Source organism: Bos mutus, chromosome 1 (assembly GCF_027580195.1).
Source record: "Bos mutus isolate GX-2022 chromosome 1, NWIPB_WYAK_1.1, whole genome shotgun sequence".
NCBI lineage: Eukaryota > Metazoa > Chordata > Mammalia > Artiodactyla > Bovidae > Bos > Bos mutus.
Genome location: NC_091617.1, coordinates 30,172,315 through 30,316,493, shown reverse-complemented (window position 1 = coordinate 30,316,493; position 144,179 = coordinate 30,172,315).

The following is a 144,179-nucleotide window of genomic DNA, read 5'->3' as shown; positions in this document are numbered from 1 at the left end:
AGATATCAGAACAAGGTTAAGGCAAGAGTGAGGCAATGTAGCACCTAAGGTACAAAACTTAATAAGATAATCACTCTCAGGTTCACACAAGTGCAACTTTCTTGTGATTAATATTTACATGTTACTTTTTAGATCCTTTTATTTACATGCCATATGCTTGAGTTTTGTGTATTCACTATTACTGTCTCTCCTTTTTAATTGGAGTATTTAGTATGTAGTTATTGATGATTGGATTTAATTTACAATTGTTCTTTTATTGTCCTTTCCTTCCTTCTTTTGACTAATAGAATATTTTAAAATATCTGATATATAGTCATACATTGTTAAAAATCAGACAGGTATTTTCTGGATACTTACCAAGGGAAATATCAATAAAATATGATCTCTACAATTGTGAAGTTTTCAACAATATCATCAGTGTAATTCATAGAGTGGTATGCCACAAGAGGAGGCATGTTTGCATGGAAGGAGTGAAAGGTAAGAAAAAGAAAACATCACCAAGAACAACAAAAAACATTACAGAGGGATGTCTGAAGGTGATCATAGATGGCTTCAGCCTGCAGTGGGGTGGAGTGGGGCTTGGTATACCAGCTAGAGATTGGGCTGGGTTGAGGTGATGAAAGCACCAGATCCTAGCTACTAGACCAGTGGTCAGTGACAAGGGCCCTGGACCTTCAGCTTTGCATAAAATAATTTCCATAAAGATGGAAAGTAATGAAACAAATTAAGTACTTATTAAAAGGAAAAAAGAGTACAATACCTGTGGATAACCACACGGGCAGACTTAGAGAGAGAGTCGCACCCTTGTAGCAGTTTGAATTACTTTCATGGAGTATTTCTTATAGATTTCCTCTGGCCAGTCATTCTGAATTGCCTGGTATACAGTCCATATTTGGTATATGGTAGCTCAGACAGTAAAGAGTCTGCCTACAATGCAGGAGACCTCGGTTTGATCCCTGGGTCAGGAAGATCCCCTGGAGAAGGAAATGGCAACCCACTCCAGTATTCATGCCTGGAAAATCCTATGGACCAAGGAGCTTGTGGGCTACAGCCCACGGGGTCACAAAGAGTCGGACATGACTGAGCGACTTCACTTCACTTCACTTCACTTCAGGTTAGAAAGGGCTTCCCTGGTAACTCAGCTGGTAAAGAATCTGCCTGCAATGTGGGAGAGCTGAGTTTGATTCCTGGGTTGGGAAGATCCCCTGGAGGAGGGCATGACAATCCACTCCAGTATTCTTGCCTGGAGAATCCCCATGGACAGAGGAACCTGGCAGACTATAGTCCATGGAGTTGAAAAGAGTCAGCCATGACTGAATGACTAAACACAGCACAGGTTAAAAAGCAGAGACATCACTTTGTTGACAAAGGTCTGGATAGTCAAAGCTATGTTTTTTTTCCAGTACTACTGTATGGATCTGAGAGTTGGACCATAAAGAAGGCTGAGCACGGAAAAATTGATGCTTTTGAGCTGTGGTGTAGAAGACTTTTGAAAGTCCCCTCGAATGCAGGGAGATCAAACCTGTCATTCCTAAAGGAAATCAACCCTGAATAGAGATTGGAAGGATTGATGCTGAAGCTGAAGTTCCAAGACTTTGACCACCTGATTCAAAGAGCCAGCTCATTGGAAAAGACCCTGATGCTGGGAAAGATCAAAGTCAGGAGAAGGGGATGATGGAAGACGAGATGTTAAATGGCATCACTGACTCATTGGACATGAATTTGAGCAAGCTTCGGGAGATGGTGAAGGACAGGGAAGCCTGGTGTGCTGTAGTCCATGGGGTTGCGGAGAGTTAGACATGACTGAGCGACTGAACATTAACAAATATTCCTCCCATGTGTGCATGCGCATCTCTTAGCCAAGATGGATTAATCAAAAAAGCTTCTGGGTAGACCATTCCTTGACATAACTCCCCTTTGGCCACCAAGGAGCCTTTCTGCACATGTATGGTGGGGTAGTTCTCCTGACTTTATAATGAGAAATATGTGCTCTGAAAAGAGTCCATCTTCCTCACCTTAATTACCCTGCTATTGTTATCTTGGAGTTTTGGTCAATAGAGAATGAATCTCCAGTTGCTTTACCCTGGAGGGGAACCCATCTGCTTCCTGCCTCAAGGGGAATCTTGAAGGTTGAATGAAAATAGCTAGAAAAATGTTCCCTAACAACCAACATGAATAAGCATTGTTCATTTTTTGTCCTTTATGCTTTCAGAGGATGTTTATTCTGAATTAGATTGAATGGCTTTATATTTTCTAATCTCAAGCACACAACCCCTGCACCTTTTAATTTATAATTTGGTCAATTTCTTATACTTTCTAATTATTAAATTCAAAACCATCATTCTTTTTCTTTTTATTATTTTTGGAATTGTGTGCCCATTTGGACTTATTTTTTACAGAAGTTTTATTGACAGCAAAATTGAGCAGAAGATACAGGGCTTTTCCAAGTGCCCTATGCCTCCACATATGCGTAACTTCCTGAATGATCAACAGCCTCCACCAGAGTGGTAAATTTCTTACAATTCATGAACCTATATCAGCATATCATAATCATTCCAGGTTCATAGTTTACATCAGTATTCATTAACTGTGTTGTACATTCTATAGGTTTGGACAGATTTATACTATGTATCCACCATTATAATACCATATGGAGTAATTTCCTTACTCTCATTTAGAAATCTATATTTGGCAATTATCAATGCTTTGTTCTCAGTTTATACCCTTTGTACTCACCATTCTTTCTCCCTAAAATATTATTTTACTAGATCTAGATATTAAAGTCTCAGTTCAAATGTGAATATAAGCTGTGAATTTAAATATTCTTTAAGCCAGCCATTCCTTATTCAAATTACCTTCCATGCATATGCTACTATTCAATATCCTTGTCTTTGGTTTGCTTCTTTACTATCTCTGTAAGCCCCCCTCCAAGTGCATGCACACACACACACACACACACACACACACATACACACACACACACACACACACGAGCTCCATAATAGCAAGTACATTGCATGAATTGTTCATTATATCTACTCAGACCTTAGATCCCTGAGGCTCCCCAAGATCTGAAAGAATGCTCTTATTCAATTATATATATTGAGTTCAAAAACTTGGCTTAAATTTTCTGAACTTTATCCATTGGGAATCAGTATAAAAATTATAATTTGGCTTGCATTTGCTGAGTTCCAAACCAAATTTTCAATAATTTTTATGTAAATACAATTATTATATTAATATTTTCTGAGTGTTTATGCTATACATGACACTGTCCCTGAGTTCTAGCAAGCATATATAGTATATCCTAGTCTTACATCTAGGAGAAGGCAATGGCACCCCATTCCAGTAATTTTGCCTAGAAAATCCCATGGATGGAGAGGAGCCTGGTAGGCTGCAGTCCATGGGGTCGCTAGAGTTGGACACGACTGAGCGACTTCACTTTCGCTTTTCACTTTCATGCATTGGAGAAGGAAATGGCAACCCACTCCAGTGTTCTTGCCTGGAGAATCCCAGGGACGGGAATCCTGGTGGGCTGCCGTCTATGGGTCGCACAGAGTCGGACACGACTGAAGTGACTTAGCAGCAGCAGCAGCAGTCTTACATCTACATAACTGCTTTTGAAAAGGTTTGCATTATAATGACATTTTAAAAACAAAGCAGAATTATTTGAGTATATTTGTATATAAGAAAATACTTATCAGGAACAGAATAACATACTACTTCACAGTTCCACACAACTGGTGTTTCCTGTCATTGTAATATATTTACATGAATTTTAGCTTCATAAAGATTACGATGATGCAGAAAGATTGTCACAGAACATTTTGGAGGGACTTACCCTCATCATTACTGGGAAGATACTGCATAGGTTAAAATACAAGGAACCTATGTGCTCCTTGATAGAATTTCTTAAAAATGTATTTTTGGAAAGTTAAGAAATATTAAAGACAAATTTAATTAAGTTATGTAGGTTTGTGAGCTACCATTAAAAAAAAACACACATACACACACAATTTTTCTCACTGGGCAGGTATTTTTGTATTTCTCATAACTTAAATACAAGATCACTTCTAAAGCCCCAGACATTTTCATTGAAAGATTAAAGAGATGTTTCTAATGACACATTAATTAGAAAAGTATTCACCTAGCTTGAACTTGAAAGTAAAATATATTTCTTCAGAGAATACAAATTTTTAAAATATATAGTTTTCTCATTCATGACTATGAAGCACCAAAATCAATATAGACCTGTTTAATAAAACATTTTATGTTTGCCAAAATCAACTTGAAAAAAGAATGAGAAATTCAAAAATATCTCCATGTTTCAATTTAAAAATTTGAGTACATCCTTTTAAAGTTTTATCTAAGATATAAATCTTATTTCACAATCATAGTTCTAACTTACTGCCCAGATAGTAAATGCTGCTTATATTTGTAATAACTAAAAACTATAAGTAACCAATCTTATCACCTATTGAATGGGTGAACCAATTATTTTAAATGTCCATATACTGAAATAGTACTCAGCAAGGAAAAGAAACAGACAAATGATATAGGCAACAATATAATGAAAATCAGCTCCTTAGTACCCATGACAGAAGCCGTATACAATAGGATCCATACTAGATGACTGCATTTAAATTGATCTCTAGGAAATGAAATTATTATCTGTAGCAATACAAAGCAGATCAGACAAGCCTGTCCCTGAGATTTGAGAGTAGGAATTGATTGGAATTGGGCATGAGAAAACTTTTGCAGGTAATATACAGAATCTTTTCTTGAGAGTGTAATTATATGGATATATGCATTTTTCAGAACTAACTCAACTCTAAAATTAAAATTGTACATTTTATTGTATATAAATCAAAAAGTTGATTTAAAAAGCATAATATACTATACACACAATGAAATAGCTAAAGTAAGATGTAATTAAAATACCAAACAAATGAGATTCCTAGAGATTGATGATGAGAGTATAAGCTATAGTACAGTCACTGCAGAACTATCAGGCTGTGTCTAAAGAAGCTGACTGACTAGGACTTAAAATTTATATTCCTAAAAAAGATTGTTAATATATTCACCAAAGGACAAGAAAAAGGATGCTTGTTACACCAATAATTTGCCAAAATCTAGATATGTAGATCAAATCTACATGAACTTTGAATACATAAATGCATTGTGATATAGTCAATGGAATTTAATATCATATTACAGTTAGAATAAATGAACTACAACACAACACAACAGAATATAAGAATATCACAAACATTAGGGACTGATAAAAGTCAGAAACAAGGCAGTAAATAGCATATAAAGCTCAGAAGTAGTTTAAATTATTGTTAAGCACAGTAGTGAGCTAGTAGGGAGCTAGTAACTAAAGTCAATCACAAGAGCAGTTTGTGGTTATTGAGTGGAATTAAATAGCACATTCCTTTTGTGATTATTCAGAATTATATATTTACTAACTATACACTTTGAGTATGTTACACTTAATACTTCAATAAAAGTTTACATAAAACTGTTAACAGCGCTTCAAATATTCAAAGCAAAGTAAGCCACTTTACACCACCATGTTTTAGAAAGATAATCTAATATTCCTGCTAAATCCACATTTTAGTGGATTTTATTTTCCAAAGTATTTGTAGAAAAAAGTGAGTAAATGTCACTCCAGAAAATTATTTCATTTTTTATTATTTGTGGACATGCTAAGTTAAACTTATATTTGTTTATTTACTGCAGAATTTTAAAGGGTTTAAATTTAATATCCATAGGCTTCCAATGTGGTGCAGTGGTAAAAAATCTGCCTTCCAATGCAGGAGACACAAGAGAAATGGGTTCTATCCCTGAGTCGGGAAGATGCCCTGGAGTAGGAAATGACAGCCTGCTCCAGTATTCTTGCCTGGAAAATTCTTTGGACAGAGGATCCTGGTGGGCTACAGTTCATGGGGTTGTAGAAAGTTGGACATGACTGAGTAAGCACAGCACACGTTTAGATATTAACTCAGTTCAGTTCAGTTCAATCGCTCAGTCGTGTCCGACTCTTTGCGACCCCATGAATCGCAGCACACCAGGAAATGCATTTATTCATGAGAAATATTATTTTCTAAAGAAAGCTTCAATTAGTGTAAATATACACTATAGATGGCTGTTCTAATGTCTTTTTCTGTATCTGATATTAAATTATTTAAATAGATATAACTATGAATTTGATTTAAAATTTAGTCTATCACATCATTCTCCAATTGCTATGACAAATTGTGTTTTATTATTATTATTGATAGTGCTGCTGCTGCTGCTAAGTTGCTTCAGTCATGTCTGACTCTGTGCGACCCCATAGACAGCAGCCCACTAGGCTCCTCTGTTCCTGGGATTCTCCAGGCAAGAATACTGGAGTGGGTTGCCGATTCCTTCTCCAATGCATGAAAGTGAAAAGTGAAAGTGAAGTCACTCAGTAATGAGAGCTAAATAGCCTTTTATGTACATTGTTTGCATTAATTGTCAGAAAACGCTATGTTAAAGAAATCACATATCATTAAAATTTAAAATAAGGCTTAATCCTTGCATAGGCAAGTAAGGAAAACAAGCATTTTTTAAATTGTTTGCTATTGAAAATATTTGATATTTTAAATAAAAAGTTGTACCATGATCAATTTCTTGGAATTTTACTCTTGTGCTAAATACTAACTGTATCTGAAGGAGTATTTTTGAAGTATAGCTGATTTATAATGTTGTGTTAGGCCCTGCCATGCAGCAAAGTGAATTAGTTATACATACACATGTATCTCTTCTCTTTCAGATTATTTTAACATATGCATACAGAGTGTTGAGTAGAGTGCCTTAAGCTGTACTTCTGCGGCTGCTAAGTCACTTCAGTCGTGTCCAACTCTGTACAGCAGGTCTTTATTAGTTATCTGTTTTATATATAGTATGTTTACATGTCAATCCCAATCTCCCAATTTATCACTACCTCCCCTTTCCCCCTGGGTAACCATAAGTTTTTGGTTTTGTTTTTCCCTACATCTGTGACTACTTCTGTTTTGTAAAGAAATTCATTTGTTCAATTTTTATAGCTGTCACATTTAAGTGATATCATATGATATTTGTCATTCTCTGTCTGACTTACTTCACTTAGTATGAGACAATTTTTATGTCCATTCATGTTGTTGCAAATGGCATTATTTCCTTCTTTTTTTTTAATGGGTGAGTAATAAATGAATTTCACTGTACATTTTCCCAGTAGCTTGTTTCTTTTTTTTTTTTAATTTAAATGTACTTATTTTAATTAGAGGCTAATTACTTTACAATATTGTATTGGTTTTGCCATACATCAATATGAATCTGCCACGAGTGTACACTTGTTCCCAATCCTGAACCCCCCTACCACCTCCCTCACCATACCATCCCTCTGGGTCATCCCAGTGCAACAACCCCAAGCCTCCTGTATCCTGCATCAAACCTGGACTGGCAATTCATTTCTTATATGATATTATACATGTTTCAATGCCATTCTCCCAAATCATTCCCCCCCGCCCCCGCCTCCCTCTCCCACTGAGTCCAAAAGACTGTTCTATACATCTGTGTCTCTTTGCTGTCTCACATACACAGTTACCATTACCACTTTTCTAAATTCCATATATATGCATTAGTATACTGTATTTGTGTTTTTCTTTCTGGCTTACTTCACTCTGTACAATAGGCCCCAGTTTCATCCACCTCATTAGAACTGATTCAAATGTATTCTTTTTAATGGCTGAGTAATACTCCATTGTGTATATGTACCGCAACTTTCTTATTCATTCATCTGCTGATGGACATCTAGGTTGTTTCCATGTCCTGACTATTATAAACAGTGCTGCGATGAACATTGGGGTACACATGTTTATTTCAATTCTGGTTTCCTCGGTGTGTATGCCCAGCAGTGGGATTGTTGGGTTGTATGGCAGTTCTATTTCCAGTTTTTTAAGGAATCTCCACACTGTTCTCCATAGTGGCTGTACTAGTTTGCATTCCCACCGACAGTGTAAGAGGGTTCCCTTTTCTCCACACCCTCTCCAGCATTTATTGCTTGTAGACTTTTGGATTGTAGCCATTCTGATTGGCGTGAAATGGTACCCCATTGTGGTTTTGATTTGCATTTCTCTGATAATGAGTGATGTTGAGCATCTTTACATGTTTTGTTAGCCATCTGTATGTCTTCTTTGGAGAAATGTCTATTTAGTTCTTTGCCCCCTTTTTTGATTGGGTCGTTTATTTTTCTGGAATTGAGCTGCAGGAGTTGTTTGTATATTTTTGAGATTAGCTGTTTGTCAGTTGCTTCACAAGTGGGCTTTATCCCAGGGATGCAAGGATTCTTCAATATCCACAAATCAATCAATGTAATACACCACATTAACAAATTGAAAAATAAAAGCCATATGATTATCTCAATAGATGCACAGAAAGCCTTTGACAAAAGTCAACATCCATGTATGATAAAAACTCTCCAGAAAGCAGGAATAGAAGGACCATACCTCAACATAATAAAAGCTATATATGAAAAACCCACAGCAAACATTATCCTCAATGGTGAAAAAGTGAAAGCATTTCCCCTAAAGTCAGGAACAAGACAAGGGTGCCCACTTTCACCACTACTATTCAACATAGTTTTGGAAGTTTTGGCCACAGCAATCAGAGCAGAAAAAGAAATAAAAGGAATCCAAATTGGAAAAGAAGAAGTAAAACTCTCACTGTTTGCAGATGACATGATCCTCTATATAGAAAACCCTAAAGACTCCACCAGAAAATTACTAGAACTAATCAATGAATATAGTAAGGCTGCAGGATATAAAATCAACACACAGAAATCCCTTGCATTCCTATACACTAATAATGAGAAAATAGAAAATGAAATTAAGGAAACAATTCCACTCACCATTGCAACAAAAAGAATAAAATACTTAGGAATATATCTACCTAAAGAAACTAAAGACCTATATATAGAATACTATAAATAACTGGTGAAAGAAATCAAAGAGGACACTAACAGATGGAGAAATATACAATGTTCATGGATTGGAAGAATCAATATAGTGAAAATAAGTATACTACCCAAAGCAATCTATAGATTCAACGCAACCCCTATCAAGCTACCAACGGTATTTTTCACAGAGCTAGAACAAATAATTTCACAATTTGTATGGAAATACAAAAAACCTCGAATAGCCAAAGCAATTTTGAGAAAGAAGAATGGAACTGGAGGAATCAACCTACCTGACTTCAGGCTCTACTACAAAGCCACAGTCATCAAGACAGTATGGTACTGGCACAAAGACAGAAATATTGATCAATGGAACAAAATAGAAAGCCCAGAGATAAACCCACACACATATGGAAACCTTATCTTTGACAAAGGAGGCAAGAATATACAATGGAGAAAAGACAATCTCTTTAACAAATGGTGCTGGGAAAACTGGTTAACCACTTGTAAAAGAATGAAACTATAACACTTTCTAACACCATACACAAAAATAAACTCAAAATGGATTAAAGGTCTAAACATAAGAACAAAAACTATAAAACTCTTAGAGGAAAACATAGGCAGAACACTCTCTGACATAAATCACAGCAGGATCCTCTATGACCTACCTCCCAGAATATTGGGAATAAAAGCAAAAATAAACAAATGGGATCTAATTAAAATTAAAAGCTTCTGCACAACACAAGAAGCTATAAACAAGGTGAAAAGACAGCCTTCAGAATGGGAGAAAATAATAGCAAATGAAGCAATTGACAAATATCTCATTTCTACTATCACACAGAAAATGATGTTTCTGGCAAAGGGAGGCAGTACATTCCTGTTGGTTATAATACTGAAAACTCTAAATTTTTCTCTTTAAAAAAAATTATTGAAGGATAAATGCTTTACAGAATTTTGTTGTTTTCTGTCAAACCTCAACATGAATCAGCCATAGGTATATATATATATATATATATATATATATATATATATATATATATATATGCTGCAGCTAAGTCACTTCATTAAGTGTCCGACTCTGTGCGACCCCATAGATGGCAGCCCACCAGGCTCTGCCGTCCCTGGGATTCTCCAGGCAAGAACACTGGAGTGGGTTGCCATTTCTTTCTCCAATGCATGAAAGTGAAAAGTGAAAGTGAAGTCGCTCAGTCGTGTCCGACTCTTAGCGACCCCATGGGCTGCATACAGCCCACCAGGCTCCTCCATCCATGGGACTTTCCAGGCAAGAGTACTGGAGTGGGGTGCCATTGCCTTCTCCATTTATTATATATATATATAAAATCTCCCTTTTGAATCTCTCTCCCATCTCCCTCCCCATCCCACCTCTCTAGGTTGATACAGAGCACCTATTTGAGTTTCCTGAGACATACAGCAAATTCTCGTTGGCTATCTATTTTACATATGGTGATGTAAGTTTCCATGTTACTTTTTCTGTACATCTCACCCACTCTTCCCCTCTCCCAATATCCACAAATCTATTCTCTATGTCTGGTTCTCCATTGCTGCAGTGTAATTAAATTAGTCAGTACCGTTTTTCTAGATTCCATATAGATGCATTAGAATATGATATTTAGCTTTAGCTTTCTGACATACTTCATTCTGTAAAATAGGTTCTAGGTTCATCCATCTCATTAGAATTGACTCAAAGGCATTCCATTTTATGGCTGAGTAATAGTCCATTGTGTATATGTACCATATTTCTTTATCCAGTCATCTGTCGATGGATATCTATGTTGCTTCCATGTTCTACCTAGCGTAAGTGGTGTTGCAATGAACAATGGGATACACGTGTCCTTTTCAATTTTGGTTTCCTCAGGGTATATGCCTGGGAGTGGTATTGCTGGGTCATATGGTGATTTTATTCCTAGTTTTTTAAGGAATCTCCATACTGTCTTCCATAGTGGTTGTATCGATTTACATTCCCACCAACAGTGCAAGAGCATTCCCTTTTCTCCACAGCCTCTCCAGCATTTATAGTTTGTAGACTTTTTGATGATGGCCATTCTGACTGGTGTGAGGTGATACCTCATTGTAGTTTTTATTTGAATTTCTCTAGTAATGAGCAGTGTTGAACATCTTTTCATATGTTAGTTAGCCATCTGTATATCTTCTTTGGAGAAATGTCTGCTTAGGTCTTTTCCCCACTTTTTGATTGGGTTGTTTGTTTTTCTGGCATTGAGTTGTATGAACTGCTTGTATGTTTTGGAAATTAATCCTTTGTCAGCTGTTTCATTTGCTATTATTTTTTCCCATTCTGAGGGTTTTCTTTTCACCTTGCTTATCATTCCCTTTGCTGTCCAAAGGTATTAAGTTTAATCAGGTCCCACTTGTTTACTTTTGTTTTTATTTCCATTACTATAGGAGGTAGGTCATAGAGGCTCTTGCTTTGATTTATGTCATCGAGTGTTCTGCCTATATTTTCCTCTAAGAGTTTTATAGTCTCTGGTCTTCCATTTAGGTCTTTAATCCATTTTGAGTTCATCTTTGTGTGTGGTGTTAGGTAGTGTTCTAATTTCATTCTTTTACATGTAGTTGTCCAGTTTTCCCAACACCATTTATTGAAGAGGCTGTCTTTGCCCTGCTGTATATTCTTGCCTCCTTTGTCAAATATATGGTACCCATAGGTGCATAGGTTTATTTCTGGGCTTTATATCTGTTCCATTGGTCTGTGTTTCTGTTTTTGTGCCAGTACCATACTATCTTGATAACTGTAGCTTTGTAATATAATCTGAAGTTGGGAAGGTTGATTCCTCCATCTCCATTCTTCTTTTCTCAAGATTGCTTTGGCTGTTCGAGGTCTTTTGTGTTTCCATATGAATTGTGAAATTTTTTGTTCTAGTTCTGTGAAAAATGCCATTGGTAATTTTATAGGGATTGCATTGAATCTGTAGATTGATTTGATAGTATAGTCATTTTCACAGTATTGATTCTTCCTACCCTGGAACATGGAATATCTCTCCGTATGTTTATGTCATCTTTGATTTCTTTCATTAGTGTCTTATAATTTTCTGTGTACAGTTCTTTTGTCTCCTTAGGTAAGTTTATTTAATTCTTTTTGTTGCAATGGTGAATGGGATTGATTCCTTAATTTCTCTTTCTGATTTTTCATTGTTAGTATATAGAAATGCAAGTGATTTCTGTGTATTGATTTTGTATCCTGCAACTTTGATAAATTCACTGATTAGCTCTAATAATTTTCTGATACGATTTTTAGGGTTTTCTATGTACCGTATCATGTCATCTGCAAACAGTAAGAGCTTTACTTCTTCTTTTCTGATTTGGATTCCTTTTATTTCTTTTTCTTCTCTGATTGCTGTAGCTAGGACTTCCTGAATGATGTTGAACAATAGTAGAGAAAGTGGACACCCTTGTATTATTCCTGATCTTAAGGGCAATGCTTTCATTTTTTCACCATTGAGGATAATGTTTGCTGTAGGCTTATCATATATGGCCTTTATTATGTTGAGGTAGTTTCCTTCTATGACCATTTTTTTTTGAAGAGTTTTAATCATAAATGGGTGCTTAATTTTGTCAAAGGTTTTTTTTGCATCTATTGAGATTATCATATGGCTTTTATCTTTCACTTTGTTAATATGGTGTATCACATTGATTCATTTGCATATATTGAAGAATCCTTGCATCCCTGAATAAACCCAACTTGATTATGATGTATGAGCTTTTTGATGTGTTGCTGAATTCTGTTTGCCAAAATTTTGTTGAGGATTTTTGCATCTATGTTCATCGGTGATATTGGCCTGTAGTTTTCTTTTTGTTGTTGTTGTCTTTGGTTTTGTTATTGGGGTGATGATGGCCTCATAGAATGAGTTTGGAAGTGTTCCTTCCTCTGTAATTTTTGAAAGAGTTCTAGAAGGGTAAGCATTAGCTCTTCTCTAAATGTTTGATAGAATTTTCCCGTAAAGCCATCTGGTCTTGGGCTTTTGTTTTTTGGGAGATTTTTGATCACAACTTCAATTTCAGTGCTTGTGATTGGGTTGTTCATAATTTCTATTTCTTCTGTGTTCAGTCTTGGAAGATTGAACTTTTCTAAGAATCTGTCCATTTCTTCCAGGTTATCCATTTTGTTTCTATATAGTTGTTCATAATAGTCTCTTATAATCCTTTGTATTTCTGCATTGTCTATTCTAACCTCTCCTTTCTCATTTCTAATTTTGTTGATTTGATTATTCTCTCTTTTGTTCTTGATGAGTCTGGCTAAAGGTTTCTTAATTCTGTTTATCTTCTCAAAGAACCAGCTTTTAGTTTTATTAATCTTTACTATTGTTTCATTGCTTTTGCATTTATTTCTGCTAGGATCTTTATGATTTCTTTCCTTCTACTAATTTTGGGTTTCTTTGTTCTTCTCTTTTCAGTTGTTTCAGGTGTAAAGTTAGGCTGTCTATTCGTTGTTTTTCTTCTTTCCTGACATAGGATTGTATTGCTATAAACTTCCCTCTTAGAACTGCTTTTGCTACATTCCATAGGTTTTGAGTTGTCATGTTTTCATTGTCATTTTTTCTAGAAATTTTTTTATTTCCCTTTTGATTTCTTCAGTAACCTGTTGGTTATTTAGAAACATATTGTTTAATCTCCATGTGTATGTGTTTCTTAAAGTTTTTTTTTCTTGTATATGATATCTAGTCTCATAGTGTTGTGGTTGGAGAAGATGCTTGATATGATTTCAATTTTCTTAAATTTACTGAGGTTTGATTTGTGACCCAAGATGTGGTCTATCCTGGAAAATGTTCCACGTGCACTTGAGAAGAAGGTGTATTCTTCTGCATTTGGAAGGAATGTCTTGAAGATATCAATGAGATCCATCTTATCTAATGTATCATTTAAGACTTGTGTTTCCTTACTAATTTTCTGTTTTGATGATCTGTCTATTGGTGTGAGTGGGGTCTCCTACTATTACTGTGTTACTGTAAATTTCTCCTTTTATGTCTGTGAGTGTTAGTCTTATGTACTGAGGTGCTTCTATGTTGGATGCATAGATATTTATAATTGTTTTATCTTTTTCTTGGATTGATCCCTTGATCATTATGTAATGTCCTTCTTTATCTTTTGTAATCTTCTTTATTTAAGGTCTATTTTGTCTGATATGATGATTGCTACTCCAGCTTTCTATTGCTTCCCATTTATATGGAATATATGTTCCATCCTCTCATTTTTAGTCTATATGTGTCTTTATATCTGAAGTGGATTTCTTGTAGACAACATATGTATGGGTCTTGTTTTTGTGTCCATTCAGTCAGTCTGTGTATTTGGTTGGAGCCTTTAATTTACATTTAAAGTATTTATTGATATATATGTTCCTATTGCCATTTCTTAAGTGTTTGGTGTTGATTTTGTAGATTTTTTTCTTCTCTTGTATTTCTTATCTATATACATCCCTTTAACAGTTTTTGTAAAGCTGGTTGGTGGTACTGAATTCTCTTAACTTTTGCTTGTCTGAAAAGCTTTTAATTTCTCCATTAATTTTGAATAAGATCCTTCCCAGGTACAATAATCTTGGTTGTAGGTTCTTCCCTTTCAGTACTTTAAATATATCCTGCCATTCCCTTCTGGCCTGAAGAGTTTCTGCTGAAAGATCAGCTGTTTAGCATATGGGGTTTCCCTTGAATGTTAAAGTTGCTTTCCCATGCTGTTTTTAACATTCTTTCTTTGTGTTTAGTCTTTGTTAGTTTGATTAGTATGTGTCCTGGCATGTTTCTCCTTGGGTTTATCCTATATGGGACTTAGTGCCTCTTGACCTTGATTGACTATTTCCTTTTCCATGTTGGGAAAATTTTCAACTATACTCTCTTCAAAATTTTTCTCATACCCTTTTTTCCTCTTCTTCTTCTGGGACCCCTATAATTCAAAGTTGGTGCATTTGGTATTGTCCCAGAGGTCTCTGAGACTATTATCAGTTCCTTTCATTCTTTTTACTTTATTCTGCTCTTTAGAAGTTCTTTCCACCATTGTATCTTCCAGCTCACTGATTCGTTCTTCTACTTCAGATATTCTGTTATTGATTCCTTCCAGATAGCTCAGTCAGTAAAGAATCTGCCTGAAATGCATGAGACCTGGGTTTAATTCCTGGGTCAGGAAGATCCCCTGGAGAAGGAAATGGCAATCCATTCCAGTATTCTTGTCTGGAAAATCCCATGGACAGAGGAGCCTGGTGGACTACAATTCATGGGGTTGCAAGTGTCAGACACGACTCAGTGACTAAACCACCACCAGAATATTTTTAATTTCAGTAACTGTGTGGTTTGTTTCTGCATATTTATTCTTTAATTCTAGGTCATTGTTAATTGATTCTTGAATTTTCTCTATTTTATTCAAGGTTTTGATCATCTTTACTATCATTATTCTGAATTCTTTTTCAGGTAGCTTGCCTATTTCCTCTCTTTTACTTAGACTTGTGTGTTTTTTATTTATTCCTTCATTTGTGTAGTATTTGTCTGCCTTTTGTTTTTTTTTTTTAAACTTATTGTGTTTGAGGTCTCCTTTTCCCAGTCTTCAAGATTAAATTCTTTCTTCGTTTTGGTTTCTGCCCTCTTAAGTTTGGTCCAGTGGTTTGTGTATATGGTGAGATTTGTACTGAGTTTTTTGTTTGTTTGTTTGTTTGTTTTTCCTCTAAAGGGCAAGGCTGAGTCAGGTGGTAATCCTGTCAGCTGATGATTGGGTTTTATATTTTTGTTTTGTGTGTTGTTCTCACTTACCCTAACTCCTTGAGGTTAGTTCTCTGGTAGTCTAGGGTCTTAGAGTCAGTGTTCCCTCTCCAAAGGCTCAGGGCTTGATCTCAGAGCCTTCAAAGTACTTTGGTCACTTACATTCCTGAGATGTCCTCTAAGTTAGTATAGAGCAACTTTTATCCTAGAGTCCAAAGGACAAGACACTAAGCTGACTTCTTGGGGAGCTTCAGCTCCAGGAAAGCACTGGGTACTTACCACCTTGGGAGGTGAATATGCGGGAGGATCCTCTCTTAGTCTTTCTAACCCCTCCTACCCAACCTGTCGGCTAAAGCCTTGAGTTTTCCTTGCCAGTCTCCTGACCTCTTAAATGGATATAATACAGAGAAGGGATATGAGACCCTGGAGGACAAAACGCCCTGTATATAAGTGAAAACAAAAGGGGCTAAAATTTTCTCTTAAGAAGAATAAGGAGTGAAGAAAATGGACACTGCCCTTAGAGTTCTTAAAAATCGTTCAAAGAACAAAAATGTTAGTCGTCTATATTAATATTTGAAGGCAGAGACATTATCTTGCCAACAAAGGTCCATCTAGTCAAGGCTATGGTTTTTCCAGTAGTCTGTATGGATGTTAGAGTTGGAATATAAAGAAAGCTAAGCACCAAAGAACTGATGCTTTTGAACTATAGTGTAGCCTGGCAGGCTACAGTCCATGGATTTGCAAAAGGTTGGACATGACTGAGCTACTAAGCACAAAGATTAACACTAAAATACTCTATAATAACATCAAAATAATTAAATGTAGCATGAATAAATTTAACAAAAGATATGTACGTGTATGCTGAAAAATACAAAACATTACTAAACAAAAGTAAAGATCTAAATAAGTGGAAAGATCTTTTATTCATGGAGTAGGAAACAATATTACTTAAATGGAAATATTCCTCTTATTAAAAAAAAAGCAGTTTATATGTTATATTTGAAAGTGTGAAAAAAATAAGAGTAAATATTTCTTGGCTTTTCTAACTATCAGAGAAATATAATTTATCCAGTGATCATATTAAGTAGGAATAGTATCCCACAGCTTTCTCTTTACAAACTCAATTCAAACACTTATTTTTTTTTTTTTTTTAAGTGCTGAGAGTACTATTTTCCTTTTTATTTTGTAGCTTGGTAAACAAAATCACAAACTTACCTTAGAGCTTCAGCTACAATATATATTTTTGAAAGAGCCAAATCATTTAATACATGTGGAATGTTTCTCCACCCTGCTGGTACTTTTTATTTTTAATGTAAAATTTATGGAAATGCAGCTTCTATGAAAAATAGTATGCAAGTTTCTCAAAATATTAAAAATAGGACTACCATACAATCCAGCATAAATCTTCATCAATATTGTTTCACACACTTGTCCTCCTGAGTTCCTTTTCATCCCATTTATTTCCATTTTCCAAGTGCTTTCTTAATTCATTCTTTTATTTGTTCATTTGTGCTTCTTTGTTACTGCTATCTGCTGAGTCTTTGACTGTTTCAGAGACTTGATAGATATTTGATATTCAAAAGACAGTTATGTGCATTAGTGGAACCAGTAAGAAATATGTGGTAAAGGAAAAAGGAAAGTACCAGAGATAAGCAGCAGAAAAGTCATTGGTTTTGAACTTACATACATGTCAGATTAAACTCTTTTTTCAATCTTTCTGTTCCACATTTGCAAAACAGAAAATTATTTATATCATGCTTGGATTTATGAAAATCAAATGAAATGATATACACACATAACTGACAAATGTGTATACTATTCTTAGTAAATCTGGTAATGAGCAGCATGATAAGAATTATAATAACAGTGAGATACAATGTGATATACCCATAATTCTAGTACTTACCTATGACATCTTAGTATTTTCATTTCTATTACTTTCTCTCTCTTTTTTTTTCCCCTTGGTAAAGAGCATTCTGCAAGTAAATATATTCTTCACTTAAAGTTTTAAGTATAAACTCAAGATATTTTTTTAATACTCAAGATATGTACTATAAAATCTTGTTGAAAATGTAGATTTCTAATCTTGAATATAAAAGAGGAAATATTTTTACAAAATGTTTTATTCTGACAGGAAAAGCACAAGAATGCCTGTTTTGTGCAATATGTAGTTTTAACTATCACCTGCAAAAGCTTTCCTAATGCACAAACTTGCATTACTATTTTTTTAGTATTTTGAATATATTTCAAATATTATTCATCTGTAACTTTTTAGCAAATATGCTGTTCATGTCTTTTTCTCCAAAGTTTTTTTTTTCTAATTTATTTGTATCTTTCTATTATATTAAGAATATCATAAAATAGGCCTTATATTTAAATTTGATTTAAAAATTTTTTAGTTTATTGGATGTTTTTCAATTATATTTTCAATATTTAGAAGCTTGTTATATGCAGTAGCATCCATTCATAACTGTTATTATACGTTCTTATATATCCCATGGTATTTGAATGCCCAAAGCTTATACCAGTTCAAAAAACATTTAGGTTTTCTAAAATTTAACTTTACAATTTACCTTGAATGTGTCCTATGAAAAAAGGAACCTGGTTTGTTTACTTTTTCTTTAAAAATATTTTTGTCAATGTTGACACATTGTATGTCAAATGTCATTCCTTTTATTACAGTTTTCTATAATGATTTTAAATTTTATTTTCTATTACAGTTAAATGTCTAATTATAGAATTTATTTTAATTACTGTAATGAGGTGATGACCTATTTTTGTTACCTTTATAATTATTTTTCCACATCACCTTTGCTTTTCACCCTTTTATTACAATCATATGTGGAAAATGATACAGATTTTAATGCACTTTTTCATTTTCAGTATTCATAAATTGTAACTAATGATTAAAATAACTATGCAGTGTGGGATAATAGCAGTTTTGCCTACTTTAACTGTGAAGCTAATTAGACTCCCTATAATTTATATGGCCAGTATCCTAATCAGAAAAGCTCAAAATGTAGAAGACACTTTTGACTCATCCTTTTTGCTCGTTATCTACATTTCATAGAGTTTTAAAAATTTTAAGTTCTTCATAAGCAATATTTTTCAAACTGATCAGTAAATTCTATCCATCCTCTTTGTCACCTCTGATTTAGATTTCCTTATTATGTCTTACCAGAAGAGGGATAATATAACTTCTTACTGTTTTCCTGATGTCTTTTCTCTCCTATTCCCAGATTTCTGATTCTATGCTTTCATCATAGAAATGTATGTACAGTACTGCATTGCTTGCTGGCTTCATTTGAAGCTTTAAAAGTTGAACCATACACACCTCAATCCCCATTACCAGATGGCTACATACTATTGATCAAGTTTTAACTTCCATTGTGCCCTAGGTCAAACTGATATTTTCTCTTTGATCCTCATTGTTTTAAAACTTTTATACTTTTCCATTCTCCTTTTCTATTAAATCCTTTTCCAAATACTTGTTGTCTTTTTAATCCCAGTATATCATCTCCTAAAATTTTTCCTAACTCAACTATAACAATTTCTTTTAGGTTTCTCCATGGCACATATTTTTAAAACATTTATTGTAGCACTATTACTTCAGCTTGTGTATGGACACTTGATATTTTCTTTTCACTTATTCTCAATTATAAGTAATTTAGGTATAATGCTAAACATTAGTTTTTTATACTAAAACTTCTTTACAATTTCAATTATAATATGTTCAGTAAAAGATGACTATCTAATGTATTGTTGTTATTATTGTTCAGTCACCCAGTCATGTCAGACTCTTTGTGACCCCATGGACGGTATCACGCCAGGCCTTCCAGGCCCTCACCATCTCCCAAAGTTTGCCCACATTCATGTCCATTGTATCAGTGATCTAAAGTATATGCATTCCAAAACCATATTATTCTTCAAGTTTAATTTGAATCCTTATTTTTCCTAAACAAACAAAATTTTGAAAATTCCATTTTACTTCTCAGTGTTCTAATTTTTAACAAAAAATCAAATAAATAAAATAGTATTTCTAATGATGAATTCCTAATAATAATGCAGCAAACATGTTTGCACAAATAAAAAGTAAACAATATGTTAAAATAGTAATAGGTTCTAATAAATATTTAATAAAATATATAGCCTATCTGAGGATTATTTGGACTCATAGTATAAAAGTTATGTGCAGATTGTCAGTATAAAGAGCAAAATATTTGATTGTTTAACAAAGCTATGTCAATAAGGAAAATGAAGAAAGTAAGTAAAGAAGAACAATAGACTTTTAAAGATATGTCAGCTGAGGGGAGAGATAAATCATCAGAGCATAGAGGATTTTTAGGGTAGTGAAAATACTCCATATGACATTATAATGATAGATATATGTCTTTATACATTTGTCAAAGTCCATAGAGTGTACAACACCAAGAGTGAACTCTAAGGTAAACTATGGACTTTGAGTGACTATGTCATGTCCAAGTAAGTTCATTCTTGCTAAAAAAAAAAAAAAAAAAAAAAAAAACCTCTACTAATTTTTGTGAGTAATGCTGACTGCTGAGGAGATCATGCATGTGCAGAGGCAAGGAGTACATGGGAACTTTCTGTCCCTCCCTCTCAATTTTGTTGCAAAGCTAAAATGGCTCTAAAAATTTTATTTAATGAAAAAAAAAAAGTGTGTTGAAATAAAGCGTTACAAAAGTTAAATAGCTCCCAAGCTCTCGCTCTCTTTTTTTTTCTTTTAAATTAAAGGACAATTGCTTTACAGAATTTTGTTGTTTTCTGTCAAACCTCAACATGAATCAGCCATAGGTATACATATTCTCCTCCCTCTAGAACTTCTCTCCCATCTTCCTTCCCATCCCACCCCTCCAGGTTGATACAGAGCCCCTATTTGAGTTTCCTGAGACATACAGTAAATTGCCCTTGGCTATTTATTTTACATATGGTAATGTAAGTTTCCACATTACTCTTTCCATACATCTCACCCTTTCCTCTCTCCTCCCCATGTCCATGAGTCTATTCTCTATGTCTGTTTCTCCATGCGGCCTTGTGAAAAAATTCTTCAGTATCATTTTTCTAGATTCCATACATATGTGTTAGTATGCAATATTTATCTTTCTCTTTCTGACTTACTTCACTCTGTATAATAGGCTCTAGGTTCATCTACCTCATTAGAACTGACTCAAAGGCATTCCTTTTTATGGCTGAGTAATATTCCATTATTCCACAATTTTGTTATCCATTCATCTGTCAATGGACATCTGGGTTGCTTCCATGTTCTAACTATTGTAAATAGTGCTGTGGTGAACAATAGTATATATGTGTCTTTTTCAATTTGGTTTCCTCAGAGTTTATGCCTAGGACTGGGATTGCTGGGTCATATGGTGGTTTTTCAAGCTGGAATCAAGATTGCCGGGAGAAATATCAATAACCTCAGATATGCAGATGACACCACCCTTATGGCAGAAAGTGAAGAGGAACTCAAAAGCCTCTTGATGAAAGTGAAAGTGGAGAGTGAAAAAGTTGGCTTAAAGCTCAACATTCAGAAAACGAAGATCATGGCATCTGGTCCCATCACTTCCTGGGAATTAGATGGGGAAACAGTGTCAGACTTTATTTTTGGGGACTCCAAAATCACTGCAGATGGTGACTGCAGCCATGAAATTAAAAGACGCTTACTCCTTGGAAGGAAAGTTATGACCAACCTGGATAGCATATTCAAAAGCAGAGACATTACCTTGCCAACAAAGGTTCATCTAGTCAAGGCTATGATTTTTCCTGTGGTCATGTATGGATGTGAGAGTTGGACTGTGGAGAAGGCTGAGTGCCGAAGAATTGATGCTTTTGAACTGTGGTGTTGAGAAGACTCTTGAGAGTCCCTTGGACTGCAAGGAGATCCAACCAGTCCATTCTGAGGGAGATCAGCCCTGGGATTTCTTTGGAAGGAATGATGCTAAAGCTGAAAGTCCAGTACTTTGGCCACCTCATGCAAAGAGTTGACTCATTGGAAAAGACTCTGATGCTGGGAGGGATTGGGGGCAGGAAGAGAAGGGGACACCAAAGGATGAGATGGCTGGATGGCATCACTGACTCGATGGATGGGAGTCTGAGTGAACTCCGGGAGTTGGTGATGGACAGGGAGGCCTGGCATGCTAATGTTCATGGGATCGCAAAGAATTGGACACGACTGAGCAACTGAACTGAACTGAACTGATGGTGGTTTTATTCCTAGTTTTTTAGGGAATCTCCATACCATCTTCCATAGTGGCTGTATCAATTTACATTCCCACCAACAGTGAAAGAGTGTTCCCTTTTCCCTACACCCTCTCCAGCATTTATTGTTTATGGACTTTTTGATGATAGCCATTCTGACCGATCGAGGTGATATCTCATTTTGGTTTTGATTTGCATTTCTCTAATAATGAGCAATATTGAGAATCTTTTCATGTGTTTGTTAGCCATCTGTATGTTGTCTTTGGAGAAATGTCCCACACTCTCTCTTAATAAAATATTGTTAATTACAATGAGTCAGAGGGAAACATTTGTTTATAAATACATAAACATTTATACATTGTGTTGAAATTTTATTAATAAAACTCATTTTTTTATAATTTAGATGTGGTCAAATTTATTTTTGAAAATCTCTACTATGAATAGTCTTATTCCAACAAGTTGAAATAAATAAGCAAAAAAATCTTGATATTATTTCAATGTAGTTACAAGGTCATGGTCAAATATATATATTGTTACCTTTCTAGATCTATACATTTATAGTGTTTTCTTTTTCATTTTTGTTAGAAATGTTACAAGCATCATATATTATCAATACTATCAGTGTCCAGTTTTCATCTTTCAAACAGTTCAAATATATTTTACTATGCAATATATCAAGGAAAACTGACATATACACATGATTATTTATTTGTGTTTAATAGTGTTGTGTTTATTAAAAAAAATGTGGTTCGGTTAAATGTCATATTTTTTTCAACCTTGAATCTCTAAAACAATTTTACTGCAATAATAGTGAAAAGGAAATATGTTTTCAAAAGCTCAGAGTAAAAGATTTATATCAATACAATGATTTTCAATAATTCAATACTCACACAAACAGAGTCTTTGTCTGCAACCTAGTGGGAAGGTGTTATAATCCAAATATGTCCCTAGAATGTTTGCAATGGAAATTAGAGTCATATGGATACTGAGTACAGAGTCTTAAGGAAGAAATTATGAAAACCAAGACATATAAAGGTGAGTAACTGAAGAAGAACTGAATAAAATGGCCCCTTCAATCCTCATCTAGTCTTTTACCCTTAAATCCACACCATATATCTAATGACTACTTCTAAAACTGCTGCTGCTGCTAAGTCGCTTCAGTTGTGTCCAACTCTGTGCGACCCCATGGACTGCAGCCTACCAGGCTTCTCTGTCCATGGGATTCTCCAGGCAAGAACACTGGAGTGGGTTGCCATTTCCTTCTCCAATGCATGAAAGTAAAAAGTGAAAGTGAAGTGGCTCAGTCGTGCCCGACTCTTAGTGACCCCATGGACTGCAGCCCACCAGGCTCCTCCATCCATAGGATTTTCCAGGCAAGAGTACTGGAGTGGGGTGCCATTGCCTTCTCCCACTTCTAAAACTAGTTTATCAATATTCCTCAAAAAGGTCAACATTTCTATTGTTTGCTGGTATCCTAGGGTTCAAAGTCCCTTATTTAGGCTTTTATCTGTCAACACAACCTAAAGTAAAAGTAAAAAAGTCTGCTCAATGTTGCCCAAGTAGTGGGCAATATTGTTTGTGGCACAGGTAGTGGTGGTGGTTTAGTCACTAAGTCATGTCTGACTCTTTGCAACCTCATGTATTGTGGCCCACTGGGCTCCTCTGTCCATCAGATTTCCCAAGCAAGAATACTGGAGTGGATTGCCATTTCCTCCTCCAGGGGATTTTCCCACTCATGGTTCAAACCCCGGTCTCCTCCATTGTAAGCAGATTCTTTACTACTAAGCCACCAGGGAAATCCTGTTTTGGCACAGATACCTCTGCAGTTCAGTGAAGAATTGTTGCTCTTGAAATATATGAGTACTGAATTATTTAGACACATACAAGTTAAAAGCAAAAAGAAAACAACAACAACCAAAGAAACATGACTCGCATTAAACCACACAGGCAAATAAGTAGTTTGAGATAAACTGATGGATTTAACTTTCCAGGTGGCATTGGTGGTAAAGAGCTTACCTGCCAAAGCGGGAGATGCAAGAGACATGGGTTCAATCCATGGGTTGGGAAGATCCCCTAGAAAAAGAAATGGCAACCCACTCAAATATTATCTCCTGGAAAATCCCATGAACAGAGGAGCCTTAAGGGCTACAGTCCCGCAGGGCTACAGTGGGTTGCCATTTCCTTCTCCAGGGGTTCTTCCTGACCCAGGGATTGAACCCACATCACCTGTGTCTCCTCCATTGGCAGGCAGATTCTTTACTAATGAGCCACCTGGGAAGTCCACCTCCATTTCTGTTGGCCTTTCTTAATTTTTCTAAAATACTTTGTAGCTTTAAGATAGCAGTTTAGCACTTGTTTTTGTTTGTTTCATTTAAATCAATGATACCTTTCTAATAGTTAGCTCTTAATATAAACAGAGACAAATGTTTTTGTATATTGCTCAGTGACTTTGGTAAACTGACATTAATTTTGAAAGTTTGTAGATTTTTTGAATTATTTTATTACAAAATCATTTCATTTGTAATGAAAGGTTAAATATTCATTCTTCCTTATCATTTTTTCTGCATGTTTTTCTTCTTGCTTTAAAGACATTCAGTATAATTTAAATAGAAGCAATAATAATCAACTCTTGTCTTGTTCATGAACTTAGGGAGATAATGTGCAGTATTTCACAACTAAGTATGTTGCCATAAACTGCTCTTCTGCTTATTCTCTTTATTAAATTAAGGATGTGTCACTCCATTCTTACATGTTTATAATTTCTTATATAAACAAGTGTTTACTTTTCTGCCTATTGAAATGTATATTTTCTTTCATTTATCTATTGATTGGATTAATTGCTTTGATTCATTTTTTTTATTCTACATGTCTGGATTTAATTTAATTTTTAATTATTTTGTTTGGGATGTTTATGACTAGTTTATTGGAGATGCTACCCTATAATTTCACTTTTTGTAATGTCCTTTTTCAAATTTGATTTGTGAAGCCTGAATTTTGCCTGGCCTCATAAAATGAGATGGAAAATACTGTCTTTTTATTTATTATCTAGAAGAAATTATACAAAGTTGACAATATTTAGTCCTCAAATATTAGGAAAAATTTACCCTTCTGGGCTTAGAAAATTGCCTTTCAGAAGGGTTTTAGATATAGATAAATTTTTTGAAAGGTATGTAACAATTTAATTTTTCTGTTTATGTGCTAAACAGTTTTTCTGTTTCTGTACTTTGGTAAGTTGAAATTTTAAGGAATAGTTCTTTTCATGTAAAATGTGGAATTTATTGGATGGAGTTGCTTATCAGATATTCCTACCATCTTTTACCATTAGACTCTTATAATAGACCTTTTTTTTATTCCTTATATTTATAGTCTATATTTTCCTTTTTTTTTTAATTGAGCAAATTTCTGAGAGGTTATTATTTTATTACTTTTTTTTAAGAATAGACTTTTTGATTTCTGAGACTTTTTCTTATATGCTTACTTTGCTTCATCTTACTTTCTTCGATTTTAATGCAATTTGATTTTTTACATTGCTTTTCTACCTATTATTTTTAATACTATTATCAAAGCTCTAAATGTATTTTTAAATTCTCCTTTAGCTACATTGCACTAGTTCAAACTATTTTCTCATTTCCATTGCAAATCCTTCTTTATCCATATATCATTCAATTTCACAAAAAATAAATAAATACCAAATAATTACTGGACAGTGTTTGCATTTTGTGCACTTGCTCACACACACACACACACACACACACTTAAATATAAAGCTGATGTTTAGGAGTTTGTGGTTGTAGAACAGTCAAAATCATATCCTGGATTAGTTCCACAAAGTAAATATAAAATATATATATATATATATATATATATATATGTTTGCACTTATACTTGCATTATAGGAAATAAATTATATGTATATTGAGTAGATGATATAATAGATATCAAAAACACTTTTCCATAGCAGTCATTATGAATTTTTCTCAATATTTAATTCACACTAAAAGAAATATTGTGCTTTTTCCTTCATTTAAAAAGTTGTAGAAACAAATATTAGAAACAGTTTTAACATCTTTAATTTTTAAAATGTGTGTAATAAGGGATTCAAAATGTTGTTTTACCACTGAGAGGAAATGTAGATCATTTCTGATAAACTGAGACAACTATAAGTTGATTTCTCCTACCTTTGTTTTTGGAATATTTAGAGACTAGAACTGATTGACAGGTGTGCAAGTGCACTGAGAAATACTGTGATCATTGTGGAGTTAGTTTTTGCAACCCAGGAAGTATGACTATGCAAATACTAGCAGATGGCTATGTAAATGTAAATGTAGTTATTCTACTAAAGCTTGACATAGTGACACATTTAATTAATTTAAAATATATTAATTTTTCCAGAAAATTTATATTTAAAAACATTTTAGAGTCTTTTCATCCATTTAAGAATTCTTCTTACCTGTTATTTGTGCTGATGGGCATTCTCAGATCTTGGCAAAATATTTTATAGTTGAAAAATTTCAGTCTCTGAGAGGATTACATGGCAGATGGCAATGGAAAGGAACTACTCAACTATCTGAGCATGTTTATGTAGCCATCTGCTGAGTATTCCTTCCCCTGGGCCTCACAGTTTACTTGGAGTCTAGGAATTATGCCTATAGATTCAAAATATTTTAGGATTCAAATACTAATAGATATATTTATATACATATTAAATAGGAAACTATTTTTGCTGGTGTGTAGATGATTCCTAATTTAAATGGTTGCATGAGACATTTTATTGAATATTCTAAATAGTTGCATATCCTGTGTTTTGTTTAATCTTTCAATTGAAAAACTTGAACTAGAATCTACCAGTATTAAATCTCAGTCCAGTGAATTTTCCTGCAACATATAAGATTGCATTTGGAAAGTTAAGGTTTTATAAATAAATATGCTATTAGATGCATATTTTATAGGAAGTATATTTAATTAATAAAATTATAAAATAATTTACAAGGAGAAATTAAACCAATAGCTTGAGAAATAACTCAAATGCTGTTTCAGAATTTCTTTTTGTTTACTGTATTTTTGTTTTTTCTGTATCCCCCTCACTTACTGAGTTTTTGTGTAAAATACAAATTGAATTGTCAATCACTCACATGACAAATATTATTTATATTAGAAAACATTTATTCAAATATACATATTCTAGGAAATAGAATATCCATAATTGTGTATTGAGCTTAATACTAAAATAATACACTAAAATACTGTAACCCTTTAAAAAAGTATACAAGCATTTATCTGTGGTAATTAAGTTAGAGTTCTCTGTCATTGCTATAGTGATTGAGAGTTTTGAAGATATAACTTTATCTTCTATATGACTGAAAATTTTCTGATATTGGTGAAATAATATAAAATTATTTCAGACTATAAAATTTACTTTAGCAGTTTTATGTCTCAAAGTATCCTATAACTAAAGTAAATCAGGTTTGTGACATATATTTTGAGATAGACATTTTCACCGGTAATAAATGTGAAAAAGAAAACATTCACTGAAGAAAAGACTATGTTTTCTGAAAAGTTCAGAATGGTAACCTATACAAATCACCAGGATTTTGATCAATTGAGATGCCCTGGGAATCAGTCCAGCCTTATTTCTAGGGTACCTGGTGAGTTATTTAAAGTGTCTGGGATGAAGTATGGCCTCTAGTGGCTCAGATGGTAAAGAATCTGCCAATACAGGAGACCAGGGTTCGATCCCTGGGTCAGGAAGATGCCCTGGAGAAGGGAATGGCAACCCACTCCAGTATTCTTTCCTGGAAAATCCCATGGACAGAGGAGCCGGGTGGACTACAGTCCATGGAGTCACTTTTCTGAATAAAATGAACACTTAAGATTAATAGTTTATAAGAAAGTTAATTTGTAGAATGTGAAAGTAGTCTGCTCCTCTGTAGACTAGTTTGAGTAATCCCATTTAAAAAAACTTTTTCTTGGATACTTTGTATTAGCGATTATTGATGTACTCAATGTCTAAGGTTATTTTCTGATAGAGAATCATTTTACTGAAGTTCTTGGAATGCTTTCTTGGGTTCAATTTCCAGGACATCTCTGAAGATCCAAATCCTCTAGTCTAACCATTTGTGCCAAATAATTAATACTCTTCTGATCTTTGGTAAAGAATTAGTTACAATTACTAGCTTGAGGAATCCAGAAGGAATTTACCTTAATATTAAGCTGTCTGATCTCATAATGTAGTGTCAATTGGGGAGGTAAGACTGTTATGCACCATAAGAAAATAAAAAATGGTAAATATGTTAACAAGTAACAAATGTAAATAGTTTTTTTATTCCTGTTCTACTTGAAATTCATTAATAAATGTTCTTGCAAACAGAGTAAATTGTCTTATAGTTCATTAAATTGTAATATAAGAAAGACATGAAGGTATCATTCTTTTTTTATATATAAATTTATTTATTTTAATTGGAGGCTAATTACTTTACAATATTGTATTGGTTTTGCCATACATTGACATGAATCTGCCATGGCTGTACATGTGTTCACCATCTTGAACCCCCCTCGTACCACCCTCCCCATCCCATCCCTCTGGGTCATCCCAGTGCACCAGCCCCAAGCATCCTGTTTCACATATGATAATATACATGTTTCAATGCCATTCTCCCAAATCATCCCACCCTCGCCCTCTCGCACAGAGTCCAAAAGACTGTTCTATACATCTGTGTCTCTTTTGCTGTCTCGTATATAGGGTTATCATTAGATCTTTCTAAATTCCATATATATGCATTGCTGCTGCTGCTGCTAAGTCGCTTCAGTCATGTCTGACTCTGTGCGACCCCATAGACAGCGGCCCACCAGGCTCTCCCGTTCCTGGGATTCTCCAGGCAAGAACACTGGAGTGGGTTGCCATTTCCTTCTCCAATGCATGAAAGTGAAAAGCGAAAGTGAAGTCGTTCAGTTGTGTCCGACTCCTAGCCACCCCATGGACTGCAGCCTACCAGGCTCCTCCATCCATGGGATTCTCCAGGCAAGAGTACTGGCGTGGGGTGCCATTGCCTTCTCCGATATATATGCGTTAGTATACTGTATTGGTGTTTTTCTTTCTGGCTTACTTCACTCTGTATAATAGGCTCCAGTTTCATCCATCTCATTAGAACTGATTCAAATGTATTCTTTTTAATGGCTGAGTAATACTCCATTGTGTATATGTACCACAGCATTCTTATCCATTCCTCTGATGAAGGACAGACAGTCTATTGCTTCCATGTCCTGGCTATTGTAAACAGTGCTGTGATGAACATTGCGGTACACGTGTCTCTTTCCCTTCTGGTTTCCTGGGTGTGTATGCCCAGCAGTGGGATTGCTGGGTCACATGGCAGTTCTGTTTCCAGTGTTTTAAGGCATCTCCACACTGTTCTCCATAGTGGCTATACTAGTTTGCATTCCCACCAACAGTGTAAGAGGGTTCCCTTTTCTCCACACCCTCTCCAGCATTTATTGCTTGTAGACTTTTGGATCGCAGCCATTCTGATTGGCGTGAAATGGTACCTCATTGTGGTTTTGATTTGCAATAATGTATTTTTGAGTTGAACTGTTTGAGATGGTACATAATACAAGGTTTCTTCATTAATCATTCTCCATAGGAATTCAAAAATGTCATAGTCGCTTAAGCAATTAAATCAAGGAAGAAAACAACAACCAGGTTTACCAGTTGGGTCATAATTATAACTAATCTTAGGCAAGCGGATCTTCAAGACTCTAGGTACTCTAAGTAAAGCACACTGTTCCAGTGGCATCCATGAGCTGAAAAAGTTCTTACATCCCTATTCATTCCATTTATTTTTATCAAATACTGAAATTCCAAGGGACCCTATGAGGGTTTCCTCCTTTTTTGATAATTTTTTGGCTAATCTGAATATATAGTGGTTCCTGGATATCAAAAAAACGGTTTTAATTGAAAGATGACACTCTAAATAGGCAATGATTTGGGAAGGCAACTAAGGCAAAAGAGTTAAATCATGGGGTACCCTCAGACATCAGAGGCTAGCTCTTTAGTTTCTAGAACTCCATTTGAGGAAGCAAAAGAGACCCATGAAGTGAACTAGAAATCAGTTAATTTCCTAAAATCTTAACTCAATGTTAAAAAAGAAAAATTATTATAGTTTGTTGTAGAATTCTTAGGTAAACAATGACTGACAGTTTGCTATTTAACCTGAAATACAAAATGTTCTGTAGTCAGTCATTTTTACACTTATGCTTTCAACCAAAAGTGTATATTGAAGAAGGAAAGACATGTTCATGTATTTTAAATTATGGTTCTCTGAATAAATTTCTCGCATATTCATGAATTTCATGTATTGTCTTTCTGTGTTATTCTTCTAAAATTTATACAAGATTATGTGCCACTTCAGTGATGATTTAAAAAGCATAACTCTTTATAATTCTATATGTGAATTTCACTACTATAGATTGCCCATTTATGGAAATCTCTTTTCAGAGATAATTAAACTTAACTTTGAAATTTGACATTTTCATTTCCAAGAGAATATAACCTTTATCCTTTATGCTAAGGCAGGTTGAAGGTGATATATATGACAGCCTTATTCCTTATCTTAGATGAAATAGAAAGCTACAGGTTCAATTTCAAGGTGACTATGCATTAAGAGATGTTGCATTCTGTTGGTGAAAAGAGAGATTAGAAATTATTGAATAAAATATGTGTCCACGTAGTCTTGTTTATTGAAATTTCACTTGTGCTAACCAAGAGTTTTATTAAATGCAAATTGAAAGCAATTTTAGTTATAGATGAACTAAAATTTATATTTTTAAAGCACTTTAATAACAGGATAAACCAACCAGGTTTGAGGAGATTCCCTTTAGGAAAAGTAAAGACAGAATTAAATTATAAAAGTATATATAGATATTAATATGTAAAATGAAATGATATGGTAGATTACAAATGGTAAGTTTACAAATTCCACAAACTCACAAAACCCATAAAATTAAGATATAGAGATTATTTAATAGTTTCCTATATCTCTAAAATACTTTTTAAGTTTTGACTAAATATTATTAGATATTATATTATCTATAGAGAAAAGAAACATGTCATTTATATTTTCCTCTAGCATGGTATATCAAAATTCTTTCATTAATAGTAATTTAGAAAAGTATTTTTTACCCTCCCAATACATTGTTAATAATTTAGTGCAAATTGTTAAGGCTTATGCAGATTTGGAAAAATTCCATAAAGTTTCTTTCATACATAGACTGCAATATTTGGAAAAAAAGTTCTATTTTCTGTTTTCTGACTCCTTCTGTTTCAGATCTCACCTACCTTTGACAACCTACATTCCTTGTTTTCTGGGTAGTAATATCTTCCTATTTTATGTTTTACTGAAAGATAAGGATTAATTTGTCTAAAATTCAATCTTAGGCTAGACTCTATGGAAAGGAACAAGACATTTAAGCAACAAGGAAACCACCACATGAATGTTGATACCTCCACAGTACAGTTTATCTCTAATTTTGCCAGGAGATAAGGAGATGTGGCAGATTCTACCACTGCCTTATCAGAATATCTGCAGAGCACCAACCCCTGCTTACAACACAGGACTGGTGCTACTTCCAACCATATTCTGAGTAGACAGGATGGGGGAAAACCAAGTTTCTATCAAGCCATTTGCTCTTGCATTCTTACACATGTTCTCAATAGCAAGAAAGGCCAATGCTTCCCAGTCATGCCACTTAAGAAGCATAAATCTCAATGTTTGAGATCACTCTCCCAGAGTCCTGTTTTGATTTGCCAGGGTGTAATGGTCAAGAGTGGATTAACAGTTTCTGATCCTGAGTCCATAAATTTTCTCCAATGAATGCTACTCCATATGGCCAAGTATGTGTGCTACTTGGCCATCTGTTTTAATTGGATCTGGTGGCTCAGACGGTAAAGACTCTGCCTGTAATGTGGAAGACCAGAGTTCTCCAGAAGAAAGATCTGCTGGAGAAAGAAATGGCAACCCTCTCAAGTATTCTTGCCTTGAGAATTCCATGGACAGAGAGGTCTGGCAGGTTACAGTTCAAGGGTCACCAAGAGTCAGACATGACTGGGCAACTAACACTGTCACTGTCACTACCTATTATTTCTGCATCGTTTTTGATGGACTTGGAAAGGGCAAAGGACATTCAAAGTTAGTAGTAAATAACAGTTTTACATAAATAAGTGCTCTTTTAAAATAAAGAACACACCATTTTTATACAAAATATAATATGAAATAATTGTCATACTGACATATGAATGAATTGCTTCAACCTGAGAATCCATTTATTCATCCCAAATATTATTATTTCCAGGGTACCATCAGATCAGATCAGATCAGATCAGTCGCTCAGTCATGTCCGACTCTTTACAACCCCATGAATCGCAGCACCCTAGACCTCCCTGTCCATCACCAACTCCCAGAGTGCACTCAGACTCACGTCCATCGAGTCAGTGATGCCATCCAGCCATCTCATCCTATGTCGTCCCCTTCTCCTCCTGACCCCAATCCCTCCCAGCATCAGAGTCTTTTCCAATGAGTCAACTCTTCGCATGAGGTGGCCAAAGTACTGGACTTTCAGCTTCAGCATCATTCCTTCCAAAGAAATCCCAGGGCTGATCTCCTTCAGAATGGACTGGTTGGATCTCCTTGCAGTCCAAGGGACTCTCAAGAGTCTTCTCCAACACCACAGTTCAAAAGCATCCAGGGTACCATAATACACAGTAATTATCAACAAATTTCCTGCTTTCTTGAATGTTGAAGAATACAGAAAATAAAGCAAACATTATGTAATATGTGTTGATATGAAGGTAAATGAAGCAGGATAAGGAGATAGAGAAGGGCAGAAGAGATAATGGAGTTTATATGAACTTACAGTGATACTGAAGGTAACTCTTTTATATTTTAGAATGAATAGTCAAAGAGTAAATACAAAGTTTACAATTCTGACCAAAGTTGCTAGTTTTTCTGCCAGCAACATTAGAGTGTCTCATGAGGTAAACCTTTAATTTCCTAAATTTGTGCTTTTATTTTTTACATCCCTCTGTTTTATTTTTTATTGAGATATAATTGACAAATTACATTAGTTTCAGTTGTAAAATGTTTCATTATCAGTAGTCTAATAGTTAATAAGAAGTCTTGTTAACATCTACTAAGTAACCTATTTAAAAATTTTTGTTCTAATTTGTTTTTAATTTTATATTGAGACCAGCAGCTTTAGAAGATAGAAATATATTTTGAGAAAAATAACAATTCATATATGATTTTAAAATATCTGTGAAGAAGCAGTAAAAATATCAGAATATTTTTGAAAGGTATTTTGAAGTCTGTAATAGAAGAGTTCTATTATTTGGTCTTTTTCTATTTTATCCCAAAGTGGTTTAATGCATTCAAGTAGTTTCTGCATACTCTTATGTCTTTCTCACATCATTAGTCTAGAGCTACTGCTGAGAAGTAGCATTACGATATCAGCTTCCACTGAGAGGCTATTTACAACACTGGAAATTATGGAAATTTGGAATTAGTGACAGGTGTTTCTAAAAACTCCTCTGAATTAACATGTTTACATGCTTGGTGATATTCTTCAAAACCAGTGCCTTTAGTTTTAATAATATGTTGAGAACAGGATTTATTAGTTTATCAAGCCTATAGTATCAATTAAAATATAATCAATTAAATGTCAATATAAGAAAATACTGAGATAGGAGAAGAGGAATAAGTATTAGGAGAAAATGTGTGGAGTGGGTACAGGAGAATGAGTTTCTAGCACATTAAAATTGCAGTTTCAGAAATGAGGTTTGTGCAACAGTGAGGCTGATAACCTGAGAATTCCTATATTTTTTAAAAAAATGCATAGCAAAAACTATGCTGTAAAAACAAGTACCCAATGATACTGAAAGACTGCTTTTTCTATATATACCTGATATCATAATTATAAAACTTGTACATATCAGTGGGTGCCATGATACTATTTTATTTGGAAAATGTTCTGTTTACTTCATTTTAGTTTGTTAATCTCAAATCCATATATATCTATTCTAGAAGAAGAAGAAGGTAAGCAGCAATAATTATAGCTGAATAAAAGTAATTCTTAAAAGCAGCTGTCTGCTTATTGTCACAAAGAAAAAAATTATCTCACAAGAAATGAATTTGGCCAAAGTGAAGAATATCAATCTATTTAAAAGCCCCTCAGAAGTGACACAAAGAAGACCACACCCTAATAATTTCTATTGTGACTAGATAAACAGAATATAAAAAACAAGATCAAAAGATATAAAGCCCAAACCTCTGATATATTTATTACAATTTACAGCTTACAAACACATCTAAAGTTCTACTTCACTCAGAACTTTAATATTTGATGTATAGTTCAATATGGATGAAGAATTTATAAAAAGCCACAAGAGAGTATAAAAGGCTTAAACTTCACAATCCATAGAAGTAGGGGTGTTGCTACATATATTGTATCTGCAACTTGTCATTTTTTAAATTACATCATAAAATGACTAATATGTAGGATGCTTGGCAGAACCTGTAATTAGTAATACCTAGTTGCCTAAATGTGGCATTGAATTAAAATATAAGCCCTCAAGTTTCCTGAGATCATGAGATTTTCAATGTGTAAACTGAGTCAAGATTATCTAGATGATCTCTACAGAAATTATGCAGCTCAGCTTAGATATAGAACTCAAAAGCATTGATCAGATCAGCCTATATTTTCCCAGATTCATACATTCTCCTCATTCAGTCAGAGAACACGAATGACCTTGAGAGGGTTGGTTATTCCAAATTATTAAGATGAAGTCCAGGAATTATTGTAAGAGTTCTTAAGATCTGTTATCAGGTAAAATCCTGAGTATGCCCCAGTATAATAATGTCCTGAATATTCACTTTCAGAACAATGAAGTTGTTAAATTGGTTTTGAAGATTTGAAAATTAATCAGATAAATTTAGACCAGTGGTAGTCTATCTATTTTCCTGTGTTATTTGGTTTTGTTGAGGGAGGTATTGGCTTTTTGACCTCGACAAACTTTCTTATATTTCATCATATGCTTGTCAGAAAAAATTTGTCAGGTTTTGCAACTGTTTATCTTTCTCTCAGACTGTATTGCAGATACCTTAATTTCCTAAGAGAATATATATTTATTTCTGCTTTGCTATCAATCTTATGTACAAAGCTATATTTCCAGAAGATGCTATGCTGGACATTCTGTGACTTTTACTCTTTATGAAGTGATGTAATACACTGTTCAGAACACTGTCTTTTGCACACTTTGGCAGAAACATAATTATTGCAACTCCAAATATATTAGATTTTGATAGAAGAACTTTTCCAAAGTCGACAGTAGCCTATTTAAAATAGAATAAGAAAAACACCTTTAATGCCTGACTATATGAAAAACTTCAGGGTTGTTTTTTAAGGAAATCTTCAGTTAAACTGAAATTTTTAAGTGTTTATATTTTTAGAAGCCAAAATTGATTGACTAGTCCTACGTTTCACAATGAATACCTTAGAGATGTGCATTATTTTATTACTTGTCAGATTTTATTTTTACATTTTGGCAGCTCTTAGTCCCTTGTTTTTCAGACTTACAATTAACTCTCATTTGTATCAGCAAGTTTGCTCTCTCATTAGTCTTGTACTTCACTCTGCAAATATCACTATCTATCTAATCATAGAAGCTACAGAGAGATGTGAGAATATCCTTAAACTTTGGGCCTGAAGACATCAGTCAGTTGATTTATTACTATCCTTTTGTACTAGGAATAGAATAGATGATATGAAGACCTGAGTTAAAATATAGTTTATGGCCATCCATGCTTTCACCTTAAATTTGTATGAAAATCTCCCTTCTTGACAGTGGCAGTTAATGTGAATAAAGTAGACTGGGACCTGTCCTCTGGGTCACTATATTTAAACTTCTTTTCTTTAAATATATCCAAAGGCCTATAATTAGTATTTGCTGCTTTTGAAAACTCCCTAGCACAAAACAGAAACAAATTTGAAAAATGGTTCCAATACTTAGACTGTGATGATAAAGAAGAATTCAAGGACTAACTCATAAGGACTACCTTCTAAACACAGTTACCTGCTCCTCAAGCACAAGCCTTTGTAATAACATCACAAATTTAAATGGCACTCTTTTTTTCCCAAAGAACTCAAGGAGTTTTTGCAAAGATTATTGGGAATACTCTTATTCAGCCTCCCAGCATCTTTATGGGCATGAGTTCTCTTATTAATTCTATCCTGCAAATAGCTAAGGTGGATGTAGTCTGTTCATAAATAAAGTTCTCTGAGCTTTTAGGAATGTCTGAGGGATAACTGTATAAATGGAGACTTTAGAGTTTAGTTTCCTAGAGTCTTGACCTTACTATACATTCCTCATTTCTTTTTGAAAAATTGCAAAAAGGGAATTACAAAAGCATTTGCAAATAGAATGTTTCTACCACAATACAACCTTCTTGAGTGCAATGCATTATTCAACCTTATTCAATAAAGTACAACATAATATGGGACTTTGGTGAAACCAGTAACCATGCTAAGAATAGCTTTTAGGGGAAAAAAAATAAGTTCTTCCTTAACCTGTTTGAAAAATAACAATAAAAAATCCAACAACCTTGAAAGCTAATGTCAGAGCCTGATTTTAAGAAACTAAAAGGCAGCTATTTCATTGATAAAGAACAATAGCAATATATCTGTCACCCAGCATTCAATAGACAGAAATGGTTGTCTTCCAAACAGTGAATTATAGATCTTAGAAACATAGTCACAGGAAGTAAAAGGGACCATGAGAGGACTTTAATGTCATTTATCAATGTATGAAGCAGTGACTACTGTCAATTCTACTAAAAAATGTGCAGATTTTTCTCAGATACAAGTGTTTTTTTGCAACGTTGACATATTTTTAATTCACCTCTTTGAAAAAGATGGTAAGTTGTGTAATGTGATGAAGAGTATAGTACACCCATTGCTACCAAATTCCTGTTAATATTTTACAAATAGTTTCATGAAATAAAGCAATTTTAAATGGAGGGTAGTACGCCTAGACTGCAGTGATGCTACTAAGCTAGACCATTCTGACTAGAAATTCTCAAGCTAGACACCTCACCTGAGGAAAATACATAATATTTTAATATATTAATTTTAAAATGAGGCTTTTTACACAAAAAAGTGAAATTGTTTTGCTTTTTCATACCTACCAAATTGATTCTGGCTTATAAAATACAAATACACACATATTCATGAAGTTGAAATATCTATTTTCTGCAATTTTCCAAACATAACAGTATGTAGTGTCTGAAAAATAATTAAAATTTAAGATACATATCAAGTAATTTTAGTTAATTAAACTCAGTTCAAAGACATATATTTTGAATTAAGGCCAGATTTTGAAAAGAGAGAGATAAACATTACACATACACACACATGCACACTCATTTTCACAGGCACACACGTCTAAACACACATAGAAAAATCTTTTGGGACTAGAATAAAAATAAAAACTGACAGAATAATCAGGGCCACAGATTGAAAGAAATTCATAACATTAACTCCACAAGAGCAGGGACTTTTTTCTGTTCTTTACTGTATACCCAAAATCTAGAACAAGCTCACATTAAGTATGTATTTGGTGAATGAAAGAATATGGGTAGAAAGCAGAAGCTATCAAGTATTCCTATGCAATGAGATACTGTCTATATATATTGCCTGAAATGGGATAAGTACTATGCATGATCCATATTTCTCTTATTCTGAGAAATCATAGCGAATACTAAAGTTTTTCAGAAAGAAATAAGAAACACATAGAAGTGCAATACCTCAGAAAAAACTGAAACTTACATCAAGAGCAGCTCTGAAAACCATGGGAAAAGTTTTATTTAAATACACCAACCACAACAACTTTAACCATTTGCAAAACAAAAATAATCAGCAATACTCCAGTATTTAATGAAATGAATAATGAATATTTTATTTTCAAATGAACGGGCAATCAAAAAAATTTTTATTTACCAGGATTGTTAATGTCCTCAATATACAAATGATGTTATAGTATTGACACACATTATTAAGTCATTTTTAAGTTTGCAACTATGTTGTTAGATTCAGGATGTGGGTAATGCTTTGCTAAAGTCATATGGAGGAAAAGTTAATTTAACCATCTTATATGTCATGAGTATATTAATAGTAAAATAAATATGGAATTCTACATAGATTATATAGCAGTAAAAGACTGTCCTTTTGCTTGTTCTTAAAAAACATTTCCATGAATGTTTGTTTTATAAAAATTCCTACTTGTATGAATTGATTAAAGCAAATATTCTAATTTATTTAATCAAATTTTTTTGGATTTGAGATATCCTGTGTTAACCAATTAGTGTTCTGTAACTTTGTTTTGCATTCTGTCACTCTGACTACAAGTTTAATCTTGAAGCTTGCTTTAAAAATAGCAGACTCAATGCCAAAAAAGACTTGGGAGAGTACTCGCATATTCCTGCTTGTTCTTTTGTGCCTCTGCAATCACCTTGAGAACACACTCAGGCTTGTCTGCTGGAGAGTAAGGTAGAAAATATCAGTCAGTTTGCTCCAGTTGTCCCAGTCAGTGTCAGCTTAGACCCACGGACAGCCAGACATGTGAGCAATCACAGCCAAGACTACCCTAGATAACTGTCCCACATAACTAGACAATTTATTATGTGCTGTCGTCTTATGAGGGCTTGTTTATGTTGTTCTTATTATATTTATGTCACTCTATAGTGTCAAATGATAATGAATATCAGTTCAGTTCAGTTCATTCACTCAGTCATGTCTGACTCTGCCACCCCATGGAATGCAGCACGCCAGGCTTCCCTGTTCATCACCAACTCCTGGAGTTTACTCAAACTCATGTCCATTGAGTCAGTGATGCCATCCAACCATCTCCCTCTGTCGACCCTTCTCCCGCCTTCAATCTTTCTCAGCATCAGGGTCTTTTCTACTGAGTCAGTTCTTCACATCTAGTGGCCAAAGTATCGGAGTTTCAGCTTCAGCATCAGTTCTTTCAATGAACATTGAGGACTGATTTCCTTTAGGATGAACTGGTTGGATCTCCTTGCAGTCCAAGGGACTCTCAAGAGTCCTCTCCAACACCACCGTTCAAAAGCATCAATTCTTCAGTGCTCAGCTTTCTTTAGAGTCTAACTCTCACATCCATACATGACAACTGGAAAAACCATAGCCTTGACTAGATGGACCTTTGTCAGCAAAATAATGTCTCTGCTTTTTAATAAGCTGTCTAAGTTGGTCATAACTTGTCTTCCAAGGAGCAAGCATCTTTTAATTTCATGGCTGCAGTCACCATTTGCAGGGATTTTGGAGCCCCCCAAAATAAAGTCTATCACTGTTTCCACCATTTCCCCATCTATTTGCCATGAAGTGATGGGACCAGATGCCACGATCTTAGTTTTCTGAATGTTGAGTTGAATATCATAGTCACCACTAAAAAAGTTTGATGTTGATTTTATTTTATTTTCATGCTTCCTTCTTTTGGAAACTTGCTAATCTTATACTATTCAATTATGAATACAGTAGTTTTCTAAAGAACTTTGCAATAATGAATTCAAGCTTTAATACCTCTATTAAAGTATCTGAAAAAAACACAGTAGCTATCAGATTTGGTAGTATCCTTTCTGTGTCCTCCTCATGAACCAGAATTTGACCTCATCAGCTATTCTGTTGATATCCCAGATGAATTCTCTAAAGTGTTTTCCCTGTGGGTTTCTCTCTAGTTTGTTCTTGAAGAGTTCTTAGGAATTCATTAGCAAAAAATAGAGAAAACCTGCTTATTTTCACTTGTGGTACCTGAATTTATCCTGCTAACTCCTAACTGGTTAAACTTGAAATTCACTGAGAAAATAAAAGACATAAATAAAAGCCCCCCTCCTTTTACAGGGTTGAATAATATAAAAAAGTACTGCTAACCCTAGAAGTATGCTAGGTCACTGTATTTTCCTCCCTAAATGTATATTTATCTTTCTTAATTTCATGATTAATGACATTTTCTAACCTTGAAATCTTGAAAATATGTACGCATTTTTTTTTTCTCAAAAAGTCAGGCTCAGTGCAGTGGCCTAGTATGTAATATCACTAAACTCTGAAAAATTTACAAGTTATTAAATTTTACTAGTTCATACATGCTTGGTCTATATATTGGGATGTAAAGGCAACTGAAAACTGGTCACAAAATATGTCCACATGATAATCTCTTGAACCTATGAGTATTATTTAATATAGAATGAAATAGGGAGATAGTCTATTAATGATGACATCACATGGGTCCATTTAGAAGCAATGAAAGAGGATCCAGAGTCAGACATGAAAGAATGCACTGTCAGAAACAGAGACTGGATTGATCTACTTTGAGGTGGAAGACAGGGCTACCAACCAAGGAAACAGACAGTGACTAGAAGCTTAAAAAAAAAAAAAAAAAAAAAGAAATAGCTTCTCTCATTAGACCTTCCAGAAAAAAAACAGCTTTGTTGGTACCTGGATTTTACCCCAATGAAATCAAGTTAGTACTTTGTTCTCCAAAACAGTAAGAGAACACTTTGTGACATTTTGATTCACTATATTTGTAGTAATTTAATTTGTTACAGTATCAAGAAGGAAGTAATACATGGATCTAGTCAGTTTACAAGTCTATCACCCACTGTTTTAAGGCAGGGTTTAATTTTGTTTATTATTCCTTCAGGCCTTGTTTGCCTCTGCTTCTAACATTCTATGCTGAGTTCACAAATGTTTGCACTTTAAATCCATTCTTTTTTAATCCTTATATTTGTAAACTGATAAATATAATTTAGCATCTCCTCACCTGGCTAAATCACAGGGTTATAACAATTGAGTCTAATCCAAATACAATTCTTGAAGCTGCAAATAGTATTGCTATAGCAGAAACTAGTTGAGGCACCCCCATTATGTCAGCCCTTAGTGGTGGTGTTGTGACTGCTCAGTAGTGTCTGACTCCCAATGACCCCATGACTGTAGCCTGCCAGGCTCCTCTGTCCATGGAATTATCCAGGCAAGAATACTGGAGTGAGTTGCCAGTTCCTACTCCAGGGGATCTTCCTGACCCAGGGATCAAACCAGCATCTCCTGCATACTCAGCCCTTATTCTTTATGCCCTTTCAACGAGTCTCCTGTAGATGATTTTTACACCTTCTCTCGTTTAATTGCACTCTGAAAATGATTGCCCTCTAGTTAAAGTTGTACTATGCATACCTGATGTTTACTTCTCCAAGACAACACTTGCTACTACTCCTTTCCTTCCTGAATATTCTTCATCCCAGGAATAAGGTCATGGAAGGATAACGTGGGGGACCACCAGAACCTTCTTTGGAACTACCCCCAGCCCTAGTGATCTCACTGTCTCTAAGAGGAAAGAAGAATGCTAGGCAACATCAACCCCAATCCTTATTTACAGTCCTATTTTTCACCCTGAGACCATAAGATCCCTTCCTACTTCCCAGAAAATGGGGACATTCTTGAGGGCATTAGCCTGTGTTAGAAATCTGCTCTTTTCTGCTCTGCCAGAACTCCGTCTTTGCATTTCTATTTGGCACTGATGAACAGAGGACTGGTTTTTGGCAACAGTATTACTTAGAGTTCTCCTAAGCAGCAGGATGACAGAGCTTAGTTAGCCTCCCTGGGAGCACCCTTGAGTTTTAAGTTTGTTACATATTATAGCAGTTAAAAGATTATTGCTCTAATAGTCATAGTTTTATTTCAATTCTTTTATGGATGAAGAAATTTCCTCTCTGTCCACATTTGCTGTGAATTTGCTATTCCTACATATTTTATGAAGCAACATTTTCTTTTGTCTTGAACTTACTTTATTCTTTCTTCAAATCACTCCTCTTGATCTCACTATGTTATTACTTAGCAGAGAAGCCAGTGTTCTCCCACAGTGTAAAATATTTTATGCATTTTGACCATTTGTCTTCTCACCCTTATCTTTACTAAACCAGAGTTAAAAGCTTTCTGACTGAAATCATAAGCTTCCATTTTCCCACATTTTTTAGAGCCCCTTGTCACAGAAAGTTCAAACTTCATTGCTTCTGTTTTTTTGGACAGAGAAAATTTTGGACAAAAATGTTTATTAAGCAAAATATGCCCTTACTGCTTTTACAGTTTTCTACTCAGTAAGACACAATTGTTTTCCTTCCTAAAACTTAGATCTACTCTCCTTAACATCTATCCTTGACTTCATTCCAGAATTATCCTTATGTTTTATCCTTATGGTAAAAAGGATAAAAATTACCCCTTTTATCATCTTTCCAGAAATAAATAAGTTGATCTTCTAATAGACTATGCTGTTGGTAGAAAACCAGAGGGGATCTCCCAGGAAGTCATTAGAATTTTAAAAGGAATATTCAGCTATAAACTCTTTAAAATTTGAAATACTAGAACTTCACAAATGATCACATGATAAAGAGGTTATTTGGGGTAAATCAGTCCCAAAACTTTCAACCTCTACAAAAATTCACGTAACTGAACTTGATCTTTTTTTGTTAGCCTAAAATAATTTGAGTCCAAGGGGATTCTCCAAGAATTAACTTCATGTACATAGTGAAAAAAATATTTTCACCACAAATAATGATTAATTCAAAGTCACTGCATGAAAATGCCTTTAGGTAAAAACAAAATATCATCCTTTATTTTCTGTGTAGTACAAAATGTGCGTGCAGGAAGAAATGGCCTACTTACACATTTATTTTATATGTTTTCCCTTGAATTATCTTTTCGTGCTTTGCTAATTTTCTAATTCAATGAATGCAGATAAATTTATCAGAGTGTTTCTAATTTTCTCATTAATTGTTCACAAATAAATATTTCAGATAAAGGTTAAAATTAATTAGTAGCATTGCCACTTTTCATTTAAAAAAATATTTATTTTTGCCTGCTCTGGGTCTTCATTGCTGCATGTGGGTTTTCTCTATTTGCAGAGATTGGGGACTACTCTCTAGTTGAAGAGGACACACTTCTTACTGTATTTGCTTCTCTTGTTATGGAGCACAGGCTCTGCGGGTTTGCAGGTTTCAGTAGTTGCTGCATATAGGCTCAGTAGTTGTGGCACATGGGCTTAGTTGCCTCGAGGCATGTGGGGTCTTCCAGGAACAGGGATCAAATTGGTGTCCCCTGCATTTCAAGGTGAGCTCCAGGACCACCAGGAAACCAGGGAAGCTTGCCATTTTGCCTGTTTGAAGTGCTTTATAATTGCTAACAAGGCATTACCACCCATTGTTTTACCATGAATGCCAGTATCTACACATTGCAACCTTGCTGATGGAGTAAGGAAACCATTCTTGACACATTCTATTTCTTAAAACAAAGATACCATGACTCACTATCTGTTTTTCTGGGGCTTTCCATTTCTTGATATTAGCTAACTAGCCTTTGCTGCTTATTAAATCACGTAGATGGTGACATCAACAGAGCAGCAGTTCTCAGAGATATTACAGTTCCAACTTTGGCAGAGGTAAAAAAAAAATTGTTGATGTTCTGAATCAGAAATTTTTCAATGGTTAGATATCAATGAAAGAAAAAGTAGCGAAAGTGTTAGTCACTCAGTCGTGTCTGACTCTGTGCGACCCCAAGAACTGTAGCCCTCCTGGTTCCTCTGTCCATGGAATTCTCCAGGCAAGAGTACTGGAGTGGGTAGACTTTCCCTTCTCCAGGGGATCTTCCCAACCCAATCTAACTCTAATAACAAAACAGTTTAAAGATTGTATGTAACACATTCTAATTTGCATTTAAAATTTTCTCAGAAGATATATCCATGGCATGAATATTTGTATGTGTTTATGTATATTGTTTCTGTTTTTCTTGTTATTGTTAAAGAAATATTAAGTTGGTTTGAAAGAGTAGAAAGAAAATCAGTTCAGTTCAGTTGCTCAGTCATGTCTAACTCTTTGCGACTTCATGGACTACAGCACGCCAGGCTTCCCTGTTCATCACCTACTGCTGGAACATCCTCAAACTCATGTCCATTGAGTCAGTGCTGCCTTCCAACCATCACATCCTCTGCCATCCTCTTCTCTTCCTGCCTTCAATATTTCCCAGCACTAGGGTCTTTTCCAATGAGTTGGCTCTTTGCATCAGGTGGCCAAAGTATTAGAGCTTCAGCTTCAGCATCAGTCCTTCCAATGAATATTCAGGACTGATCTCCTTTAGAATGGACTGGTTAGATCTCCTTGCAGTCCAAGTGACTTTCAAGAGTCTTCTCCAACACCACAGTTCAAAAGCATCAATTCTTTCGCACTCAGCTTTCTTTAGAGTCCAACTCTCACATCCATACAAGAACTGGGAAAAAACCATAGCTTTGACTAGACAAACATTTGTTAGCAAAGTAATGTCCCTGCTTTTTAATATGCTATCTAGGTTGGTCTTTATTTGGACTTTACTTTCTTGGGCTCCAAAATCACTGCAGATGGTGACTGCAGCCATGAAATTAAAAGACACTTGCTCCTTAGAAGAAAAGCTATGAACTAGACAGAAAGAAATTACTTATGACTAAAAATAAAATCCAGGACTTCCCTGATGGTCTAGTGGTTAAGACTCTGTGCTTCCTCTGCAGGGGGCATGGGTTTGATTCCTGGCCGATGTGGTGTGGCAAAAAATAAAATAAAATCCAGCGATCTCTTAGCCCCACCCTCTTCTTTTCTCTTTTGGCTAGAATTCTTACAAGATGTGATATTGCTGGTCAGAGATCTTCCTGTTGAAAGTGGAGTTAGGTGAAACAAGATGAATAAAATTAGGATCAATAATAAGGGTGCCTTAAAGATGAAGTATATTATTTTGGGTGGAGATTACTGAGAGGGAGACTTGGAACTATATTTTCTTTTTTGTAGAATAAAGTTTTTCAATTTAGCAGTGTGTAATTCTTCCATATTAAGTGATCTTGAAATGCATAAACTTTCAAAGATATATCAGACTATATCTTTGGCCTTTTGATACATTATGTATGCTCAGTTGCTCAGTTGTATCCTACTCTTTCTGACCCCAGTGGACTGCAGTCTGCCAGGCTCCTCTGTCCATGGGATTTTCCAGGCAAGAATACTGTAGTGGCTTGCCATTTCCTACTCCATTTGATACATTAATGCTATAATAATGTAAATTAGAGCATTTAAGCTTCATGGCTCTATAGCTTTGAACTTTATAAGTAAACAACTGTCTAGCTTTTCAGACACTCATATAATCAGGCATTTTTGAAATTATGAAAATTCCTACTGACACTTATTCTTCATTACTCTTATCAATTTGCACATTGTAGTGTGCTCAGAATTTAGTAGTCATACACATAGAATATTCTCAGTAGATTATTTCTCATAAAATACATTAAAATTATAGATCACTTATAATATAGCATTGACTGATAACACCTACACAGTAAATTATGTTTATTTAGATTGGAATAAATTACCAAATCTTATCTAATGAAATATCCTTGAGGTTATCCTTTAAGATACTTAGTTAAAACAACTCAACATGTAAAATATATAACCTAGACAATCTGATTTTTACATTGCTTCAGTTTCCAATGCTACATAATAACTGCCAAAATGATAATTAACAGTTGCTGCTAAGTTACTTCAGTCATGTTTGACTCTGTGCAACCCCATAGATGGCAGCCCACCAGGCTCCCCTGTCCCTGGGATTCTCCAGGCAAGAACACTGGAATGGGTTGCCATTTCTTTCTCCAAAAATTTTTTTTTCCTCAGAGCTTAAAAAAACCACCATGTTTCCCTGGTAGCTCAGCTGGTAAAGAATCCAGCTGCAATATGGGAAACCCAAGTTTGATTCCTGGGTTGGGAAGATCCCCTGGAAAAGGGAATAGCCACCCACTCCAGTATTCTGGCCTGGAGAGTTCCGTAAACTATATAGTCCATGGTGTTGCAAAGAGTCAGGCATGACTGAGTGACTTTCACTTTAAAAAACAGAAACTTGCACTAATTCTATTGAACATATATTGAACTGATTACCTACATGAATATATCACATATAATTCTAGAAACATGATCTAAGGATGCAATTTAATGTCATAATTTGAAGCACAGTCTTTAACACTAAGCTTCTTAGGTTGAAGTCCTGGTACAGCCACTCAGTTTTCATTCCAATCCCAAAGAAAGGCAATGCTAAAGAATGCTCAAACTACCGCACAATTGCACTCCTCTCACACGCTAGTAAAGTAATGCTCAAAATTCTCCAAGCCAGGCTTCAGCAATACGTGAACCGTGAAATTCCTGATATTCAGGCTGGTTTTAGAAAAGGCAGAGGAACCAGAGATCAAATTGCCAACATCTGCTGGATATGAAAAAAGCAAGAGAGTTCCAGAAAAACATCTATTTCTGCTTTATTGACTATGCCAAAGCCTTTGACTATGTGGATCACAATAAACTGTGGAAAATTCTGAAAGAGATGGGAATACCAGACCACCTGACTGGCCTCTTGAGAAACCTGTATGCAGGTCAAGAAGCAATAGTTAGAACTGGACATGGAACAGCAGTGGTTCCAAATAGGAAAAGGAGTATGTCAAGGCTGTATATTGTCACCCTGCTTATATAACTTATATGCAGAGTACATCATGAGAAATGCTGGACTGGAAGAAACACAAGCTGGAATCAAGATTGCCAGGAGAAATATCAGTAACCTCAGACATGCAGATGACACCACCCTTATGGCAGAAAGTGAAGAGCAACTAAAAAGCCTCTTGATGAAAGTGAAAGAGGAGAGTGAAAAAGTTGGCTTAAAGCTCAACATTCAGAAAACGAAGATCATGGCATCTGGTCCCACCACTTCATGGGAAATAGATGGGGAAACAGTGTCAGACTTTATTTTTCTGGGCTCCAAAATCACTGCAGATGGTGACTGCAGCCATGAAATTAAAAGACACTTACTCCTTGGAAGGAAAGTTATGACCAACCTAGATAGCATATTGAAAGGCAGAGACATTACTTTGCCAACAAAGTCTATCTAGTCAAGGCTATGGTTTTTCCTGTGGTCATGTATGGATGTGAGAGTTGGACTGTGAAGAAGGCTGAGTGCTGAAGAATTGATGCTTTTGAATTGTGGTATTGGAGAAGACTCTTGAGAGTCCCTTGGACTGCAAGGAGATCCACCCAGTCCATTCTGAAGGAGATCAGCCCTGGGATTTCTTTGGAAGGAATGATGCTAAAGCTGAAACTCCAGTGCTTTGTCCACCTCATGCAAAGAGTTGACTCATTGGAAAAGACTCTGATGCTGGGAGGGATTGGGGGCAGGAGGAGAAGGGGAGGACAGAGGATGAGATGGCTGGATGGCATCACTGACTCGATGGACGTGAGTCTGAGTGAACTCCGGGAGTTGGTGATGGACAGGGAGGCCTGGCGTGCTGTGATTTACGGGGTCGCAAAGAGTTGGACATGACTGAGCGACTGAATTGAACTGAACCAAAGCAGCATGACTCTGTATATGTGGATAATAAGCCAAAATGTCCTATAAGAAATGGATTATAGGTAAAGTTTTTGAAAGTAGTCATCAAGGAAAAAAAAGTGTTTACTATTATATTGCACTACTTCATTTGTAACATTTTTTTCCTGTTTTCATTTTAATGTTTTCTTTCAGTGTTTTTATTTCAAATTTTCAACTTAAATTACCTGAAGATCTTCCATATGTTGCTGAAATGTACTGTTAAGTATTACTTGTTAACAGTTCTCAAAGTTCAGATAATACCAGTTGAGATTCTAATGTGTCAGCACTACTTGACTAGAGAGCTGCCTAAATGGAACATTTAATATATCCTTGCTCATAAATGTAAACAGTAATGCCCTACTATAGTTTCCTCTTTTAATATATAAAACTGAATTATCTCTTACATTAACAGACAATGAAAGCTTACTGATCCATTCTAATAAAGGCTTTAACTTCATTAGTTAAAACAGATAAAATGTAATAGCATCCATTGCTATAGATAATGTTTTAGATTTCTGATAAATAAAATTATTCTCTATGAATCTAGATTGATTTGTTGAACATATCTAGATGATACATGAGTATCACATGGATTATAAATCTTAAAAGTGCATTTATTTTTTGTTGTTCCCTTTATATTAAGCATTATAGTATTTCTATAGTCTTGTCTTTCTTATGTTCCAATTCTTTTCATTATTTAAAATTTTTATTTCATATTGGAGTATAATTGATAAACAATGCTGTGTTAGTTTTATGTGTTCAGCAGAGTGATTCAGTTATGTTGTTGTTGTTCAGTTGCTAAGTTGTGTTCAACTCTTTGCAACCCCATGCACTGCAGCACGCCAGGCTTCCCCCTCCTCCACTATCTCCAGGAGTTTGCTCAAGTTCATGTCCTTTGATTTGGTGATGCTATCTAACCATTTCATCCTTGCCTCCCTCTTCTCCTTTTGCCTTCAGTCTTTCCCAGCATAAGGGTCTTTTCTAATGTGTCAGCTCTTTGCATCAGGTGGCCAAAGTATTTCAGCTTCAGCTTCAGCATCAGTCCTTCCAATGAATGTTCATGGTTGATTTCCTTTAGGCTGATTGGTTTGATCTCCTTGTTGTCCAAGAGAGTCTTCTTCTCCAGCATCACAATTCAAAAGCATCAATTCTTCTGGACCCAGCTTTCTTTATGATCCAACTCTCACATCCATACATGACTACTGGAAAAACCATAGCTTTGACTAGATGGGCCTTTGTCAGCAGAGTGATGTCTTTGCTTTTTGATATGCTGTCTAGGATTGTCATATCTTTCCTTCCAGGAACCAGATATCTTCTAATTTCATGGTTGCAGTCACCATCTGCAGTGATTTTGGAGCCCAAGAAAATAAAGTCTCTCACGGTTTTCATTGTTTCTATTTGCCATGAAGTGATGGGACCAGATGCCATGATTTTGTTTTTTGAATGTTGAGTTTTAAGCCAGCTTTTTCACTCTCATCTTTCAACCTCATCATGAAACTCTTTAGTTCCTCTTTACTTTATGCTATTAGAGGGGTATTTTCTGCATATCTGAGCTTGTTGATATTTTTCCCAAAAATCTTGATTCTAGCTCGTCATCATCCAACCTAGCATCTCACATGATGTACTCTGCACATAAGTTAAATAAGTAGGATGACAATAGACAGCCTTGTCATAATTTTTTCACAATTTTGAGGTCAGTTGTTCCATGTCCTGTTCTAACTGTTGCTTCTTAAGCTACATACAGGTTTCTCAGGAGACAGGTAAGGTGTTCTTTTCTTCCCATCTCTTTAAGAATTTTCACAGTTTGTTGTGGTCCACAGTCAAAGGCTTTCTTGTATTCAATGAAGCAGAAGTAGATGTTTTCCTGGAATTTTCTTGCTTCTCTGTGATCCAGAGAATGTTAGCAATTTGGTCTCTGGTTCCTCTGCCATTTCTAAACCCGGCTTATACATCTGCAAGTTCTCAGTACACGCACTGCTGAAGTCTAGCTTGAAGGATTTTGAGCATAATTTTACTAACATGGAGGGTTATATAGATTCATATCTATTCTTTTTACAAATTATTTGTTTATGATCACTATACATATATTAAATCTTAATGAGTCACTTATAGTTAAAAGGAGACACTTCTTTACAGTTAAGTATTGATTTGGATGGAAAGCAGAATAGTATTATGTACTTACACATATATATTTAATATAATTCAATGTTAAAATTAACTTGTTTTTAACATAGCTGACTTAAAGTACTAAAATTATATCAGTCTAATTACTGTTTTGTTTTGTTTTGTTATTCATGCTTACAGACTTTTGTTTTGTTTTGTTATTCATGCTAACAGACTTTTAAAATTGTATTTGTTCCTCTTTTTCTTGTAAAACGTTTAAAACTTCGGTGTCCTATTTGTGACAACACAAAATGATGTCTTTTCGATAAGCTTATGCTAGCTGTCCCCCCCAAATGAGAAAAAATCACATAATAGTATATTATTATAATGCTATTATTAAACCATAAATTTTTTTCTTCAGTGTCTTGTAGTTTTTGGAGTACAGGTCTTTTGCCTCCTTAGGTAGATTTACTCCTAGGTATTTTGTTTTATTTTATGCAATGGTAAATGGGATTGTTTCCCTAATTTATCTTTCTGATAGTTTATTGTTAATGTATAGAAATGTGACAGATTTCTATATATAAGTTTGTATCCTGTAACTTTATTGTATTTATTGATGAGCCTGGTAGTTTTCTTGTGGTGTCTTTAGGCTTTTCTATGTGTAGTATCCTGTCATCAGCAAGCATTGAAAGTTTGACTCTTTGGATTTGGATTCCTTTCCAATTTGGATTCCTTCTGTGTGTTTTTTCTTCTGACTGCTGAGCCTTGATTCCAAAACTATGTTGAATAAAAGTGGAGAGAGTAGACATCTCTGTCTTATTCCTGATCTAAGAGGAAATGCTTTCAACCATTCACCATTGAGTATGATGTTAGCTGTGGGTTTGTTGTATATATCCTTTTTATTATTTTCAAGCATGTTCCCTTTATGTTGCTTGCTGGAGAGGTTTTGTTTTTTTATCATAAATGAATGTGAATTTTATCAAAAGATTTTTCTGCATCTATTGAGATGATTATATGGTTTTTATTCTTCAATTTGTTAAATTTGCAGCAAAATGGATGGTTGGCATTATGCTGATTGAAATAAGTCATACAGAGAAAGCAAATACTGTTTGATGTCACTTATATGTGGAATCTAAAAAATACAACAAACTAGTGGCTATAACAAAAAAGAAACAGATCAATGGATATAGAGAATAAATGAGTGATTGCCTGTTGGGGGGAGAGGAGCAATATAGTTGTGAGGCAGTGGGAGGTGCAGACTACAGGGTGTAAAATAGTCTATAAGGTGGTATTATACAACACAGGGGATATAGTCAATTATCTGTAATGACTGTAAATGAAGTGTGATCTTTAAAAATTCTATAAAAATAAAAAAATGAAATGTATATATTTTAAAAAGCTATATATTTAGTGTACAGATAAGTCCTAATTCTTAGATTATATATATATTTTTTTGTTGTTGTAGTAAATGTGACATGTGATATTAGAATTTTTTTGTGTAATGTTTCTTCTCAAACAAACAGAAAATGAAAAGCCCTAATAATTACAGGTAGCTTTCCTTATTAAAAAAAATAATTGTACTAAGTTATCACTGCTCTAAAGAATCTACCTGCAATGAAAGAGACCCAGGTTCAAGCCCTGGGTCAGAAAGATCTTCTGGAGAAGGAACTGGCTACCCACTTCCATATTCTTGCCTGAAGAATTCCATGGACAGAAGAGTCTGGTGGGCTACAGTCCATGGGGTCACAGAGTCAGATATGAATAAGAGACTAGCACTTTCACTTTTTTAAAAATCACTGCTCTAAATTAAGTAGAAAATCAAGAATTCTTTATGTGATGTGAATATTTTCAACTGATGCTAAAGTTCATTCATGTATCTAAACCTTTCCCTGGTGGCCAACAGCTTTTAATACGCATTTGTAGTGATATTTTAAAATTGTTCCAGGTATGAATCGAGAGGTGTATAATCACCAGAAAGCTGGCTCCAAATAATTATCAGGTCTCTTTAGTATGCATGCAAGAGCAATGCATCATGTACGCATGTGGAAGTGTTTGATCAGGGCAGTAAATCACTCAGGTATGATAGTGACTTGATATTGAAGTGATCAAATAAAGAGTGCAATACTGTAGAATATGTATAAAACCTGAAGTATATTGCTATAATGAGTCATCAATTAAATTACAATAATTTTTGCCTTCTTGTATATTAATTCTTCTGAAAATACTTAATTCATATAATTTAAAATTCCTATGACTTAAAATTTCTTAATTTTAATCTGTATCCACTGAGCCTGCTTTTTTGTTATAAACACTAGTTTTTTTGTATTTTTTAGATTTCACATATAAGTGACATCAAACAGTATTTGCTTTCTCTGTCTGATTTATTTCACTCAGCATAATGCCAAACATCCATTTTGCTACAAATTTAACTTAATTGTTATGATTTAAAATCTCAGAGGATAACAGTTTTACGTAAGATTTGGTGTTATTTCTCTAGTCCATTTTTTTCCCATGGTGTCATTTCTTCCCAATCCAGGGATCGAACCCGGGTCTCCCGCATTGCGGGTGGATGTTTTACCATGTGAGCCACCAGGGAAACGACCACCGCTGTGCTGGCTCAGACGGTAAAGCGTCTGTCTACAACGCGGGAGACCCCGATTCGATCCCTGGGTTGGGAAGATCCCCTGGAGAAGGAAATGGCAATCCACTCCAGTACTATTGCCTGGAAAATCCCATGGACAAAAGAGCCTGGTAGACTACGGTCCCTGGGGTCGCAAAGAGTCGGACACGACTGAGCGACTTCACTTTAATCTTTCTTTCTCTAGTCCATGGTGTGTGTATATGAATGTGCTTATTAAAGCAACTGCAAAGTAACTCTGTACACAAACATATAGACTAATTACTATATTAGGAGACTGAAAACACAGACACACAGAGTTAAGTGAAAAGATAAGTACTGGTCATGCTTTGTATCTCAGAAAGCATGATACCGTAACACATTCATTCACCTTGCTGTCTATGTTTGGCAAACACAATAAAGATATTGCTGGGTGTGTATTAAAGGGATTATAGTTTATTTCCAAAACACGAGCTACGATTATTCTCCAGCTTTGCAGAAGAGATTTAAGTCACCCATTGAAATATGTCAGGGTCTAACTGTCATGGGGAAATGAAGGAAATGAAAACTTTTGCTTTTAAAGTAAATAAATAAATAAATCTTTTTGTAATTCCATGTATATTGTAGTTTATAAATAAATATATGTGAGGAAGCAGAATCTGACAGTTTTACTCTTCATTCTCTATTATTCCCTCAAACACACACCCAAAAAAGACAAACAGAAAAATCCAGAAAGACAAGCACATAACTATATAAAGATCCTCTATAGCTTTGAGACCCAGAAAGAGTTAGAAGGAAAGTAGAAGATCTTGGTGAAGATCAATGTGCAGTTGGTTTACAATTCCTACTCCAATCCTGGGATTAAGAACCTCAGAAGTATTAAATAACTCACCAGAAAGTTTGGGGAATTGGAGACTGAAGAGACTTGTTATACTATATCCTTTCTGGAATTCTGACAAAGGCAACTTCCCAGGCCTTCCTCACATCACTATGGTTTGGGATTAATAGAGGAAGTATGGCTGTGTGGCATGTCATTGTGAATGAGTGGCAATTCCTCTCTCTGAGGAAAAACTACTGAGTTTCTGGTATTTCCCTAAGGAGGTTTTAGGGAGGAGAAAGTGACTATATTTCCATGTACTACCATGGAGAACACCCACAAGTAACTGTGAGATATAGCTGGTATATTTGACAGGTATCCTAATGGTGCAAGCTTGTGCTCCCTAGAGATGCAGAATGGAAGGTAAAATTTGATAATAAGATGAGGATAAGATTATTTCAGTGCTTGGTTGAGTGGTGAGGTGAGGAGAGATGAGAACTAGATACAACCTTGTGTTTAGGTCACAGGATGTAAGTTTGTAAAGTTGTTGACTTTCCAAAGACCAGACACATCTCCCTGATCTTATAATGCCAACTCAGACAGAAGGATGAGAAGGAAAAAAGCCTTAGACTTTGAACTTTAGATTACATGTTTCAAACTGAGAAAGTTATTTTCTTTCTATTTATGGAGTCATATTTAGAAGAGCTGGATTTAATTTAAAAATATAGACTAGAAACCAAAACTTTTTTTTTGATATTTAAGTTTTTATGAAGAACTGGGATTGCACAAAAGAGTCAGTATTATAGATATTAAAAAAAGATTACTCAGTAAAACTTGTAAGAGTATAAGTTAATCAATAAAATGTATTTAAATATAGATGGGTCATTGTTACATCTCATGTACTTTAGCTTATAAATCATAAGCAAAACAATATTAATAGAGCCATTAGAAATCAGGTACAAATAGTATGACAGTATTTATTTATTTATTTATTTATTTTTTTTCAGATTCAGGACTTTGATACTTTTTTTTTTCTTTTTTTTTTTTTTTTATTATTCTTCCAATTTTATTTTATTTTTAAACTTTACATAATTGTATTATTTTTAAAATATCAAAATGAATCTGCCACCAGGTATACATGTGTTCCCCATCCCGAACCCTCCTCCCCTCCCCATACCATCCCTCTTCCCAGTGCACCAGCCCCAAGCATCCAGCATCATGCATCGAACCTGGACTGGCAAATGATATTTTACATGTTTATTGCCATTCTCCCAAATCTTCCCACCCTCTCCCTCTCCCACAGAGTCCATAAGACTGTTCTATACATCAGTGTCTCTTTTGCTATTCTACCGGGTTATTGTTACCATCTTTCTAAATTCCATATATGTGCCTTAGTATACTGTATTTATGTTTTTCCTTCTGGCTTACTTCACTCTGTATAATAGGCTCCAGTTTCATCCACCTCATTAGAACTGATTCAAATGTATTCTTTTTAATGGCTGAGTAATACTCCATTGTGTATATGTACCACAGCTTTCTTATCCATTCATCTGCTGATGGACATCTAGGTTATTTCCATGTCTTGGCTATTATAAACAGTGCTCTTGATGAACATTGGGGTACACGTGTCTCTTTCCCTTCTGGTTTCCTCAGTGTGTATGCCCAGCAGTGGGGTTGCTGGATCATAAGGCAGTTCTATTTCCAGTTTTTTAAGGAATCTCCACACTGTTCTCCATAGTGGCTGTACTAGTTTGCATTCCCACCAACAGTGTAAAGAGGTTCCCTTTTCTCCACACCCTCTCCAGCATTTATTATTTTAGACTTTTGGATCGCAGCCATTCTGACTGGTGTGAAATGGTACCTCATAGTGGTTTTGATTTGCATTTTCTAATGAATTAACCTTAAAAGCTTCTGCACATCAAAGGAAACTATTAGCAAGGTGAAAAGACAGCCTTCAGAATTCAAATGAAGCAACTGACAAACAATCAAAAATATACAAGCAACTCCTACAGCTCAACTCCAGAAAAATAAACGACCCAATCAAAAAATGGGCCAAAGAACTAAATAGACATTTCTCCAAAAAAGACATACAGATGGCTAACAAACACATGAAAAGATGCTCAACATCACTCATTATCAGAGAAATGCAAGACAGTATTTATTTTTAAACTATCCCATTGAAAATTAACTTGTATGGCCTGCATAATATGGAAAAACTAGTTAATGAGTCTAGTAGCTATTCTATTGACCTCTATTCTCAATTCTTAGATCCCTTTTTAATAATTTTCTACAGGGGCTACAGAATCAACTATTTATTTCCATGATCTATCCACCCTACTCTTGTTTTAGTTGTGTTTATCACATTATAAATCATAATTATTTGAGTTTCAACATGTATTTACCATGGCTTCCTATTTTTCTGCTGCATGATTGCTTTTGTGACATTTAGTCAGAGATCAGCTACAGAGCAGGATATAAAACTCTGGAGATCTTATGTTTGAGCATTGTAGGAAGAGGATTATCTCCAGACTTTTATCATCTACTGCTAGCCCAGGTGCCAAGCATATGTAGATTGTGTCAGTTGAAAAGATCTCAGTCCTTACATGAAGAGCTTGAAGAACCAGATATAAGGATTATAATTCAATAATCTTTTTTATGATATTTTTCACTATATGAGAAACACAGAAGATACATATATATATATATATATAAAACATTTATATGTACATAAGTATATTCTCTTTTGAGAAGGGAACACGTGAATCTAGTGATATTTCTTATACTTTGACTGGAGTTTAGAATGATCAGTAAGATATAATAAGTCTCTTTGCATCATGGTTCAAGAGCTAACTTCCTCTGGTCTCACAAAAGAACAAAGAACAGCTCTCCAGAATATATATACCTCATAAAATGGTTGCCTGAGCAGATGTTACAAAAAAGACAGTGATACACAGTGATAATAAAACTAAGTATATGCTTCAGTATTGCACTCTTAACCTGTGTCTACTTATAACTAACAGCTTCTGAGACTGATTTGATATCTCTTGATTAATAGGAAAGTCATCACCATCCCCTAAAAGGAGAGTCTGTGGACTCCACATGGGGAAGAATATAAAGCCAGAAGAGAAAGTTTTGTTCAGGTCAGTGTAAGTATATCTGAAGTTTAGCTAGTTTTAAAATTAGAATTCTATTTGTTTTCCCATATTTCTAGAAGATTTAGAGTAATATCAATAGTGGAGGGCATGTATGTATGATAAGGCAGAGTAAAAAGAGGAACTTATTGGTATAATCATGTAACAACAATATTTTATTAAAAGCAGTCACATTTAGTGAAAGAAAATTTAATTTCTTTGAATTTTGATTTTGAAAATTAGAATCACTAAGCTAAGAATATACCTTTACCTCCATACATTGAGATGAGTTTGTGATACTGCCTCAGTTCTCCCCTTGATATTTTCAAGAGTTCCATTAACTGAGGACTGTCACCCTGTTGGAAGCTCAGAAATAGAGAAGTAAATTTATATCACCCCATTGACAAGACTGGTAAGAAGTACTGTGTGTTTATACAATGATCATACTGCAAAACAGCAAAATGAGTAACTCTGGAGGTCTAACAAGGAGTCAGGTGATTAAAATCAAGATGAAAACATAATTTGAAAGCTTTTAGTGACCTAGAGCCAAACATCCTGGAATGTGAAGTCAAGTGGGCCCTTAGAAAGCATCACTATGAACAAAGCTAGTGAAGGTGATAGAATTCCAGTTGAGCTATTCCAAATCCTGACAGACGATGCTGTGAAAGTGCTGCACTCAATATGCCCACAAAATTGGAAAACTCAGCACTGGCCACAGGACTGGAAAAGGTCAGTTTTCATTCCCATACCAAAGAAAGGCAATGCTAAAGAATGCTCAAACTACCGCACAATTGCACTCATCTCACACGCTAGTAAAGTAATGCTCAAAATTCTCCAAGCCAGGCTTCAGCAATAAATGAACCATGAACTTCCTGATGTTCAAGCTGGTTTTGGAAAAGGCAGAGGAACCAGAGATCAAATTGCCAACAACCACTGGATATGGAAAAAGCAAGAGAGTTCCAGAAAAACATCTATTTCTGCTTTATTGACTATGCCAAAGCCTTTGACTATGTGGATCACAATAAACTGTGAAAAATTCTGAAAGAGATGGGAATACCAGACCACCTGATCTGCCTCTTGAGAAATCTGTATGCAGGTCAGGAAGCAATAGTTAGAACTGGACATGGAACAACAGACTGGTTCCAAATAGGAAAAGGAGTATGTTAAGGCTGTATATTGTCACCTTGCTTATTTAATTTATATACAGAGTACATCATGAGAAACGCTGGACTGGAAGCAACACAAGCTGGCATCAAGATTGCTGGGAGAAATATCAATAACCTCAGATATACAGATGGAACCACCCTTATGGCAGAAAGTGAAGAGGAACCAAAAAGCCTCTTGATGAAAGTGAAAGTGGAGAGTGAAAAAGTTGGCTTAAAGCTCAACATTCAGAAAACAAAGATCATGGCATCTGGTCCCACCACTTCATGGAAATAGATGGGGAAACAGTGGCTGACTTTATTTTTTGGGGGCTCCAAAATCACTGCAGATGGTGACTGCAGCCATGAAATTAAAAGACACTTACTCCTTGGAAGGAAAGTTATGACCAACCTAGATAGCATATTAAAAAGCAGAGACATTACTTTGCCAACAAAGGTCCGTCTAGTCAAGGCCATGGTTTTTCCAGTGGTTATGTATGGATGTGAGAGTTGGACTGTGAAGAAGGCTGAACACCGAAGAATTGATGCTTTTGAACTGTGGTGTTGGAGAAGACTCTTGAGAGTCCCTTGGACTGCAAGGAGATCCAACCAGTCCATTCTGAAGGACATCAGCCCTGGGATTTCTTTGGAAGGAATGATGCTAAAGCTGAAAGTCCAGTGCTTTGGCCACCTCATGCGAAGAGTTGACTCATTGGAAAAGACTCTGATGCTGGGAGGGATTGGGGGCAGGAAGAGAAGGGGACAACAGAGGATGAGATGGCTGGATGGCATCATTGACTCGATGGACGTGAGTCTGGGTGAACTCCGGTAGTTGGTGATGGACAGGGGGCCTGGCTTGCTGCGATTCATGGGGTCACAAAGAGTCGGACACGACTGAGCGACTGAATTGAACTGACTGAGTGCTTTGGGCATTAATGGGACAGTGGTGTTCTGGCCATTGTATGTACTAAGCCTTTCTTGTACCAAGGGTAAAGGAGAAAAAAAAATGAAAACTAGGAGGTAAGCATATTATCTGTTGGACCTCTTTATTGCAGTAAGTGAATTCTGTTACAAGATTCTTTTCGTCGCACGTGCTAAATCTTATTTATAATCAAGAATGAAAAGTGGAAGTTTTAAGGGTTTTTATGTTCTATGATTTAGAACTACTATAATTTACAGTTTTAAATTTAAAAAGTTAATTTTGTAAGAGTATATATCTGCTTGTTTTAGAAATAATTACACATCTGCTGAAAATAAATCATACACACTTAGTATCTAGGCTTGTTGCAATAGTAAATACAGTAAAACTGGCAGCTCACTTTAGAAACAGCTGATATTCTTCTAATAGAGGATAAATTGAAAAATTTTTCCTCCAAATTTTAGAAATGTCATTAAATTGAAGAGAATCTGGTAAGCAAAATTTATTTTACCACAATAACAATTACTTATAATTCAAATATGAGAAGGTTCTATGAATATTTTATTACAGTAATTACAAAAATCAAGATGATTAAAACCTTGCTGTAAATAAGAATATAGTCCTCTTGATATACATTAAGCATAATTTTTCTAATTTGAGAATTACTTTGTGGACAATCATTAAACCTAGTTAAAATAAATGTTAAATTGCATTGGGCTTATTATCTTGAACACAGACTTTGGTTACTTACTATAAGAATATCATTACACTTAAAACTATCTTATTGCTAATCTTTACATTTGCATATATTAAATACATCAATGTTAGACATTAGGTTGGATATTTTATGTAATATTAATCTGTAATATAAAATCACTTTTACTCATGTGAAATAATTATTTTGGTCTAATATAATATGGTGATTAATGACTCAAAGTATACAGTTTAAACATAATTAAAACAAACATTTTATGTACTTTCAAATAGTTCTTCTGATTTCATATTTTTAAATTGAAGAATTATTTAGTAATATATCTTAAGAATGAATATATAATTTTTTTTTTTTTTTTTAAGAGAAAGAGTGTCCTTTCTGTTCTCAGAATTTAGACCTTCAGGTCAAGAAGCAATAGTTAGAAATGGCCATGGAACAACAGACTGGTTCCAAATCAGGAAAGGGGTATGTCAACACTGTATATTGTCAACCTGCTATTTAAAGTATATGCATATTATATCATGAGAAATGCTGGACTGGATGAAGCACAAGCTAGAATCAAGATTGCTGGGAGAAATATCAATAACCTCAGATATGTGGATGACACCAAACTTATGGCAGAAAGCGAAGAAGAACTAAAGAGCCTGTTGATGAAAGTGAAAGAAGACAGTGAAAATGTTGGCTTAAAACTCAACATTCAGAAAACTAAGATCATGGCATCCGGTCCCATCACCTCATGGGAAATATATGGGAAAACAGTGGAAACAGTGACTGATTTTATTTTGGGGGGCTCCAAAATCACTGCAGATGGTGACTACAGCCATAAAAGTAAAAGACACTTGCTCCTTGGAAGAAAAGCTATGACCCACCTAGGCAGCATATTAAAAAGCAAAGACATTACTTTGGCAACAAACATCCATCTAGTCAAAGCTATGGTTTTTTCAGTAGTTATGTATGGATGTGAGAGTTGGACTTTAAAGAAAGCTGAGTGCTGAAGAATTGATGCTGTTGAACTGTGGTGTTGGAGAAGACTCTGAGAGTCCCTTGGACAGCAAGGAGATCAAACCAGTCCATCCTAAAGGAAATCAGTCCTGAATATTCATTGGAAGGACTGATGCTGAAGCTGAAACTCCAATACTTTGGCCACTTGATGTGAAGAACTGACTCATTTGAAAAGACCTTGATGCTGAGAAAGATTCAAGGCAGGAGAAGGGGATGACAGAGGAGGAGATGGTTGGATAATATCACTGACTCAATGAACATGAGTTTGGGTAGACTCCGTGAGTTGGTGATGGATAGGGAGGCCTGGCGTGCTGCAGTTAATTGTGTTGCAAAGAGTCAGAGACTATTGAGCGACTGAACTGAACTGAACTGACTGGGAGATAGTGAAGGACAGGAAGCCTGGCATGCTGCAGTCCATGGGGTTGCAAAGAGTCAGACAAGACTGAGTGACACAACAACAACAATCATATCACATAAAACCTACCCCTTTTAAATTACACTCAAACACTATTTAACCACTTATCATGACTATGAGTTTGAACATTTTCTTATACAAATAGTGAAAGTTTACATTTGACACTGTACTGATGACTCTTTATAATTAGAAGTTAAAATTTGTGTGTGTGTGTATTTTCTAGATTGCTTCAATATAGTCAATCCTGGCTTCCTCTTAGAACCACCTCTTGGTCTTAAAAAAAAAAAAAAAATTACCTTTGCTGTCAACCTACCTCCAGGAATACTGTGAGGAGTGATGGGGTCTGAGAACTGCTGTAGGTTACTAGGACTCTAAGAGAGTTGATTGTGCAATGAGGGTTAAGAACCACTTGTCAAAGTACAGGTAGATGGAAGCACAGGATTTCTCTGGTAAGAAGAGAGTAAATTGATATTCATTAAGGAAAACCAGTCTCTTTCCTCTGGCAAAATGGCGAAAACATATTTGCTCTTTGCCCTAGTCAGTAAACAAATACTGAGACTGAGTGAAAGTATTTGGGAGCCCAGACCTATTTTGGGCATTCCTTATCCGCATATCTAGGTAAAACCTGGTGACCTATCACTTCCAGCATCTCTTGGTAACTTTGAGGTGCTTTAGACAAGGGACTGCCACTTGCTTTCTATTCTCAGTTTGCAGTATGAAGCACATTTAGATGTTCTCTTCAAGTCCTCCCACGGTTAGCCAGAAAAGTAGTAAAAGATTTGGCATCTGCAATAAATAGTGTTTGTCTTTACAGGGAGTACTAACATATTTGTTTTAAAGTATCACAGCAGTTGTTGAGCTGTTTTATTTAACCTTAAATTTGTGACTATGTAATACTAGGACAGAATGAACAATCAGAAATATTCAATTGTTACATATGACATAGACTGTTTTTTATACCAATGCCCCTTATTTATTACTTTATGCAAGTACTCTGGCAAGATTGAACAGTATTTACATATATAGTTCAATACTAGATTCAAGTTTGAATATACTTTGTTTGAAAGGGTGAAAATGTACTTGGATCTATCAACAAATATCAGCGTCAAAATATCTGATCATATCCTATCACTGAAAACAAAGTCCTGATAACTATTTTAACAAATTCGTCTTGCTCCTAGATGGAGAACATATGATTCTTGTTCAGATTTAATACATCTTAATTTTAGGAAGATGATATGTATATATCTTGGCCCTTAACAATAACTGCAGCAGACAGGACTGTCATTTTCCCCTTTCTATGTTTTCTCTTAGGAAAAGAGGACACGAGAATTCTGTGGGAGCTATTTCCTGAGGCAACAATATTTAGAGAAACAGAGCTGAGCAATGACATAGGTAGAGTGTGGCAGACATGGAGACGCACCTCCCAGGCTCCTTTTCAGGAGAGGTTGGCTGTCCTGTTGTATGTGTGCTTGTGGCAGGGATTCTTGTCAGACAGTTCCAGCATCTCCACCTCCTCCCACGTTGACGCCGAGAGGGACCTAGACCATAGCTATTAAGGGAGAAGAGGAAAGGAGATGAGAGAGAAATGCTAATGACAGTGATTTTGATCTGCCAGTCTTTATTTATGGAGCACACAAGATGCCAACCCCTGCCTTCAGATGGTAGACTGGTAAAACTCTGAGCTTAAATGTCATTTCTGTGGGTAAGGAGAAATGTTACAAATTAAATATGTTGGAAATGTTGAATAGAAAAATGACACTGTCTTTGTAATCTAGTCTTATATGCTTATATTTAAAAGTCTATCAGAATAAGTCATGCACCTGAAAAATTTTTATCTAGTTAAAGGGGAAAAACACTCCATACTAAATGTTTTCTGAAAAAGATGGTAGGATAGAAAATTATACATGTGCTTTGATTATGTCATGAGTCATGCTTTAATAAATTATTTTTATTATAGATGTTATATATAATGATAAACTTTCTTTTGATAATTTTAAAGTTTTACATAAATGTCAAGTATGGAAACAGCTTGAAGGTTTCACTGTTCCATTCAATGATAGCATGCCAGTGTGAGAAGTAGTATGTAACACATGCGTGCGTGCATGCATGCTAAGTCAGGTTAGTCATGTCTGACTCTTTGCGACCTCCTGGACTATAGCCCGCCAGGCTCCTCTGTCCATGGGATTCTCCAGGAAAGAATACTGGAGTAAGTTGCTATGCCCTCCTCCAGGGGATCTTCCTGGCCCAAAGGTAGAATACATTTCTCCTGCAGCTCCTGCATTGCATGGGATTCTTTACTGCTGAGCCACAGGGAAGCCCGTCTAATACATATTAGACATTTAATAATTAATTTTTGAATGAATAAATGAGAAAAACCAAATAATTATTATTGGCAGGCTACTTAGCATATCTTTCTACCTTAAAACCAAAACACTATTTTCCATCCAATATATTCTTCTTAGTTATTGCAAAATGCACCATAATATAGATAATAATACTTTTAAACATTTTGTTTACATTGTTTTCTCTATCCTCACAAATCTTTCTTCTATCTATACAAATTCTTTTTGCCAGTCTATAGGTTTGCAACTCAACTTACTCTATAGACTAAACTCATTTCTCCTCTAATTCCATTTTTAAAATACTTTTTGCAATAATATATGTATTCCAAATTATGCAATGCATTATTATGCTTTTCTGTTCTCTGTTTCAACAGTATAGTTTTATATAGTACAGTATATTCCAAGACTTTTGATGTCTTGGGTGTGTCCTGTAATGTCTTGTTATTGCTTCTATCTGAACGAGATACTATTGTTGTTTTGAAAAGTGTCTGGTCAAACTCCTCAGTTCCCAGTGCACCCATGAAGAGCTGGTTGGCTCCCACATCAAGCACTAATGCCTTTCTCCTTCTGGCTTCTCTACTCTTTTGCCTAAAGGATTTCTTGATATTTTTGTGAGCTTGCTTACCCCTCGTTCTCAGCAGGATACTAGGGATCAACTGATGAGAGACCAGAGTGTCAGGCACAACTCCCAGGCTTTCCATATCCCATTGGTACAAGTCTGATATGTGCTGCTAAAAGAGTACCCAGGAGGATTAAACTTATGCTGATAATTTTTTTCACTAGCACATCCTTTATTGGCTGTTTCTCTTCACTGTTTTCATTCTGTATTCTCACTTGTACTTTCTGGTATCACTTCCCAAATAAACCACCTGCCCTTGAGTATTTGACTGAGGCTGTGCTTTCCAGGGAATCCAAACTAAGACAAAGCCTTTTCCAGCTTTTGTGTCTCTGACTCATTTTCCTTCAGAATACAGCTTGAATATTAGACTAAATAATGATCCCTCAAAAAAGTCCATGTCCTAATTCCTGGAATCTGTGAATGTTACCTTACCTGGCAAGAGGACTTTCCACACTCAACTAACTTCAGGTTCTTGAGATAAGATTATGCTAGCATATCCAGGTGGGTCCAGGGTAATCACAAGATCATTGTGATTCAGAGAGAGAATAAGAGAGAATGGAAGCAGAAGTCACAGAGGAGAAAAGATGGTACACTGCTTGTTCTTAAGATGGAAGAAGGAGCACAAAACAGGGAAGGTAGGCAATGTCTAGAAGCTGGAAAAGGGCAAGGAAGCAGATTCATTCATAGATCCTCCAAAAAGAATGCACCCTTGCAGATCTATTGTTAGACTTCTGATCTCCAGAACTATAACATAAATTTGTGTTTAAGCCACTGAATTTGTGGTTATGTTTTACAGCAGTAGGAAACTAATACAAATATCACTTCTTCAAAAGCCTTCCATAGTCATCTTATCTATGGGAAATTTCACTCAAGCAAACATATGGAAAATATGACTATTCTGTATTATCACATAGTAAGTGCTCCACATTTAGTCACAAACAAAGATACCATGCACTCTTTTAAAATGTATTATCTTTATAGTATTATAGGTACAGTGTGTGTATGTGTGCGTGTGGGCACGCTCAATAGTGTCTGACTATTTGTGGCCTTATGGACTGTGTCCCACCAGACTCCTCTGTCCATGGAATTATCCTGGCAAGAATACTAGAGTGGGTTGCCATTTCCTCCTTCAAGGGATCTCCATACTCAGGGATTGAGCCTGCATCTCCTGCATGGCAAGCAGAATCTTTATCACTGAGCCACGGGGGATGCCCATTCTAGTACAGTATTATTAAAATAGTAATGTAATAGTAGTAATAATATTGAGTGACAATATATGTTCAATGTAAAAAGAGTATGTTTCCATTCCTAACTTATGAGTTATTGTTTAAAAGTCTTTTCCAAGATGACTTCCTACTATGATAACTGAACTTTTTCTTGGGCATTGTTTCCTCAGTCTATTAACCACATTTATTATTTCTCTGATTCCTCACTCCATGGGGCTGACATATGCTTTAGAGTTCAGAGATGTGTGACTTTCCAGGCTAACAGTTATTTTGCACTTGAGTTATTTAACTAAGCTGTTTAAGCTTCACTACTAGCAATATTAACTGAATATCTTCCTACTCGAATGCCTTTATTAGACATGTCTCTAATCTCTTGACAAATAAAATACTTATTGGATATGTCTTCTTGTCCCCTAATGTACAAAAAACATCCTTGATCTCCTGAGTCAAAACAAAACAAAACCAATAGACAAAGGGCAGAAAAATCTCAACCTGAAATACCCAGGTTGCCAGGTGAGATAACCAATTCCAGCTTGTTCATTATCAGCGTGCTTTCTACTATGCATGATGCTACCTATGTTTTCCTAGCAGCAGAGGCTCCTTGCTATTAATATGAACTTATTAATAGCATGTTCATAAGTTGTTTTATGGATCTTTATTTTAACTTCAAGTGTTTTAATTCTTTCATGAACTTGTACATACTTTCCTACCTTCATAATTGATCTTGGATATTATGCTATTAGTTATATTTATAATAGTCTTCAGTTTTATAGCTTACTATACACCACCAGGGGCGGCGGCTGGGAGGAGCAACCCCACGCCTGAGGCCAGGGGCGGTGGCTGGGAGGACCAATCCCACGCCATGGCTGCCCTGGCACAGGAGGGCCTAGAGGAGCTATCCCACGTTGAAGGTCAGGAAGGGCGGCACTGAGGAGATACCCCTAGTCCAAGGTAAGGAGCATTGGCTGTGCTTTGCTGGAGCAGCCGTGAAGAGATACCCCACGCCCAAGGTAAGAGAAACCCAAGTAAGACGGTAAGTGTTGCAAGAGGGAATCAGAGGGCAGACACACTGAAACCATACTCACAGAAAACTAGTCAGTCTAATCACACTAGGACCACAGCCTTGTCTAACTCAATGAAACTAAGCCATGCCTGTGGGTTAACCCAAGATGGACGGGTCATGGTGGAGAGGTCTGACAGAATGTGGTCCACTGGAGAAGGGAATGGCAAACCACTTCAGTATTCTTGCCTTGAGAACCCCATGAACAGTATGAAAAGGCAAAATGATAGGATACTGAAAGAGGAACTCGCCAGGTCAGTAGGTGCCCAATATGCTACCGGAGATCAGTGGAGAAATAACTCCAGAAAGAATGAAGGGATGGAGCCAAAGCAAAAACAATACCCCAGCTGTGGATGTGACTGGTGATAGAAGCAAGGTCCGATGCTGTAAAGAGCAATATTGTATAGGAACCTGGAATGTCAGGTCCATGAATCAAGGCAAATTGGAAGTGGTCAAACAAGAGATAGCAAGAGTGAATATCTACATTCTAGGAATCAGCGAACTGAAATGGACTGGAATGGGTGAATTTAACTCAGATCACCATTATATCTACTACTGCGGGCAGGAATCCCTCAGAAGAAATGGAGTAGCTATCATGGTCAACAAAAGAGTCTGAAATGCAGTACTTGGATGCAATCTCAAAAACGACAGAATGATTTCTGTTCATTTCCAAGGCAAACCATTCAATATCACGGTAATCCAAGTCTATGCCCCAACCAGTAATTCTGAAGAAGCTGAAGTTGAATGGTTCTGTGAAGACCTACAAGACCTTTTAGAACTAACACCCAAAAAATATGTCATTTTTATTATAGGGGACTGGAATGCAAAAGTAAGAAGTCAAGAAACACCTGGACTAACAAGCAAATTTGGCCTTGGAATATGGAATGAAGCAGGACAAAGACTAATAGAGTTTTGACAAGAAAATGCACGGGTCATAATGAACACCCTCTTCCAAGAACACAAGAGAAGACTCTACACATGGACATCACCAGATGGTCAACACCAAAATCAGATTGATTATATTCTTTGCAGCCAAAGATGGAGAATCTCTATACAGTCAGCAAAAACAAGACCAGGAGCTGACTGTGGTTCAGACCATGAACTCCTTATTGCCAAATTCAGACTTAAGTTGAAGAAAGTAGGGAAAACCACTAGGCCATTCAGGTATGACCTAAATCAAATCCCTTATGATTATACAGTGGAAGTGAGAAATTTAAGGGCCTAGATCTGATACATAGAGTGCCTGATGAGCTATGGAATGAGGTTCGTGACATTGTATAGGAGACAGGGATCAAGACCATCCCCGTGGAAAAGAAATGCAGAAAAGCAAAATGGCTGTCTGGGGAGGCCTTACAAATAGCTGTGAAAAGAAGAGAAGCAAAAAGCAAAGCAGAAAAGGAAAGATATAAACATCTGAATGCAGAGTTCCAGAGAATAGCAAGAAGAAATAAGAACGCCTTCTTCAGAGATCAATGCAAAGAAATAGAGGAAAACAACAGAATGGGAAAGACTAGAGATCTCTTCAAGAAAATCAGAGATACCAAAAGAACATTTCATGCAAAGATGGGCTCGATAAAGGACAGAAATGGTATGGAGCTATCAGAAGCAGAAGATATTAAGAAGAGATGGCAAGAATACACAGAAGAACTGTACAAAAAAGATCTTCACGACCCAGATAATCATGATGGTGTGATCACTCACTTAGAGCCAGACATCCTGGAATGTGAAGTCAAGTGGGCCTTAGAAAGCATCACTACGAACTAAGCTGGTGGAGGTGATAGAATTCCAGCTGAGCTATTCCAAATCCTGACAGATGATGCTGTGAAAGTGCTGCACTCAATATGCCCACAAAATTGGAAAACTCAGCAGTGGCCACAGGACTGGAAAAGGTCAGTTTTCTTTTTTTTTTTTAATTTATTTTTTTAAATTTTATTTTATTTTTAAACTTTACATAATTGTATTGGTTTTGCCAAATATCAAAATGAATCCGCCACAAGCATACATGTGTTCCCCATCCTGAACCCTCTTCCCTCCTCCCTCCCCACACCATCCCTCTGGGTCATCCCAGTGCACCAGCCCCAAGCATCCAGCATCATGCATCGAACCTGGACTGGCAACTCGTTTCTTACATGATATCTACATGTTTCAATGTCACTCTCCCAAATCTTCCCACCCTCTCCCTCTCCCACAGAGTCCATAAGACTGTTCTATACATCAATGTCTCTTTTGCTGTCTCGTACACCAGGTTATTGTTACCATCTTTCTAAATTCCATATATATGCGTTAGTATACTGTATTTCTGTTTTTCCTTCTGGCTTACTTCACTCTGTATAATAGGCTCCAGTTTCATCCACCTCATTAGAACTGATTCAAATGTATTCTTTTTAATGGCTGAGTAATACTCCATTGTGTATATGTACCACAGCTTTCTTATCCATTCATCTGCTGATGGACATCTAGGTTGCTTCCATGTCCTGGCTATTATAAACAGTGCTGCGATGAACATTGGGGTACACGTGTCTCTTTCCTTCTGGTTTCCTCAGTGTGTATGCCCAGCAGTGGGATTGCTGGATCATAAGGCAGTTCTATTTCCAGTTTTTTAAGGAATCTCCACACTGTTCTCCATAGTGGCTGTACTAGTTTGCATTCCCACCAACAGTGTAAGAGGGTTCCCTTTTCTCCACACCCTCTCAGCACTTATTATTTGTAGACTTTTGGATCACAGCCATTCTGACTGGTGTGAAATGGTACCTCATAGTGGTTTTGATTTGCATTTCTCTGATAATGAGTGATGTTGAGCATCTTTTCATGTGTTTGTTAGCCATCTGTATGTGTCTTTTTTGGAGAAATGTCTATTTAGTTCTTTGGCCCATTTTTTGATTGGGTCGTTTATTTTTCTGGAGTTGAGCTGTAGGAGTTGCTTGTATATTTTTGAGATTAGTTGTTTGTCAGTTGCTTCATTTGCTATTATTTTCTCCCATTCTGAAGGCTGTCTTTTCACCTTGCTAATAGTTTCCTTTGATGTGCAGAAGCTTTTAAGGTTAATTAGGTCCCATTTGTTTATTTTGCTTTTATTTCCAATATTCTGGGAGGTGGGTCATAGAGGATCCTGCTGTGATGTATGTCGGAGAGTGTTTTGCCTATGTTCTCCTCTAGGAGTTTTATAGTTTCTGGTCTTACGTTTAGATCTTTAATCCATTTTGAGTTTATTTTTGTGTATGGTGTTAGAAAGTGGTCTAGTTTCATTCTTTTACACGTGGTTGACCAGATTTCCCAGCACCACTTGTTAAAGAGATTGTCTTTAATCCATTGTATATTCTTGCCTCCTTTGTCAAAGATAAGGTGTCCATATGTGCGTGGATTTATCTCTGGGCTTTCTATTTTATTCCATTGATCTATATATCTGTCTTTGTGCCAGTACCATACTGTCTTGATAACTGTGGCTTTGTAGTAGAGCCTGAAGTCAGGTAGGTTGATTCCTCCAGTTCCATTCTTCTTTCTCAAGATCGCTTTGGCTATTCGAGGTTTTTTGTTTTTCCATACAAATTGTGAAATTATTTGTTCCAGCTCTGTGAAGAATACTGTTGGTAGCTTGATAGGGATTGTGTTGAATCTATAAATTGCTTTGGGTAGTATACTCATTTTCACTATATTGATTCTTCCAATCCATGAATATGGTATATTTCTCCATCTATTAGTGTCCTCTTTGATTTCTTTCACCAGTGTTTTATAGTTTTTATATATAGGTCTTTAGTTTCTTTAGGTAGATATATTCCTAAGTATTTTATTCTTTCCATTGCAATGGTGAATGGAATTGTTTCCTTAATTTCTCTTTCTGTTTTCTCATTATTAGTGTATAGGAATGCCAGGGATTTCTGTGTGTTGATTTTATATCCTGCAACTTTACTATAGTCATTGATTATTTCTAGTAATTTTCTGGTGGAATCTTTAGGGTTTTCTATGTAGAGGATCATGTCATCTGCAAATAGTGAGAGTTTTACTTCTTCTTTTCCAATTTGGATTCCTTTTATTTCTTTTTCTGCTCTGATTGCTGTGGCCAAAACTTCCAAAACTATGTTGAATAGTAATGGTGAAAGTGGGCACCCTTGTCTTGTTCCTGACTTTAGAGGAAATGCTTTCAATTTTTCACCATTGAGGATAATGTTTGCTGTGGGTTTGTCATATATAGCTTTTATTATGTTGAGGTATGTTCCTTCTATTCCTGCTTTCTGGAGAGTTTTTATCATAAATGGATGTTGAATTTTGTCAAAGGCTTTCTCTGCATCTATTGAGATAATCATATGGTTTTTATTTTTCAATTTGTTAATGTGGTGTATTACATTGATTGATTTGTGGATATTGAAGAATCCTTGCATCCCTGGGATAAAGCCCACTTGATCATGGTGTATGATCTTTTTAATGTGTTGTTGGATTCTGATTGCTAGAATTTTGTTAAGGATTTTTGCATCTATGTTCATCAGTGATATTGGCCTGTAGTTTTCTTTTTTTTGTGGCATCTTTGTCAGGTTTTGGTATTAGGGTGATGGTGGCCTCATAGAATGAGTTTGAAGTTTACCTTCCTCTGCAATTTTTGGAAGAGTTTGAGCAGGATAGGTGTCAGCTCTTCTCTAAATTTTTGTAGAATTCAGCTGTGAAAGCCGTCTGGACCGGGCTTTTGTTTGCTGGAAGATTTTTGATTACAGTTTCAATTTCCATGCTTGTGATGGGTCTGTTAAGATTTTCTATTTCTTCCTGGTCCAGTTTTGGAAAGTTGTACTTTTCTAAGAATTTGTCCATTTCTTCCATGTTGTCCATTTTATTGGCATATAATTGTTGATAGTAGTCTCTTATGATCCTTTGTATTTCTGTGTTGTCTGTTGTGATCTCTCCATTTTCTTTTCTAATTTTGTTGATTTGATTTTTCTCCTTTGTTTCTTGATGAGTCTGGCTAATGGTTTGTCAATTTTATTTATCCTTTCAAAGAACCAGCTTTTGGTTTTGTTGATTTTTGCTATGGTCTCTTTTGTTTCTTTTGCATTTATTTCTGCTCTAATTTTTAAGATTTCTTTCCTTCTACTAACCCTGGGGTTCTTCATTTCTTCCTTTTCTAGTTGTTTTAGGTGTAGAGTTAGGTTATTTATTTGACTTTTTTCTTGTTTCTTGAGGTGTGCCTGTATTGCTATGAACTTTCCCCTTAGGACTGCTTTTACCGTGTCCCACAGGTTTTGGGTTGTTGTGTTTTCATTTTCATTCGTTTCTATGCAAATTTTGATTTCTTTTTTGATTTCTTCTGTGATTTGTTGGTTATTCAGCAGCGTGTTGTTCAGCCTCCAGATGTTGGAATTTTTAATAGTTTTTCTCCTGTAATTGAGATCTAATCTTACTGCATTGTGGTCAGAAAAAATGCTTGGGATGATTTCTATTTTTTTGAATTTACCAAGGCTAGCTTTATGGCCCAGGATGTGATCTATCCTGGAGAAGGTTCCATGTGCGCTTGAGAAAAAGGTGAAATTTGTTGTTTTGGGATAAAATGTCCTATATATATCAATTAGGTCTAACTGGTCTATTTTATCATTTAAAGTTTGTGTTTCCTTGTTAATTTTCTGTTTAGTTGATCTATCCATAGGTGTGAGTGGGGTATTAAAGTCTCCCACTATTATTGTGTTATTGTTAATTTCTCCTTTCATACTTGTTAGCATTTGTCTTACGTACTGTGGTGCTCCGTGTTGGGTGCATATATATTTATAATTGTTATATCTTCTTCTTGGATTGATCCTTTGATCATTATGTAGTGACCTTCTTTGTCTCTTTTCACAGCCTTTGTTTTAAAGTCTATTTTATCTGATATGAGTATTGCTACTCCTGCTTTCTTTTGGTCCCTATTTGCATGGAAAATCTTTTTCCAGCCCTTCACTTTCAGTCTGTATGTGTCCCCTGTTTTGAGGTGGGTCTCCTGTAGACAACATATGTAGGGGTCTTGTTTTTGTATCCATTCAGCCAGTCTTTGTCTTTTGTTGGGGCATTCAACCCATTTACGTTTAAGGTAATTACTGATAAGTATGATCCCGTTGCCATTTACTTTATTGTTTTGGGTTGAGTTTATACACCGTTTTTGTGTTTCTTGTCTAGAGAATATCCTTTAGTATTTGTTGGAGAGCTGGTTTGGTGGTGCAGAATTCTCTCAGCTTTTGCTTGTCTGAAAAGCTTTTGATTTCTCCTTCATACTTGAATGAGATCCTTGCTGGGTACAATAATCTGGGCTGTAGGTTATTTTCTTTCATCATTTTAAGTATGTCTTGCCATTCCCTCCTGGCTTGAAGAGTTTCTATTGAAAGATCAGCTGTTATCCTTATGGGAATTCCCTTGTGTGTTATTTGTTGTTTTTCCCTTGCTGCTTTTAATATTTGTTCTTTGTGTTTGATCTTTGTTAATTTGATTAATATGTGTCTTGGGGTGTTTCTCCTTGGGTTTATCCTGTTTGGGACTCTCTGGGATTCTTGGACTTGGGTGATTATTTCCTTCCCCATTTTAGGAAGTTTTCAACTATTATCTCCTCAAGTATTTTCATGGTCTTTCTTTTGTCTTCTTCTTCTGGAACCCTATTATTCGAATGTTGTAGCGTTTAATATTGTCCTGGAGGTCTCTAAGATTGTCCTCATTTCTTTTAATTCGTTTTCTTTTTTTATCCTCTCTGATTCATTTATTTCTACCATTCTATCTTCTAATTCACTAATCCTATCTTCTGCCTCTGTTATTCTACGATTTGTTGCCTCCAGAGTGTTTTTAATTTCATTTATTGCATTATTCATTATATATTGACTCTTTTTTATTTCTTCTAGGTCCTTGTTAAACCTTTCTAGCATCTTCTCAATCCTTGTCTCCAGGCTATTTATCTGTGATTCCATTTTAGTTTCAAGATTTTGGATCAATTTCACTATCATTATTCGGAATTCTTTATCAGGTAGATTCCCTATCTCTTCCCCTTTTGTTTGGTTTGGTGGGCATTTATCCTGTTCCTTTATCTGCTGAGTATTCCTCTGTCTCTTCATCTTGTTTAAATTGCTGAGTTTGGGGTGTCCTTTATGTATTCTGGCAGTTTGTGGAGTTCTCTTTATTGTGGCATTTCCTCACTGTGTGTGGGTTTGTACAGGTGGCTTGTCAAGGTTTCCTGGTTAGGGAAGCTTGTGTCGGTGTTCTGGTGGATGGAGCTGTATTTCTTCTCTCTGGAGTGCAATGAAATGTCCAGTAGTGAGTTATGAGATGTCTATAGTTTTAGGGTGACTTTGGGCAGCCTGTATCTTGAAGCTCAGGGCTGTGTTCCTTTGTTGCTGGAGAATTTGCTTGGTATGTCTTGCCCTGGAACTTATTGGCCCTTGTGCGGTGCTTGGTTTCAGTGTCGGTATGGAGGCATTTGATGAGCTCCTGTCAATTAATGTTCCTTGGAGTCAGGAGTTCCCTGGAGTCAGGGTTTGGACTTAAGTCTCCTGCTTCCGGTTATCGGTCTTATTTTTACAGTAGTTTCAAAACTTCTCCTTCTATACAGCACCATTGATAAAACGTCTACATTAAAGATGAAAAGTTTCTCTACAATGAGGGTCACTCAGAGAGGTTCACAGGGTTACATGGAGAAGAGAAGAGGGAGGAGGGAGTTAGAGGTGACCCAAACGAGATGAGGTGAATCAATAATGGAGAAAGTAGGGTAGCCAGTAGTCACTTCCTTATGTGCACTCCACAACTAGACCACTCAGAGATGTTCACGGAGTCATACAGAGAAGAGAAGAAGGAGGAAGGTGACAGAGGTGGCCAGAAGGATAAAAGAGGGGAATGAAAAGGAGGGAGACAGATCCAGCCAGTAATCAGTTCCCTAAGTGTTCTCCACCGTCTGGAACACACAGAAATTCACAGAGTTGGGTAGAGTAGAGGGGTTAGGGAGGAGACACAGGCGACCTGGTGGAGAAAAAGGAGAGTCTAAAGGGAGAGAGAGCAGTCAAGCCAGTATTCTTGCTCCCTAGTGAAAAATGGGTCCTGAAGATGGGGTTCTTAAAGGTACAAAATTGGTAACAAATACATAAAAGCAAGAATTAAAAATCTAGAGTTTGGAATTTCAAAAATACGGTGTTAAAGAAAAGAAGGAAAAGAAAGAGAGAAAAAACGAACAAACAAAAACAAACAAGGTCGCGAAAATTGTAAAGAAAGTAAGGTACAAAATTGATAACTAATACCAAAAAGCAAAAATTAAAAATCTAGAGTAGAGTTTGGAATTTCAAAAATACAATGTTAAAAAAAAAAAAAAAAGAAGAAGAAGAAAAATAAAGAGAGAAAACAGACAAACGAAAACAAACAATGTCACAAAAATTATAAAGAAAATACAGGTACAAAATTGATATTATTCAGATATACAATGTTATATAGAAGAAGAAGAGAAAGAAAAACAAGAAGAAAAAGAATTCACAGAAATTATATAAAAATAAACTATAGGTACAAAATTGATAACAAATACCAAAAAGCAAAAATTAAAAATCTAGAGTAGAGTTTAGAATTTAAAAAAATACAATGTTAAAGAAAAAAAAAAAAAAACAAGGTCAAAAAATTATAAAATATATATATATGAAGTTTGCTGAAGAAGAAAAAAATAGGGTCTTTTTTTTTTTTGCAAAGTAATAGGTTATAAAAGTGAAAATTAAAGGAACAATAGAGGACTTAAAAAAAATTTTTTTTTAATTAAAAAAAAAGAAAGAATGATCGTAAAAATAATAAAAATATATCTAGGACTTTCTTGGTGGTGTTGTGTGTTCAGTTCATTTTTGGCTAGTTCCTTGGTCAGACTTATATTTCTCAAGATCTATAGGCCCCTTCCTATGTAGTCCGTAGTAACCACAGGGTTTTGGTCTATTGCCTGTAGCTTCCAAGGCGTTTCCCTCTGTTATATATTCTTCTGTTTGCTAGTCTCTTCAGTATCTGGTTTCCGCCCTGACACAAAGGGGACGGTGGAGGACACTTTTTTTTTTTTTTTTTTTTTTTTAGGCTTACTTGTTCAGTCGCGCTGTGGGGAGGGAGGGAGGAATGCTGCAAACAAATAACACTGGCGTGGGCTCGCAGTGCCTCAGCCACCCTGGGTCTGCCCCCGCTCACGGCGCGTGTAGCCTCCCTGTCCACACTGCTCAGACTCTAGGTTGTTCCGCCGGGAACAATCCGAGGCTGGCCCTGGGCTGCATGCACCTCCCAGGTCCAAGCCGCTCAGGTTCAGGCACTCGGGTAGTCCTCAGAGGCGCAGACTCAGTTGGGCCTGCGTTTTGTGCTCTTCCCAGGTCCGAGCAGCTCAGGTGATGAGGTGTTTGGCGAGCGCCAATGCTGCGACTTATCGCCTCCCTGCCACTCGGTTTTCTGGTTGTAACACCGGCGCACCTTCTCAGGCAGATGTTGACCATCCAGACCCCCAAGAAGTTTTAGTTAGCAAAGAAGCCCGCTTACAGTTTTATAGATAATGTCTCTCTGGGGCTGCGATTGCCCCCTTCCAGCTCTGGCTGCCTGTCACCTGAGGGGGAAGGTCTGCAGCCGGCTATCTCTGTTCAGTCCTTTGTTCCGTGCACGGGCCTGGCGGTTTTAGGTTAGGACTGGCTTTTCGCGTGGTAGATACCCCACAGTCTGGTTTGCTAGCCCAAATTATTTTGCTCAGATAGCGCTCAGGGTATTCAGGTCAGATTCTTACTCTCAGCGATGCAGCCCGCGCCGCGCCTCCCTGCCCAGCCCCCGCTTGCTAATGGCGGATGCAGGCGTCTGCGCTGCTTCTCCGCTGGGGGAGTTACCGTAGGGCTCGAAATCTGCGAGTTTTAATTGTTTATTCATTTTTCTCCCTGTTATGTTGCCCTCTGTGCTTCCAAAGCTCGGCACAGATTCGGCAGTGAGAAGGTTTCCTGGTGTTTGGAAACTTCTCTCTTTTTAAGATTCCCTTCCTGGGACGGAGCTCCGTCCCTCCCTCTTTTGTCTCTTTTTTTTGTCTTTAGTATTTTTTCCTACCTCCTTTCGAAGAGTTGGGTTGCTTTTCTGGGTGCCTGATGTCCTCTGCCGGCATTCAGAAGTTGTTTTGTGGAATTTACTCGACGTTTAAATGCTCTTTTGATGAATTTGTGGGGGAGAAAGTGTTCTCCCCGTCCTACTCCTCCGCCATCTTGGCTCCTCCTCCCAAAAGGTCAGTTTTCATTCCAATCCCAAAGAAAGGCAATGCCAAAGAATGCTCAAACTACCGCACAATTGCACTCATCTCACACGCTAGTAAAGTAATGCTCAAAATTCTCCAAGCCAGGCTTCAGCAATAAGTGAACCATGAACTTCCTGATGTTCAAGCTGGTTTTGGAAAAGGCAGAGGAACCAGAGATCAAATTGCCAACAACCGCTGGATATGGAAAAAGCAAGAGAGTTCCAGAAAAACATCTATTTCTGCTTTATTGACTATGCCAAAGCCTTTGTGTGGATCAAAACAAACTTTGGAAAATTCTGAAAGAGATGGAATACCATTCCATCTGATCTGCCTCTTGAGAAATCTGTATGCAGGTCAGGAAGCAACAGTTAGAACTGGACATGGAACAACAGACTGGTTCCAAGTAGGAAAAGGAGTATGTCAAGGCTGTATATTGTCACCCTGCTTATTTAACTTATATGCAGAGTACATCATGAGAAACGCTGGACTGGAAGAAACACAAGCTGGCATCAAGATTGCTGGGAGAAATATCAATAACCTCAGATATGCAGATGATACCACCCTTATGGCAGAAAGTGAAGAGGAACTCAAAAGCCTCTTGATGAAGGTGAAAGAGGAGAGTGAAAAAGTTCGCTTCAAGCTCAACATTTAGAAAACGTAGACCATGGCATCCGGTCCCATCACTTCATGGGAAATAGATGGGGAAACAGTGGAAGCAGTGTCAGACTTTATTTTTCTGGGCTCCAAAATCACTGCAGATGGTGACTGCAGCCATGAAATTAAAAGATGCTTACTCCTTGGAAGGAAAGTTATGACCAACCTAGATAGCATATTCAAAAGCAGAGACATTAGTTTGCCAACAAAGGTTTGTCTCGTCAAGGCTATGGTTTTTCCTGTGGTTATGTATGGATGTGAGAGTTGGACTGTGAAGAAGGCTGAGAGCCGAAGAATTGATGCTTTTGAACTGTGGTGTTGGAGAAGACTCTTGAGAGTCCCTGGGACTGCAAGGAGATCCAACCAGTCCATTCTGAAGGAGATCAGCCCTGGGATTTCTTTGGAAGGAATGATGCTAAAGCTGAAAGTCCAGTACTTTGGCCACCTCATGCGAAGAGTTGACTCATTGGAAAAGACTCTGATGCTGGGAGGGACTGGGGGCAAGAGGAGAAGGGGACGACAGAAGATGAGATGGTTGGATGGCATCACTGACTCTATGGACATGAGTCTGAGTGAACTCCAGGAGTTGGTGATGGACAGGGAGGCCTGGCGTGCTGCAATTCATGGGATCACAAAGAGTCAGATATGACTGAGTGACTGATATGATCTGATATACCACATTTGTGCATGCTTAGTTGCTGAGTTGTATCTAATTCTTTTCTACCCCATGGACTGTAGCCCTCCACTCTCCTCTGTCCATGGGATTTCCAAGCAAGAATACTGGAATGGGTTGCCATTTCCTTCTCCAGGGGACCTTCGGAACCCAGGGATGTAAACTGCATCTTCTACATCTCCTTCATTGGCAGGCAGATTGTTTACCAATAATACACCTGGAAGCAAGCTCATATACCATATTCATTTTAGCTCAGCTCAGTCACTCAGTAGTGTCTGACTCTTTGCAACCCCATGAGCCACAACACACCAGGCCTCCCTGTCCATCACCAAATGCTGGAGTCTACCCAAACCCATGTCCATTGAGTTGGTCATGCCATCCAACCATCTCGTCTTCTGTTGTCCCCGTGTCCTCCTACCACATTCAGTTGATTGCAAACTGTCATGATTACTAGAAACTCTAGATAATTTATTTAAATAGGATCTCTGAAGGCAAAGAAGATTCTTAGGGATAGATGTAAACTGGAAAAAAATGTGCATACAGTCCATTAGATTGTCTGATCTCAAGACTAATCACTAGCCAAGTGCATCAGGGTTGGTGCTTTGCAGATTATCGCTAAATGAAGGCATTAATTCACTCTAGAAATGTTTATTGAGTAGCTGCTGCTGCTACTGTCGCTTCAGTCATGTTTGACTCTTTGCGACCCCGTAGATGGTAGCACACCAGGCTCCCCCATCCCTGAGATTCTCCAGGCAAGAACACTGGAGTGGGTTGACATTTCCTTCTCCAATGCATGAAAGTGAAAGGTGAAAGTGAAGTCACTCGGTCGTGTCCGACTGTTAGCAACCCCATGGACTGCAGCCCACCAGGCTCCTCCATCCGTGGGATTTTCCAGGCAAGAGTACTGAAGTGGGTTGCCATTGCCTTCTCTGTATTGAGTAGCTAGGGACTGAATATACTGTGTTATTATCTATAATATAGCAAATAAAATGTGTGGTACTGCACTCATGAAGCAAAGTAGGAAAGAAGCATAGATAATAAAAATTAAGAAAGCAAACAAACACCCTTATGTGGTGAGTTCTCTAAATGAAAATGACAGTAGAATATAACAGAAAACAGGAGGGGATATCCTCTTTTTACGTAGTTCAAACAGTGAGAATCTCTGAGAAATGTGATGTATAAATTGAGAGTGATAAAGAAATGAAAAGATCAAGCCTTCTGGAGAAAGCAGAGGCCTCACAGAAAGAAGGCACACTATATGTAATTTTCTTTACTTAGGAAAATGTGTGTTCACGAAATAACAGTAAACTAGGACAAAGTGTAGGGAGACTGGTGGAGGGTGGGGGGCGGTAGGATTAGATAAAGTTTGAAAGTTTGTGAGAACTGTAACATTTTGTTTGAGGTTGTCAGAATCTGAATTCTCTTAGCATGTTGGAAGTCATTGAGTAGAAGTGACAGCTGGGTGACTCGCAAACAGGACCCAGGGAATCTAAGGCCCCTTACCCTTTCACCCATCCTTGGAATATACACTCTTCCCACCAGTCCATCAGTGAGAGACATTTTTAAAGACACAGTGTTGAGATAGCTATGTGTTATTGAGACCATCTGGATGGTATATGTGACTAAATCCTGTTAAGTTCTCTACATAGACTTTTAAGATTCTGGCAGGTGGGTAGCGATCTACTTGCGTTTTGGCCACCCAAGATAAGCCTTATAAATAAGTTCCCCTGTTTAATAAATCTGGAGTGATCTGCCTCTTTCTTCAGTCTCCTCTTGCCCTGCATAGATACAGGGGGCAGTTTGTGAAGCAAGAGTACCACTGCACTGTGATGTAATTTTTTAACAGAGGATGAAGCAACCTAGTTTATTTTTTTAGAAATCACCCTAACTAATACGGAAAACTAGATTGTAGCCAAGTATTCTCACTTTAGTGCCATAAAAGCAGCACTGATGTTGCCATTGTCATTCTTGTAGTTGAATTTGATAAAATTTAAATCTGTAACTATTTTTCATGGAATCACTATTAAGTTTTTTCCCCAATTCGAATGATAATAATGCCACCCAAATATTTTGACTTGTCTTTAACTGACTTTTTTCATAAACTATTATTTAACCTCAAATAGTAAAAGCATGTAAAACATCATTTCCAAATTAGAGTTTCCCATCTTAGGAATGTTGTGTGGTTACTTTCAATGTAGATATTCCGAGTATAGATTACCTTTTTTTTTCTTTAATATTTTTCCTTTTATAAAATTTATTTTTTGGCCTCTCTTAAATCGATGACTTATTTATGGGTAATATGTTTCTTAACAGATAAAGGGATCAGATTTTGGATACTTCTGTGTCACCCCTCCCCTCATCACATAAATTTGACCCTAAAAACTATCATACATAAATGTGATTCTTCTTTAATTAAAATGGTAACACTATCCACATCTAATATGAGGACCCTAGAGAGCTAGATTTAAGTGAAGAGGTAGGACTCTAGATAAATAGATGTCTCCAATACAGTGATTAGAACTGATTAAGATAATGAACATCATCTTGTTTAATATAAAAAATAATCAAAGCCAGTTAGCAATTAATACTCAACACAAGGAGTGATGTAAACATGAATTGTTTGCTCTGACACTACAGTAGCAATAATTACAATACCTCCACTGACAACATTAATATGAAAAGCAGCAATACCATCAGGAGAAGGAAGAGGATGACATAGAAAAGAAAGAGGTAGATAGGCATGAATAGGAATAATAGCAACAGAAACATTGTTAATAATTATTTAATTCAAGCAAAATGTGAGCACAAGTGGAATTTGAGCCAAAAGTCATAGCTGATTGGTCTTAATTAGCTTGGATACTACATGGGTAATTTCTTTAATTCCTTTTATTGGCTTCATTCTGGTTTTGTCAATTTGGATAATTCAAAATACGTATTGCTAAGAAGGCTTGTACTGGCCACTTGTAAATTCAGTGAGGATTATTCTCAGTGACAGCTTCAGTGGCTTTATTTGGATTGGAGGCAGTGAAGTTTAAAAAAGTGATTAATTCATTAAAATTGTATCATGAGAAATACAGTAACAGGCTAAATATATTTCTCACCTATAAAACTAAGTAATCAGAGCTAGATTTGTTTTTTAAACACTTGTTATAAAATAGAATTGGTTTAAAGAATAAAGGTAGATGATATTTTTGTTTGTCTCATAATCTTTTTAGTGTAATGACTTTTTAATGGAGGACTATGAATACAGTTGCAACAAAACTTTGCTCTGTTTACAGAAAGTGATGTGGAGATTTGTGTAAATGATTTTCATTCCGTTGAATATTCTTTTTTTTTTTTTGCTAAAAACATTAGTTAAGTATGGATATAAAATAATTTTTCTTTGTATTTGCTGGGTAAATGTTATATAAAGATGCAGTGTTAATTATTTAAGGAAGTAAGCAGATGGTATCCCCATTTTACAAAGTTTTCCCAAGAAATTATGCACTATTGCTCCAAGTATTAATTCCAGGTTTGAAAGCTAAACAAGCATCAATATAGCAAACATGCAGTTTCTTTAATATTTATTAGGTTCTATCAAAATATATGTTTAGTTTTCTTTTAGTTGTTTGGCATTAATTTGAGAGTGCTACACTTGCAATTTTCATATTGATTTTAATTACCAAAAGAAAAGGATATTTTTATGGTTGCTTCACTCTCTTGGATTTGTTGCTAAAAATCACAGCACTTTAATTATATCTTTGTGTTAATAGGTTTAGGACTAATTTCTACCTCAGTAAATCAGAAGTACAAATCTGTTCAGTTTACTCAAACTGCAGTCAATGCTAATTTCCTTTTGGTTCAGCAATTTCATTTACTTGTGTATTGGAAGTTCAATTATTCACGATTACAGTTTCAATGTATTAAGATAAATGTGATATAACATCTAAATTGTAAATTGCAAAAGTTCAATTTTTATTATTTTGTGTATTGGAAGCTATTTAGAAATAATCTTAGAGAGTAAGTATAAATGTTATTAATTCTAATATTTGTGTATTTTCCTGGACATTATGTATTCAAGTATACACATAAACATATTCACTGTCAACATACACATTTTAAATGATAAAATAACAAAATTGCCTATTAAAATTGGAGTGATCCCAGCCATTCAAGCACTTCTGTAGTGTGAATACTGTAACAGTTGTTATTCTATGCTCCATTTTCAATGAATTATTTCTTAATATTTTAGATTTTTAGCTGCATTAAAGTTGAGGATCATAAGCAATTTTATTTAATGCTGATACATTTTCCACAATTGCATAAGATTGGCTCACATCTCAGCTGTGATCTAAAGTAAACTTCATTTTCATATGAAAAACCAGTATTTCTGATCACATTTACTATATCAAAAAATGCTTATGTGTAAGTAAGAAATTTAAAATCTCAGGTTTTCTGAAAAAAATTAAAATGTTATTCAGTAAAAGTAACACAAACTTTATAGTGCTATGTAATAAATATTTTTAAAAATTGCATATATATTTTTCTACTATAATTTTTTTTTTATTCTTCCAATTTTATTTTATTTTTAAACTTTACATAATTGTATTAGTTTTGCCAAATATCAAAATGAATCCGCCACAGGTATACATGTGTTCCCCATCCCGAACCCTCCTCCTCCTCCCTCCCCCATACCATCCCTCTGGGCCGTCCCAGTGCACCAGCCCCAAGCATCCAGCATCATGCATCGAACCTGGACTGGCAACTCATTTCCTACATGATATTTTACATGTTTCATTGCCATTCTCCCAAATCTTCCCACCCTCTCCCTCTCCCACAGAGTCCATAAGACTGTTCTATACATCAGTGTCTCTTTTGCTGTCTCTTACACCGGGTTATTGTTACCATCTTTCTAAATTCCATATATGTGCCTTAGTATACTGTATTTATGTTTTTCCTTCTGGCTTACTTCACTCTGTATAATAGGCTCCAGTTTCATCCACCTCATTAGAACTGATTCAAATGTATTCTTTTTAATGGCTGAGTAATACTCCATTGTGTATATGTACCACAGCTTTCTTATCCATTCATCTGCTGATGGACATCTAGGTTGCTTCCATGTCTTGGCTATTATAAACAGTGCTGCGATGAACATTGGGGTACACGTGTCTCTTTCCCTTCTGGTTTCCTCAGTGTGTATGCCCAGCAGTGGGGTTGCTGGATCATAAGGCAGTTCTATTTCCAGTTTTTTAAGGAATCTCCACACTGTTCTCCATAGTGGCTGTACTAGTTTGCATTCCCACCAACAGTGTAAGAGGGTTCCCTTTTCTCCACACCCTCTCTAGCACTTATTATTTGTAGACTTTTGGATCGCAGCCATTCTGACTGGTGTGAAATGGTACCTCATAGTGGTTTTGATTTGCATTTCTCTGATAATGAGTGATGTTGAGCATCTTTTCATGTGTTTGTTAGCCATCTGTATGTCTTTTTTGGAGAAATGTCTATTTAGTTCTTTGGCCCATTTTTTGATTGGGTCGTTTATTTTTCTGGAGTTGAGCTGTAGGAGTTGCTTGTATATTTTTGAGATTAGTTGTTTGTCAGTTGCTTCATTTGCTATTATTTTCTCCCATTCTGAAGGCTGTCTTTTCACCTTGCTAATAGTTTCCTTTGATGTGCAGAAGCTTTTAAGGTTAATTAGGTCCCATTTGTTTATTTTTGCTTTTATTTCCAATATTCTGGGAGGTGGGTCATAGAGGATCCTGCTGTGATGTATGTCGGAGAGTGTTTTGCCTATGTTCTCCTCTAGGAGTTTTATAGTTTCTGGTCTTACGTTTAGATCTTTAATCCATTTTGAGTTTATTTTTGTGTATGGTGTTAGAAAGTGGTCCAGTTTCATTCTTTTACAAGTGGTTGACCAGATTTCCCAGCACCACTTGTTAAAGAGATTGTCTTTAATCCATTGTATATTCTTGCCTCCTTTGTCGAAGATAAGGTGTCCATATGTGCGTGGATTTATCTCTGGGCTTTCTATTTTATTCCATTGATCAATATTTCTGTCTTTGTGCCAGTACCATACTGTCTTGATAACTGTGGCTTTGTAGTAGAGCCTGAAGTCAGGTAGGTTGATTCCTCCAGTTCCATTCTTCTTTCTCAAGATCGCTTTGGCTATTCGAGGTTTTTTTTGTATTTCCATACAAATTGTGAAATTATTTGTTCTAGCTCTGTGAAGAATACTGTTGGTAGCTTGATAGGGATTGTGTTGAATCTATAAATTGCTTTGGGTAGTATACTCATTTTCACTATATGGATTCTTCCAATCCATGAACATGGTATATTTCTCCATCTATTAGTGTCCTCTTTGATTTCTTTCACCAGTGTTTTATAGTTTTTTATATATAGGTCTTTAGTTTCTTTAGGTAGATATATTCCTAAGTATTTTATTCTTTCCTTTGCAATGGTGAATGGAATTGTTTCCTTAATTTCTCTTTCTGTTTTCTCATTATTAGTGTATAGGAATGCCAGGGATTTCTGTGTGTTGATTTTATATCCTGCAACTTTACTGTAGTCATTGATTATTTCTAGTAATTTTCTGGTGGACTCTTTAGGGTTTTCTATGTAGAGGATCATGTCATCTGCAAATAGTGAGAGTTTTACTTTTTCTTTTCCAAAATGGATTCCTTTTATTTCTTTCTGCTCTGATTGCTGTGGCCAAAACTTCCAAAACTATGTTGAATAGTAATGATGATAGTGGGAACCCTTGTCTTATTCCTGACTTTAGGGGAAATGCTTTCAATGTTTTACCATTGAGGATAATGTTTGCCGTGGTTTTGTCATATATAGCTTTTATTATGTTGAGGTATGTTCCTTCTATTCCTGCTTTCTGGAGGGTTTTATCATAAATAGATGTTGAATTTTTTTAAAAGGCTTTCTCTGTGTCTATTGAGATAATCATATGGTTTTTATTTTTCAATTTGTTAATGTGGTGTATTACATTGATTGATTTGTGGATATTGAAGAATCCTTGCATCCCTGGGATAAAGCCCACTTGATCATGGTGTATGATCTTTTTAATGTGTTGTTGGATTCTGATTGCTAGAATTTTGTTTAGGATTTTTGCATCTATGTTCATCAGTGATATTGGCCTGTAGTTTTCTTTTTTTGTGGGATCTTTGTCAGGTTTTGGTATTAGGGTGATGGTGGCCTCATAGAATGAGTTTGGAAGTTTACCTTCCTCTGCAATTTTCTGGAAGAGTTTGAGCAGGACAGGTGTTAGCTCTTCTCTAAATTTTTGGTAGAATTCAGCTGTGAAGCCGTCTGACCCGGGCTTTTGTTTGCTGGAAGATTTTTGATTACAGTTTCAATTTCCATGCTTGTGATGGGTCTGTTAAGATTTTCTATTTCTTCCTGGTCCAGTTTTGGAAAGTTGTACTTTTCTAAGAATTTGTCCATTTCTTCCACGTTGTCCATTTTATTGGCATATAATTGTTGATAGTAGTCTCTTATGATCCTTTGTATTTCTGTGTTGTCTGTTGTGATCTCTCCATTTTCGTTTCTAATTTTGTTGATTTGATTTTTCTCCCTTTGTTTCTTGATGAGTCTGGCTAATGGTTTGTCAATTTTATTTATCCTTTCAAAGAACCAGCTTTTGGTTTTGTTGATTTTTGCTATGGTCTCTTTTGTTTCTTTTGCATTTATTTCTGCTCTAATTTTTAAGATTTCTTTCCTTCTACTAACCCTGGGGTTCTTCATTTCTTCCTTTTCTAGTTGCTTTAGGTGTAGAGTTAGGTTATTTATTTGACTTTTTTCTTGTTTCTTGAGGTGTGCCTGTATTGCTATGAACTTTCCCCTTAGGACTGCTTTTACCGTGTCCCACAGGTTTTGGGTTGTTGTGTTTTCATTTTCATTCGTTTCTATGCAAATTTTGATTTCTTTTTTGATTTCTTCTGTGATTTGTTGGTTATTCAGCAGTGTGTTGTTCAGCCTCCATATGTTGGAATTTTTAATAGTTTTTCTCCTGTAATTGAGATCTAATCTTACTGCATTGTGGTCAGAAAAAATGCTTGGAATGATTTCTATTTTTTTGAATTTACCAAGGCTAGCTTTATGGCCCAGGATGTGATCTATCCTGGAGAAGGTTCCATGTGCGCTTGAGAAAAAAGTGAAATTCATTGTTTTGGGATGAAATGACCTATAGATATCAATTAGGTCTAACTGGTCTGTTTTATCATTTAAAGTTTGTGTTTCCTTGTTAATTTTCTGTTTAGTTGATCTATCCATAGGTGTGAGTGGGGTATTAAAGTCTCCCACTATTATTGTGTTGTTGTTAATTTCTCCTTTCATACTTGTTAGCATTTGTCTTACGTACTGTGGTGCTCCCGTGTTGGGTGCATATATATTTATAATTGTTATATCTTCTTCTTGGATTGATCCTTTGATCATTATGTAGTGACCTTCTTTGTCTCTTTTCACAGCCTTTGTTTTAAAGTCTATTTTATCTGATATGAGTATTGCTACTCCTGCTTTCTTTTGGTCCCTATTTGCATGGAAAATCTTTTTCCAGCCCTTCACTTTCAGTCTGTATGTGTCCCCTGTTTTGAGGTGGGTCTCTTGCAGACAACATATGTAGGGGGTCTTGTTTTTGTATCCATTCAGCCAGTCTTTGTCTTTTGGTTGGGATATTCAACCCATTTACATTTAAGGTAATTACTGATAAGTATGTTCCCATTGCCATTTACTTTATTGTTTTGGGTTCGAGTTTATACACCGTTTTTGTGTTTCCTGTCTAGAGAATATCCTTTAGTATTTGTTGAGAGCTGGTTTGATGGTGCAGAATTCTCTCAGCTTTTGCTTGTCTGAAAAGCTTTTGATTTCTCCTTCATACTTGAATGAGATCCTTGCTGGGTACAATAATCTGGGCTGTAGGTTATTTTCTTTCATCATTTTAAGTATGTCTTGCCATTCCCTCCTGGCTTGAAGAGTTTCTATTGAAAGATCAGCTGTTATCCTTATGGGAATTCCCTTGTGTGTTATTTGTTGTTTTTCCCTTGCTGCTTTTAATATTTGTTCTTTGTGTTTGATCTTTGTTAATTTGATTAATATGTGTCTTGGGGTGTTTCTCCTTGGGTTTATCCTGTTTGGGACTCTCTGGGTTTCTTGGACTTGGGTGATTATTTCCTTCCCCATTTTAGGAAGTTTTCCACTATTATCTCCTCAAGTATTTTCTCATGGTCTTTCTTTTTGTCTTCTTCTTCTGGAACCCCTATGATTGAATGTTGTAGCGTTTAATATTGTCCTGGAGGTCTCTGAGATTGTCCTCATTTCTTTTAATTTCATTTTTCTTTTATCCTCTCTGATTCATTTATTTCTACCATTCTATCTTCTAATTCACTAATCCTGTCTTTGCCTCTGTTATTCTACTATTTGTTGCCTCCAGAGTGTTTTTAATTTCACTTATTGCATTATTCATTATATATTGACTCTTTTTTATTTCTTCTAGGTCCTTGTTAAACCTTTCTAGCATCTTCTCAATCCTTGTCTCCAGGCTATTTATCTGTGATTCCATTTTAGTTTCAAGATTTTGGATCAATTTCACTATCATTATTCGGAATTCTTTATCAGGTAGATTCCCTATCTCTTCCTCTTTTGTTTGGTTTGGTGGGCATTTATCCTGTTCCTTTATCTGCTGAGTATTCCTCTGTCTCTTCATCTTGTTTAAATTGCTGAGTTTGGGGTGTCCTTTATGTATTCTGGCAGTTTGTAGAGTTCTCTTTATTTTGCCGTTTCCTCACTGTGTGTGGGTTTGTACAGGTGGCTTGTCAAGGTTTCCTGGTTAGGGAAGCTTGTGTCGGTGTTCTGGTGGGTGGAGCTGTATTTCTTCTCTCTGGAGTGCAATGAAATGTCCAGTAATGAGTTATGAGATGTCTATAGTTTTGGGGTGACTTTGGGAAGCCTGTATCTTGAAGTTCAGGGCTGTGTTCCTTTGTTGCTGGAGAATTTGCTTGGTATGTCTTGCCCTGAACTTATTGGCCCTTGTGTGGTGCTTGGTTTCAGTGTCGGTATGGAGGCATTTGATGAGCTCCTGTCAATGAATGTTCCTTGAGTCAGGAGTTCCTGGAGTCAGGGTTTGGACTTAAGTCTCCTGCTTCCGATTATCGGTCTTATTTTTACAGTAGTTTCAAAACTTCTCCTTCTATACAGCACCATTGATAAAACATCTACATTAAAGATGATAAGTTTCTCTACAGTGAGGGTCACTCAGAGAGGTTCACAGGGTTACATGGAGAAGAGAAGAGGGAGGAGGGAGTTAGAGGTGACCCAAATGAGATGAGGTGAATCAATAGTGGAGAGAGTGGGCTAGCCAGTAGTCACTTCCTTATGTGCACTCCACAACTGGACCACTCAGAGATGTTCACGGGTTATACAGAGAAGAGAAGAAGGAGGAAGGTAACAGAGGTGGCCAGAAGGATAAAGGGGGGAATGAAAAGGAGGGAGACAGATCCAGCCAGTAATCAGTTCCTAAGTGTTCTCCACCATCTGGAACACACAGAAATTCACAGAGTTGGGTAGAGTAGAGAGGGGTTCGGGAGGAGACACAGGCGACCTGGTGGAGAAAAAGGAGGGTCCAAAGGGAGAGAGAGCAGTCAAGCCAGTAATCTCACTCCCTAGTGAAAAATGGGTCCTGTAGATTGGGTCCTTAAAGGTACAAAATTGGTAACAAATACATAAAAGCAAAAATCAAAAATCTAGAGTAGAGTTTGGAATTTCAAAAATACGATGTTAAAGAAAAGAAGAAGGAAAAGAAAGAGAGAAAGAACGAACAAACAAAAACAAACAAGTTCGCGAAAATTATAAAGAAAGTACAGGTACAAAATTGATAACTAATACCAGAAAGCGAAAATTAAAAATCTAGACTAGAGTTTGGAATTTCAAAAATACGATGTTAAAGAAAAGAAGAAGGAAAAGAAAGAGAGAAAAAATGAACAAACAAAAACAAACAAGGTCGCGAAAATTATAAAGAAAGTACAGGTACAAAATTGATAACTAATACCAGAAAGCAAAAATTAAAAATCTAGAGTAGAGTTTGGAATTTCAAAAATACAATGTTAAAAAAAAAAAAAAAAGAAGAAAAGAAAAAAAAGAGAAAACAAACAAACAAATATGAACAATGTCACAAAAATTATAAAGAAAATACAGGTACAAAATTGATATCAAATACCAAAAAGCATAAATTAAAAATCTAGAGTAAAGTTTGGAATTTCAGATATACAATGTTATATAAAAAGAAGAAGAGAAAGAAAGAAGAAGAAAAAAAAAGAAAAAAAAAAGTCACAGAAATTATATAAAAAAAACCTATAGGTACAAAATTGATAACATATACCAAAAAGCTTAAAATTAAAAATCTAGAGTAGAGTTTGGAATTTCAAAAATACAATGTTAAAGAAAAGAAGAAAAACAAAAACAAAAACAAACAAACAAAAAAAAAAACAAGGTCAAAAAATTATAAAATATATATATGTGAAGTTTGCTGAAAGAAAAAAAAAGGGTCTTTTTTTTTTTTTTTTTTTGCAAAGTAATAGGTTATAAAAGTGAAAATTAAAGGAACAATAGAGGACTTAAATTTTTTTTTTTTTAGTTAAAAAAAAAAAAAGAAAGAATGATCGTAAAAATAATAAAAATATATCTAGGACTTTTTTGGGTTTTTTTTGTGGGTGTTGTGGGTTCAGTTCATTTTTGGCTAGTTCCTTGGTCAGATTTATATTTCTCAAGATCTATAGGCCCCTTCCTATGTAGTCCGTAGTAACCACAGGGTTTTGATCTATTGCCTGTAGCTTCCAAGGCGTTTCCCTCTGTTATATCTTCTTCTGTTTGCTAGTCTGTTCAGTATCTGGTTTCCGCCCTGACTCAAAGGGCACGGTGGAGGACACTTTTTTTTTTTTTTAGGCTTACTTGTTCAGTCATGCTGTGGGGATGGAGGAGGATGCTGCAAACAAATAACACTGGCGTGGGCTCGCAGTGCCTCAGCCACCCTGGGTCTGCCCGCTCACGGGCGCGTGTAGCCTCCCTGTCCACACTGCTCGGACTCTAGGTTGTTCTGCGGGAACAACCGAGGCTGGCCCTGGGCTGCATGCACCTCCCAGGTCCAAGCCGCTCAGGTTCAGGCACACTGGGTAGTCCTCAGAGGCGCAGACTCAGTTGGGCCTGCGTTTTGTGCTCTTCCCAGGTCTGAGCGCCAATTTGCTCTTCCCAGGCGAGCGCCAATGCTGCGACTTATCGCCTCCCCGCCACTCGGTTATCTGGATGTAAAACCGGCGCACCTTCTCAGGCAGATGTTGACCGTCCAGACCCCCAAGAAGTTTTAGTTAGCAAAGAAGCCTGCTTACAATTTTATAGATAATGTCTCTCTGGGGCTGCGATTGCCCCCTTCCGGCTCTGGCTGCCTGTCACCGGAGGGGGAAGGTCTGCAGCCGGCTATCTCTGTTCAGTCCTTTGTTCCGTGTGCGGGCCTGGCGGTCTTAGGTTAGGGCTGGCTTTTCGCGTGGTAGATATCCCACAGTCTGGTTTGCTAGCCCAAATTATTTCGCTCAGATAGCGCTCAGGGTATTCAGGCCAAATTCTTACTCTCAGCGATGCAGCGCACGCCGCGCCTCCCTGCCCAGCCCCGGTTTGCTAATGGCGGATGCAGGCGTCTGCGCTGCTTCTCTGCTGGGGGAGTTACCGTAGGGCTCACAATCTGCGAGTTTTAAATTGTTTATTTATTTTTTCTCCCTGTTATGTTGCCCTCTGTGCTTCCAAAGCTCGGCACATATTCGGCAGTGAGAAGGTTTCCTGATGTTTGGAAACTTCTCTCTTTTTAAGATTCCCTTCCCGGGACGGAACTCCGTCCCTCCCTCTTTTGTCTCTTTTTTTTTGTTTGTTTTTAATATTTTTTCCTACCTCCTTTCGAAGAGTTGGGTTGCTTTTCTGGGTGCCTGATGTCCTCTGCCGGCATTCAGAAGTTGTTTTGTGGAATTTACTCGACGTTTAAATGCTCTTTTGATGAATTTGTGGGGGAGAAAGTGTTCTCCCCGTCCTACTCCTCCGCCATCTTGGCTCCTCCCTCCTCTCCTATAATTTATATTATTGATGAGAAGCAACAGAGCCTTAATATTGTAAATAATTTTATATTTAAAAATGAGGCATATTTTCTTGCACATGGAGTAAAAAATATGTACTGACCTTACCTTTAAAATCAATGAAATCTTTTTTTTCAATATGTGTTTAACATTCTAATGAAATTAATAAGAGCTCCTAAAATGATTTAAGAGAGTCTTGCCGTTGAAAGAAAATAACTTTTAAAGATTATTTTCTTTTACAAGCTCCCTTTTTTCTTATATTTCTAAAGAAAAAACATTAAACCTCTTGAGATTTTTGGTTTTAAAAAACATAAAATTAGGATTCTGTTAAGAAACCAGATCTTTGTAATAGGAATTATAGCCAATTCTGAAAGTAATACTTGGAAAGATTTTTAATATGCTCTATACTGTCTTTTAATAGTTTTCACTTTGATTTTAAAAACTTCAAGCTTGTTATGCTTCTAACACTCACAAATTTGACCAAGTTTTTATATTCACAGAATTATTCACAGCTTTAACTTCTGAGATTTCTGTTACTCATACTAAAAATAAATAAATATATGACTTCAAGGACATGGAAATGTAAATTAAAATTTCTATGACAATTTTTTTGGAAAAGGAAAAAAAATAAATAAATAAAGCTCACTACATCCCACATTGAACTGAAAGCCAGAGAACTCAAAAAGTAAATTTCTACTAATGCCTTTTTAAGAGAATTGTAATATTTCAGCCCTTAACTGACAAACTGAAAGTTCACTGATTAACAGTAATGAATGCACTTGTCTTAAACCTCTAGCTGGGCCTCTGTTTAAATGCACGTTAATGTGAAAAATATTTGGTATACCCTGTTACAAAAAATTTGCTCATATTTGTGTTTTCCTTCAAGAGTTTTTCACACAATTTAATTTAAAGAGTTTAAAATATACTGGAAAATATAAATGTAACATGAAATTTGCAGTTGTTATTAGTTTTGAGATGCAATATTTATAGATAATTCAGATATTTAATTTATTAATCTTAATGTTTTCTGAATAGAAAAATCATTTTCTTTTTTTGTTGTAAGGAACATTTTTTAAATCCCTAGGCATTTTATAAGTATTCAACTTAAACTTATTTTATTTTGAAGAAAATACCCATTAATAATTATCTAAGAGATTATGATTACACTTGAAAGATCCAGCAAGAGAGCTGGATGTAAAGTAAAGCATAAATGAAGAATGCCCATGGTTAATTAAATTGCATTTCTTGAGCAAAACAGAAAGTGTGCAATCAGATTTGAGGTTCCTACCCTATCTCCCTGCTAAGCACTTAAGACTTTGAAAAAAATAAAGGAATAAAGTTAGGTTTAGCATTATTATAGATGGGAGCCACATCTCTAGGAGATAATACCATATTAGTTTTCTGGAATGACAATGAGGATATTCACCTTAAGAGTTTCCCTTTGATGCACTATTTAAAATCGCAAGTGAGGAATGTGTTAGGAATAAAATAGAACCACAGGTGGTGTTTTGGTTCTCAAGCCCCTAATGCTTCAAATAAAAGGAGAGAATTAACAGATGAAATACAAAATCTGTATGAAGTCTGGAAGAAACTGTTTAAATATTTAACATATCTGTTTAGATCTTATTAACAACAGCAAAACACTTCATCACAAAAAGCAAGCAGGGTTCAGATAATTACCAGTTAGTGGACCATTATCATTTGTGTGCTATTATTATAAATCTTGAGTTTTGTTTCATAAGATTATTATTATTTTTTTTTTTTTTTTGAGAATTTACCAGTGAATCCATTTGTCAAAATGCTTTTAATCACATTTGGTCTGGGCATTTTTTTTTAATCCATCACTAATGGAAAGCTCAACTATGAGAGGAGTATTTTTGTTTCTCTTTTCCTCACTTGTACATAAGTTCTTGTTACAAAAGACTACTATTCCATTTCCTAAGATTTGCAAAAATCTTTTTTTTCCCCTTAAATATTACCCTGCTTTTGAATGGGACATTGTCTACCTATACATGAGAAATTATAGAAAAGTGGTTTGAGAGTTTAGAAGAGAGATCATCATGTTTAGTGGACACTGAAAAAGTTTACCTAAAAGAGTCAAAACTTCTATTTGAACTTGAATATTTAATACAAACATAGCATTTGAGTTTGAATATTCTTTTTATTTTAGATAAACAATTTAGCTGTAACTAATACTAAGGAAAAGGCAACCCACTCCAGTGTTTTTGCCTGGAGAATCCCAGGGATGGGGGAGCCTGGTGGGCTGCCATCTATGGGGTCGCACAGAGTCGGACACGACTGAAGCGACTTAGCAAGCAAATACTATGGCACATAATTAAAATAGATGACTTAATGCTAACATTTGGAGCAAGATTCACAGTTTCATTTTTTATTTAGTGGTAAGACTATTAGAGTATGAATATTTATAAATTGTTATTTTGAAGTATACTAGTTTGAGAACTGAGTATTCTATTAAGCATTTCTACTCATTCAAATTTCTACATGCTGCTTCTGTTTACTAAATGTTATTCTAACCTTGCAAGTTCTAATGAATTTTTAATTGTGAAGTGGTGAAATGGCTTTCTGCTAACACTCAAAAGCCATCCATCATTAAATATATTTTACAAACCAATTCCCTTCATCTCCTGATCACCTGAAGCTTACCTACTCCTTTGACAACTTATCATTTAACTTGCTCGAAATAAAACAAGAAATACATTATTTTGCTTTTGGATTTCTGAGTATGTTAACTTAAATTGCAATTTCTCATTTACATACAGTAACAGCTTAATTGGATTGTTATCTTAGTTTCTCCCTGGAAATCCTCTCTGCATAAGAAACTGCATTTTGTACTCACTGGTGTTGATCCTGTTTATTTGGAAACATATATCTATTTATTATTCATTGAAAAAGTGCTCATATTTTCATATTCTCATCTTTTAAGCTGAATCTTTGCAATCATTTAAATATGTTTAAGATTCTGTCACTTTCCCAATTAAAAAAGTGCTGTTAGCTTACCTAAAAGATATCCTAAGATTAGTTATGAATATAATTTTCCCACTTCTACATTTGAATAGTCTGCTTTATAAATTAGCATAGCACTAAGCACATAGCCATGAAATCTGCTTTGGCAATCAGAGAATATATGCATTGTATAAGATCAAAGTATTTTTAATAATATGGTGTTTTGGATCTTGTGATTTTCAGATTTTAATTTAGAACATTATTATAAGAAAAGAAAAAAACTGATTTATGAAAAGGTAAAAAGTGAGAGAAATATTAAAATGAGAATAGTTTCAGACATTGGAAGAAGCACAAGTAAAGATTCCTAAATTCAATATATTGCTCTGCATCTTAGAGTTAGATGATTCAACCTTTTAATGTGAATTTCAGTTTAACAAATAACTACTCCTTAGAAATAATTTCAGTTAAAAGTAACAACTTTTTGTGTATCTTTAACACTAAAAAGTATCAAATTTTAATTTATAATCAATGTGGAAAATAGAATTTTTCCTATTTTATATGGATGTGTATTAATCTCTTACTTTAGTGATGCAGGAGCCACTGATGGGTCATGGTGGAGAGGTCTGACAGAATGTGGTCCACTGGAGAAGGGAATGGCAAAGCACTTCAGTATTCTTGCTTTAGATAGGACACTGAAAGGTAAACTCCCCAGGTCGGTAGGTGCCCAATATGCTACTGGAGATCAGTGCAGAAATAACTCCAGAAAGAAAGAATGAGCCAAAGCAAAAACACCACCCAGTTGTGGATGTAACTGGTGATAGAAGCAAGGTCCAATGCTGTAAAGAGCAATATTGCATAGGAACCTGGAATGTTAGGTCCACGAATCAAGGCAAATTGGAACTGGTCAAACAGGAGATGGCAAAATTGAACATCGACATTCTTGGAATGAGTGAGCTAAGATGGACTGGAACGAGTGAATTTAATACTACTGTGGGCAGAAACCCCTTAGAAGAAATGGAGTAGCCATCATAGTCAGTAAAAAGTCCCAAATGCAGTATTTGGATGCAATCTCAAAGCAACAGAATGATCTCTGTTCATTTCCAAGGCAAACCATTCAATATCATGGTAATCCAAGTCTATGCCCTGACCAGTAATGCTGAAGAGCTGAAGTTGAGTGATTCTATGAAGACATACAAGACCTTTTAGAACTAAAACCCCCAAAAGATGTCTTTTTCATTATAGGGGACTGGAATGCAAAAGTAGGAAGTCAAGAAATACCTAGAGTAAGAGGTAAATTTGGCCTTGGAGTACCTAATGAAACAGGGCAAAGGCTAATAGAGTTCTGCCAAGAGAACGCACTGGTCATAGCAAACACCCTTTTCCAACAACACAAAAGAAGACTCTACACATGGACATCACCAGATGGTCAACACCAAAATCAGATTGATTATATTTATTACAGCCAAGGATGAAGAAGCTCTATACAGTCAGCAAAAACAAGACTGGGAGCTGACTGTGGCTCAGATCATGAACTCCTTATTGCCAAATTCAGACTGAAATTGAAAGAGTGGGGAAAACCACTAGGCCATTCAGATATGACCTGAATCAAATCCCTTATAATTATACAGTGGAAGTGAGAAATAGATTTAAGGGACTAGATCTGATACATAGAGTGCCTGATGAACTATGGATGGAGGTTCATGAAATTGTACAGGAGACGGGGATCAACACCATCCTCAAGAAAAAGAAATGCAAAAAAGAAAAATGGCTGTCTAAGGAGGCTTTACAAATAGCTGTGAAAAGAAAATAAGTGAAAAGCAAAGGAGAAAAGGAAAGATATAAGTATTTGAATGCAGAGTTTCAAAAAATAACAAGGAGAGATAAGAAAGCCTTCCTCAGTGAACAATGCAAAAAAATAGGGGAAAGCAATAGAATAGAAAAGACTAGAGATCTCTTCAAGTTAATTAGAGATACCAAAGGAACATTTCATGCAAAGATGGGCTCGATAAAGGACAGTAATGGTATGGACCTAACAGAAGAAGAAGATAATAAAAAGAGGTGGCAAGAATACACAGAAGAACTGTACAAAAAAAGATCTTCATGCCAAGATAATCATGATGGTGTGATCACTCACCTAGATCCAGACATCCTGGAATGTGAAGTCAAGTGGGCCTTAGGAAGCATCACTATGAACAACCGTAGAAGAGGTGATATAATTCCAGTTGAGCTATTTCAAATCCTATAAGATGATGCTTCGAAAGTCCTGCACTCAATATGTCAGCAAATCTGGAAAACCCAGCAGTGGCCACAGGACTGGAAAACTTAGTTTTCATTCCAATCTCAAAGAAAGGCAATGCCAAAGAATGCTCAAACTACTACACAATTACACTCATCCCAAGTACTTGTAAAGTAATGCTCAAAATTCTCCAAGCCAGGCTTCAGCAATACATGAACTGTTAAATTCCTGATGTTCAAGCTGGTTTCAGAAAAGGCAGAGGAACCAGAGATCAAATTGTCAACATCTGCTGGATCATGGAAAAAGCAAGAGAGTTCCAGAAAAGCATCTGTTTCTGCTTTATTGACTATGCCAAAGCCTTTGACTGTGTGGATCACAATAAACTGTGGAAAATTCTGAAAGAGATGGGTATACCAGACCACCTGACCTGCCTCTTGAGAAATCTGTATGCAGGTCAGGAAGCAACAATTAGAACTGAACATGGAACAGCAGACTGGTTCCAAATAGGAAAAGGAGTACGTCAAGGCTGTATATTGTCACCCTGCTTATTTAACTTATATGCAGAGTACATCATGAGAAATGCTGGGCTGGAAGAAACACAAACTGGAATCAAGATTGTCAGGAGAAATATCAATAACCTCAGATATGCAGATGACACCACCCTTATGGCAGAAAGTGAAGAAGATCTAAAGAGCCTCTTGATGAAAGTGAAAGAGGAAAGTGAAAAAGTTGGCTTAAAGTTCAACATTCAGAAAACTAAGATCATGGCATCCAGTCCCATCACTTCAAGGCAAATAGATGAGGAAACAGTAGAAACAGTGGCTGACTTTATTTTGAGGGGGCTACAAAATCACTGCAGATGGTGATTGCAGCTATGAAATTAAAAGATGCTTACTCCTTGGAAGGAAAGTTATGACCAACCTAGACAGCGTATTAAAAAGCAGAGACATTACTTTGCCAGCAAAGGTCTGTCTAGTCAAGGCTATGGTTTTTCCAGTGGTCATGTATGGATGTGAGTTGGACTGTGAAGAAAGCTGAGCACCGAAGATTTTATGCTTTTCAATTGTGATGTTGGAGAAGACTCATGAGAGTCCCTTGGATGCAAGGAGATCCAACCAGTCCATCCTAAAGGGAATCAGTCCTGCATGTTCATTGAAAGGACTGACATTGAAGCTGAAACTGCAATATTTTGGCACCTGATGCAAAGAATAGCAAGAAGAGATAAGAAAGCCTTCTTCAGCGATCAACGAAAAGAAATAGAGGAAAACAACAGAATGGGAAAGACTAGAGATCTCTTCAAGAAAATCAGAAATACCAGAGGAACATTTCATGCAATGATGGGCTCGATAAAGGACAGTAATGGTATGGACCTAACAGAAGCAGAAGATATTAAAAAGAGATGGCAAGAATACACAAAAGAACTGTACAAAAAAGATCTTGACGCCCACATAATCACGATGGTGTGATCATTGACCTAGAGCCAGACATTCTGGAATGTGAAGTCAAGTGGGCCTTAGAAAGCATCACTACAAACAAAGCTAGTGGAGGTGATAGAATTCCAGTTGAGCTATTCCAAATCCTGACAGATGATGCTATGAAAGTGCTGCACTCACAATGCCAGCAAATTTGGAAAACTCAGCAGTGGCCACAGGACTGGAAAAGGTCAGTTTTCACTCCAATTCCAAAGAAAGGCAATGCCAAAGAATTCTCAAACCTACGCACAATTGCACTCATCTCACACACTAGTAAAGTAATGCTTAAAATTCTCCAAGCCAGGCTTCAGCAATATGTGATCCGTGAACTTCCTGATGTTCAAGCTGGTTTTAGAAAAGGCAGAGGAACCAGAGATCAAATTGCCAACATCCACTAGATCATGGAAAAAGCAAGAGAGTTCCAGAAAAACATCTATTTCTGCTTTATTGACTATGCCAAAGCCTTTGACTGTGTGGATCACAACAAACTGTGGAAAATTCTGAAAGAGATGGGAATACCAGACCACCTGATCTGCCTCTTGAGAAATCTGTATGCAGGTCAGGAAGCAATAGTTAGAACTGGACATGGAACAACAGACTGGTTCCAAATAGGAAAAGTACATCAAGGCTGTATATTGTCACCCTGTGTATTTAACTTATATGCAGAGTACATCATGAGAAATGCTGGACTGGAAGAAACACAAGCTGGAATCAAGATTGCCGGGAGAAATATCAATAACCTCAGATATGCAGATGACACTACCCTCTAGGCAGAAAGTGAAAGAGGAACTAAAAAGCCTCTTGATGAAAGTGAAAGTGGAGAGTGAAAAAGTTGGCTTAAAACTCAACATTCAGAAAACGAAGTTCATGGCATCTGGTCCCATCACTTCATGGGAAATAAATGGGGAAACAGTGGAAACAGTGTCAGACTTTATTTTTTGGAGCTCCAAAATCACTGCACATGGTGACTGCAGCCATGAAATTAAAAGACGCTTACTCTTTGGAAGGAAAGTTATGACCAACTTAGATAGCATATTCAAAAGCAGAAACATTACTTGGCCAACAAAGGTTCATCTAGTCAAGGCTATGGTTTTTCTAGTGGTCATGTATGGATGTGAGAGTTGGACTGTGAAGAAGGCTGAGCGCCAAAGAATTGACGGTTTTGAACTGTGGTGTTGAAGAAGACTCTTGAGAGTCCCTTGGACTGCAAGGAGATCCAACCAGTCCATTCTGAAGGAGATCAGCCCTGGGATTTTTTTGGAAAGAATGATGCTAAAGCTGAAAGTCCAGTACTTTGGCCACCTCATGCGAAGAGTTGACTCATTGGAAAAGACTCTGATGCTGGGAGGGATTGGGGGCAGGAGGAGAAGGGGATGACAGAGGATGAGATGGCTGGATGGTATCACCGACTCGATGGACATGAGTCTGAGTGAACTCCGGAAGTTGGTGATGGACAGGGAGGCCTGGCATGCTGCGATTCATGGGGTCGCAGATAGTCGGACACAACTGAGCGACTGATCTGATCTGATCTGATGGGAAGAGCTTACTCATTGAAAAGACCCTGATGTTGGGAAAGATTGAAGGCAGGAGGAGAAGGGGACGACCAAAGATGAGATGATTAGATGGCAACAGACTCAGTGGACATGAGTTTTATTAATCTCTGGGATTTTTTATGGGTAGGGAGGCCTGGCGTGCTGTGGTTCATGGCGTTGCAAAGTGTGGGACAGAACTGAGCGACTGAACTAACAAACATACTTTAGTAGATATGACCCTTATTCAACTATTGCACTATAAACTGGAAATATACCATAGAGAAACAATTCTGAAAATAAGTGCACAAAGCTCTAAACAAGAGAAACAGTTTTACCATTTTATCTATACTTTCAATTCTATTACCGACTAATCCTGTGCACATCTTTACCTCTGTTTTCCAATAAAAGCATCTTCATGAGTTGAGACTGTGGTCCACCCTGAATAATCATTTACGGTCATCAAAGCTAGACTTCTGATTAGACATATTCTGAGTTTCCATAATTTCTCATCCATATGCTTGCCAAGGTTCTTCAAATTCTGACATTTCAGTGTGTATTCCTCTGGGTTAAGGCTTTGTCTACTGTTAGAAATCAAATTAAGTCACATTGGTCATTAGTGTTAGTGCCGATTCCCATAGCTTGAGTTATGATTACCAAACATGTGTTTGTTCCACTATCATTTCAAAGAATAATGTAGAAAACATTAAATCAACAGAAAATAATATAACCTCGTGCTTTAGAAAACCAGAAGTTTGTGAGGAGAAGGATGTATTTAATGTTAACTATCACAACAGAGGATGAGATGGTTGGATGGCATTACCAACTTGATGAGGTGGAGATAGGAATCTGGAGTTGTTTTCTTTAAGCCCAGAGCTGATAACGGCAACAAAACAACTCATCTTGCTCAATGATATGTTTTTCCTTAAATTCTGTACCAAAGATCATATAACAACAATGTATCCTGCTTAAGGACATGTTTCTCCTTCTTGAGAAACTTCTAACTAATCCTGTCATCTTAAAATGTATATTATGTGAGTGTGTCTGGTAGGATCTTTCAATTATTAGTTCTAATTCTATTATCTTAAAATGTATATTATGGGAGTAGGTCTGGTAAGACCTTTACAGCCTTGAAACATTCTTTTGGTTTATTGTTAACAACCAATTGAAAAGTATATAGCTCCCTTGTTAAGACTAGCAAGGGGGGCACTCTCCATCCCCCTTCTGATGTCTGTGTCAGAAGCTTTCTCTGTCCCTTTTTCACATTAATAAAACTCTGCTATACAAAAACTCTTGAGTGATCAACCCTGGTCCCTGATCCAAAAGCTAGATCTTCTTATTCAGAGATCACGAATCCAACACCTTTCACTGTAAGCTATCAACAGCATAGCCATTGTGAGATCTGTCCCAAGTCAGTGGACTCTCTGATTATTGATGTTGAAGGAAAAGTTTAGGCCATTAAGAATTGAACAGTGGGTGTGTGTGGAAATGGAGGGAGGAAGGTATGAATATAGGTTAAAAAAAAAGAGCCAAACCCAACAAGTACAACAGATATTTATGTAGAGATAGGATAATCACTATCTTTTTCAACTTTCAATACTCTTTTTTGCACTGCAAATGAAAATTTATCCTCCACTCTCTGATATTATTTAGCAGTGTGTCAATTCTTTCCTTATGATAGTATTATTTGTCTAAAATTTTAAATCTTTCATAACCCACCAGACTCCTCTGTCCATGGGATTCTCCAGGCAACAGTACTGGCATTGGGTTGCCATGCTCTTCTCCAAGGGATCTTCCCAACCCAGGGATTGAACCAGTGTCTCTTTATGTCTCCTGAATTGGCAAGTGGGTTCTTTACCACTAGTGCCACCTGGGAAGCCCATTTAAAAACAAACAAACAAACAAAAAGAACAAAATAATGCTATTTGTAGCAACATAGATGAAACTAGAGGTTGTCATACTAGGTGAAGTATAAACACAGAAAGACAAATATCATTTGATACTGCTTATATGTGGAATCTTAAAGCAGAATACAGTTCATTTCTGTTCAGTCACTCAGTTGTGTCCGACTCTTTGTGACTCCATGGACCACAGCATCCCTGGCTTCCTTGTCCATCACCAATTCCGGGAGGTTACTCAAACTCATGTCCATCGAGTTGGTGATGCCATCCAACCATCTCATCCTCTATCAAGCCCTTCCCCTCCTGCATTCAATCTTTCCCAGAATCAGAGTCTTTCCTAAAGATTCAGTTCTTCACATCAGGTGACCAAAGTATTGGAGCTTCAGCTTCAGGATCAGTTCTTGCAATGAATATTCAGGACTGACTTCCTTTAGGATTGACTGGTTTGATCTCCTTGCAGTCCAAGGGACTCTCAAGATTAACTTATTTGTAGAACAGAAGTAGAATTTGTCACAGATGTAGAAAACAAGCTATGGTTACCAGGGGATGATGGGGAGGGATAAATTGGGAGATGGGGATTGACATACACACTACTATATAGGTAACTAATAAGAGCCTGCTGTACAGTACAGGCAATTCTAGTCAATACTCTGTAATGGCTTATAAGGGGAAAGAATCTAAAATAGTGTGGATATATGTATAAAAGATTCACTTTGATATACACCTGGAACACAAAATTGTAAATCGACTATACTCCAATAAAAATGAAAAAGTAAAAACAGAGAAGTATCCATTATCTAAGAAAATGAAGGCTAAATGCCACATAAGCAAATTACTTTGGAGATGTCTTTTTTTTTTTTTCCTTGCCCACAAATATCCCCAAATGTTTATTAACAAAACTAGTAATTTTCCCAAAGGAGGGGATAAAACTTATTGAATTTTAGACTAGAAAATTCATAGTGCTCAAGGACAGAAGCTGTCTCTTTTTTTATAAATAGAGTTATTTTTTTGTCCTGGGATCATCAGACAATTATTTAAAGCCTGTGAACTTCATTAAACTCAGTAGCTCAGAGTGTTTGAAGTGATAATGCTGCAAAATATTTATGGTACAGTTGAGTGTATAAAATAATTAGCATTGACTGAGTGATTACTCCATGCCACTCAAGTTTTAAATGCTTAGATCTTTAAAGTTTTAAAGTCATTCTGTTATCATTAGGTATTACAATAAATGAAATACATCTTTCAATGATATCTATTTTAAAAATTTGAGATCACTATTACTTGAGAATTTTGTGTGGCATAATTCCATTTTTCCTTTTTTAATTGTTTCAATAGAACTGTTGGTTTGATATGAGCCTTAGTTGTTTATTGTGATTAATAATTTGAAATGTCTTTTTTACAATTTTAGGTTAATAATCAGTTGAAATGTTATATGTTCTCTTGAAGAAATTCTTTTATCCAGTGAGCCATAGCATTTGTGAATCTATATCTACATCTGGTCTACTGTTTAAAATAAAATTCATCTTATTGTAATAAAAGGGCTTCCCTGGTGGCTCAGAATCTTCCTGCATTGCAGGAGACCAGTGGTTATCCCTGGATTGGGAAGATTCCTTGGAGAAGGGAATGGCTACCCGCTCCAGTATTCTTGCTGGGAGAATTCCACAGACAGAAGAGCATGGTGGGCTGCAGTCCATGGGGTTGCAAAGAGTCGGACATGACTGAGCAACTAACACTTTCATTTATTTTATTATGTATCTTGTAACAATATAAAGATTAAATCAAAGGACACTAAATCTACATTGCACCTTAAAATTTTTTTAGGAACCTCTGAAATGATGACATATAAGGGGTATCAGTTTGAGCTTAGTTCATTTTTTCAAATTCAATTAAAGTTAAAAATAACTGCATAAAAATAACATCTGTACAATAGATATATAAGAATATTTCTGCAGCCTCTCACTCTTTTTTTTAAACAATATTTCAGATCTCTACTCATTTTTTAACTGTAAAATGTGATTCCTGACAAGACACAATGTCCAAGCCCATCTGTGTGTGTCACTATAAATGTCTACTCATTTTTTGTTTTTTAGGTTCTTATATTTTCCTTTTCTTCAGTTTAAAACACACACACACACACACACACACACACACATTAATTTACCTACTTTAAAATTGGTTACTGACATTTTGTAGTTACATCTAACAAGGGGAATTTTTTGGTGAAATATAAAATGCTTTCATATTAACTGAGAGTTCTGAGTGATTTCTCAACTGACATTGAGGTGACAGTGTCAAAGAAAATGTGGCTTGTTGGAAATAATAGTAGCCTGGCAAGTCATTCTAACATCACAATAAAAAAGATCTTTGAGATTTATTGAGCTATTAAAAATTTTTGAGTCTAGTTTATCACCTATAAAGTGGAGATAATTGTCACTACACCTATCTTATAAGACTGTTATAAAGATGATAAAGATGAATACAGAAACATTTTTCTACATAATCAAGTAATGAAAAAAATATAAGGAAGGTACAGATGTAAGAAATCCCCACTGTACTGAGACTCAGTTTACTGACTAAAATTTTAATTTATCATTAATGTATTAACAGTTAATGATTATTATCTTAAAATAATATTGTTAATCTTTTATCTAAACTTTTTGTCACAAAATAATTTAATTACACTAATTTATTTTTTAAATATTATAAATGTAAAGTAATCAATATCATGGGGCTTCCCTGGTGGCTTAGCAGTGAAGAATCGCCTGCAATGCAGGAGAAATGAGTTCAGTCCTTGAGTCAGGAAGATCCCCTGGAGAAGGAAATAGCAACCCACTCCAATATTCTTGCCTGGGAAATCCCATAGACAGAGGAGGCTGGCAGGCTACAGACGAAGCACCTGCAAATGAGTCAGACACAACTTAGCGACTAAACAACATCAATATCATATTAATTTAATACATCAATATTAATAGATAGCAATAATATTACTCAAATATTTCATTAAACTAGTTGTTTCTATTAAAAACCTAAGAATAAAATATTAGGTATATTACTATTCATATAAGGCAAATGAGTAAAAGTGGTAATATATTAATTGTTAATCTAAACAAAACAATTTAACTTTTAAGACAAATACAACACTTCATTAGGAGAGGAAGAGACAGACACTTCATTAGGAGGAGAAGAGGACCATGGCAGATGACATGATTGGATGGCATCACTGACTTGATGGACATGAATTTGAGCAAGCTCCAGGAGTTGGTGATGGAGAGGGAAGCCTGGCATGCTGCAGTCCATTGGGTTTCAAAGAGTTGGACATGACTCAATGACTGAACAGAAGTGAACATTTCATTATTGAACAGATGGCTAAGATAAATTGAAGGATAATAGAAAAATAAAATAGAATGAATAAATTTATTTTACAGATATTTAAAAATCTAAATTTCAGACAGTGTCATCTGTACAAACACTATATTTGTAATAAAATAAAATATTCTTTAAAGATTTCAAGGAAATTTTAGTAGTAGTGGTTTTAGTTTTCCATGTTGTTATTTTAAGTTTTTCAATTTTGTTCTATTGATTTTTTTTTCTTTTTAGACACAATTTGATAGTTTAAATTATATGTTCAAATATGCTAACCCTATAATTAAATTATAGGGTATCAATAATTCTAGGGAGTTATAGCTGTCAATTCACAGAGACACATAAACTCCCTTGATGCTGAACATGTACTCCGTAGTTTGCTCTTTCTCAATAATACCAAGTATGAGGAGAAGATCAAGGAAAAGTGACTGAAGTGACTTAGCACAGCACACACAGGAGACTTCAGTTCCCCAAACTTCAATATGTACACAAAATTAACCTCACTTATCTTAACCAATACTCTTGGGAAGTGGTTCATGGAGTGAGGTAATTTAGTGGGGATTAATGAGCTAGGAGGGCTTCCCAGGTGGCTCATTGATAAAGAATCTGCCTGCCAATGCAGGAGACGAGAGTTTTATCCCTTGTGGTTTTTAATCCCTGGGTCAGGGAAATCCCCTGGAGTTCTTGTTGTTGCTTAGTCACTAAGTCGTGTCCAACTCTGTGAACCCATGAACTGCAGCACACCAGGCTTCCCTGTCCTTCACTATCTCCCAGAGTTTGCTCAAATTCATGTCCATTGAATCAGTGGTGCTATCTAACCATCTCCTCCTCTGTCGTCCCGTCCCTTCCTACCTGCAATCTTTCCCAGCATCAGGGTCTTTTCCAATGACTTGGCTGTTCACATCAGGTGGCCAGAGGACTGGAACTTCAGCTTCAGCATCAGTCCTTCCAATGAATATTGAGGTTTGAGTTCCTTTAGGATTGACTGGTTTGATTTTGCTGTCCAAGGGACTCTCAAGAGTCTTTCCCAGCACCACAATTCAAAAGCATCAATTCTTCAGGCATTCAGCCTTCTTTATGGTCCAATTCTGTCATCAGTACCTGAGTAGGAAATGGCAGCCTACACCAGTATTCTTGCCCTGGGAAATTCCATGGACAGAGGAGCCCAGTGGGCTCCAGTCTACAAGGTCGGGAAGAGTCAGACATGACTGAAGGACTGAGTATGAACACATTCAATGAGCTAGGAAGAGAGAAAGCTTATAGACCACAAAAATAAAAGAGGAGGGGCCATCTGTAATCTAACAAAACAAAATATATATAAACAAAATAAATATTTTCTCATAGTATTTTTCTATATATATATATTTTTTTCTGAAACAGATTCTTTATATCACCCTGATTTCCCCACCCATATATGATTAAATACTTCTGTGCCCCTATACATTCTTGTAAAACATGCTTTTTAATTATGATAGTTACAAAGGTTATTTAATTAAGCAATTTTGTATAATACATTTAGCTTATTTCAAAGTATTTGCTATCACAAGAAATACTATAAGGAACTACCTTTCATTCTTATTTCAGTTCAATTCAGTTCAGTCATTCAGTCGTGTTCAACTCTTTGTGACCCCATGAACTGTAGCATGCCAGGTTTCCCTGTCCATCATCAACTCCTGGAGTTTACTCAAACTCATGTCCATCGAGTCAGTGATGCCATCCAGCCATCTCATCCTCTGTCATCCCTTTCTGCTTCTGCCCCCCAATCCCTCCCAGCATCAGGGTCTTTTCCAATGAGTCAACTCTTCACATGAGGTGGCCAAAGCATTGGAGTTTCAGCTTTAGCATCAGTCCGTCCAGTGAACACCCAGGACTGATCTCCTTTATAATGGACTGGTTGGATCTCCTTGCAGTCCAAGGGAATCTCAAGAGTTTTCTCCAACACTCCTTCAGTCCAAGGGACTCTCAAGAGTCTTCTCCAACACCACAGTTCAAAAGCATCAATTCTTCAGCACTCAGCTTTCTTCACAGTCCAACTCTCACACCCATGCATGACCGATGGAAAAACCATAGGCTTGACTAGGTGGACCTTTATTGGGAAAGTAATGTTTCTGCTTTTTAATATGCTATCTAGGTTGGTCATAACTTTCCTTCCAAGGAGTAAGCATCTTTTAATTTCATGGCTGCAATGATTTTGGAGCCCAAAAAAATAAAGTCAGCCACTGTTTCCACTGTTTCCCCATCTATTTCCCATGAAGTGATGGGACCAGATGCCATGATCTTCGTTTTCTGAATGTTGAGCTTTAAGCCAACTTTTTCACTCTCCTCTTTCACTTTCATCAAGAGGCTTTTTAGTTCCTCTTCACTTTCTGCCATAAGGGTGGTGTCATCTGCATATGTGAGGTTATTGATATTTCTCCTGACAATCTTGATTCCAGCTTGTGCTTCATCCAGCCCAGCCTTTCTCATGATGTACTCTGGATAGAAGTTAAATAAGCAGGGTGACAATATACAGCCTTGACATACTCCTTTTCCAATTTGGAACCAGTCTGTTGTTCCATGTCCAGTTCTAACTGTTGCTTCCTGACCTGCATATAGGTTTCTCAAGAGGTAGGTCAGGTGGTCTGGTATTCCCATCTCTTTCAGAATTTTCCACAGTTTATTGTGATCCACACAGTCAAAGGCTTTGGCATAGTCAATAAAGCAGAAATAGATGTTTTTCTGGAACTCTCTTGCTTTTTCAATGATCCATCAGTTATTTAGCCTAAATTTTTTATTCATCACCTTGCATGACTTGATACTAGATTTTCATCAGAGTACGACAGAATTAGTCTCATTACACTATCATCAGTTCAGTTCAGTCACTCAGTCGTGTCCGACTCCTTGTGACCCCATGAACCGCAGCATGCCAGGCCTCTCTGTCCATCACAAACTCCCAGATTCCACCAAAACCCATGTCCATTGTGTCGATGATGCGATCCAAACATCTCATCCTCTGTCGTTCCCCTCTCCTCCTGCTCTCAATCTTTCCCAGCGTCAGGGTCCTTTCAAATGAGTCAGCTGTCTGCATCAGGTGGCCAAAATACTGCAGTTTCAGCTTCAACATCAGTCCTTCCAATGAACATCCAGGACTGATATCCTTTAGGATGGACCTCCTTGCAGTCCAAGGGACTCTCATGAGTCTTCTCCAACACCACAGTTCAAAAGCATCAATTCTTCAGCGTTCAGCTTTCTTTATAGTCCAACTCTCACATCCATACATGACTACTGGAAAAACCATAGCCTTGACTAGACAGATCTTTGTTGGCAAAGTAATGTCTCTGCTTTTGAATATGCTATCTAGGTTGGTCATAACTTTCCTTCCAAGGAGTAAGCGTCTTTTAATTTCATGGCTGCAGTCACCATCTGCAGTGATTTTGGAGCCCAGAAAAATAAAGTCAGCCACTGTTTCCCCATCTGTTTGCCATGAAGTGATGGGACTGGATGCCATGATCTTAGTTTTCTGAATGTGAGCTGTCCTTAGTTTTCTGAATGTTGACACTATCATCATGGAACATTATTTAACAAAGAGTGGAGTGATTATCCATAATGTATATATGCTTTATTTACAAGAAAGGCCTCTGAATATTAGATTGGTACAAATGTAGTTACAGTTTATCCATTGTTGAAATTTGTTGTTTGATATGGAATACATTCTCAATAAATGTGCTTGTGTTATTCATCATTTAATTCACATATCTCACTTTTAGGTTTTTTTTTTTTTTGCTAATAATATTACTCATGGTTTATTTTATATTAATTGTTATTTTAAACTATGAAAATGATGTTAAACAAAAAGAAAATTTGAGTAATTTTCTTGAGTTCAAAATGTGTCGTAAAGCAGTAGAGACAACTTGCAACACCAACAATGCTTTTGACCCCAAACAAACATACAGGTCAAGAAGTTTTGAGAAGGAGGCAACCTTGAACATGAGGAGCACAGTGGCCAGCCATCAGAAGGTGACAATGACCAATTGAGAGCAGTCATCAAAGCTGATCCTCTTACAAGTACGTGAGAAGTTGCTGAGGAACTCAACGCCAACCATTCTATGGTTGTTCGGCATTTGAAGCAAATTGGAAAGGTTAAAAGGCTCAGTTAGTGGATGTCTCATGAGCTGACTACAAATAAAAAAAAATCATTGTTTTGAAGTGTCATCTTCTCATATTCTGTACAACAACGAACCATTACTTGATCAGATTGTGACATGCGACTAAAAGTGGATTGTATACAACAGTTGGCGATGACCAACTCAGTGGTTGGACCAAGAAGAAGCTCCAAAGCACATTGCAAAGTCAAACTTTTATCCCAAAAATGTCATGATCACTGTTTGGTGGTCTGCTGTCAGGGTGACCCACTACAGCTTTCTGAATCCTGGCAAAACCATCACATCTGAGAAGTATGCTCAGCAAATCAATGCAATGTACTGACAACTACAATGCCTGCAGCCAGCATTGGTCAACAGAATGGGCCCAATTCTTCTCCATGACAACACCTGACTGTACGTCACACAACCAATGCTTCAAAAATTGAGAGAATTGTGCTGTGAAGTTTTGCCTCATCTGCCATACTCATTTAGTCCAGTTGCTCAGTCATCTGAATTGCCATATTCATCTGACCTCTCAGCAACTGACTACCACTTCTTCAAGCATTTTGACAACGTTTTGCAGAGAAAATCCTTCCACAACCAACAGGAGACAGAAAATGCTTTGCAAGAGTTCATTGAATCCACAAGCACAGATTTTATGCTACAAGAATAAACAAGCTTAATTCTCATTGGCAAAAATGTGTTGATTGTAACTGTTCCTGTTTTGATTAATAAAGATGTGTTTGATCCTAGTTATAATGATTTAAAATTAATGGTCTGAAACTGCAATTACTTTTGCACCAAACTAATACCTTGTGAAGTGAAAGTGAAGTGAAAGTCCCTCAGTCGTGTCCAACTCTGTGATCTCATGGACTATACAGTCCATGGAATTCTCCAGGCCAGAAGATTGAAGTGGGTAGCCTTTCCCTTCTCCAGAGGATCTTCCCAACTCAGGGATCGAACCCAGGTCTCTCTCATTGCAGGCAGATTATTTATCAGCTGAGCCAAAAGGGAAGCTCAAAACTCAGTCCCAGAGGCTGTGGTGGTGGTGGTTTAGTTGTTAAGTCGTGTCCGACTGATTGCGACCCCATGGACTATAACCTGCCAGGCTCCTCTGTCCATGGGATTCTCCAGGAAAGAATACTGGAGTGGATTGCCATTTCCTTCTCCAGGGGATTTTCCCAACCCAGAAATCAAACCTGAGTCTCCTGAATTGCAGGCAGATTCTTTACCAACTGAGCTATGAGGGAAACCCAGACCAAAAAAAAAAAAAAAAAAATGAAAGACGCTCAGTCCTGTCCCACTCTTTTTAAGCCCAAGAACTATACAAGTCCATGGAGTTTTCCATGCCAGAATACTAGAGTGGGTTGCTTTTTCCCTTCTCCAGCGTATCTTCCCAACCCAGGAATCAAACCGAGGTCTCCTATATTGCATGTGGATTCTTTACCAAATGAGCTATGGATTTCTCCAGGGCAGTATACTGGAGTGAGTAGCCTTTCCCTTCTCCAGGGGATTTTCCCAACCCAGGGACTGAACCTAAGTCCCCCGCATTGCAGGTGGATTCTTTACCAGCTGAGCTATCAGGGAAGCCTAGTAACTTCTAGCTATATTCAAATATCAAAAAGACTACCAGAGGATAACCAAATGCCATTTTTAACTAATTTAAATGAGTAATAGGCAATTTTACAGAGTATTGGAGAAATTAATTATAATACATATTTCATACTTAAAAGAGAGTTTTTAAAATCTCATAAATTAATAAGTATTAGCCTACTTTACATAATTACTATGAGCATCAGAGTAGTATTTAACCATTTGTTAGTTTTGTTACAGAAGTTCTTATTTGATTATGCATTCCTGAGAATTATTTAATTTAATGTTTTTATCCTGTTTGTAATTTATGTTAAAACATTATTCTCTATACATTAAACACTAGGTTGAAACTTTTATTTTGTAAATGAGAAATAATCTTTCCATCATTTGGAAGTTCAGTTCAAACTCTTATTTTAGCTATGATTGCATAGTTTAAAAGATTCTGAGATATAAACCACAGAGTATATATTTAGCACAATAATTTTGCCTATTTTCTCTTTAGTACAGACTGATTTATAAATGTTATTATTTACTTTATTAATATGATGCTTTGTTACAGTACTTTATAAAAGTATCACTTATACATTATTAGCAGATTTCATCCAGTATAAAAATAATTCACAATCTAATGAATATACATGTTTTTAAACATTTTCATCTTTGGCAACCATTCCTAAAATATTTATTTGTTTTAGAAACACTTAAATGTACTGGCACTTTTCAAGCCTCTACTTTTTTTTTTTTTTTGCCTTGAATTGTCCCATTTATGTGACCTTCTATTAGCCTTTGAAAATACACTATTGACACTCAGTTCACCACTGAGTTCCAATTTGTGATACACAGAGAAAACTCTAGGAGTTCATTTAGATGACAGAGAGAAACATGTTCTTTTTTGTTCACTGAATGTCACTTTAAGAACATAATAAGGGGAATGTCGTTTTCACAATGTCCCTGGGTTCTTAAGAATTCTGTGTTCAGCTAAATCTAGCAAAAATCAGAAGACTAGATAGCTGATTTCTCCAACTTTACTCAAATGCACCAAGTAAATTTTGCATATTACATTTCTTCAGTATCAACTGCTAGCTTTCTGAAGTGTGCAATTATTGAATTCATGCGTTTTCAGATCAACTGTAATTAACTTCTTTTAAGATTCCTATTTACTTATTTTTATTTCCATAATATTCTATTAAAATATAGTCTATAGTTAGAGATAGACCATTAACCTAATCAAAATAATTAGAAAACAATCATTTATACAGACTTCATTCCTCAAGAACAAACTATATGTTGAAATGATGGCTAAGAAAACATTTTAATAGTACTTAATAATCTCCATACTTTCTTATAATTAATGAAGTTAACTGAATTTCTTCTCCAGTTTGGGTCAGTTTGCAATCAAATTGGATTTGAAATAGCCTTCTATAGTCAAACCCTGTATATTATCTGACCTAAGGTGTCCTTGTAAAAAAATGCCTATGGACAACAGTTTTGAGATTACATGTGGTCAATATGCAATCTTTGTAACACTAAGAGAAAGGTTCTTCCTCAGCAGTGAACTGGTGAGGTGAATAATTCAAGTAAGAACTGACATTGCTGGAGGCCAAATTGCTGAAATATTTCTCGATTAGAATTATAAGAGCATGAGGGATTTTTGGAGAGCAAATAAAGGTCATTTGGTCCATCAAGGCATATACTTTTTAGTACTCCATTTCCCCAAGGATGGCATCTAATTGTTTCTTGAATGACATTCCTGCTTTTTGCCTCAACAACTTTGCCTGCAGGCTCTTCTAAAGCATTTACTATTCTCTACATGAAAAGGTACTTTCTGAAATATGTGCCGAATTTATTTTTTAATTTCCATTTATGACTTCCTGTCCTATAATCTGTGTTGAAATGGAAATAATAATTTGGGTTGACATTATCTGTGGCAGTTAAGACTTTATATGCTTCAAATCAGACAGCTCCAACCCTGTCCTTAACATTATACGCCCAGATTTATGGTCGTAACAACCAGCACTGCATAGCAAACAGTGGTAGGGGTTCCAGTTAGGGCACTTAATATTTCTAAAATTCATAACCTCTCAAGTATATATTTTTCTCTGCATAATAGGGACTTATACCAAAAAGTCTAAAAAGTTAAATTCACTGATGTATATTCCTTGTCACTTGTTTATATATATGAATATGTATTATGCATACACACATAGATATGCATATCTACACTAGTATATATATGTTTGTGGGTATATGTGTGCATGATATATATATATATATATATATAAACACACACACACAGACACACACATTTGTGTATATATATTGTGTCTATATATATATATATATATATATATAAAACATCCCCTGATTTTCTCCCAGAAGTTTAGTAATGAGAACAGAGACTAGAACTTTAGTGCTATTATCTAAACAGATATTTAATTCTGTATTTTTTTCTCACCCAAGATCAAATAATGATTTTATTGCCTTTGACTAAATCTTCACAAAATATAAATTGTATAATTAAAATTCTCACAGTTTTAGAAATATGCATGTAAAATACATTATATTTTGAAGTAAATTGAGTGTAAATTAGAGTAATAACTATTTTATAGAAACAAAAAATTCTGAAAACTTACATTTAGTGTGTTTCTAAACATTAACTAACAACATATTCGTTTTTGTAAATATTAAGAGAAGATCATTGCTTACCCAATATACACCTCCCTCTTAACATTAACTACATTTTAGAAAATCAACCATTCTGTTTCACTGATACCTTTGTTAGGTCAAGCATTATCATCAAACCTCCGGTACAATGATGCTTATATCTGGAATGACCAGGTTAAGTCATTTAATTAAACTAAACATCTCCTGATATTATACTGGCTACAATGATTGGTTTCAGTTGATCCAATAAGACCAAAGGTCAGATTTTGTTCCAACTTGTGGAAAACAATTGTTTGTTTTACTGTAGGACTGAAGAAGGAAACATGTAGCTTATAAATGGTGACAGCATATTGCCAATCCTAAAGGAACCCAGGGCACAGCTCACACATGTATGAGCGAGTCAGAGACCCTCTCAAAGTGGAAAATGGAGCCCTGAAGCCCAGTATAAATGTCCATTTGTCATTTACATGACCAGTAAGATTTTATATTGTTTAAAAAAAAAATCTAGTGGAGTTTCAATTGCAAAGGAAAGCACTCAAGCTGATAATTTAAATTTCATTTTTAAATTAAACTGTGCCACTTTTGCTCCTCTGGTTGTTACATATTTTTTATTTGCTTCCTATCTGTTTGCATCTGGATATCATTAATTGCCATCACTCTACCTTATGACATGTTTTGAAGGATCACCATAAAATCATTAGGAATAATTAGATACTACCCTAACAACAATGTATAGGCAAAGCACACACACGCAAATCATGCACTAATCCTGACTTTTTTTTTTTTTTAAATTGTACAGGATGTTCAATATCAACCCAGTTATCCCAAATAAACTTATCTGTGGGATTGACTGTTCTTTTAGAATATACTGGAACAGAATGTCAGTTTAGACTTCTCACTTATATGTTACTTCTGATGTAGGACATAGGTGAAGAAAACTTTCGCTTTTTATTATCAGAGATCTGGTCATTAGTTTTTTCTTGTCACAAGAGGAGGAGAAATTTTCTATGATCATAAGAGATACTTTAATCATAAAGGAAGGGGAAAGTTATGAAAAGTGTTTTTTTTTTTCTTTCATCACAAGAGCAGCAGGACTCCTCCTTTATCATGAGCAAAGTGAATTTCTTTTCCCATATCTCCTTTTGAAACAAGTTTTGGAATAAGAAGGTCATGAAGTTTAGGAAGGAAGACTGTGATTCTGAGACTGTTTAGAAATTCCATGCCTATTTTCTAAGGTGGAATAGTGGTTTGAATCTCTAAGATTGCTTATTTCAACTATAAAAATCTACTTAACATCTTAATCCCCAATGGTCAAGTCATTTAAAAAAGTGAAAAAGACAGTGATTCATAAATTCATTTACCCACTCTTGTTTTCTTTTGAGTTCAGCAGGGTACTCTAAGGGGACTTGAATACTAGAGCCAGGATATTCTAAAACCTTAAAACGTGATATGTACAGTGTAAACTAACATAGGACATCAGAGTAAAAAAAGGTGCTTCTGAAAATTAATCAGCAGTCATTGGTCTGAAATGACAAGTGAGAATTGACTTCTTAGTAGATAAATTATACTTTATAACTGTTATCACACTGCATGAACTATGCAGACAATCCAACTGTGATCAATTTTACTCTACTCCTTAATATGGCATATCAGTAATTTTTTGAAACTAAAATAATAATAATAGTAATATGACTTACTCCATCCTTTCATTACAAATTATGCTATTTCTGTGAATAAATATAGAAAGGGCTTCCCTGGTGGCTCAGACAGCAAAAAATCTGCCTGCAATGTGGAAGACCCAGGTTCCATCCCTGTATCAGGAAAACCCCTGAAAAAGGAATGATAACCCACTCCAATATTCTTGCTTGGAGAATGCCATGGACAGAGGAGCCTGGCAGACTACAGTCTGTGGTGTTGCAGAGTCGGACATGACTGAGCCACTAACACGTTCACTTTTAGAAAGAAAAGAACTGTAAATTCAGTAAATTTGCATCATACTAATTATTTTAATACATAAAGGCATTAACCTTTCACTTTCAAAATATTTTAAAATGCATTTTTGCTGTACAAATAAAGCATAGAGTAGAAATAAACATGCACAGTTCTGAAAGTTTTAAATATTATATATAGTATTCAACTATTTTCAATGGCTGAGTGTCAGCATAAAGACACTTTATTTGCTAATATGTTTGTAAAAGCCTAACATTATAAGTGTAATAAGAGAATTATATATATTCCTGCTTTTAATAATTCAATCTAAGCAGTCAGTTTATATTATTTGAAGTAAATGATGATATATTTGCTTTTTAGGTGATAATTAGTTCAGCACAATTATACATTCCTAATTTACAATGAAATATAAAGAACTTTGCTATAAAATGAGGTTTCTGCTCACCACATACCACAGTTATTCGCATAAATGACACCAGATTTCTAAAGCAAATAATTATCTGTGAGTAAATTGTACATTGGCTTGACACTGCCTCCCACAGAAGCTTGCATATCTCTCATCAATCTCTTCCTTTTCCCTGGTCTATTCCCTTTCAACGAACACATTTAACAGCTGTGGATACAAACAAGGCACATTTGGCAAAAGTAGGAACCAGATGCCAAAGTCTGAATGTACGTTCTATTCAAAGCACTGGGGCCCGTGCCTAACTCCTTGGTGTCACCTCTGTTGGCTCCTTTCTCAAATGCATACTGGCAGGCCTCAGAGGTGCATCTGGAGATATTGTTGAGGTCATGCAGCTGTGGTCTGGCCTTGGCTACCTCATGAGATTGCAATCATTTTGAAGTGGTTTCCTGTTTCTCAGAGTATTCTGGTAGAAAGTCATTTTCAGATCAGTGTATACACTGTTTTGAAATATTACTGATGCTCATTGAAAATAAAATCCCCAAATTTAAGAACTTCAACATCTTGCTGAGAACAAAACATTACTATCTGAAACAGTTAAGACACATCATTCCAAAGGTGTTTGAACAGTGTAAAGTACAAATTAATATTATGACCTGCATATGAATGGCATCACCAACTCAATGGACATGAGTTTGAGTAAACTCTGGGAGTTGGTGATGGTGTGCTGCGATTCATGGAGTCTCAAAGAGTCGGACACAACTGAGCGACTGAACTGAACTGAACTGAATAAATTATTTAAGTTACCTGGGCAAGGGGTTAGCATCTTATCATAGCTCAGATTTTCTTATGTCTAAGGTCAGCTTGCATGTATAGCCTTTATTTGGAGGTTAATCCCAGAGCAGAAGGAAGGAGTCAAGAGTTGTGTGTATAGAAGAGGTGGGAAATCAAACAATAAGGTAGGCAATTCCTGATTAGTGGTGGATCCCCCAGTAATTTCTGAAGACCCTTTTGAAGTATTTCAGAGATGCTTCTCTGAGAGTGGAAAAAAAAAAGGCATTGGTTTTCACTCCCCAGTGAACAAAAATAATTTCCTACCCTCTCCTACCATCCTGGAACTTAGGTATTGTGCATGGGAAAGTGTTGATCAGATTCCTACAGCCTTCCTTATTTTGTGGAATGGGAGAAGAAAGCAGTATTTTATATGGCATGGACATATATGAAGGCACTTTCAAATCACAACCAAAGTGAAGTAGCTGGTTTCTGAAGTCAAAGGTGGGCATATGAGGTTTAAAGTGGTAAATAAGCATAAAACACACAGATTTTAATTTAATGTTCATTAATAAAAAATTTGGACCAGAAATCATACAGAAATAGCTCATAGTTGACAAAAATATTTCTTTAAAAATTGTTATTAATCAAAGTACATTTAGATTGCCTTAATTTATTTAAGACTATATATATAGATTAAGGAGCTTCCCTAGTGGCTCAGTGACAAAAGTCTGTCCACAATGCAGGAGGCGCTGGAGAAGCAGCTTTGATCTCTGAGTGGGGAAGATCCCCTGGAGAAGGAAACGGCAACTTACTCCAGTATTCTTGCTTGGAGAATGCCATGGACAGAGGAGCCTAGTGGGCTACAGTCCATTGGGTTGCAAAGAGATGGACACTACTGAAGCGACTGAGCATGCATGCATGTATCAAGGATCAACCTTAGCTCTTTAAGTATATTGTTACTGTATTTCTCAGAATAACTCTAAGAGTAGACATTCTTATCATTATTATTCCATTTTACAGTTGAGAAAACTAAGAATACTAAAAAGTAAGGCAGTTTTCTCAGTATCTACTCACATGATCAATTTCTTATGGCTTTCCCAAGAAGACCTAAAAATTAAACCACAGCAAAATCAAACAAACGAAAAAAAAAATATTCATTTGTTTCTACATGAATGATGGGTGCTGCTAACTCACTGGAAAAGGAAGAATGAAGAAAAAATAGACAAAAATAAAGGAAATAGATCATCAATATTATAACCTGCCATAACTTTATATGTCAGAGAATAACTGATTTCTACAAACTATATATTTAGGATTTCATTACATGTAAGTTTGGAAGCAAGAAAAGAACACAACTGACATTAAATATGCATTGATTTTGCATAGATAATTTGATTTATCTAATATGGTGGCATGTAGTATAAATTAAGGAGGAGTGTATAGAAGAAGGCTAACAGTTATCTTAGTCCAAGAGAAAGTAGAATTTGCAGAGGGGAAATCAACTAGCTCTACAGAGGATATCCTAGCCAGCTATGTTAGGGTTTGTGTGACTTGAAAAACTGAATGATGGAAATAAGAGAAACAAGATAGCTAAAGTCAAATATGAGTTGGTGGGAATCAAGATTTGTAAAAGACATGATTGCAAAGATTTATTGACAAAAGAATTTATAAAATATATGCTGTTGCTGCTGCTGCTGCTAAGTCGCTTCAGTCATGTCCGAATCTATTCGACCCCATCAATGGCAGCCCATCAGGTTCCTCTGTCCCTGGGATTCTCCAGGCCAGAACACTGGAGTGGGTTGCTATTTCCTTCTCAAGAAAATATATGAATACACATAATTTTAGTATGGATCTTAGAGATCCAAGACTTATTTAGAGTAATAGAGACATTATATGACAGTGAAAATTCCAGAGAAAATGTGTGATGCACACTACTTTTATTATTTTAAATTTGTGTTGCTATAATTAAATCATTTTGGATTTGTAAATGAATGAAGAAATGAATCAATAAAACTAGTAATGGGTAGAAAAAATGAATGACTCTTAGAAAACACAGGAGGATACTATGTATTAACTAAGCCACCCACCCCACCACCCCCAACCCCAGAAAAAAAGAAAAAGAGTGTAATGTTCATTATACTGCAAGCATTTTGATGTTTTTCAAGTTAATGGTTAAAGAGAAAATAGTTAAGATGAGAAAGACCATGGTTATAAATAACATAGGAGACCCAGAGATGTTACTAATACAGAAAAAATAGTGGCATTGGCATCCAATTCTGTAGAAAACATCCAAAACATTATAGAAAACACTTCTTGATGTGAAGTAACTTGACCTCAAAAAATGATTCCATGACACAAAAGAAGGAGCACTGGAATATAAAAGATGAAGAAGGCATATTGAGGAATATAATGGAATACTCTATCAAGTTGATTTTATGCTAACTTAGGAAAAGTGCTTTGCATGATTAATCTTCAGAGATCAGATCAGATCAGACCAGTCGCTCAATCATGTCCGACTCTTTGCGACCCCATGAATCGCAGCACACCAGGCCTCCCTGTCCATCACCAACCCCAGGAGTTCCCTGAGACTCACATCCATCGAGTCAGTGATGCCATCCAGCCATCTCATCCTCTGTCATCCACTTCTCCTCTTGCCCCCAATCTCTCCCAGCATCAGAGTCTTTTCCAATGAGTCAACTCTTCACATGAGGTGGCCAAAGTACTGGAGTTTCAGCTTTAGCATCAGTCCTTCCAAAGAAATCCCAGGGCTGATCTCCTTCAGAATGGACTGGTTGGATCTCTTTTCAGTCCAAGGGACCCTAAAGAGTCTTCTCCAAAACCACAGTTCAAAAGCATCAGTTCTTCGGCACTCAGCCTTCTTCACAGTCCAACTCTCACATCCATACATGACCACAGGAAAAACCATAGCCTTGACTAGACGAACCTTTGTTGGCCAAGTAATGTCTCTCTGCTTTTGAATATGCTATCTAGGTTGGTCATAACTTTCCTTCCAAGGAGTAAGCGTCTTTTAATTTCATGGCTGCAGTTACCATCTGCAGTGATTTTGGAGCCCAGAAAAATAAAGTCTGACACTGTTTCCACTTTTTCCCCATCTATTTCCCATGAAGTGATGGGACCAAATGCCATGATCTTTGTTTTCTGAATGTTGAGCTTTAAGTCAACTTTTTAACTCTCTACTTTCACTTTTATCAAGAGGCTTTTTAGTTCCTCTTCACTTTCTGCCATAAGGGTGGTGTCATCTGCATATGTGAGGTTATTGATATTTCTCCTGGCAATCTTGATTCCAGCTTGTGTTTCTTCCAGTCCAGCGTTTCTCATGATGTACTCTGCATATAAGTTAAATAAGCAGGGTGACAATATACAGCCTTGACATACTCCTTTTCCTATTTGGAACCAATCTGTTGTTCCATGTCCAGTTCTAACTGTTGCTTCCTGACCTGCATACAGATTTCTCAATAAGCAGATCAGGTGGTCTGGTATTCCCATCTCTTTCAGAATTTTCCACAGTTTGTTGTGATCCACACAGTCAAAGGCTTTGGCATAGTCAATAAAGCAGAAATAGATGCTTTTCTGGAACTCTATTGCTTTTTCAATGATCCAGAGGATGTTGGCAATTTGATCTCTGCTTCCCCTGCCTTTTCTAAAACCAACTTGAACATCAGGAAGTTCATGGTTCACATATTGCTGAAGCCCGGCTTGGAGAATTTTGAGCATTACTTTACTAGCGTGTGAGATGAGTGCAATTGTGTGGTAGTTTGAGCATTCTTTGGCATTGCCTTTGATTGAGATTGGAATGAAAACTGACCTTTTCCAGTCCTGTGACCACTGCTGAGTTCTCCAAATTTGCTGGCATACTGAGTGCAGCACTTTCACAGCATCATCTTTCAGGATTTGGAATAGCTCAACTGGAATTCTATCACCTCCACTAGCTTTGTTCTTAGTGTTGCTTTCTAAGGCCCACTTGACTTCACATTCCAGGATGTCTGGCTCTAGATCAGTGATCACACCATTATGTTTATCTGGGTCATGAAGATCTTTTTTGTATAGTTCTTCTGTGTATTCTTGCCATCTCTTCTTAATATCTTCTGCTTCTGTTAAGTCCATACCATTTCTGTCCTTTATCGAGCCCATCTTTGCATGAAATGTTCCTTTGGTATCTCTGATTTTCTTGAAGAGATCTCTAGTCTTTCCCATTCTGTTGTTTTCCTCTATTTCTTTGTATTGATCGCTGAGGAAGGCTTTCTTATCTCTTCTTGCTATTCTTTGGAACTCTGCATTCAGATGTTTATATCTTTCCTTTTCTGCTTTGCATTTTTGCTTCTCTTCTTTTCACAGCTATTTGTAAGGCCTCCCCAGGCAGCCATTGTGCTTTTCTGCATTTCTTTTCCATGGGGATGGTCTTGATCCCTGTCTCCTATACAATGTCACGAACGTCATTCCATAGTTCATCAGGCACTCTATCTATCAGATCTAGGCCCTTAAATCTATTTCTCACTTCCACTGTATAATCATAAGGGATTTGATTTAGGTCATACCTGAATGGCCTAGTGGGTTTCCCTCCTTTCTCCAATTTCAGTCTGAATTTGGTAATAAGGAGTTCATGGTCTGAGCCACAGTCAGCTCCTGGTCTTGTTTTTGCTGACTGTATAGAGCTTCTCCATCTTTGGCTGCAAAGAATATAATCAGTCTGATTTCGGTGTAGACCATCTGGTGATGTCCATGTGTAGAGTCTTCTCTTGTGTTGTTGGAAGAGGGTGTTCGTTATGACCAGTGCATTTTCTTGTCAAAACTCTATTAGTCTTTGCCCTGCTTCATTGCGTATTCCAAGGCCAAATTTGCCTGTTACTCCAGGTGTTTCTTGACTTCCTCCTTTTGCATTCCAGTCCCCTATAATGAAAAGGACATCTTTTTTGGGGTGTTAGTTCTAAAAGGTCTTGTAGGTCTTCACAGAACCGTTCAACTTCAGCTTCTTCAGCATTACTGGTTTGGGGCATAGACTTGGATTACTGTGATATTGAATGGTTTGCCTTGGAAATGAACAGAGATCATTCTGTCTTTTTTGAGATTGCATCCAAGTACTGCATTTCGGACTCTTTTGTTGACCATGATGGCTACTCCATTTCTTCTGAAGGATTCCTGCCCACAGTAGCAGATATAATGGTTATCTGAGTTAAATTCACCCATTCCAGTCCATTTCAGTTCGCTGATTCATAGAATGTTGACATTCACTCTTGCTATCTCGTTTGATCACTTCCAATTTGCCTTGAGTCATGGACCTGACATTTCAGGTTCCTATGCAATTTTGCTCTTTACAGCATCGGACCTTGCTTCTATCACCAGTCATATCCACAGCTGGGTATTCTTTTTGCTTTGGCTCCATCCCTTCATTCTTTCTGGAGTTATTTCTCCACTGATCTCCAGTAGCATATTGGGTACCTACTGACCTGGGGAGTTCCTCTTTCAGTATCCTATCATTTTGCCTTTTCATACTGTTCATGGGGTTCTCAAGGCAAGAATACTGAAGTGGTTTGCCATTCCCTTCTCCAGTGGACCACATTCTCTCACACCTCTCCACCATGACCTGCCTGTCTTGGGTGGCCCCATGGGCATGGCTTAGTTTCATTGAGTTAGACAAGGCTGTGGTCCTAGTGTGATTAGATTGACTAATTTTCTGTGAGTATGATTTCAGTGTGTTTGCCCTCTGATGCCCTCTTGCAACACTTACCGTCTTACTTGGGTTTCTCGTACCTTGGGCATGGGGTATCTCTTCACGGCTGCTCCAGCAAAGCGTAGCCATTGCTCCTTACCTTGGACAAGGGGTATCTCCTCACCACCACCCTTCCTGACCTTCAATGTGGGATAGCTCCTCTAGGCCCTCCTGCAACCACACAGCCACGGCTCCTTGGACGTGGGGTCTGATTCATCTTCAGATCTCCCCAAATGCATTGCAGGAATACTTGAATAAAGCAACTTCTTAATTAGAGCAAAATAATTTTATTGCAATGTATTAAAGTGAGAAAAATACATGAAACATTTAGAGGTACTTCCAAGAGATGCATGAAGTGTTAACACACTGAGACAAAGATTATACCTAAATAGGAGTAATATATTAAAATATAAGACAATATGCTAAGATTTACAGATGTTTTCCAGGTAAAATATGCATAGTCCTTCAGTTGTGAATGCAAAATTTTAACATAAACAAATGAAGTTAAGATATATAATCACTTGTTTAGTCCAATCTGCTAGGTAACATGACTACATGCATTTCAGTAGAGATTTTCAGTAAAAGTTAACAAAGAGGAAGCCATTCTATCTCCTATTGGAAAATGGTTTTGATGTTATAAGACTTTTCTGTTAACGTCATCCAGTCTGAACTTAAAAATACTAAGGATTTCAGGACTCTGAGAAGTGTTAACAGGAAAGCATGAGTTATTTTTTTAACATTTGGAACAATAAAAACGTCTATTCTAAACTTGCTTTTAGGTTAATTAATATGCTGATATGACAGTAATATGTCATTTCTTTTTTATCATTAAGGAATTATTTTGAATATGAAACTACATTCTATTGATTGAGAAAATATATGAAAATTAAAGAAGTTGTTACATGAAAAAAACAAGATTGTCAGTTCAAGCCAGTAATTCTTAAGCTTAAAATTTCATTTTATTATACATGTAGGCAATATACTAAAGAAGCATGGCTTTTAGAAAATGTTACCACTAAATACCTTATTTAATACTTGAATTATAACTGTGAAATACCCTTGTTATTAAAAAAATTATTTGAACACCAGTGCACAATGAAGTAATGTCTGCAGGATGAAGAGTTTTTTATATTTTAATGACAAGATTTGTAGGTGGTTGCAAGCAATATTTTGGCAATTTTAAAATAGAAAACTTTTATCTTCTGAATACTAAATGGTCAAGAAGTAAACACTAAGGGATGAAAAAAAGAGCAGCAGATGGGGAGGACATAAAGCCAATCATATTTAAGGAGGTGATTAAATATGCACTGAAAGCTCTACCACAGCAGTTCTAAAATGGAGAGCAACTATGGTAATAAAATACCACAGTTGATAGCTCCTAAGGACCCTGGAATACCAGGAAGCAGTAAGAGTGTAATGTTAGCACCTTAATAGGCAATTTATGAGTAATTCAAGGAAAGACTTTCTGTTTTTGGACTCGAGATTGAACACTGTTTGAAATGGAAAACAGTTGAGCAATGGTATTAATCTGTGCACTAACCACGTGTTCAGATAGGTTTTATGGGACTGAAATTGGCAACAGGTTAAAAATGGAAGATTATTGCATGTTAAATGTTTAGAAAATATAAAGGTGTGTTCCTCCAGGGAAAAGAAAATTGATTTGTGGAAAAATGAAGAGTTGCTGAACAAGTAGTGAGTCATTTCCACAGTTTCTTTATCAGTCTATCGTGGTAGAATTCAGGCTTGTATTAAAAATTAAAGAAGCAAATATATAGCTGTGTACTTTACAAGATACATTGAAGGAAAGGAAATAATTTTCATCTAATAAAAGCCTCAAAACCACATTCCAAATAATTTCCTAGTACTTACCTTTGATGTAAAATAATTCATATATTGTGTAGGTTTTAAAATATGCATAATGTGATTTGCTTTTAGTTTGAGTCCTAGTATATTTCTGAGAAAAACATGGTAGGATATATGATTATAGTTAGATGAGATGGCTGATCTCATTGTTTAAGATACTTAATTTTTATAAATAAGTAAAGCAACAATTAAAATGTTTCTGTTTGTTAATTATTTAAAATAATTTTAGCATATTTATTATAACAGCATTCACTCAAAGTTCTTCTGGGAAATATCATTCAGAAGTCATACATTATTCAAATTGGTTGCACATCAGATGTTTTGAAGTATATTTTTTCAAGCTATTTATAATAATGTTACACATTCATACTCATCTACATAGATTGAACATTCATATATGGAAATAAAACAATGTAATTGAAATTTAAACATTGTGATTGAAATAAACTTTGGGGAAAGTCAATTAAGAAAATATGTTCTGCCTCTTTTACTTAATACATACTAAACCTACAATATGTTAACTAAAAGTTCTCTAGGAGTGGAATATTTGTCTATATACGAAGACTGAAAATCCTAGTTTACCTGGTCGTTCATTTTATGCTGAGTACAAAAGTAATCACAGATGACAGTCGATTTTAAACCTGGAAGCCTGTCAATACTTTTAAGTTAATCAGAAACTGTATAGTATTTTTAGACATTCTAGATTATAATGAGAATAAAATGATCACTATCCCCTCAATAAATACTGATATATTTGAACATCTATGCTTCTGAAACCTATATTGAATGTTATCTAGGAACTATGAAAATTTTCTAGCTTCCTGTAAATGCTTTAAAATAGATAATTAAAATTAAATATTAAAAATATATATGATCTGGAAGATCATGAACAATGTTATCTTCACCTTAATAATTTAAATATTACTCTTAATGCTTTCAACTCGAGAAAAACATGGATGCAAATGACAGAGTTTCATGTTTAGTTTTTCCATTCCTTTATAGTTTTTCTTTACAGAAGAAAAAGTAAGTAGAAACAAGAAAGTCCATTTTTTGTCATGGTTCTGTTAAAATATCGATGTATGACAATTTAGATAGCTTGACTGGACCTTGCCTTTCCCATTAGATAATCTAGATTTTTTAAAAAATTCTGAAATATAGACAATGTAATTAACCAGCTATGCTGGAGACAATTGCACCAATCTTAAAGGGGCATTATAGCATCGCAGATATTTAAATGAGACAGAGTAACTTCTTTTTAGTTAACCCCTATCAGAGAAAATGGAATATGTAGTTAGAAGTAAAATTTTGTTCTCTTTTTTAAATAACATAAAAGTGTCAAAATAATCTCTTATTTATGAGTGCTAATTCCCATACTACTGCCTTGGATTATTAGCACTAAAAATGTACTTGTCCCTTCCTCAAAAATTGTGTTTTTGTTTTCACAATGATTGTGGTGAGGATGTACTACTGGTGGTTAATTGTCTGCATTTTTATATTCTCTTCCATTATAGATAAGATACTGAGTGTACTTACCTGTGCTATTAATAGGTCCTTGTTGGTTATCTATTTTAAATATAACAGTTCAATCCCAAACCCCTAATTTATCCCTCCCCACTATGTCCATGAGTCTACTTCTGTTTTATAAATAAATTCATTTGTATGATATTTTTAGATTCCACATATACTTTGATAATCTCTAAGTTCATCCATGTTGCTGCAATGACATTATTTCATTCCATTGTATAATACGTACTATTTTATTATAAATATTGACCTATACAAATGAAAGCTAGTACTTTAAAAATACATCTTTTGGAGTCTAAATTCCATAGGCATTCAATATTTATCATCATCTCTTGAGAAAACACATCACTAGGCTTTTTTTTTTTTTTTACAAGTAGAAAGTATTTAGATGTTTGTCTTCTCATTTCCTTTCCTCTTTCTTTTTATTGCAGTTGCTCAACAAAATTTTATTCTAATTTTATCCTAAATATTACTTACTCTGGAAAGTCCTCTATTGATTATTCCATTATAATTCTCAGCCACGGATGTGTGAATAAAATAAAAATCGTTTTTGAAAGTTTAGATTATAAATAAGTTCCTACATGTTAAAATATTTTTCTGGGAAATTATTAGATTTTACTCAAAACAATATAAATATATTGAACACTTTGATATGCCATTTGAAGCATAAAGAATAATAATCTATTCAAAAAATAATTTCTTAATGAGATGAATGAATCTCTTTAATATATTGGATGATCTATCCATGGATTCAGAGAAGGTGATGGCACCCCACTCCAGTACTCTTGCCTGGAAAATCCCACGGACGGAGGAGCCTGGTAGGCTGCAGTCCATGGGGTAGCAAAGAGTCAAACACGACTGAGCAACTTCCCTTTCACTTTTCACTTTCATGCATTGTAGAAGGAAATGGCAGCCTACTCGAGTGTTCTTGCCTGGAGAATCCCAGGGATGGGGGAGCCTGGTGGGTTGCTGTCTATGGGGTCGCACAGAGTCGGACACGACTGAAGTGACTTAGCAACATAACAGTGATATGATAAGATAATATTATCTTTCTATGTTTTATCTTATAGATTTAAGCACCAGGAAAATTTTATTTTATTAAAAAGCATATTGCATTCTGAGGAATTTTTGGAGGACACAATACTTTGAATTCTCTAAGAATTATATGACAAAAGCCACATTGTGGCTGATACTAAAAATAACTTTCAGTCATTTCCCATGCTACCAAAGTAACGCTCAAAATCCTTCAAGCTAGGCTTCAACAGTGCATGAGCAGAGAACTTCCAGATGGACAAGCTGAGTTTAGGAAAGTCAGAGGGACCAGAGATCAAATTGCCAGCATCCATTGGATCATAGAAAAAGCAAGGGTCCAGAAAAACATCTACTTCTGCTTTGTTGACTACACAAAAGCCTTTGACTGTGTGGATCACGAAAAAACTGGAAAATTCTTAAAGACATGGGAATACCAGACCACTTTATCTTCCTCCTGAAAAGCCTGTATGAAGGTCACAAAGCAATAATTATAAGCAGACATAGAACAACGAACTCATTCAAAACTAGTTAAGGAGTATGTCAAGACTGTATTTAACTGCTTATTTAACTTATATTCAGAGTGCCTTGTTGCTCAGTCATGTAGCTTAGTTGCTCAGGACACTTTGAGAACCCATGCACTGTAGCCTGCCAGGCTCCTCTTCCCAAGGGACTCCCAAGGCAAGAATACTGGAGTGGGTAGCAATTCCCTTCTCCAGGGATCTTCCCAATGGAGAGAACAAACCCTGGTCTTCTGCACTGTGGGCGGAGTCTTCAGGGTCTGAGTTACCAAAGAAGCCCCTTTCTGCAGAGTACATCATGAACCACAAACTGGAATCAAGGTTCGGTTCAGTTCAGTTCAGTTTAGTCACTGAGACGTGTCCAGCTCTTTGTGATCCAATGAACCATAGCACACCAGGCCTCCCTGTCCATCATAAACTCCTGGAGTCCACCCAAACCCATGTCCATTGAACCGGTGATGCCATCCAACCATCTCATCCTCTGTCATCCCCTTCTCCTCTTGCCCTCAATCTTTCCCAGCATCAGAGTCTTTTCAAATGAGTCACCTCTTCGCATCAGGTGGCCAAAGTATTGGAGTTTCAGCTTTAACATCATTCCTTCCAATGAACACCCAGGACTGATCTCCTTTAGGATGAACTAGTTTGAGTTCCTTGCAGTCCAAGGGACTCTCAAGAGTCTTCTCCAACACCACAGTTCAAAAGAATCTATTCTTCGGCACTCAGGTTTCTTTATAGTCCTACTCTCACATCCATGACCACTGGAAAAACCACAGCCTTGACTAGATGGACCTTTGTTGGCAAAGTAATGTCTCTGCTTTTTAATATGCTGTCTAGGTTGGTCATAACTTTCCTTCCAAGAAGTAAGCTTCTTTAAATTTCATGGCTGCAACCACCATCTTCAGTGATTTTGGAACCCCAAAAAATAAAGTCAGCCACTGTTTCCCCATCTATTTGCCATGAAGTGATGGGACTGGGTGCCATGATCTTAGTTTTCTGAATGTTGAGCTTTAAGGTTACTGGGAGATGTATGAGGAGAATAAGGCATCTGCCTGCAATGCAGGAGATCAGGGTTTGATCCCTGGGTTGGAAAGACCCCCTGGAGAAGGAAATGGCAACCCACTCCAGTACTCTTGCCTGGAAAATCCCATGGACAGAGGAGCCTGGTGGGCTACAGTCCATGGGATCACAAAGAGTCGGACACAACTGAGCAGCTTCACTTATCACTTATAACAGTAACCTCAGTTATGCAGATGATAGCACTCATCTGGTAAAAAAGTGAAGAGGAACTAAAGAGCCCCTTGATGAGAGTGAAGGAGGGGAGGGAAAAGCTGGCTTAAAACTCAACATTCAAAAACTAAGATCATGACAACCAGTCTCGTGACTTTATGGCAGACAGATGGGGAAAAAGTAGAAACAGCAGCAGATGTTATATTCTTGGGCTCCAACATCACTGTGGATGGTGACTGCAGCCACAAATTTAAAAGACTCTTGCTCCTTGGGAGGAAAGCTATGACAAACCTAGACAGCATATTAAAAAGTAGAGGCATCACTTTGCCAACAAAGTTCCATATAGTCAATGCTATTGTTTTTCCAATAGTCACGTACAGATATGAGAGTTGAATCATAAAGCAGGCTGAGCAACACAGAAGCAATGCTTTCTATGTGATGTTGGAGAAGACTCTTGAGAGGTCTTTAGCGAGAGCTCAAACCAGTCAACCCTAAAGGAAATCAACCCTGGATATTCATTGGAAGGACTGATGCTGAAGCTGCCAAAGCTCTAATACTTTGGGCACCTAATGCAAAGAGCCAACTCATTGGAAAAGGCCCTGATCCTGGGAAAGATTGAGCATTGAAGGAGAATGAGGTGACAGAGGATGAGATGGTTGGATGGCATCACGGATGCAGTGAATATGAGTTTGAGCAAACTCCAGGGATATACTGAAGGACAGGGAAGCATGTCATACTGCAGTCCATGGGGTCACAAAGATTTGTACATACCTTAGCGACTAAACAACAACAACAAAATACATTTAAGCATTGCTTTAACTGTTTTGAATTTAAGTTTGAAAACCAAATAAATCACAAAATATTTGAAAATCCAGTCATTTAAGTCACTCAAACTCACATTCACAGTTTCTGGGAAGTATACCAAAAAATACTTTTCTTAGACTTATCAAGTGACTATTAATTTCATTTTGTTACTATTTCATTTTATTGGCACATTTTTAAAGAAGTCATACTCAAAAATGTTTCTGAAAATTTCAAGAAAAAAGTTCTTTTTTGTATATTTTTGACTAACTTCAAAAGTGCAGATTTAGCTCTTTAGAATTATGGAAAGTGTTTGTCATATAATGTAATTTGCATTAATAATTAAATAAACCAGTTCTATTTCCAGTTTTTTAAGGAATCTCCACACTGTTCTCCATAGTGGCTGTACTAGTTTGCATTCCCACCAACAGTGTAAGAGGGTTCCCTTTTCTCCACACCCTCTCCAGCATTTATTATTTGTAGACTTTTGGATCGCAGCCATTCTGACTGGTGTGAAATGGTATCTCATAGTGGTTTTGATTTGCATTTCTCTGATAATAAGTGATGTTGAGCATCTTTTCATGTGTTTGTTAGCCATCTGTATGTCTTCTTTGGAGAAATGTCTATTTAGATCTTTAACCCTGTATACGAGACAGCAAAAGAGACACTGATGTATAGAACAGGCTTATGGACTCTGTGGGAGAGGGAGAGGGTGGGAAGATTTGGGAGAATGGCATTGAAACATGTGAAATGTCATGTATGAAACGAGATGCCAGTCCAGGTTCAATGCACGATGCTGGATGCTTGGGGCTGGTGCACTGGGACGACCCAGAGGGATGGTATGGGGAAGGAGGAGGGAGGAGGGTTCAGGATGGGGAACACATGTATAATTTTCTTTTAATTAAAATTGAATAAAAAAAAAAAAAAAAAGAAATTTGCTTTCCACATAGAAGAAACAGATAATTACAAAATAAAGGATGTAATATTAACATAAAAAAAGAAAAAACAAAAAAATAATTAAATAAACCAGACTTATTTTTACTATTAATATTTCTCCCTTTGAAACATGTCTGTCTGGGTCTAGTTAGGGAAGATGATCTGATCACACATTATTTAAAATTGAAACTGCATTTCTAGATAGCTTGGTCTTTAGATTCCTTCTTTTATACTATACAGAATAATTATTATTTTATTTGTTATTAAATCTTGTATCATTAGGAACTAAAATGACACATGAGAACCTTAACTTCTAATTCAATAGAAATATTTCTTATACTCCCTGGTGGAGTGATTACTCCCTTGGTTACCAGTAAAACTTCTTAAATTAGGAAATCTCGTATTCGAGGTCAGACTTCTTAAATCCACAGAGTCTCTTAAACCAACTGAGTCCAGTCTTTGAGGTCAGAGAATAAAATAAACATTTTACTAGTAGTTTTGGGTTGGAATAGTGATATATACCACCTCCAGTTCTCTTTAGTTCCTGGACTCATTCATTCTGGCTCTAGGGGAAACAGCATATCCTCCACTGGTAGGATATAGGACTTAAAACCCAGCTCCTAGGTTTATGCTCACAGTAAGAGAAGCTAAGTACTGAGTAGGCTATTGAATAACTCTTAACACAGTTGCTATGGAAAGAGTTGTTATGAAGAAAGGCACCTATTAGTGGTGGCAGCCATGACAAAGATTTGGTTAAAGGAGACTATGGTCTTGAAATCTTGCCTAACCTATACTCTTGTCACCATGTCTACTTTGTCTAAAAATTCATGGCTGCATGTTATGAGATAATTAGTGACTCCCAAAAACTTATATGTTGAAGGCCTACCCTACAGTAGCCTCAGAATGTGACTTTATTTGGAGATAGGACCTACAAGGAGGCTGTTGTTGAGTCTCTAAGTCATGTCCAACTCTTTGTAACCCCATAGACTATAGTATGCCTAGTCTTCAGCAGTACATGAACTGAGAACTTCCAGATATACAAACTGGGTTTCAAAGAGTCAGAGGAACCATAGATCAAATTGCCAACATTCATTGGATCATAGAAAAGCAAGGAAGTTCCAGAAAAACATCTACCTCTGCTTCATTGAATACACTAAAATCTTTAACTGTGTGGATCACAAAAAACTGGAAAATGCTTAAAGAGATGGGAGTACCAGACAACTTTACCTACAAAGAAATAATTAAGGTAAAGAAGGTCATATCAGTCAGTTCAGTTCAGTCACTCAGTCATGTCAAACTCTTTGCGACCCCATGAATTGCAGCATGCCAGGCCTCCCTGTCCATCACCAACTCCCGGAGTTCACTCAGACTCATATAGGTAGGCCATAATCTAATACTATCAGTGTTTTTTTGTTTGTTTGTTTTTTAGAAAACAAGATTTGGATATAGATAAACACAGAAAGTAAACCACAAGAATACAAAGAAAATAGATATTTCCAAGCCAAGGAACAGCCTGAAGAAGAAATGATCCCAGATGACATCTTGATCTTGGACTTCCAGCCTCCAGAAATGAGAGAAAATGAATTTCAGTTGTTTAACTCTCCAAGTCTTTGGTGCTTTGTTATGGCAGCCTTAGATGACTGTTATACTGGGGGAGGAAGAGGTGACCTATATCCCCAGGTTGTCATTGTCCATTTGACTTTAAAAGTCATCTCCTAGGGAGCCTTCTCTTATATGCCCCCACATTCTCATACTCTTGGCTTGTTTTCAAAGATTTATCATTGTATCAGAACCCCTGATTCTGTAAACAATTATTGTGCTTTGGTTTCTTCTAACAAGGCACAGTTTCAAGTCAAGATTTATTTGACATAAAAGGAAGAATATTGCTCCGGAGTCCTCAGGAACATTTACTCTAAGTTTCCTATTCATATCACAATTTATTTTGGTTGTACAGGTAAAATTACACATCTGATTCATTCCTAGAGAATAGATGATCAATAAGCCACTAGATCAGAGCTTTTTAAATATCATTCTGACCTGATACCTATTACATTAACTTTCCCTTCTTGTTCTTCTCATTAAATTATCTTCTCCCTCCATAAGAGCCTAATCCAATGACAGCAGCTCTCCTTTTATTAATACCATGTGCAAAAGATCTATTACAGTGATTTTCTAGAAATTCTGGTACAATCCTCAACTATATGATTCTCCAGTGTATTTCTCCTAGTGAAGTTTTTTTCTCTAACCTTTTTTTTTTTTTTTTGAATACATGTTTGTGTATTAGTTGCTCAGTTATGTCCAACTCTTTGCAACCTCATGGACTGTAGCCCCCCAGGCTCCTCTCCCATGGAATTATCCAGGCAAGAATACTGTGGTGGTCTGCCATTTCCCTCTCTTTTGAATATGATCCTATATATTTTATAGGTTAAAAATGTGACAGTGTTTATATTGTTCTAAGTCTTTGAACCTTTTCTGCTACATCATACCAAGACAGGATAAGCTTTAGAAAAAATTGTCCTGAATGAGCCCAGAGGCCCCCACAATTGGCTTAATGTTCTCCTACCCATTAGACAATGCAGTATGCACATAAGCACATAACTATTTTAAACCATCCAATTTAGTTACTCATCATTGAGGTTTCTCCACTGATGATCACTTAATGAATTAAAAAACTGCTTCTTTTTATTTTGTTGATTTGTGTTTTGTCAATCTAATATGCAGGGTCCTATCTGGAGAACCTCTGAGAGCAGAGGGAAAAAGTATTCCCTCCACTACAAAGGTAAAAGCAACAGTTAAATATATCTCAATGTTAAGTTCAAAATAGTTATGTTTTCTTTTCTTGGTATTAATATAATAGAGTTAGTATTCATTTCCACATATATTTCCTATAATTTTATTGATTGTAGAAATAGATATTGATATCTATTATAGACATCTGTATATCATATCTATCAGTCTATCTATCAGTCAAATTGTTGGTATAATTTTTCTGAATTTGACTTTGTGATCAACTAGTCAAAAATAGTTGACAAACCTAGAGAGAATGTTAAAGAGCAGAGACATTACTTTGCTGACAAAGATCCATCTAGTCAAAGCTAAGGTTTTTCCAGTAGTCATGCATAGATGTGAGTGTTGGACCTTAAAGAAGGTTGAAGGTCAAGGCATTGATGCTTTTGAACTGTGGTGTTGGAGAAGACTTTTGAGAGTCCCTTGGACTGCAAGGAGATCAAACCAGTCAATCCTAAAGGAAATCAGTCCTAGATACTCATTGGAGAGACTCATGCTGAGGCTGAAGCTCCAATACTTTGGCCACCTGATGCAAAGAACTGACTCATTAGTAAAGACCCTGATGCTAGGAAAGATTGAAGGCAGGAGTAGAAGGGGATGACAGAGGATGAGATGGTTGGATGGCATCACCGACTCAAGGAAATGAGTTTGGGCAAACTTCGGGAGATGGTGAAGGACAGGAAGCCTAGCATGCTGCAGTCCATAGGGTCGGAAGGAGTCGGATACAACTGAGTGACTGACCAACAGTCAAGAAATGATAAGATCTGGTTCTAGTTCTAAATGTAGACATTTTAGTGACATCATTACAATGTGTTTCCCAAAAAGACAAGAAAAACTTCACTGTGTAGAAAGTGGTGCTTCACCCAGCTTGAGGAACTTTTGGGAGTTTGGGATACTGGATTTATTTGCATTTTCCTTATATCACCATTCCAATTCTACTTTTCACATATTTCTCAGTAATACTCTTCTTTTATTGCCTTCACATCTTGGACTCCACATTCAGGAAGCTGTCAGTGAGTTACTATACTGATATAAGTTATTAATCCTGGGCATCATGAAGATATAGAGCTAACACTGCACAATGGAGGCAGAAGAGAATATGTTTTCCATATTTACTTATTTAGGCTGTACCGTGCAGCTTGTGGTATCTTAGTTCGCTGACTAGGGGTCAGTCCTGTGCCCTTGACAGTGGAAGCTCAGTGGAGCCCTAACCACTAGACCTCCAGAGAGTTTCCAAGAATATGTTTTAAATATAGGTGATCCACTGGGGTTTCTCTTAGCCAACTCTAATTGTAAACGCTCTTACATGGCCTGCTAAAAATATGGGAATTAGTCTATGGTAGGTATGTTGCTCTTTCACCTACTTATTTCTTTAAGCAAGGATGTTCTGCCTAGTTTTAGAAAATGTAGTCCGCAGACAGCTTTTAGCTGTCAGTTCCTTCAGTGCTACTCAAATGTGTAGTCACTTTTCCCTGAGTTCCACTATTACAGAAGAAGCCTTCTTCTGATGGTCTGATGGCTGAATGAAGACAGGTACAGATACTGGGCCAATTTTTCCTAACAAATGATAACTTCAACAGGCAACTGTTACCCCAGAATGCATTGCCAGATTGGCCAAGACTTTATCAGGCTTTTATAGTGTTCTCCATCTGCCTAATCCTTCTTCTTTCTTTCACAAGTATTGATCCTTAATATAAATCCCAGACCCCAAACTCTAACTTCTTTTCTGAAGAACTCAATCTGAAACACAGTAGACACTGATCCTTTGTTGAAGAGAGTCTGAGTCATTCCAGCCCCTCATAGTATCCAACAGGAAAGCTACTTAGACCAAGGAAATTACTAACTGGGGGTCTAGAATCTCTGGTTTAGGAAGGCAATGATGACTGCCAATCATGGCCCTGGGAACAACTGCAGCATAAAAAGTACCTACTAACAATCCTCTTACAATGTTTGTTTTCTACTATTGTAAAAAAAAAGGTGACAGTAAAATTCCTTTTATACATATTCCCTCATGTGATCATTGATGAGAAACAAGTTCCAAGAAAGAAAAAACATTGGGTCAACTTGAAAGGTATTTGTGAGGGTTTCAAATTATAAGAGAAAAAATCAATGGCTTAATCTCTGTACTTAACTGTGACATTTTTCTAGTTTATAAATATTTAGTTTCACTTTGTAGTACATTTATTAATTCAGTATTACCTTGTCTACAAATTAATACAATTTGAGTGGCTCTAGGAACTATATTTCTCAAATGGTGCCCAAAGTAATTTATAACATTAGAGAAAAGTAGAAGTATGAGAAAGGTTTGGCAAATTAATGAGAGTCTTGATAGGAGTATTCTTGTGGACTATTTTCAATTTAGTAAGGTATTTCCAAGTTTATACTAATAAATAATTTCTATTTATTTAAAGTGTTGTTGAGAAAGAACAAAAGATACATAACATGCGTTTGTTTCTGAAAAAAAAAAATACATTCAGTAATTTCCTAGTGTAACACATGTCCAGAGAACACACTGATTATCTTTCAAGTGTGTTGTACTTCAAATGGCATGACCTTTAGCCTGTGAACCTGAAATGATCACTCTTTTGAACAGCATGGGCACTGATATCATGTTCTCCTACTTGAAGGCACATTAACCAGAATGATTCATCCATTCATTTCATTATTATTTATGCATGTGTGTGTTCAAACTTTTGTCAGTTGTTTCCTTCCCATTGACTATGACCCAGACAGTACTGTCAGTATGAATATTTTCATGAACAAAACAAAACAGAATGCAGTCACTTTGTTTCTGCTTTAAGTAAAGTCATTCTTGGTTTTGTTTTGTTATTTTATCAACAAAATGAATAAATATATGATTTATAAAAAAGAAGTTGATCCAACATCTTCATGCAGTTATTCTGTACATGAGTTTGTTTCAGTTTCAACCTCTGCTTATCCAAATATTAAACTCTTAAGTCTCTGGTCTTGTCACTGTGAATCATGAAATTATTTCATACTATAAACATCAGGAGGATGAAAACAGAAAACAACCGGTGAGAGTGAAATGCATTTGTACATCTAGTACACAGCCAGGGCAGTAAATCCAGATACAAATGTTTCCTGGTGGGAGGAAAGAGCACCCAAAGACAAAGACAGGGCTTCCCTGATGGCCCAGTGGTAAAGGATCCACCTACCAACACAGGAGACACAGGTTTGATCCCTGGTCTGGGAAGATTCCACATGCCGCAGAACAGCTAAACCTGAGCACCCCAACTTTTGAGCCCATGTGCTCCAGAGCCTGTGCTCCACAACTAGAAGCCGTCACAGTGAAAAACCCATGCACTGCAACTAGAGAAAAGCCCACACGACAACTAAGAGCCAGCACAGCAATTAAATAAATAAACAAAACTATTAAACAAACAAAACAGAAATAGGAGTGTGGCAGACAGACTTTAAAGTGGCCCCGTGATCTCTACCTCTTACTGTTAATGAATTCATAAAATTATCACCTCCCTATGCTACCTGACCTAACTTCAAGCTTACGCAGGACCATGATTAACCAACACTATGGCAAAGGGCTACCTTAAGTACGATTCTGTCTTGCTAGAAGGTTCTTTCTAGTTTCCCTCTCTCTTCTTTGTTGGAAACAAGAAAGCTGTCATTAATCTTAAAGTCACAAAGAACTGAAGGCAGGCTTCCCTGGTGACTCAAAAAGTAAAGAATCTGCCTTCCATTGCAGCAGATGAGGGTTCCATCCATGGATCGGGAAGATCCCCTGGAGAAGGGAATGGCAACCCACTCCGGTATTCTTGCCTGGAGAAGTTCATGGACAGACCCTGGTAGACTATGGTCCATGAAGTTGGAAAGAGTCAGACATGACTGGGCAACTAAGATACAGAAACAACAGTCATAGGTGTGGCAAAAAAAAGTTTTCCTTGTCAACCCTACAGATGAGATGCCAGACCTGATGTCACCTGCTTTGCAATTATGTGAAAACCTCTGCAGAGAATACAGCTATGCCATGCCCGAACGCTGACCCAAAGAAACTGTTCAGTTCAGTTCAGTCTCTCAGTCATGTCCGAATCTTTGCAACCCCATGAATTGCAACACGCCAGGCCTCCCTGTCCATCACCAACTCCCAGAGTTCACTCAGACTCACGTCCATTGAGTCAGTGATGCCATCCAGCCATCTCATCCTCTGTTGTCCCCTTCTCCTCCTGCCCCCAGTCCCTCCCAGCATCAGAGTCTTTTCCAATGAGTCAACTCTTCGCATGAGGTGGCCAAAGTTCTGGAGTTTCAGCTGTAGCATCATTCCTTCCAAAGAAATCCCAGGGCTGATCTCCTTCAGAATGGACTGGTTGGATCTCCTTTTAGTCCAAGGGACTCTCAAGAGTCTTCTCCAACACCACAGTTCAAAAGCATCAATTCTTTGGTGCTCAGCTTTCTTCACAGTCCAACTCTCACATACATACATGATCACAGGAAAAACCATAGCCTTGACTAGACAGACCTTTTTGGCAAAGTAATGTCTCTGCTTTTTAATATGCTATCTATGTTGGTCATAACTTTTCTTCCAAGGAGTAAGTGTCTTTTAATTTCATGGCTGCAGCCACCATCTGTGGTGATTTTGGAGGCCAAAAAAATAAAGTCTGACACTGTTTCCACTGTTTCCCCATCTATTTCCCATGAAGTGATGGGACCAGATGCCATGACCTTCGTTTTCTGAATGTTGAGCTTTAAGCCAACTTTTTCACTCTCCTCTTTCACCTTCATCAAGAGGCTTTTTAGTTCCTCTTCACTTTCTGCCATAAGGGTGGTATCATCTGCATATCTGAGGTTATTGATATTTCTCCCAGCAATCTTGATTCCAGCTTGTGCTTCTTCCAGCCAAGCGTTTCTCATGATGTACTCAGCATAAAAGTTAAATAAGCAGGGTGACAATATACAGCCTTGACATACTCCTTTTCCTATTTGGAACCAGTCTGTTGTTCCATGTTCAGTTCTAACTGTTGCTTCCTGACCTGCATACACATTTCTCAAGAGGCAGGTCAGGTGGTCTGGTATTGCCATCTCTTTCAGAATTTTCCACAGTTTATTATGATCCACACAGTCAAAGGCTTTGGCATAGTCAATAAAGCAGAAATAGATGTTTTTCTGGAACTCTCTTGCTTTTTCCATGATCCAGCAGATGTTGGCAATTTGGTCTCTGGTTCCTCTGCCTTTTCTAAAACCAGCTTGAACATCTGGAAACTGTAATAATACATATTTGGGGGCTTTCATGGCACTTCACCTGCATTCCAATGCAAGGGATGTGGGTTCAATCCATGGTTGGGGAACTATGATCCCATATACCTTGGAACAACTAAGCCCATGCTCAGCAACTAGAGAAAAGCCCACATGCTGGAATGAGGACCCAGCTCAGCCAAACAATAAAAAACTAAATTAAAAATGTTTGTCATGTGTGCTAAGTTGCTTTAGTCATGTCCAGCTCTTTGTGACCCTATAGACTGTAGCCTGCCAGGCTCCTCTGTACATGGGGATTATACAGGCAAGAATACTGGAATGGGTTGCTGGTCCACTGGATCTTCCCAACCCAGGGATGGAACCCGCGTCTCTTACATCTCCTGCATTGGCAGGTGAATTCTTTACCACTAGCACTATCTGGGAAGCCCAAATGCAAAACACATATGTGTTATTTTAAGACACTGATTTGGGGGTAGTTTGTTATATATGACAATTTCTGGGCTCTCACCAGACTAGCCACAAGGAAGAGAGGAAGAAAAGAATAAATGAGACCTATTCTGTGCATTGAAATCTGAATCTAAGTAATGATTAGTAATGAGAAAAAAGAGATGCCTTCTCTCCAGGGCAGAAGTTTGCCCACAGAAGCAGTATCTCACCATTATAAACCTAAGTTGTTGTTCAGTTGCTCAGTCATGCCCAACTCTTTGCCACCCCATAGACTGAAGCACGCCAGGCTTCCCTGTCCTTCACCATCTCCCGGAGCTTGCTCAAACTCATGTTCATTGAGTCGATGATGTCATCCAACTATCTCATTCTCTGATGTACCCTTCTCCTCCTGCCTTCAATCTTTCCCAGCATCAGGGTCTTTTCCAGTGAGTTGGTTCTTCACACTAGGTAGCTTTAGCCACAGCATCAGTCCTTCTAATGAATATTCAGGATTGATTTCCTTTAAGATTGACTGGTTTGATCTCCTTGCAGTCCAAGGGACTCTCAAGAGTCTTCTCCAACACCACAGCTCAAAAGCATTAATTTTTTGGCACTCAGTCTTCTTTATGGTCCAACTCTCAACATCCATATGTGACTACCAGAAAAATCACAGCTTTGACTAGATGGACCTTTATTGGAAAAGTGATATCTTTGCTTTTTAATACTCTGTCTAGGTTTGTCATAGCAATTTTTTCCAAGGAGCAAATGTCTTTTAATTTCAAGGCTGAAGTCATCATCTGCAGTGATTTTGGAGCCCAATAAAATAAAGTCTGTCACTATTTCCATTGTTTATCCATCTATTTACCATGAAGTGATTGAACCAGATGCCATGATCCTCATTTTTTGAATGTTGAGCTTTAAGCCAGTTTTTTCCACTCTCCTCTTTCACCTTCATCAAGAGGCTCTTTAGTTTTTCTTCGCTTTCTGTCATAAGGGTGGTACCATCTGCATATCTGAGATTATTGACATTTCTCCCAGCAGTCCTGATTCCAGCTAGTGCTTCATCCAGCCTGGCAGTTCACATGATGTACTCTGCATATGAGTTAAATAAGCAGGGTGACATTATACAGCCTTAATGTACTCCTTTCCAAATTTGGAGATAGTCCATTGTGTCCATGTCCAGTTCTAACTGTTGCTTCCTGACCTGCATACAGGTTTCTTAGGAGGCAGCTAAGGTCTGATATTCCCATCTCTTTAAGAATTTCCCACAATTTGTTGTGATCCACACAGTCAAAGGCTTTAGCGTAGTCAATGAAGCAGAAGTAGATATTTTTTGGAAATCTCTTGCTTTTTCTGTGATCCAGCAGATGTTGGCAATTTGATCTCTGGTTCTTCTGCCCTTTCTAAATCCAGCTTGAACATCTGGAGGTTCTTGGTTCACGAACTGTTGAAGCCTGGCTTGGAGAATTTTGAGCTTTACTTTGCTAGCATGTGAAATGAGTGCAATAAACCTAAGTACGCCATTCATATTCCTTCAAATGCTTAGATGGTTTTCTGTTTCTTTTTACAACAAAATCATCAGAAAGTTTCACAAAAACCTGTATGGAGCTCTCTTCCTACCTTATCAAGCAACCTTTGTACTTCAGCCACGTTTCTGAGAAAAACATTCATACTCGTCTCCCCACAAGATCTCACACTTCTAATGTCTTGAGCTAGGTTCTCTTCACTTTGCCTAATAAAATTTTTACTGACTTTTTATACCTTTTAAGCAACCATGACTTTCTGACAGATACTTTTTTTTTACTTTAGAGACTAGGTCACATACTTTATTTTAACTTATTTGTCTCTATGATATCTCTACATGTTATCTCACTCTATAAAAATCTATTATTTCCTTACACATCCCAGAGGGTGAGGATGTGAGTGTAGAAGTTTAAAACATAAAAGAAGCAAAGTCTTGAAGACTATCTGCTCCAAGAATTTAAATATACAAGTATGATTGCTTATACTGGCTAAATATTCATTCTCAAGTACTAAATAATGATAAGGAGACCACTTTTCAGAATGACAAACAAATCTGAAGTCATTGGGAGAGTTGGAAGTGGTAAACTTCCAAAGACTTTTGGTAGCAACTCAAATATATTGATGTTTCACAATCCATTTAATGTGGCAATCAATATAGGCTTTTCAGTAGAAAAATATCTTAAATCAGTCATTCAAAATGTTTCAGGTTGCTTTAACATGTGTCAAGGACATTATATTCAAGGAAATATAAAACACATATTACAATAGTCTGGTTTTCTTATAGCATGCTGAACTATTACATGCTTAAAATACAGCATTTTTTGATAGCTACAGATTTGAATGATTCAGGGAAGTATTTTTCCCCCTGAGACTTGTGTTTTTCTTTTGTTTTTCTTAAGTGCATTTAATAAAAATGCTCTCTCCTTCATCTCACAAATACTTTTCAATATGTACTATATTCTAAGAATTATATTTTTAATTTAATTAGAGGTAATAATTTCACAATAATAGTATACCCACTGTGGTGAATGTCAAGTGTTAAGAAAACTCACTGAAAAAAAAAAAAAAAAAAACTCACTGAGAACTGTGACCTAAGAATATCACCACTGACAAGTCATATTTCTCTTGACAGTGTATTCATTTTATAAAGCCTATTGACTAGCTACTATTTGCTACCTTTTTAAGCTGGAAAGAGTAGCTATTCCAACAGCTATGCCTTAAATAATTTTCTTTCCTTTTATATTCAGTTTAGGCTGAAGTGTATGGTTCTTCCTGACTTGATCTCGAAATATGCTGAAACAGCAGAAGTCAGCATTTATTGAACATTTTCTGATCTCACCATGCAATAAAAGAATTCTTTTTAAACAGACTGCTATATGTATTATTTATTTTTATATTTTATACTACCTTCCAGAATAAAAAAAAAATCTCCAATCATGTGTACCTGAAATTTTAAACAGGTAAAATACAAAAACAGCAAATAAAAATCAAGATGGGATGATGAATAAGGAAAAAGATATGTACTGAGGGAAAAAATAGATAAGAAATAAGATTAAAAGGAGAAAAATGTAGTCTTGAAATAAATGAGTGAATGTTTAGATTTTGTTCAAAAATACTTGTTAACATAGCCTACCTTTTGGCATTTTTGCAGAGCAAGTACATGGCTATTTTCAGATAATATATACAATAAATTCCAAAATAATCAGCATTTTTATATAATGTACAACATCCCTTTCAAGACTTTGTAATATTCATTATTTTTAGGTCTCTATTGTCCACATTTGAAAGATATGTGTACTGTTTCCAAAGTTTGTAATCAGACATGCTGCCCTGGCAGTCCTAGAATCCTATGATCTCTGAAGTTTTAAATTCCTGATAAGAAAACAGATTAAAAATGTTACAACTGTATTTATAAACACTATAGAAATATTTGGATCTAAATCTAGAAGATGTTTTCTTATTTCTGCCATAACAAATTACCACAGGTTTGGTGACTTAATCTTTCCTTGAGGCTCAGAGGGTAAAGCGTCTGCCTGTAATACGGGAGACCTGGGTTCGATCCCTGGGTCAGGAAGATACCCTGGAGAAGGAAATGACAATCCATTCTGGTACTCTTGCCTGGAAAATCCCATGGACCGAGAAGCTTGGTAGGCTACAGTCCATGCAGTTGCAAAAGTCAGACAGGACTGAGTGACTTCACTTTCACTTTGGTGACTTAAACAGTACTCTCAACAGTTTTCAGAAGTCCAGTGAACTCATGCTGGAACTCAGCTTAGTCTCCCAAGACTGAAATCAAGAGATCCACAGGACTGTGTTCCTTTCTGCAGGGTCTGGGGAAGAAAATGCTTCCCGATTACTACAGATTATTATCAGATTTCAGTTAAGTGCTGTTGTGGGACTGAGGTCCTGAAATTACCTTACTGGTCATTGGCAGGGTATCCTGAGTTTTGGGGGGCTGCCTTCATTCCCTGTGTGACAGCTGTCTTCATCTCAGAACTTCAAAGGTATGTCAGGTCCTTGAATACTTCATATCTCACTGATCTCTCTTTCAGCTTCATCTGGCCTCTGCCTCCTCTCCTGTACCATCTCTCATACTGGCCCTTCTGCCTCTAGCATTCATCTTTTAAGGACCTTTGTGGCTACTTAGAGGGCATGGAAAATCCAAGACAACCTGTTTAAAGTTCAGCTGATTCGCAAATTTTTTTCTAAATGCAAAATCCCTTTTGTTATGTAACTACTTTGTTCTAGGGATTAGGGTGTAGACATCTTCAAGGTGGGGCATTATTTGGCCTACACACATATATACCGTCATGAATATCATCTATGTGTCTAGTATCTAGATATGTAGATAAAATATTCTAAACATCAGGCAAACAGCATTATTAGGCATTGTTTTTAAACCATAAGCAGATGTCACTGTTTTTAATGAAAATATTTTAAAGTGAAAATAGTTGCCATTTAAAAAAAGTACTTGGCTATTATTAATTGCAATTTACTCCTGATTGTAAATCTGAGTTGAGTGCTTTTCTTTGCAGCCATGCAGAATCTTACTTATTGTCCTAAGAATCTTAGACTACTGCTATCAGCAATATGACTTTCTCCCAGAAAACTTTATACCTGCTCTCTAATAATTAATTTACTCATTTTAAAATACTTTCACTATGAATTTATTGAAAATATTACTCTAGATTACTAGACTGATATACAATGTAATGCTATGATTAATTTAATTTTAATAAACATTTAATATTCAAAATGTATGTAATCATTGAATGTGAACAAAATGCATGTAAAATATACATTTGCGATCCTAAGTATTGGAGACAACACAATAAAAAATTCTCTCAGTGAGATTACATTTTAGAATTATCAAAAACTGTAAATTAAAATACTAACAAAAGTTAATGGCTGAGAATTTTCAGAGACATTCATGAATATAATGTTATTTGATATAGGCCTTCAATAATGGATACAAGGGAAAATACACAAATGATATGAATGGGCATTCTTTGAATGGAATCTAAAATGTGGACCTGCCAGAGTGTAATGTTTAAATTTGCCAATGATTAGAAAGTAGATTCAAGTGATATTTGGCAACTGAAACTTTAACCTCAGATCAGAGTATGTAAGCATTCTCTGTGCTTACTGTCACTCCTCTTTATGAAGTCTACCTACCAACTGGAGAAGGGAAAGGCTACGCACTCCAGTATTCTGGCTTAGAGAATTCCATGGACTGTATAGTCTATAGGGTCCCAAAGAGTCGGACACGACTGAGTGACTTTCACTTCACTTCACCAAGTGGAAGTATCTCCTCTGCCTCAGAAACCTATCTCTGTGTTCTTTCTTCTACCCTTACTACAACATTCAAGACCTTGCTCTTTACAACTTGCCTTCCTTTGTATCTGGTCATTGACTGCTCTCTGCAAGATACTCTTTTTCCTTTGATTTTCAAACATTTGGGAGTCCAGTATCTGCTTGTACCATCATCATCATCATGTGCCTGTTGTTGTTGTTCAGTTGCCACACTGTCTCGGATTCTTCTCAACCTCATGGACTGTAGCATGCCAGGCTTCCCTGTCCCTCACCATACCCCAGAGTTTTCTCAAACTCATGTCCATTGCATTGGTGATGCCATCCAACTATCTCAATCTCATCCTCTGTTGCCCTCTTCTTCTGTCTTCAAAATCTTTCCCAGCATCAGAGTCTTTTCTAGTGATTCAGCTCTTTGCATCAGGTAGCCAATGTACTGGAGCTTCAGCTTTCATCAGTCCTTCCCATGAGTATTCTGGGTTGATTTCCTTTAGGATTGCCTGGTTGGATCTCCTTTCTGTCCAAGGGATTCTCAACAATCTTCCAGCATCACAGTTCAAAAGTATCAGTTCTTTGGTGCTCTGCCTTCTTCATGGTTCAGCCCTCACAACCATATGTGACTACTGGAAAGACCATATCCTTGACTATATGGACCTTTGTTAGCAAAGCAATGTCTTCATTTTTTAACACACTGTCTATGTTTGTCATAGCTTTCCTGCCAAGAAGCAGTTGTCTTCTAATTTAATGGCTGCAGTCTCCATTTGAAGTGAATTTAGAGCCCAAGAAGAGGAAATCTGTCACTGCTTTCCCCTTTTCCCCTTCTATTTGCCATGAAATGATGGGACTGGATGCCATGATCTTGGTTTTTTTAGTATTGAGTTTTAAACTGATCTTTTCACTCTCTTCCTTCACCCTCATCAAGAGGTTCTTTAGTTCCTCTTCGTTTTCTGCCATTAGAGTGGTAACATCCGCATATCTGAGGTTGTTGATATTTCTTCCGGCAATCTTGATTCCAACTTGTAACTCATCCAGCCTGTCATGTCTCATGATGTGCTCTGCATATCAGAGTTTTGTCAGAACTCTCCATTATGACCCTCTGTCTTGAGTGGCCTGCAGGGCATGGCTCATTTCTTCATTGAGTTATGCAAGCCACTTCACCGCAACAATGCAGTGATCCATGAAGGGGCATGTGCGTATAAAAAGACTTTATTCACTGAGATCAAAATTATTTGATTTAAACTTTTTGATTCTCCTAATTTGTATCACAATTTAAGGTGGTCACTCCCTAATTTTTCTATTCATTTGTTTCAATCCCATACTGAAATGATTTCTACAAATCTAAAGCTTTACTTGAAATCATTGTAATTCACTTTTGAACAAAAATCTATGACCAAAGGTGTGCGAATTCATCTGATAGAAAGTATCTTTGCCTAAACCATCCAACACAGCAGGATTTGCAAGTGTGATGTTGCTCATAAAGGGGGCTTGCAAATGGAGGCAAGTGGTTGAAATTTACAACATAACAGTTAAACATCTCACCAGCTTGCCCAATTGACAGTGTACTTGATAAATGTTTAATGATGATGAATAATATTGGGTCTTGACTATTTTTTTCACTATCCAACACCACACTGAATTTTTGTTTGAGAGTGGAGCAGAGGAAAAAAAAAATTGTGAATGGGA